The sequence below is a fragment of the Muscardinus avellanarius genome (genome assembly GCF_963383645.1).
Source record: "Muscardinus avellanarius genome assembly, chromosome: 5".
Lineage (NCBI taxonomy): Eukaryota > Metazoa > Chordata > Mammalia > Rodentia > Gliridae > Muscardinus > Muscardinus avellanarius.
This window is the reverse complement of record NC_137790.1, coordinates 139,936,799-140,077,584: the sequence shown is the minus strand read 5'-3', so window position 1 is coordinate 140,077,584 and position 140,786 is coordinate 139,936,799. Positions and strand designations below refer to the sequence as shown.

Genomic DNA, 140,786 nt, shown 5'->3' with positions numbered 1-140,786 from the left:
CAGGGGCATTGTACCTCTGTGCTACACCCCCAGCTCTATTTTTTAGTCTATTTATTTATTTATTTATTTAGGTGGTACTGGAGATGGAACCCTTCTACCTCTGGGCTACACTCCCAGACCTATTTTATATTTTTATTTGGAAACAGGGTCTCTTAAGCCAGCGTGGCTTGGCTTCAAACCTGTGCTATCCTCCTGTCTCCGCCTCCCAAGTGCGGGGATTACAAGCCTGTGCCACCATGCTCGGCTTAGTCTTTTTATTTTTGAAACGGGGTCTCACTGAGTTGCAAAGGGCCTAAGTAGCTGAGGCTGTCCATGAACCACAATCCTCCATTTTCTGCCTTCTGAATGCTGGGGTTAGAAGGGTGCGCCACCACTCCGGGCTTTGGCCTCAACAATTTAGTGAGACACTCAGCAACTTAGTGAGACTCTATAAAATAGGAGCTGGGCGTGGTGGGCACGCTTGTCATCCCAGCATTTGGGAGGCTGAGTCAGGAGGATCTGGGTTCACGGCCAGCCTCAGCTACTTAGTGAGGCTTTTATCAACTCAGTGAGACCCTGTTTAAAAATAAAGATTAAAAAATAGGGCTGGGAGTGTAGCTTAGAGGTAGAATGCCCCTGGGTTCAATCCCCAGTAACACACACACACACACACACACACTAGAAACATGGCCACACACTGGCCTCCTGTCTTAGCCTGCTACTGCTAAGTACTGGGATTGCAAGCATGTGCCTCTAGAATTTTTTTTTTTTTTTTTTTTTTTTTGTGTGTGTGTGTGGTACTGGGGATGTGACCCAGGGGCATTCTACTTCTGAGCTACATCCCCATCTTTATTATTATTATTATTATTTTTTTTTTTTCAGTTTTGAGTATTGAACCCAGGGGCATTCTACCTCCAAGCTATACCCCCAATCCTATTTCTTTTTTATTCTTTCTTTTGAAACAGGGTCTTACTAAGTTGTGGAGGGCATTACTGAGTAGCTGAGGCTGGCTGGTTACCTGCGATCCTCCCTTCTCCGTCCCATAAGTACTGGGATTACAAGTGTGCACCACCACATCTGGCCTCAGCCTTATTTTTTATTCAATTAATTAATTAATTAATTTGCGGTACTAGGGCTAGAACCCAGGGGCATTCTACCTCCGAGCTACACCTCCCAGCTCTATTTTTTATTCTTTATTTTGAAACAGGGTCTCACTGAGTTGCAAAGGGCCTCACTAAGTAGCTGAAGCTATCCTCAAACCGCAATCCTCCCATCTCAGCCTCCCGAATGCTGAGATTACAAGCGTGAGTCACCACGCTTGGCTTATTCTCTATTTCATTTATTTACTTATTTGCGGTACTGAGGATGGAACCCAGGGGCATTCTACCTCTGAGGGACACCCCCAGCCCAATTTTTTATTCTTTACATTGAAACTGGGTCTAAGTTGCAAAGACCCTCACTAAGTAGCTTAAGATGTCCACGAACCCGGATCCTCCTGTCTCAGCTTCCCAAATGCTGGGATTACAAGGGTGTACCACCACGCCTGGGTTATTCTTTATTTTGAAACAGAGTCTCACTAAATTGCAGAGGTCTTCACTAAGTGGCTGAGGCTGGCTATGAACTTGGGATCCTTCTGTCTCAGCCTCAGCCTCCTAAGTACTGGGATTACAAGCGTGCGCCACCACGCTTGGCCGAAAGGGAATTCTTATATTCTTAATTTCATGAGGAAAACAAAACCTTCAACACAAGACCCACTTCCAGGGTTTTTCATCATCGCACCGATATTCCCTTGCTGGGAGGAGGAGGTGAAAGAGAACCTGGGTATAGTGGAGAGAGCGGACAGGACACTCTACCTGGTAAGTAGAGCCTTTGGCGGTGATTCCTAAGGCGAGGGAGGAAATCCTGTATCCTCAACCTCCACTTGAGCGTCTGCGATCAAGACAGCCCTTCCTTCTCTCTGCTTCTCTTCCAGGCAGTTGTGAAGGGGGAAAGGAGACAACTGCCTGGTGCTCATCAACCTCGGAGCCCTGGAGGGCTGAGAGGCCTCCGTCTGTGCCCCATAAGCAGTAGTGGCAGTCATGACTGGCAGCATGGGCGGCCTTCTCCACTCCCCCCCCCCCCCCCCCCCCCCGCATACTGCTTCCTTTGGGAGCCTCAGTCCTTGAGTCGGTACCAGGAGGTAACTGAACTTTTCTTTAGACTCTCATGCTGTCCCTGCTCTCAGGGACCCCTCCGTGGGTCAGGACCCTGAGAACATCCGAAGTGTTCCCAGACTGATGCAGTCTGCACTTGCTGGGTGGGAAAGGATGGAGGCCTATTTTATCTTTGTGGTACTGGGGTTCCTGGAAGCCCTTCTACCTCCGGGCTACACTCCCAGACCTATTTTATTTTTGGAAACAGGGTCTTTAAGCTGGCTTCGAACCTGCGCGATCCTCCTGTCTCTGCCTCCCAAGCGCGGGGACTACCAGCGTGCGCCACCACGCCTGGCAGGAGGCCTATTTTAAACCATTTATTTATTTATTTATTTATTTTGCTTTTCTGCACTGAGTTCTATGCTGTCGCAGACTGGCTAATGTCAAGCCATCTTTATTCAGATTCCCTGGGTGTCAGGAAATTGGAAGCACAGCGCACCAGCAATGATCATATCCCACTGTAGCGCTCCAGATCTCTGCCTCAGGCACTTAAATCCTTCCTTCCTTTCTTTTTTCTTTTTTTTCCCCCTCTTCCTTCCTTCTTTGTACTGGAGATTAAACCCAGGGGCGTTCTACCTCCAAGCTAGACCCCCGGCCCTGTTTTTGATTATCCGAAAACAGGGTCTCACTGAGTAGCTGAGGCTGTTGGGGAACCGGGATCCTGCGGTCTCAGTCTGTCAAATGCTGGGATTACGAGCGTGCGCCACCACTCCCGGCTCAATTTCTGTTTTTAGACAAGGTCGCGCTAGGTTGCCGAGAGTCTCGCTACATGGCTGAGATCCTTCTCAAGATCCTCTCGTCGCAGCCTCCCCGGCACTAGGCTTACGGCCCGGGCCACCACGCCCTGTTGCTCTCTTCTTTAAGAGCCGCCGAGGTCGTCCCGCAGAGAGGAATGAGGAGGGACCGCGGCCCGGCCGGGGCGCTCGGGGATCAGGGCGTGCCGGCGGCTGCGGGGCGCGGCGGCGGGGGCCCGGCTGAAGACCCGCTCCCGCGGCCCGCTCCCGCCCGGCCCCTCGTGCGGCCCGGGCTCCCGCGCGGCCCGCGGCGGCGCGCAGCGGAACGTTCCTGCCGCGGCGCGTGTTCCCGGCCGGGCGGCGGGGCGCGCGGACCGGGAGGGGGACGCTTCCTGGCGCGGACCGCGAGCGGAGGCTGCGAGCGCCGCCGCCGGAGGAGCCCGACGCTCGGCCGGAGCACCCCGCCGCCCGGGCCTGGCCGGCCGCTTCCCGCCTCGGCCGCCGCCCCCGGCGCGCTGCCGCCGCCCGGCCCCGGCGGGCGCGGCGCCTCGCCAGGCCCCTCGGCCCTGCCCGGCGCGGCGCGGCCCGGCTCCGCGGCCCGGGAGGTGAGAGCCGGCGCGGCCCCAGCCCTCGGCGGCGCCCGCGACCCGCAACAATGGGCCGAGCGGGACGCGGCCCGGCCCGGCGTGCAGCGGCCTGGGGCTGCGAGGCCGGCCGGGCCTCGGGCGCCGGTCCGGCCCGGGAGACCTGAGGTGGCGGGAGGCCTGGGGCCGGGCTCGGCCCCGGTGGCCGGGTCTGGAGGATGTGGTCGCCGGCTAGGGGCCCGGGGGGCGCCGAGGCTCCGCTCGGGCCGTGCGCTCCCGGCGCTCGCTGCGGGCGCGGGCCGGCAGAGGGGCCGCGGTGTGCCCGGCGGCGCCTAAGGCTCGCCGGGACGCGTGTCCTCCGCACCCCTTCCCCCGGGCTGGGGATTTGGCAGACCCGGCCCGCCGGGGGAGAGGGGGCGCGCCGAGAGCTGAGCTTTGCCGCGGTCGCCGGCGACTAGTTCCTGGAAAGGCAGGAGTTGAGCTGGGCGCCGAAGAGTTGAGCCAAGAACTGGGTCCTCCGCGGCCCAGGTGCGGTCGGCGAAGAGCGGTTCTCGGGCAGGGAGTGAGCCCCGGAGCCGGCAGCGAGGGTGGGCCGGCGGGTCGGGGGCCCGTGGGAGCTGCGATGGGGAGCGCAGGGACGCCGCCGAGATCGGGGGGTCAGCTTCGTGCCGGGTCGTGGCGGTGGCAGCCTGGGAGATGGACCAGGGGACCTGGGGAGTGGGCTTCCTGACAGCGAATGGCCTCCTGACTGCGAGGGCGTGGGTGACTCGGATCTGTTAGAATTCTGTAGCTTGCTAGCCGATGTGGCTGGCCGTGCTGGTGACTGGACTCTGAGGGGATGAAGCTGGACGAAGCCTTTAGGGGCCTGATGAGTTTGTCCCAGAGCGGAGGACAGTGCGGATCCTCTCCTCTTACTCCGCCAGAGTGGTGGCTGTCATTGACTATTTTATTTAAGGAATTTCTTTGTGATATTTGATCCACTTCTGTTCTATTTTTCTTCCCTCTTTCCCCGTGTGTGTGTGTGTGTGTGTGTGTGTGTGTGCGTGTGTGTGTGTGTGTGTGTTCTTTTTTGCAATACTGGGGGTTGGAACCCAGGGGCATTCTACCTCCAAGGCACACCCCTAGCCCTGTTTATTCTTTATTTTTGATTGACAGGGTCTCATTTGTGGAGGGCTTCACTGAGTAGCTGAGGCTGGCCGCTAGCCTGTGATCTTCCTGTCTCAGCCTCTCAAATGCTGGAATTACAAGCAGGTGTCATCGCACCCGGCTTTCTCCTTTGTTTTGAATTGTAATCATACTTTATTTTAGCACTGTGGCTGTTGTTTATAATAGCAGACAAACACATTATAATCCACATGTAGATTCTTATAAATCTAAAACTAACTTAAAAGCTAGTTTTCACAGATCTGTGTGCCGTTGTTTAACGTGAGCAAGTCCAGAGAGGGTGTGGAAACCCTGATAGTTTGTTTCCTCTTTGCATCCCTGAGTACATGGCATTTCTGTTTGTCTTACTTTCCTGAAGTGATTACTTTGAATCTGTTAAATCCTAGTGACTGTCATTTCAGCAGCCCTGCTAACTCTCACAGGACATTATCTTCTCCAGAGCCTATGTCTTCAGTGAGTGTGGTCCTGCAGTGTGTCACACTGTGACAATCTGTATCATTGAAAGGCTGTGTGCAGCTCCAACCCCGAGGACTGCAGCTGTGTGCCAGAGCTCTGTATGTATCATTCATGCAAAAGCTGGTGTGTGGTCTGTAGATAAGATATTAAAGGGAACCATTCATAAAGAAAAACAGGATCAGGTTCATGGCACCTTCTGAATTTAGAGTTTATTTAGGAGATACTGCTTAGCCGGGCGTGGTGGCGCACGCTTGTAATCCCCACGCTTGGGAGGCTGAGACAGGAGGATCGTGCAGGTTCAAAGCCAGCCTCAGCTGCTTAGTGAGGCTCTCAGCAACTTAGTGAAACCCTGTTTCCAAATAAAATATAAAATGGGTCTGGAAGTATAAACCGGAGGTAGAAAGCATCTGGGTTCCACCCCCAGTACCACCAAAAAAAAAAAAAAACACAAAAAAACAAAAACAAAAAAAGAGAGATACTGCTTAATTGGAGACCAGTCTAAATTTTAAGGTGAGATGTGAGGTAATTCTGTGTGTACTGTACCAGTAGCTCTAATTATTCTAGGCATCATGTTTTTCCTAAAGCTTTAAAAAATTATTTCCCTTCAAAAGTTTTTTTCTCTTTGCAACTCAGTGAGACCCTGTTTCAAAATAAAGAATAAAAAAAAAAAAAAAAAACAGGGCTGGGGTGTAGCTTGGAGATAGAATGCACCTGGCTTTCATACCTAGTACTTTAAAAAAGAAAAAGAAAAAACAGGACTGGGGGTGTAGCTCAGAGGTAGATTTCCCTGGGTTCCATCCCCAATACCACCCAAGGGAGAAAAAAAAGTTTTTTTTCTCTTTTTTTTTTTTTTTTTTTTTTGAGGTACTGGGGATAGAACCCAGGGAGAGTCTATATCCGAGCTACACCTCAGCCCTGTTTTTTATTTTATTTTATTTTATTTTTTTTTTTTTTTTTGCGGGTCTGGGGATGAAACCCAAGGGTATTTGACCTGAGCTATACCCCCTGCCCTATTTTTTATTCTTTATTTTTGAAACCTAGGGTCTCACTGAGTTGCAGAGGGCCTCACTAAGTAGCTGAGGCTGTTCAAGAACCGTGATCCTCAGGTCTCAGCCTCCCGAATGCTGGGATGACAAGCGCGCGCCACCACGCCCGACTAATCTTTAATTTGAAACAGGGTCTCACTAAGCTGCGAGGGTATTACTAAGTAGCTGAGGCCGACCTTGAAGCATGATCCTCCTGTCTCAGCCTCCCGAATGCTGGGATTAGAAGCGTGCCCGCCATGCCCGGCTATTCTTTAATTTGAAACAGGGTCTCACTAAGTTGCAAGGGTATTACTAAGTAGCTGAGGCCTTGGAGTGCTGGGACCGCGCCTGGCTTCATAATGCTATTTTTGTTGTAGTATTCTAGATACTGTGTTAGGTATCTCCACAATGGTTAGTGTGTGTGTGTGTGTGTGTGTGTGTGTGTGTGTGTGTGTGGTGCTAGGAATTGAACCCAGAGTTATCTTGCCTCAAATCTACACCACCAGGCCTATTTTATTTTTATTTTGAAACAGAGTCTCATTAAATTACATTGTAGAGTTGATGAGGCTGGCCTTGAACCTGTGATCTTCCTGTCTCAGTCTCCCAAGTATTGGGATTACAGGCATGTGCTACCACACCTAGCATTTTCTTTTCTTTTCCTTTCCTTTCTTTTCTTCTCATAGTACTAGTACTGGGGATGGAACTCAGAGGCATTTTTACCTTCAAGCTATACCCTCAGCCTGATTTTTTAATTTGGAAACAGGGTCTCACTAGGTTGAATCTCACTATTTGCTGAGGCTATCTTCAAACCTGTGATTCTCCTGTCTCAGCCTCCCAAGTATTAGGATTACAAGTGTGTACCACCACACTTGGCTTTATTTTCTATTTTTCGATAATGTTAGTTCCTAGTTTAGAGATAGCTGTGATTCAGGTATATCAAGCTATCAGTAAAGCTGTTGAATAGTGTGTGTGTGTGTGTGTGTGTGTGTGTGTGTGTGTGTGTGTGTGTGTATGTCTGTGTATGTCTGTGTGGTGCAAGAGATCCATTCTACCTCAGCTACATTCCTAGCCTTATTTTACTTTTTATAATTTCATTTTATTTATTTATGTTTTTGGTGCTAGGAATTGAACTCAGGGGCATTCTACCTCTGAGATACACCCCCGGCCCTTTTTAGCTATTTTTCTTTTTCTTTTTGGGCACTGGGGATGAAACCCAGGGGCCTTCTACCTCCAAGCTATACTCCCAGCCCTATTTTTATTTATTTATTTATTTATTTATTTATTTATTTATTTTTGCGGGTCTGGGGCTGGAACCCAGGGGCATTTGACCTCCAAGCTCCACCCCTTACCCTATTTTTTATCCTTTATTTTGAAACTGGGTCTCACTGAGTTGTGAAGGGCCTCACTATATTAGCTGAGGTTGTCTGCCAACCGGGATCCTCCGGTCTCAGTCTCCCAAATGCTGGGATTACAAGTGTGCGCCACCACACCAGGCTTCTTTTTATTTTTTATTCTTTAATTTGAAACAGGATCTCACTGAGTTGCGGAGGGCTTCACTAAGTAGCTGAGGCTGGCCTGTGATCCTCTTTTCTCAGCTTCCTAAGGACTGGCATCACAAGCTTGCGCCACCAGGCCCAGCTTTAGCTTTTATTTTAAAGTAGGGTCTCAAGCTGGGCGTGGTGGCACACGCTTGTAATCCAGTGCTTGGGAGGCTGAGAGAGGAGGATCGCACAGGTTCAAAGCCAGCCTCAGCTACTTAGGCTCTCAGTAATTTAGTGAGACCCTGTTTCCAAATAAAATATAAAATAGGTCTGGGAGTATAGCCTGGAGGTTGAAAAGCCCCTGTGTTCCACCCACAGTAACACACACACACACACACACACACACACACACACACACACAAAGTAGGGTCATATTCCCGTCTCAGCCTCCCAAATACTGAGATTATAGGTTTGCGCCACATCTTCCAATTAGAATAAAATTTTTAGAGACATTAATTTCAAATAACAATCACTTATTTTCATGTTTTCATGAAAAAAACCTAGCTTTATTTATTTATTTATTTATTTGTTTGTTTTTGGTGGTACTGGGGGTGGAACCCAGAGGCTTTTCTACCTCCTGGCTATACTCCCAGACCTATTTTATACTTTATTTGGAAACAAGGTCTCACTGTGCGATCCTCCTGTCTCAGCTTCCCAAGCGCAGGGATTACAAGCCTGCGCCACCACGCCCGGCCTAAAAAGCCTAGCTTTAACTGTTAACATTGGTATGGGCTGGGTGTGGTGGCGCATGCTTGTAATCCCGGTACTTGGGAGACTAATACAGGAGGATTGCACATAAGGGGCCAGCCTCAGGAATTTAGCAAGACCTTGTTTCAAAACAACAATAAAAAGTCTGGGGGTGTAGCTTGGAGGTAGAATGCCTCAGGATCTAATCCCTACTAACCAAAACAAACAAAACTTCAAAGCTTTGGTATGGGATTCTTTCCCATTATTTTACTTAAACACGCCTGTAAATTTAAGTATTCCCGTAGAAAAGCCACTGGGGTGAAATATTTTGTTTTCATGTGTGCCTCAATGAGAAGCGATTTATAAACATTGGAACGGCTTCAGGCTCCCCGGAAGCCTCAAGTTCTTCTTTGGTTGGGAGCATTGAAGGCATTGCTTAGCCCTGGGTCTGGTTTGCTGGATGTAGGCTCTGAGTGTGATGGTTTGGAATGTGTCCTCTGTGGTGGCCAGGCATGGTGATACATGCCTGTAATTTCAGTGCATGGGAGGCTGAGACAGGAGGATCGCAGGCACTAGGACAGCTTCAGCAAGCAGACTCTCATTAGCCTACTGCGGCCCTCTTTCAAAATAAAAATAAAAATAAAATAGAGCTGGAATGTAGCTCAGAATTGTAGCTAGGAATTGAACTCAGGGGCATTCTACCTCTGAGATACACCCCCGGCCCTTTTTAGCTATTTTCCTTTTTCTTTTTGGGCACTGGGGATGAAACCCAGGGGCCTTCTACCTCCAAGCTATACTCCTAGCCCTATTTTTATTTATTTATTTATTTATTTATTTATTTATTTATTTATTTTTGCGGGTCTGGGGCTGGAACCCAGGGGCATTTGACCTCCAAGCAGAATGCCCCTGAGCTCAATCCCTGTGCTCCCCCCAAAAAACAAGAACGAAAACAAAACATGACTGAGATAAGGCTGTCTATTTGAAGTTGCCTGTTTCTAAATTTTTACTGCATAAAATATAGTGGGAACCTGAATGTTTTTTTCCTTAGTTGTTAACTTCATTATGATCTAGTAGGATGGAATTCTCCCTTTTCTCTCTTCATCCATCTTTTTCTTTCTTTCTTTCTTTCTTTCTTTCTTTTTGTACTGAAGATTGAATTCATGGGTGTTCTACCCTTAGCTATACTCCCAGCCCATTTTTATTTTTATTAATTTTTTTTGTTGTTATTTGTAGTACTGGGAATTGAATTCAAGGGGATTCTACCTTTGAGCTATACCCCATCTCTTTTTTATTTTATTACACTTATTTATTTATTTATCTATTTGCACTGGGAGTGGAACCCAGGGGCTTTCTACTTTCAGGCTATACTCCCAGACCTATTTTATACTTTATTTGGAAACAGGGTCTCACTAAGTTACTTAGAGCCTCACTAAGTAGCTGAGGCTGGCTTCGAACCTGTTGATCCTCCTGTCTCAGCCTCCGAAGCGCAGGGATTACAAATGTGCGCCACCACACCTGGCTATTTATTTATTTATTTATTTGTTGCGATACTGGGAATGGAACCCAGGGCAATTATACCTCTGAGCTACATTCCCAACCCTATTTTTTTTAGTCTTTTTATGTTTGAAACAGGGTCTCACTAGATTTCTGCGCCTTGCTACATTGCTGAGGCTAGCTTTGAAACTATGATCCTCCTGTCTCATCCTCCAGAGTACTGGGATTACAAGTGTATGTCATCACGCCTGGCTTTTTTTTTTTTTCCCCTGGAACTGGGGATGGAACCCAGGGGCATTCTACCTCTGAACTACACCCCCAGCCCTATGTTTTTATTCTTTCTTTTGAAACAGGGTCTCACTAAGTTGCAGAAGGCCTCAATAAGTAGCTGAGGTGGCTACAAACCTGTGATTCTCCTGTCTCAGCCTCCCAACTATTGGGATTACAAGTATGTGCCATTATGCCTGGCTATGCCTGGCTTTTTTTTTTTTTTTTTTTTTTTTTTGGTGGTACTAGGGTTCCTGGAAACCCTTCTACTTCGGGGCTACACTCCCAGACCTATTTTTATACTTTTTTTTTTTGGGTGGTACTGGGTTTCCTGGAAGCCCTTCTACCTCTGGGCTACACTCCCAGACCTATTTTATATTTTTGAAGCCAGCCTGGCTTCAAAACCTCCGCGATCCTCCTGTCTCCGCCTCCCAAGGGCGGGGATTACAAGCCTGTGCCACCATGCCCCCCTTTTTTTTTTTTTTAAATTTTGAAACAGAGTCTCATTAAATATAGAGAGCCTTGCTAAGTTGCTGAGGCTGGCCTTGAATCTGCAGTCTTCCTGTCTCAGCCTCCCAAGTACTGGGATAACAGGATGTGCCACCATGCCTAACTTCTCTGTATATATCTTGACCAAAAATAAATGGAGAAATTTATTATTTTATTTATTTATTTATTTATTTATTTATTTATTTTTTGTGGTACTGGGAATGGAACCCAGGGGCTTTCTAACCCCAGGCTACACTCCTAGACTTTTTTTTCCCCCCACATTTTATTAGGAAACAGGTTCTCACTGAGTTGCTGAGAGCCTCACTAAGTAGCTGAGGTTGGCTACGAACCTGCGCGATCCTCCTGTCTCAGCCTCCCAAGTGCTGGGATTACAAATGTGTGCCACCACGCCCGGCTTAAATGGAGAAATTTAAAAGTAAGGCACTGGGATTATAAATAAATTCTTTGAAATAGATTTCATTTTTATTTGGAGTATTTACTTTGTTAAAGAGAACAAAAATTGGTTCAGATGTTGCTTTGAGGGTAAGGTGATTACTTAGGTGTTTTGGGCTACCTAGTCAAATGAATCAGCTTCAGAAAATCTCGGGAAGAAGACTTGTGGTTTGGTTGCTTTAGAGAGCTCCAGAGCCCTAGTGTAGTGGTCTGTGGAGTCGTCCCGCTTTTGCCCCTGGTTTGGACCTTGCTCTTCACCTCTGAGCTTGGGTTTTGTTTTTTGTCTGTAAGATGGCTGATTCTGCTGTCCTTCCTGTTGCAGTGGGCCCAGGCGTGAGGGCCTAGTGCGTCCCAGCGGTCAGGCCTGGCGGTTAGGAGGGGTAAGGGTGGCTGTTAGGCAGGACGGCAGGCTCTGTGGTGGTAGCAGCAGTGATGGTAGTAGTGGGGACGTGACGCTGCTCAGTGGGGCTGGGGCGGCTTCCCTGTGTGATGAGGACAGTAGCTCTTCAGTGTGCATTTGCTGACACGCGGCTGGGGGCCTTGTTGAGGCAGTGTCTATCTGGTACTGGTGAGCGAGCGTCCACACTATAAAGTCCAAGGTCACTCTTCTCACGGTAGGTTTTTCCCGGCTTCTCTGTGGAAGCCAGGGTAACCGTGTGGCCTGTGTGTGTTTGGGAACAGTGAACGTCTTGTTGACAGCGCTGGAGTGTGGCAGGTTTGTTCTCTGTGGTCCCGGATCACATCTTTCTCTAGTTACATCAGGGACCTGGCTTCGGTTTTTTGTCTAGAAAGCTCCAGATGTTGGAGAGATTTGTCATCTCTCTCTAATTGGGGCTACTTTGATATGATCCAGCACTCTGTTCAGAAATCTTTTGATGAACAGAAGGTCCATAGGCTTTGTTATAGAATTATTCAGTTCTATTTTTTCCCTGTGAGAGGGGAAAAAAATTTGATATTCAAGAGGAAAATTAGGTAGAGCCCAGAAGTCTCTTGCAGTGTCGCCCTAGTTAATCTCCCCTCCATTCAGGATGGTCTTTAGTTCAGGTAAGAGTAAACAGGTGGCCAGCCGTGGTGGTGCATGCCTGTAAGTCTGGTACTTGAGAGGCCGAGACAGGATTGTGGGTTCAAGGCCAACTCCAGCAACTTATAGATAGGGACCCTGTCCAAAATAAACAGAAATAGAACTGGGGCGTAGCATGGAGGTAGCATGCCCCTGGGTCCAATCCCCAGTGGGCCCCCCCCCCCAGTTTTGGTATGTGTGTGTGATTTCCATGCCTAGATTATTGGCTGCTTGAGGACGGGACCTCTCATTTATTTTTCTCTCCCAGCACCATCTCTGGCACAGCAGAGCTGCTTGGCCAGTGTCAGCTGAGTGAGGAAAGGGAGAGCGCTGTGTGTGGAGTGACAGAGCTGAGTCCCGTGGAGCTGGTGGTGTGGTGCGGGGCCTGGCTGGCCGCACCTGCCCACGCGCCTCTGCGTTTCCAGTTGCTGAAGGCCGCGCCTCACTTTGCTGTGCAGGCTGCTGCTCATTCCATATGTGGCTTCGAGGCTGCGGGCTGTCATTTGTTCGCTCTAGGCCTTTGGAAAGAACGTGGCAGGTCTTCATGGGATTGCCATCGTTCACCTGCTGCTCCAAGCACTCCTCAGGTGGGAGGGAGTGAGGTCAGCTCAGGCTGCCGGGACTCCAGCCTGGGGTGGGGAGTGAGTTTAACCCTAGGATGCTGTCACTTTTCTGGCTATTAGAATTTTGGAGACCTGGCTGACCTCAGTCATTGTAGTCTGTTTATTTGGTCAAACTCTCTTTAGGAATTTGAATTCAGTGACTATGAGAATATGTGTGTCAGTCTTCTGTTCAGCCTAATACAAAGACTGTAAGTTGTTTTCTAGATGACGAATGATGCCCACTTGTGAGTTACCCTCTTGGCTCTTTGTTTTTGAGGTAGCGCCTACTGCCCTCACACTCAGCCTCAGCCTCCTGAGTAGTGGGGACCACAGGTGTGTGCAGTGTGCCTGGTTTACCATCTTGGTGCCTCGTGGTAACATAATGTAAGATACCATTGATCAGACCGCCCAGCAATCCTGCTGAAGTCTAGGGTAGTAGCTTGTCAAGCCTGTATAACACAGTTCCGACTGCAGAACAGGAAAACCGAAAGGTAACTGTGGTTAGGCTCAAGGTAAGAATTGACATCAGGTAAAAGGAGACCGAGGCAAAGCAGGCACCTTAAAGTTGGCAGCAAGTGAAGTGATTCTGTGAGCAGCGTTGAGATGTCGCAAAGAAGCTGTTACAGTATAGCTGGAAGCAGTAAAGCGCTGTGCACTGCGCTGGCCCGGCAGGCTGAAGGTGCTCGCCGGGCTTGCGGTTCCCCGGTGGCACTGTGAGCGCAGCGAGAGCGGGCGGTGTTGGCATGTGAGCCTGCTCTGCGTGTGTGTAATGTGCGCTTCATAAGGCACTCCACGCGCATTTGCTTTGCTTTCCTGCACCCTTGGAGGCAGATGGCCCATTCTACAGATGGAGAAGCAAGCCAGAGGAGGTCGTGTCTTGCTTTTGGAAAACTCTTGACTTTCCCCTTGTGACACAAGTATTGGATGAGCACAGTAGAGTTCTGACATTCAGAATAAGTAAAGGACTCCTGCATCTCAGTGTCGACCACCACTAAGATTCTGATCTCTATTTAATTCAGTTTTTTCCTCTGTGCATGCTAATACATGTGTATGTGAGTAAGAGAAAGCAATTCCTTTTTGTGGAAGTGTGATCATATTATATCTACTCTTCTGTAACTTGCTCTGCGTGTGTGTGTGTGTGTGTGTGTGTGTGTGTGTGTGTGTGTGTGGTGCTGGGGATGAATCCAGAGGCATTCTATCTCTGAGCCACACCCTAAGCCCTATTTTTATTTGGAAACAAGGTCTTGCTAAATTTGTGAGGCTGGCTTTGAACCCATCCTCCTGTTTTACCCTTCCAATTACTGGGATCTTAGGTGTGGGCCACCATGCTGGGCTCTGTGGTTTCTTTTAACGGTTACCTAATAGTACATTGTATACCAACTTTCTAGTGTTTGCGGTGGGAGGTAGACATTTGTTTCTATTTCTTTTCAGTTATAAGCATCTATGTACTTATATCTTTGATACATTTTTCAACTTTGTGTACTCTATAGGATGATTCCCATAAGTGGAATTTCTGTGTCAAAGATTATACATGTTTTGAAAGGTTGCATCTGTTTCTATTTCTTATCTACCACTTGTCAGGCTTGGTGGTGTACGCTTTTAATCTTACTACTTGGAAGGCTGAGACAGGAGAAGCACAAGTTTTAAGACAACCTCAGCAGTTTAGTGAGGCTTTCAGCAACCTAGTGAGACCCGGTTTCCAAGCCGGGTGTAATGGTGCACACTTATAATCCCAGCATTTGGAGGCTGAGACCAGGAGATTGTGGTTTGCGGACAGCCTCAGCTACTTAGGCTCTTTGCAACTCAGTGAGACCCTGTTTCAAAATAAAGAATAAAAAATAGGGCTGGGGGTGTAGCTCAGAGGTAGAATGTCCCTGGGTTCCATCCCCAGTACTGCCAAAAAAAAAGTCTAGAGTGGAATATCCCTGGGTTCAATCCCCAGTGCTACACACACACACACACACACACACACACACACACACACACACACACATCATAGTAGTTAACAATGTTGTGTGTAATTTCCAGGCACTGTGTGCATGCGTGTGTGTGTGTGTGTGTGCGTGCACACACACATACTAGGGATTTAACATAGGGGGATGCTACCTCTTAGCTGTACCTCCAGCCCTATTTTAAAATATATTATTATTATTTTTTGTGGTACTGGGGATTGAGCCCGGACATTCTACCTCTGAGCTACATCCCCATCCCTATTTTATTTTGAAACATGGTCTCACTAGGCTGATGAGAGTCTTATTACTTGCTGAGGTTGTCTTCAAACTTGCAATCCTCCTGTTTCAGCCTCCCAAGTACTAGGATTACAGGCATGTGCCCCTACCACACTCGACTTGATACAATGTTTAACTTGCTGTCAAATCTAGCAATTTCCTCAACAACACTAAAAAGTGTACTCTTTTCACTCTTCCACACTTTTTATTAAAACATACTTCAAGCTAGAATCCTAGATGTTGAAAGAAGTCCTGCCAAACGCCACTGCCTTCAACTGACCTCCAGTGAGGAGCTTCTTGCTTTGGCTTCTGAAACATTCATACACATTTTAATCTGCTAATCCTGTGAGAGAGGACATTAAAGCAATATACTTTTTTTTCCTTTTTTTGATAGTGGGCATTGAATCCAGGGCTTTTTATCTCTGAGCTATACTCTCAGCTCTTTTTGTAATTTTTTATTTTGAATGGAGTCTTGCTAGGTTGCTGAGAGTCTTGTTAAATTTCTGAGTCTGTCCTGGAACCTGTGATCCTCCTGTCTCAGCCTCTCAAATACTGGTATTACAAATATGTGCCACTATGCCTGGCTGAGATAGGTGCTTCTGATCCTACATATACATTAAAACGTGGACACCTAGCTGGGTGATGTCAGACATGCCTGTCATCCCAGTGTTTCGGAGGCTGAGAAAGGAGGATTCCAGGGTTGAAGGCCAGTGCATGGTAATTTAACAAGACCCTGTCTCAAAGTAAAACACAAAAAGGTCTGTGGGTGGAGTTTGGAGGTATAATTCCCCTGGGTTCAATCCCTGCCCTTAAATGCTACTTTTTTTTTTTTTTTTAAGTCCTAGCATCTTCCCATCCAAAATATATGACATTTCTTTTTTTCTTCCATTTTTTTGTGGTGTGGGTGTTGAACCTAGCGACATTCTAGGGACATTCTATCTCTGAGCCACACTCCTAACCTTATTTTATTTTCTATTTGGAAACAGGGTCTCACTGGGTTGCAGAGAGCCTAAGTTGCTGAGGCTGTCCTCAAACCCGCAATCCTCCTGTCTCAGCCTCCCGAATGCTGGGATTACAAGCGTGTCCACCACGCCCGGTTGCACTTGACCCCTTTGCTCAAGCCTAGGCTGCTGATGTCTTTCCAGAATCTCTGACCGCATCCATGTTCTAGCTGCTTCTATCATTTCATTGTTGACAACACAGCTACTCACTCCGTTGTTGAAGCTTGAAACGTGGGCCAGAGACAAGAGATGGGACTCTGCAGTTAGAACTCTAGGTTGGAATCAAATTCTACCACTCTCTAGTGAGGCATATTTAGGTAAGGTCACTTAACTTCTTTAAACTTCAGATTTCTTCTTTCTTTTTCTATTTTTTCCTTTTTTTGTGGTATTGAAGATTGCACCCAGGGTTGTCTCTGAATTACACCACCAGCCCTGTTTTATGTTCTTTATTCTATTTTTTTTTTTTTTTTTTGAAACAGGGTCTTGCTAGGTTGCTGAGAGTGTTGCTACTTGCTGGGCTGTCCTTGAATTTGTGATCCTTCTGTCTCAGCCTCCCAAGCACTGGGATTACAAGCGTGCACCACCACGCCCGGCTTATTCTTTATTTTAAAACAGGGTTTCACTGAGTTCAGAGAGCCTCGCTAAATTGAGGCTGGCCACAAACCTGTGATCCTTCTGTCTCAGCCTCCCACGTACTGGGATTATAAGCATGTACCACCATGCCTGGCTTATTTTATTTTTATTTATGTATATTTATGTATTTATGGTCCTGGGGATTGAACCCAGGGGCATTCTACCTCAGAGCTACATCCCCAGTCCTATTTTGAAACAGGATCTCACTGAGTTGCAGAGGGCCTCAAACCTGTGATCCTCCTGTCTCAGCTGGGGATGGGACCTAGGAACATTCTACTTCTGAGCTGTGCCTCCAGCCCTATTTTATTGTTTAGTTTTGAAACAGAGTCTCCCTTGAACCTGCAATCCTCCTGTCTCAGCCTCCCAAGTACTGGGGTTACAAGTGTGTGCCACCACACTTGACTTGCTCTTTTTCTTTTTTAAAATAAAAATCAAGCCAGGTGTGGTGGCACACATTCATTTATGTATTTATTTATGTATTTATGTATTTCTTTTTCTTTTTTTTTTTTTTTTTTTGGTGGTACTGGGGGTGGAACCCAGAGGCTTCCTACCTTCGGGCTATACTCCCAGACCTATTTTATACTTTATTTGGAAACAGGGTCTCACTAAGTTGCTGAGAGCCTCACTAAGTAGCTGAGGCTGGCTTTGAACCCGTGCGATCCTCCTGTCTCAGCCTCCCAAGCGCAGGGATTACAAGCGTGCGCCACCACTCCCGGCTGTATTTATGTATTTATTTATTTAGTGGTACTAGGGATGGAACCCAGGGGCATTCTACCTCTGAGCTACACCCCCAGCCCTATTTTTTATTCTTTATTTGGAAACAGGGTCTCACTGAGTTGCAAAGGGCCTCACTAAGCAGCTGAGGCTGTCCACGAACCGCGATCCTCCTGTGTCAGCTTCCTGAGTGCTGGGATTACAAGCGTGCCCACCACGCACAGCTTGGCAGATTAGTTATGGCCCCCATTGAATACCTTTTTTCTCTTCCAACTTGGTTGACGCCAGCTTTTACGTTGTCTCTGTGTTGGTGGGCACACTTTTCCTAGTCATTCTTCAAAGTCCTGCTTGTATGTCCAGGTCACAGTTCCTCTGTGAGCCTAAGGTATTGTCTTATAATTTTTTCAAGAAAAAATATATCTATCCCTTCCTCTGTCTTGGAGCTGCTGCATGGAAGACTCGACAGTCGATCTGTGTTCAGTTTGCCTCTCGTTCTTGGTCTTTGGAGACTTCTGTGACCTTGTGAGCAGAGTTGTGCCTTTTAAACTGATGCTTGTTATAGTTTTCCCCACACTCTGGGCGTTTGCAGGGTCTCTTGTCTGTCTGCAAGTGTGCCCAGCCGGAAGCCGGGTCCTGCTTGCTGGGTGTCTTGGCCCTTGCTGTTCTCACCGGTGAGCTACTTTCTAGGGCCCTCGTGCGGTCATCTTCCTCTGGCTCCGCTCTGTCTTCATGATTCGGGTATAACCAGTATGCAGGTATTCCCTCTCAGTCCTTTTTCTTTTCTTTCTCTTGCTCTCATGTTTTCCTTTTACAAAAACTTCCATAACAATTTTACGAGCTTTTGCTGTGAAAGTGGAATCAGTGGAGAAACTATAAAGTGACACATTTAGTCTTGGTTTGTGTTAATTCTGAAACTTGAGATGGGTGCATTTCATAATTATTGATCAAGACAGCACCAGTGCTAAAGGCATTTGGAAAACTGCATGGGTCAATTTCTATATTTTAGTTACTGTAAAGAGTAAATGAAACCGTGCGTGGTGGGCACGCTTGTAATCCCCGTGCTTGGGAGGCTGAGACAGGATTGCACGGGTTCGAAGCCAGCCTCAGCAACTTAGTGAGACCCTGTTTCCAAATAAAATATAACATGGGTCTGGGAGTGTAGCCGGAGGTAGAAAGGCTCTGGGTTCCACCCCAGTACCACACACACACACAAATAGTAAATGAGTTAGTTTAATTTGTATAATGCTCATATTAAATAAAAAGATCTTATTAGAGCCCTGTCCAGTATGTCAAGCTAGTGCACAGTAACTTCATGATATGAGTGTTATTAGGAGCAGAAATATCTTAAAATGGGGACAATTAAACGTGAAGATAGGGCCAGGAATGTGGCGCACATTTGTAATCCCAGTACTTGGGAGGCTGAGACAGGAGGATTGCAGGTTCGAAGTCAGTCTCCGAAACTTAAGTGAGGCTCTCAGCAACTTAGCAAGATCCTGTTTCAAAATAAAAAGTAAAATAGGTCTGGGAGTATAGCCCAGAGGTAGACGGTCCATGGGTTTCATCCTAGTACTACCAAAAAAAAAAAAAAAAAAAAAGAAAAAAGAAAAAAGTGAAGATGGCTTGCTGGCAGGTGTGTTTTGGCCGAGGGTTACTGGGCAGGTGGTGCGGAGCTTACCCGGCAGTGTACTGAGTGGACGCCTCTGGCCCTGGCCTAGGAGGCTGTGTGAGGGTCAGCACTGCCGAGCAGGACCTTTTGTTCCGCTCCCGTTATGTAACGGTGAGTTGCACTTCTCATTCTGTGTGCTGTGGCGAGCGGGAGGGAGGCTTAGCTTGTCATCCTGTCCTCTATCACTCATTCCTCTGCCCTTTTTTGGTCTCTGGCGGCAGTGCTGGGGAAATGTCCACTTGAGAATAGGTCATACAAATGTTTAATAGCTACTCCTTGGCTGAGTGACCAGACTGGAACCTGCTGTAATGCAGGCTTGGAGTCTCTGTCCTTGTCAGAGGTGTTCTATTTCTTTTCTTTTCCCACCCTCCCTCCTTTTCTTTCACCAGAAATTGAATCCAGGAGCATTCTACGTCTGGGCTACATTTCCAGGCCTTTTGTTTTTTTGTTTTGAAACGGTCTTGCTAGGTTGCTGAGGCTGGTCTTGAACCTGTGATCTTCCTGTCTCTGCTCCTAATTACTGGGATTACAGGCTTGCGCCAGCGCCACCACGCCCAGCTCTGCTTCTTTGCTCCCACTCGACAAGATTGTTGTAGACTCTAGCACCCACCTGCTGTGGGGCTGCATGGCGAGTGCTGTGAGGTACGGGTTAAGTTCTGAGGCACCACCTTGCCTTGGCACCAGATGAGAGGTAGTGCATTCAGGACAGATGCTTAGTGTGATAGGAAGGAAGGCACATTAGAAAGTTCCTGGTGGGCTGGGCGTGGTGGCGCACGCTTGTGATCCCAGCATTTGGGAGGCTGAGACCGGAGGATCGCGGTTCGCGGACAGCCTCAGCTACTTAGTGAGGCCCTCTGCAACTCGGTGAGACCCGGTTTCAAACTAAAGAATAAAAAATAGGGCAGGGGCTATAGCTCGGAGGTCAAATGCTTCTGGGTTCCCTCCCAGACCTGCCAAAAAAAAAAAAAAAGTTAGAAAGTTCCTGGTGGGGACAGTCACACTACCTTTCATTTTCTTTTGCAGATATAGTTTGATATAGTATTTGGTCTTCAAACAGTGCGGGCTTCTTTGGTCCAAAATGACATTTTTGTCGATTCTTTCTGTTTTGGCAGCAGATAGTCTCATTGCTTCTTGCTCTGCATCTGAGTTCCTTGAATCCTGCATTCTGTACCACCCCTGCAGTGCCTGGCACAGTGTCTTATATGAAAATTGCCCAGGCTTTGGACTGAATAAATTGCTAGTCATACTGTCTTTTTCTGTGGTCAGTCTTTCTCCAAAGTAACTGTCAGCCACTTTTCTCTTTCCCTTTTCTTTCTTTGTACTGGAGATTGAACCCAGGGATATTCTGCCTCTGAGCTACACCTCCAGGTCTTTTTAAGTTCAGCCTTTTTTATTTTTTTTATTTTATTTTTATTTTTATTTTTTGCGGGTCTGGGATGGAACCCAGGGGCATTTGACTCGACCTCTGAGCTACACCCCATCCCCTATTTTTTTATTCTTTATTTTGAAATAGGGTCTCACTAAATTTCAGAGGGCTGAGGCTGTTCACAAACTGCGATCCTCCTGTCTCTGCCTCTCAAATGCTGGGATTACAAGTGTGAGCCACCACGCCTGGCTAGTTTCAGCCCTTTTTATTTTGAAATAGGATCTAATTGCTGAAGCAAGTCTCAAACCTGCAATCCTCCTACCTTCCAAGTATTGGGATTATAGATGTGTGCCACCATACCTGACTCCTCTCTTCCCCTCCTTTCCCTTCTCTCCCATCCATCCTTCCATCCAGTCATCACAGCCTTGGGGATTGAACCCAGGAGTATAGTACCACTGAGCTACATCCTCAGTCCTTTTTATTTTGAGACAGGGTCTCACTATATTGCAGAGGCCTCAAACCCTCAGCCTCCTGCCTTAGCCTCCTGAGTCACTCGGCTTACATGCATGTGTTACTGTGCCTGGCCATATTTTTTCTTTAGAATGTTTTCTTACACCAAATGTGGTACACACCTATAATTTCAATACTTGGGAGGCTGAGACAGGAGGATCTAGGTTTGAAGACAGCTTCAGCAATATAGCAACACTCTTAACTTACTGAGACCCTGTTTTATAAAGGAAAAATAGCTGGGCATGGTGGTACATGCTTGTAATCGCAGTGCTTGGAAGGCTGAGACAGGAGCCTCAGCTACTTAGTGAGGCCCTTCACAACTTAGACCCTGTTTAAAAATAATAAGGTGGGGTGTGGTGGCCTTATTTTGTAATTCCCGCGCTTGGGAGGTGGAGACAGGAGGATCACACAGGTTTGAAGCCAGTCTCTCTGGCTTAAGAGACCCTGTTTCCAAATAAAAATATAAAAGTAGGTCTGGGAGTATAGCCCGGAGGTAGAAGGGCTTCCGGGAACCCCAGTACCACCAAAATAAAAAAAAAGAAGAATAAAAAAATAGGGCTGAGGGTATAGCTCGGAGATAGAATGCCTCTGGGTTAACTCCGAGTTCTGCCACTCTTGTAGCAGACAAGTCTGGTAGCTTGGAGGTAGCATGCCCCTGGGTTCAATCTCTTGTAACAACCACACACACATTTTCTCAAGACTTGAATTCATTCCAGCCTTTGCCCTTTGTCCCTCTCCTGTGACAGTATCTTGCCATATGGCTCTTTTGTGGCCTATTCTGGTCTTCATACCTCCCACTTGGCGTGGTGAACTTTGGCCTCGGCTCCACGGAGGAGCCTCTGTGTGAAAAGCAGTGGAGCGCGTCACTGGGTGTATGCACTCTCAGCCTTCGCTCTGGTCTTTGGCAGATAGCCTTCCTTCCCAAGCTTAACTTCTTCCATTATTTTCTTGCAGACATAAGTTTTCCTGAAGGTCCTCTTCCTTGTAAAATTGATAGCTTGGGTTTTACCCAGACTCTATACACTTTTCCCCAGAGAAATTACAGGAGGATTAGTTTGAAAGAAGTGTTTTTCTGCTTCACTATATTGGCTTTCGGTCAGGTGTACATTTTCTTTCCCACTTATCTTTGTTGATATTTGGATATCACTTCAGTATTTATGTCTAGTGTTAGATTATAGAGAGATTTATGGGGCAAGTTTATATAAATAATTCTGGTTCAGAGAGGTATGCCTCTGAAGCTATTTTATTTCTATAATGCTGGAGAGGGGGAGGGAGAAATAAAACATGTGCGCGCGTGTGTGTGTGCATGCCTAAGATCCCAAGACAGCTGAGGCTAGGTTAGAATAACTTTGGCCATAAAGTACTAGTGAAACTTCTGATTTAGATAGATAGGTTATATAAGTCTCCTTAGAAGACTTGAGAACTGGGCCACATCCACGCAGAGGGAGGGCAAGCTGGTGAGTACTTCTGCCCGCTTGTGGGATGCTGTTTGCGTATGACATTGATTATACCTCGAGCCATCCACAGTCAGCCCAGCTGAGACTTCTGCTTAATTCCTGCCCCTCAGCGAGAGGGCGTCCTGTCTGTCTTGGGGATGGATGCTGGGAGGCCTAATTAGCCTTCAAAGGAAAGGAAAGGAGTTTGTTATTAATTAACAATAGAGAATGGCCAGGGGTATAGCTCAGTGTTAGAGCACCCCGAGGCTTAATCCCCAGTACCACCAAAACAAAGAACAGGGCTGCAGGGCTCTAGGGACTCAACAGTGGGTTTCTCAGCAGACTGGAAGAATCTGTGGTACAAGTGGACTGAACTCTGTTTCTTGTCTTAAAATTATATAAATTCTTTGACTAGGTTTGACTAGGTTTATTTGAAGGGGCATTGCCCAAACCTTTGAGCTGAATGTTTTCCTGGTCTTAAAAGACCCCCCCCCAAATTAATTAACTTACATCTAGGGTTTGTAGGGGGTACTGGGGATTGAGCCCAAGGGCATTTTTTTTTTTTGCCTCCAAGTGGCACCCCCTGCCCTTTTTACATGTGTGTTAATTATTGGGAATTGAATCCTGCTTCCCAAGTACTGGGATTTCAAGCAGGCACCACCATGCCTGTCTCCTTTTCACTTTATTTGCAAACAGGATCTCTCTAGGTTGCTGAGAAGCTCACTGCGTTGCTAAGCTGATCTCCATCCTGTGATCTTCCTGTCTCAGCCTCCCAAATGCCGGGATTATTGGTGTGTGTTACCACACCTCGCTGGGTTTTGTATTTGATTCTTTGTGGTAGTGAGGATTGAACCCAGGAGCATTCTGCCTCCTGGCTACTACACCCATACCCCTATTTTCATCTTTTTTTTTTTTTAATTTTGAACAGGGACTCACTAAAATTGCTGAGGGCCTCAGTAAGTTGCTGAGGCTGGCATCAAACCTGTGATCCTCCTGTCCCAGCCTCTCAAACACTGGGATTACAGGTGTGTGCCATCACACTTGGTTTATATTTGGATTTTTTTTTTTTTTTTTTGTGGGTCTGGGGATGGAACCCAGAGGCATTTGATCTCCGAGCTACAGCCCCTGCCCTATTTTTTATTCTTTATTTTGAAACACAGGGTTTCACTGAGTTGCGGAGGGCCTCCCTAAGTAGCTGAGGCTGTCTGTGAACCACAATCCTCTGGTCTCAGCCTCCCGAATGCTGGGATTACAAGCGTGCGCCACCACGCCCGGCTTGTATTTGGATTCTTAGTGGGGAAAAAAAATTAGTTGCACTTGCTGCAGAATTGCTTTGAGACCATTGGAGGAAATTTACACTACTCAGTGTCACCAGTATTAATGAAGGCATGTAGTTTGGAAAAGAGTTTTATTTGAAAGGCAGGATCACAGTGTTGTAAAGGACTATGAAGGCATCTCTGAAACTGTGTGGACTGCCCTGTTCCTACTGTTCATCCCTGTTGTCTTATGATTTTAGGGTGGACTCTCCAAGCAAGTTCTGTTTGAGAACAAAGGTTGCGTGTGTGTGTGTGTGTGTGTGTGTGTGTGTGCGTTTCCCCTCCAGTGTTTCCCCCACTTCAACCCCAGTGTCCGTAGGAGTTGTGCCCACATGTTTAATTCCACTGCACCACTCTTTAGGCAGGTATCTTGTCTTTGAATTTAGCAGGGCAAGATTTTCAAGATTGTTGTGTGTGTGTGTGTGTGTGTGTGTGTGTGTGTGTGTGTGTGTTGGGGATTGAACCCAGGGGCATTCTGTCTCTGAGATATACCCCCAGACCTATTTACTTATTTGTTTGTTTATTTCAGAACAGGTCTCACTAGATTGCTGAGTCTCACTTACTTACTGAAGCTGTCCTTGAACCTGTACTCCTCTTGTCTTAGCCTCCTGAGTACTGGGATTACAGGTGTGCACTACCACACTCAGCTAGCAAATCCAATATATTAAACTGTAGGCATACTAACATGCTTATGGGTTGAAAATTTGCTTTTCATAGTGGCCGTCTTTAGAATTCCTTTACATAGCCAGTTCTTCAGTTTGACTAAACAGAATTTGCCTTGTGGTCCTCATTAAGGGCAGCACACCATCCTCACTTTCTTGGTTTCTCCATGTGCTAGAGCAGAGACCCTGTGCTGATGACGGGGCAGTATTTCAGGTGGAAAGTGGGGCACGTAGGCAAAGCAGCATGTCCTCCTCACCTGCTGCCTCCATGTCTACCAGGAGCTAGGACAGCTGGCTGGCTGCCGTGCTCGCCGTGAAACGCTGGCCAGTGAGCCCGTCCCTGAGGGCCGGGATGCTGTCCGCTCTGCTGCTGCCCTTGCAGCAGCGTCTCCTCGCGTGCTCTCTCTGCCGCCTTTCGTGGTTCTGATGGGGTGTAGGGATGGCGCCAGGGCTGCTCTACTCTGAGCTGCACCCGCCCTACTCAGATCGCCCGGAACCCTCAGTAACAGCAAAATCTCCACCCTTGGGTAGGTGTGTGGTTCTAAGGAGCTGAGAAGAAATCCACTGTGTTACCTCTCTAAGGAAATTCAGTAGCCCGTGGAAGGGAGCAGAGAGAAGCAGATTTAATAGTCTGGCAGTCCACTGCTCGCCAGTGTCTCTGCCTTGAACATCTGAGGCCTGGGTGCCATCTGTATGGCTCTATGTCTTAAACTCGTGTAGATTTACAGGGACAGCGAGACGGTTGGGTACACTTGCACAGTATATAACCATCATAGCAAGGTAGCTGGCATTTTCTCCCCTTAAACATTGACCACTGCTTTGTGTTGGAAGCCTTTGAGAGCCTCTCCTAGTTTGTAAAATGCATGGTAATGTATTTTACATTATGTTAGAGCCTATTCCTTCTATGCAATTGTATTTTTGACCTATTTTGTCTTCCTCTCCCCTGGGTACTATTTTAAAGTGTCCTCTGTTTTAAAGTTGTTTCGAATAGGAGACTGGATCCAAATCTGTCTTTTGTTTTTGCGGGTCTGGGGATGGAACCCAGGGGCATTCGACCTCCAAGCTACACCCCCTGCCCTATTTTTCATTCTTTATTTTGAAGCAGGGTCTCACTGAGTTGCGGAGGGCCTCACTGAGCAGCTGAGGCTGCCCGAAACCGCGATCCTCCCGTCTCAGCCCCCCGAGTGCTGGATTCCCAGCGTGGCCACCGCTGCTCAAACCCGTCATCTTTATAGTGTGTCTGGTTAAATGTCAGTGTTTGCTGGTGTTGGAAGCAGTGTGTTAACTGGAGGGGTTGCAGCTTTCCTTGTTAGTGCTTACTTGTGATTGTCATCCAACCACAGTGTCTTCTCTAGAGTTACCTAAAGTCCTTGATAATTAAAAATGACTGCTAGGCGGGACGCGGTGGCGCAGGCTTGTCATCCCAGCACTCGGGAGGCTGAGACAGGAGGATTGTGGTTCGCGGACAGCCTCAGCTACTTAGTGAGGCCCTCCGCAACTTAGTGAGGCCCTGTTTTAGTATAAAGAAAAAATAGGGCGGGGGGTGTAGCTCAGAGGTCAAATGCCCCTGGATTCCATCCTTCCACACACACACACACACACACACACATGTCGCTAAAAGTCACTCTGTCTATAATCAGCCAAGCACACTGCAAAGAAAACACTCTCATCTAAAGCAGTCTAGGATGAAAGGGGGTAATGGGTTTATGAACTTTGACTTCGAAACAGTGTAGTTGCTGATGAATTGTCATATACCGATATCATGATTCTCATGTATCAGTGTTCAGATGTGTTTCCCTCAACTGTATTTCCCTACCAATTTCACTTCCAAAGCTGCTCTCCGCCTCGTCGTTCATTACTTCTGCCCTGAAGTCTACGAAATAGACCCGAGGCCCAGGAGAGTCTCTTCTACAGAGGCAGCACTTGCCTGGGCACTGAGTGTGTGTTGGCTTTGTGTTTGTGGGCACTCTCCCCCACTGTCCCTTAATACACTTCGCAGATATTTTTCGGGAGTGAGTTATTAGTGGAAAGGTATATGTTTCATTATGAAGTCACTTCGTGGCTGCTCTTTGCTTCAGTTGTGTTGAAATGGAGAGTACCCGACTCAACTAGACAGGCATCAGTCTTAAAGCCTGTGTCCAGTTTCCTGACACTGAAGGATTCATGCTGCTGCTCCTCCTCTTTTTTCTTGTCTGTTTTTGTTCAGGAGAAGATAGAAGCTCTGTTTCAAATTGTGTCTGAATCTTTTTATTTATTTATTTATTTATTTATTTATTTTCTATTTTTTATCTTTTTTATTTTTTTTTTTATTTACTTATTTTATTTTTTTTTATTTTTTTTATTTTTTATTGGTGCACTGTATTCATACATCATAGTGGGATACAAACTTTTGTAGACATACATGCACACATCGCCCAGTCAGCCCCCACCCGATCCCCACCCCATTCTCTCCCCATCCCTCCCTCCCATGCTTGGCTTAGTGGTTGACATCTAGTATTATAGCAATTTATCCAAAATTAAAAATGATAATCTCACATAACAGTTTCATTTGTCTGATACCAAGCTTTTGATGACTTAAAGATAACATTTCAATATTTCTTTTTGCTTTCTTTCTTACCAGAGAATATTTTTTTCTTTTTTTTTAGGTGAAACTATCATATATTTATTTTTCAGAAAAAAATCTATCCTGATATGGAATATGGACTCTAGATACCCAAAACAATCTCGAAGCAAAAACAAAGCTAGAAGATGTATATTTTCTGATTTCAAACCATATAAAGCTACAATAATTGAAACAGTGTAGTACTGTTCTAAAGGCAGATATATAGACCATTGGAGTTAAATACAAGCCTAGAGCTAACTTCTTCCCTATATTGTCAAGTTATTTTTGACAAGGTTTCCACGAACAATTGGTGGTGGAAATAATAATCTTTTAACTAAATATTGTTGAAAAATAATAATTACATGGAAAAGAATAAAATTGGACCCTTACCTAATCCCACATACAAGTATTAACTCAAAATAGATAAAAGACCTAAATATAAATCTTAAGACTATAAACTTTTAGGAGAAAATCTGGGTCATAAAACCTCACAACATTGAAATTGGCAGTGATTTCTTGGATATGATTTCAATGGCACAGGCAACAGAAGAATATACAAACTCCCTAAAAAATAAAAGAAAATATTGTATATCCAAAGACAATGTAAACAGAGTTAAAAGTTACTAATAGAATTGGATAAAATATTTCCAAATGCTATATCTGAAGGTATATTAATATTCCAACTAGAAATCCTAAAAATTAACAACAATAAAGGCAAACAATACAACTTAGAGATAGGTAAAAGACTAACATAAATAATGAATCTCCACAGATAACCAATCTTAGTTGTCTGTTGGATGGAAACTCTTGTTTCTCTGGTTCTGGTGAGTGTTACCTATTTCTTCTTTGTAGTTAATCTCTTTGAGTATTTTCTCTAGCGCTGGTTTTGAAGACATAAATTCCTTCAGTTTCTGTTTGTCATGGAAGCTTCTTATTTCTCCATCTAATTTGATAGAAAGTTTTGCTGGATAGGAAATTTTTGGCTGGAAGTTGTTTTCTTTCAGAGTTTGGAATATGTTACTCCAAGCCCTTCTGGCTCTCATGACTTGGTTTGGGAAGTCTGGAGTGATTCTAATTGGTTTGCCTCTGAATGTCACTTGGCCCTTTGTTTTTGTTGCCTTTAAGATTCTCTGCTTGGCTTCCACATTGATCATTTTGACAATTATATGGCGTGGGGATCCTCTTCTCGGATCCTGTCTAAAGGGAGTTCTATAAGTTTCCTGGATCTGTGTATCAACCTCTTGCTCTATATTTGGAAAATTTTCTGCTATTACTTCCTTGAAGAGATTGTTGATCCCTTTGGTATCACTTTCTTTTCCCTCCTCTATTCCAATTATTCTTAGGTTAGCTCTCTTAAGATGGACCCATATTTCTTCAATGTCAGATTCCTGCTGTTGGATATCTTTTTCTAGATTAGAAACTATGCATTCATTTTTGGATTGCTCATCTTCTAAGAGCGAGATTCTGTTCTCCATGTGGTCTAATCGGTTGTTTGTGCTTTGAATTGAGGCCTTTACTTCATTAATTGCATCCTTTATCTCTTTTTGGCTCTCTCTGAGTTCTTTTCGAAGCACCTCTATTATTTCTACAGTTATTTTCCTGATTTGATCTTCTAGAAATCTCTGATTTTCTGTTTTATCAGGTTCTGATGTTGTGGGGTTGTGCACATTCATTACTTCAGTGTTATTCCTCTTTCCCATGATTTCGGAGGTTTGTGCCTTCTCTGGGTTCTTCCCTTGGGTCACTATGGCTTCACTTAAGGTGCTCTGGATCTCGAGTCTGTATTATCTCAGACCCTACTACTCCTTTACTGGGTTGTATCACAGAGTCTCCGACCCAGGGAGTCGATAGAGGCTGCTTTAAACTATGGGGGGTGCCAGGTTGCACGCTCTCCTATGGTGTGATATCTCTGCCACCACCACTCCCTCACTGGGTCAAGTCCCAGGAGGCACAATACTGGGATTTCTCCTCTGTGGCCCGCAATTTGACTCACTGTTCTTGAGTACGTAGATATAGCTGTACTGGACTCGGTGAATTCACTGCTGCTGCCGCCGCCGGTGGCAATATGGCGCCTCTGCCACGCCCTCGGCCATGAGGCTGGCGTATTTTTTCTTCTCTGGTTTTGATTTCTACTCTGAATCCCTGCAGCGTGTGCTGAGCTCAGCCACTGGGAGCTTTAAATGCTGTCTATGCCGAAAGATCCCGCCTGGCTGTTCTGCATCGGCTCACCTCGGCTTGCTGTAGCCGTCCGCTGAGTTCGCCGCTGCCGCCGCGTCCTCAGGCGCGTGTGTCTCCTCTGTGGCCCTGAGCTCTGTTCTCAGTCCGCTTTCTCTCTGGAGCCTGGTGGTTTTTTTGTTTTTCTGGTGATGGTGTTTTCTGGCTATGAAAGGCGCTCTTTTTGTGGTAATGGAGATTGGTTGTTAGCGGGACTCTTAAGCCCCGCTTTTCTCGGTCGCCATCTTCCCGGAAGTCGTGTCTGAATCTTAATAAGAGTTTAAGTTCTGGAATAGCTGTTGTGTCAAATAATTATGAGACTGTGCTTCGGTTTTTGTTTTGGGAGATGAGGGATTTGAGTATAACCTGATTTTTTTTATTTTTTTATTTTTTGGTGGTACTGGGGTTCCTGGAAGCCCTTCTACCTCTGGGCTACACTCCCAGACCTATTATTACATTTTTATTTGGAAACAGGGTCTCCTAAGCCAGCGCGCGCGGCTGGCTTCGAACCTGCGCGATCCTCCTGTCTCTGCCTCCCAAGCGCGGGGATTACAAGCGTGCGCCACCACGCCCGGCTCACCTGATTTTTATGTGATCGTCTATAGCAGTTTGTCTTGTAAGAGATTGGTCTTGGTCTTTCTCCCCCAACTTTTATCATGAAAACTTTGGAATCTGCACGTTAACATTTTGCTATGCTTGAGTGTCAGAAAACTACCCGTCGAGCTATCTCTTTACCCTGTCCCCCCACTAAGACGTGACCTTTATAATGAATGGTAACGTGATGAGAGAGGCGGGGGTGTGGAATGCACGCGCACACACACACGCACGTACACGCACACGCACGCACACACACTGCCCATGTAAATGAATCCTTTGGTGGAAATTAAGAGTTTCCTTAGCATGGCTAATGGAGTTCAGAGAGGAAAATGATTCCAGAAGTCTCAGGAAGTTTAAAGGCTTCCTGGAAGAAATGGGTCTGAAACTGGGCGAAGAGGTGAGGAAGAGCTGAGGCTCGTAGGCCGGGAGACATGGCAGCCAGGGGCCCGCTGCAGTCCTTGGTTTGGGTGACTGGAGGCTGACCTGTCCCCTGGGCGCTCGTGTGGCCAGAGCCTGCGCTGCTCCAGGCGGGCCCCGTGCCTTCTTTCACTCAGCCACTCAGTTTTTTTTCTTTTTGAAACTTTATTTCAGCATAACTGTGCTTACAGAAATATACTCGTATTGGTTAATATAATGCATCTAACTTATCACACACAACTTCAACCAAAAACTTAGTACATGGCTTAAGTTTTAAAAAAAGGATCTACAGTCTGCCTCTATCTATTACAAATGTATATAAAAGATCCTCCGTCAAATGCTGCTAGAGAAGTCAGCAAGAACCTTGAGAAATATACCTTTGGTTTACTTCAGAGAAATAACACGTATTGCACTGTAAAGTTTAAAAAATTGGTGCAACTAAACATTGCTGTACTGTTAGAGTTCACAGTCACTCTTGCTGCAGGGCCCAGCCCTTTGAGTCCTCTCTGCCTAAAACGTGGCTCCAGATGCCTGTACGGCTTGCTTACCTTCTGCTTCTGCTTATTGAGTGTCTCTGATATTCCCACATAAAACAGCAGCTCCTGGCACAGACCAGCCCTTCTCTCTCCATACATACTTTGCCTTTTTCCCGTCGTGCTCAGGATGGTGCCTGTGATCATAGGTACTTATGTGTGTATGAGTAGCTCGGTAGGTAGCATGGACACAGGGAGTTGGTGCTCAGGAGACAGGCGAGGCAGGAAGGAGTGAGCAGATGGGGATCCTGAGGTGTTTACTTTTTGTTGTTACTTTAGGACATTGTCCAAGCAGCCAGGAGAAGCTTGAGCTGGCAGAGCTGCCAGACATGTCCCAGGGTAGTACATGTAGGGAGAAGGCTGAGATTTGGATAGGATTAACTTGCTGTGCTAAGACAGTCTCCAGGGAATTCATTAAAGAATTTTGTTGAAAGACTTGTATGTGCTCCTAAGCGAAACCTTGGTGACTGGGATGCCTTTTGTCCCCTCCTAGGACCCTGCAGTGGACCATGAGTCGGTAATGCCCACTGAGGACCTCTGGGAGCCATGTCAGACGAGTCTGCCTCAGGGAGTGACCCAGACCTGGACCCGGACGTGGAGCTGGAGGATGCGGAAGAGGAGGAGGAGGAGGAGGAGGTGGCAGTGGAGGAGCATGACAGGGATGACGAGGAAGACCTGCTGGACGGTGAGAGTCTTACTGAGTGCACAGCCTGCCTTCCCCTTATTCCACCAAAGGGACGTTTTTCTGAGAGAGTGCAGTGTTGTAAATGGCACTTGTAGGTAGCAGTAGTCAGAAAGGCAGACAGCACTCAGCAGCGGCGTCCTAGGCTGGCTCCCGGGAAATGGGCCGTCCTCCGCGGGGGCCTCGTTTCATTCAGTGCTGGAGGGCCGCTCCCGCGTAGCTCGCCTCTCACGGCCGCACAGATCCCCAGGCTGCAGGGAGGGCCTGGCGCCCTCCAGGCCTGGCAGTCCTGTGGTGAGGCCCTTCTAATAGATGTTCTGAGTGCCTGTGCTGCCGTGAGTTCTCTGAGGTCCCACTCAGCTAACGCTTCTGTCCTTACGTGGGCGTTTCCTGGGGAGAGCTTGTGAGAAGGCTCACGACCTCCGAAGCCGGCCTCCGCCTCCTCCAGTGCTGTAGGTTGCTGCTCCCGGAAGGCGCTGCGTGCCGGGCAGCGGGCTCCCTCTAGGACTCTCACTTGGCCGCTCAGCCTCGCCGCGGCCCTGCTTCTCTGTGGGACTGAGGCTTGCACTCAGGGCATTCTACTTCTCAGCTACTCTCCCTGCTCTGTTTTAGTTTTTATTTTGAAACAGTCTCACTGAGTTGCTGAGACTGGCTTTGAATCTGCAGTTCTCCTGCCTCAGCCTCCAGAGTACTGGGATTACAGTTGTGGCCACCACGCCCGGCTCCTCTAGTTCTTGAAGTGGCATTGAAACTTTCATTTTAATGTTCAGTCTGATGTTAGGTTATCTGGCCAGCCACAGGGCTTTTCAATTAATTCTAGCCTTTAGCCTTTCATGGTGTAGGATCTAGTTGTTTATAGTACTCACCGAGGAATAGAGTTTATCTGCTCATAACAGACCACCCTCACGTAACTGAACGTCCATTAGATCATCACCATCAGGATCTGGAAGAGCCCAGGACAATGTGCTCCCTTCTTGAGATTCCCTGAAGGAGCACATGCTTGCTGCTGTTACTGCCTTCGGGTCTTAGTCGTCCATCCGAGCAGCTGCCCTGTGACTCGGGTTGTTACCGGACTCACGCACTCTCCACGTCCTGCCCCGCTCGGCCTCACCTCTAGCAGGGAGCGCGCGGGGCTCCTTTCCCTGGCGGCAGCTCTCACCTCACTGCCAGTGGCTTGGTTGGCCTTACTCCCCAGGCAGCCCCTGCAGGCACAGTGGGCGCTGGGGAGGGTGTGATGGGAGGGCACCCCGCCCGCCTTGGCTGGCTGCCCTCTGTCCCAGGTGTGGCTGGAGACCCTGGCATCTACAGCACTGCTGTTCATCATCTGGGTTTTCAGAACTGCACTGTCAGCGACTCGTACAGCTCCTGTCAGGCTCAGGTTGAACTTGAGTCGCTGCTAGTGCGGAGAGTGGATATGTACGCACTGCCTTCCTTCTTGACTTCTTGGAATCTTCTTTTTGCCAAATTCTTATTTATTTATTTATTTATTTATGGTACTAGGGATGGAACCTGGGGGCATTTGAACTCCAAGCTACACCCTCTACCCTTTTTATTCTTTATTTTGAAACAAGATCTTACTAAGTTGCAGAGGGCCTCACTAAGCAGCTGAGACTGTCTACAAACGGTGATCCTCCAGTCTTAGTCTCCCGAATGCTGGAATTTTAAGCGTGCGCCACCATGCCTGGCTTGCCAGATTTTTTTTTTTTTTTACGGTACTGGGGGTGGAATCCAGGGGCACTCTACTTCCGAGTTATACTACCAGCCCTGTTTTTTTTATTTCTTTATTTTGAAATAGGGTCTTACTGAGTTTCAAAGGGCCTCACTAAGTAGTAGCTGTCCTCGAACCACGATCCTCATGTTTTAACCTCCCAAATGCTGGGATTACAAGCGTGCACCACCATGCCCGGCTCCCAGATTCTTTTTTTTTTTTTTTTTTTGGGGGGGGGTGTGGGGATGGAACCTAGAGGCATTTATCTCCGAGCTACACCCCCTGCCCAAGTTTTTTATTCTTTATTTTGAAACAGGGCCTCACTGAGTAGCTGAGGCTGTCCGCGAACCGCGATCCTCTGGTCTCAGCCTCCCAAATGCTGGGATTTCAAGCGTGTGCCACTACGCCCGGCCCAGATCCTTAATTATAGTTGGTAACAATGGGTTCATGTCTGAGAATTCAACCAATGGTGGATCAAAATGTTTGGGGAAAAAAACTGCATCTGTACTGAATGCGTACAGACTTCTTTTGGTCATTATTCCCTAAACAAAATAGTATAACAATTGGTACAGCACTTACATTGTATGAGAATTATGAGTAATCTAGAGATGATTTAAAGTATATGGGAGGATGTGCATAGTTTATGTGCAAATACTGTGACATTTTATATAAGAGCCTTGGCTTCTCTGGACTTTAGTATCTGCAGGAGACACTGGAACCAATTTTCCAAATATACTAAGGGTGACTGTTAAAAATGTGTATGTTTTTAGCTGGGTGTGGTCGTGCATGCTTGTAATCCCAGCATTTGAGAGGCTGAGACAGGAGGATCACAGGTTCATGGCCAGCCTCAGCTACTTAGTGAGGCCCTCTACAACTCAGTGAGACCCTGTTTCAAAATAAAGACTACAAAATAGACAAGCCGGGCCTGGTGGCACATGCCTAGCATTCGGGAGGCTGAGACTGGAGGATCGCAGTTCGTGGACAGCCTCAGATACTTAGTGAGGCCCTCCGCAACTTAGTGAGACTGTGTTTCAAAATAAAAAAAATAGGGCAGGGGCTGTAGCTCGGAGGTAGAATGCCCCTGGATTCCATCTCCAGACCTGCAAAGAAAAAAAAAAAATACAAAAGAGGACTGGACTGGTAGTGTTGCTCGAAGGTAGAACATCCCTGGGTTTCATCCCCAGAACTGTAAAAACAAAAAAACAAACACCAAAAAAAACCCCAAAATTATATGCTTTTGAGGACTTTACTATTTATTTATTTACTTATTTATTCATTTATTTGCAGTACCTGGGATGGAACCCAGGGGCATTCTACCTTTGAGCTACACCCCCAGCCCCATTTTATTTTTATTTTGAAACAGGCTCTCATTAAGTTGATGAGACTCACTGCTTGCTGAGGCTGCCCTCAAAACTGCGATCCTCCTGTCTCAGCCTCTGAAGTACTGGGATTACAAGCGTGCACCTTCACGCCTGTCTTTTGGTGCATTATAATCTCAATGCAGTTCACAGCACCTGCTGGGCTTCCCTGGGCCCCTCCCACTCCTCCGCCCCTTCTCCTTGGGGGTTGGTACTGTCATTCTCACGTATGTTCATTATGTAGGTGGAAGTGACTCCCTCGTGGACCCTTTCTCCTCACCCCCTCCCCTAGACCACCTCCTTGGCTCCACTGAGTTTCTACGCTGTATCTGGTCACTCTAGTATCCCGATCGATCGGTTTAGATGATTTGTAACATTCTTTACACTCCTGACTGAAGCTGAGCATCGTGGTGCACACATCGTGGTGCACGCCATGTTCCTGTGCTTGGAGGCCAAGCTGGGAGGATTGCAGGTTGGAAGCAGCCTCCGCATTTAGCAGGACCTTGTTTTTATTTTTATTTTTTTATTTTTATTTTTTGCAGGTCTGGGGATGGAACCCAGGGGCGTTCAACCTCCGAGCTACACCCCTGCCCTATTTTTTATTCTTTATTTTGAAACAGGGTCTCACTGAGTTGCAAAGGGCCTCACTAAGTAGCTGAGGCAATCTGCGAACTGCGATCCTTCGGTCTCAGCCTCCCGAATGCTGGGATTACAAGCGTGCGCCACCACGCCCGGCTAGGACCTTGTTTTTAAATAAAAAGTAAAAGGACTGGGAGTATAACTCCACTCTGCCATAGAACAGAATTCATATATATATAATTTTTTTTTTTTTTTGGTGGGGATGGAACCCTTCTACCTCTCGGCTACACTCCCAGACGTATTTTTATATTTTTATTTTTGGAAACAGGGTCTCCTAAGCCAGTGAGACTGGCTTCGAACCTGCGCGATCCTCCTGTCTCCGCCTCCCAAGCATGGGGATTACAAGCATGCGCCACCATGCCCAGCTCCTATTTTATTCTTTATTTTGAAACAGGGGCTCACCAAGTTGCAGAGGGCAATAGTAGCTGAGGAGTAAGAGAAATTAAAGAGAAGAGAATGGACTGATAGACGAAGTGGGCACATCAGTACCGAGAGGTAGGCTGTGAACCAGCTACCTCTTGGGCTCTTGCCAGAGGAATTGAAATCCGAATACCATAGGAGCATATGCATATCCATGTATACGGCAGTGTAATTCACAATAGCCAAACTGTAGACCCAGCCTAGTGTCTATTAACTAGCAAATGGATTACAAGACTCTTATAGAGCTGGGTGTGGTAGGCATGCTTGTAATCCCAACATTCAAGAGGCTGAGACAGGAGGATCACGGTTCACGGACAGCCTCAGCTAATATTTAGTGAGGCCCTTTGCAACTCAGTGAGACCCTGGTTCAAAATAAGAGAAAATAGGGCTGGGGGTGTAGCTCAGAGGTAGAATGCCCCTCTGTTCTATCCCCAGTACCACACACACACACACACACACACACACACACACACACACAATTATTATGTGTTATGTAGACATAATGGAATTCTACTCAGCCATAAAGAAGAACAAAATTATGTCACTTGCAGGAAAATGGCTGGAACTAGACAATTTTATGCTAAGTGAGATTAGCCAGTCCCATAAAGTGAAGGGCCATATGTTTTCACTCATATGTAGAGTTAGAGAGAAAATGGGAAACAGAGAGGCTTCAGATAAGTACGGGGAGAGACTAGTAGAGCAGTGGAGGGTGGGGAGGGAGCGGGGTGTGGAAGGGAAGCTTGGCGAGGAGGCAGAGCAAACCAGGCTGGTTCACCCAGGAAGTCACTGGCACCAAGGTCAGCACTAGGAACGGGGAGGGAGTGGGTGGGGCGGGGAGACACTCCCGTGCGTGTGCGTGTCTGTTCCTATCCAACCTCCCGGCGATGGACAGTACAATGCACCAATAAAAACAAAGCGCTAGAGGTGGAGGGGGTGAAGGATGCTCTAGGGAGAAGGCTGGGCAGAAATGGCCACTCAGGTAGACACAGCCGAGAACAGTGCCGTGGAAGCCAAGTGCCAGCAGCATTTCAGGAAGGAAGCGAGCGCGTCGGGCTGCCAGCCGCCCTGCGGGGTGAGGGCTTAGCGGTGACTGTGGGGTTGGCACTGCGGAGCGCCTTAGTGCCCTTGATGAGCACTGGCGGGCAGGACTTGGAGCCCTGCAGGGTAGGCCGCTCTTGGGAGGCCACAGGAGAAAGAGGCGGCAGTGAAAGGAGGTTTGAGATCAAGGAAAGGCGTTGGTTTCTTAAGTCCAGAAGTTTTATTCTTTTCTTTTTTTGTGGCACTGGGGATGAACCCAGCAGCACTCTACCCCCAGCCCTATTTTTAATTTTTATTTTGAAACGGGCTCACTAAGTTGCCTAGGCTTGGCTGGGACCCAGTCCTCCCTCGCTGGGTTAGTTGTACAGCCCAGGTGCCGACTACTGGCAGCTTTTGTTTGATCATAGGACCAGTTTTACAGTCTGCTAGACACACAGTAACACATTCTGGTGGATTATCACTTGCCTGTTTGTGTCCCAGTCCTCTCTAAGCAGAGGAAGCTGGCTACACTGGGGGTTATTCTTGCTTTCCTTTTCCCTGTGCCTTGGGGCGGCCACCCTTGAGGTTGGCAGGGTTTGTGTGCACCTCTGCTGGCACCCTGCATGGGTTTCTGGGGGAGAGTGGCATGACTCTTAACAGCATTGTGAGGTGCTATCCGGAGGCAAGGGCTACAATTTCTCAAGGCAGCAAAGAGGCTCATTCTGTTCATTTTTCTTTAAAGGCCTCCCCTTTTAGCTGAACATGGTGGCACATGCCTGTAATCCCAGCACTTGGGAGACTGAGATAGGAGGATTGCAGGTTTGAGGCCAGCCTCAGCAATTTAGTGAGACTATTTCAAAGTAAAAAATAAAACTGGGTGGGAGGTTATGGAACAGAGGCAGAATGCCCCTGGGTTCAATCTCTGGGGCCCCCAGCCCCACCCAAAAAGTCCTTTTTTGGGACACAGAGGTCACGTTTTCCCCTCCTACTTTCCCCTCCTACTCTCCGCTTCCAGGCTTCCGGAGGTGCCAGGAGATTGCTTTCTGGGCCACCTTGAAGGAGGCGGCTGATTGGAGCCTCCAAGAAGGGCAGGAAAACCCAGCACAGACTGATGGCTGGTGTGGCCTTGTACCCGCTGCAGCGCCCCCTTCTGGTCATATAACACCAGAGCCGCAGCAGGGACTGTTTTATCCTTTGCAGTGCTTGATGGCAGATGGAGGAAGCACTAGCCCTTTAGTGATTCTGAAGTTTCCAGGAATAATATGTGCACATCTTTAGTTGTATCTGTTCCTCCCTTGTTCGGGTCACTAATACTTGAGGATGTGAGCAGGGAAATGTTCCACGTCTCTATCTTCCTGTTCAGATAGTCCTCAAGATCTACCGGGGAGATGGAAAGGCCAGGGGTGGGTGCCAAGCCTGCAATCCAGCTGCTCCCGGGCTGAGGTGGAGGGTCACAAAGTAACGTAGAGTAAGACAGGCTGAGACGGAGCTATTGTGATGCCTGGCCTCGTTCTGTAACCCCGGGGGGAGGGAGGACAGACTGTGGAAGTAAAGCTGCCAAGGGAGCTTGAGCGCTGCGGGCTGTCCTCCCTAGAGTCCTTTGGCAGGGACCCCTCCGCTCTTTTCTTTTTTTTTTTTTTGTGGTAAGGGGCCTTCCATCCCTGAACTACATCCCCAGCCTGATTTTATTTTCTATTTTGAAACAGGGTCTCATGTTGCCAAGGTTGGCTTAGAACCTGCGATCCTCTTGTCTTAGCCTCCCAAGTACAGGTATTAAGGTGTGCACCACTGCACCTAGCTGACTCAACTTTTTTTTTTTTTGAGTGGTGGGGGTGGGAATTGAACCCAGCCCAGCCCTATTTTTATTTTTTATTTTTTGGTTTGGAAATAGGGTTTTGCTAAGTTGATGAGAACCTACTTGAGTTGCTGAGGTTGGTTTCAGACTTGCAGTCCTCTTGCCTAGCCCCCAAGTACTGGGGTTATGGATGCAACTCGTACTTTACATTTTCAAAATCAAATTTAAGTGGGTGTGGTGGCACATGCCTGTAATCCCGGTATTTGGGCATCTGAGACAGGGATTACAGATTTAAGGTCAGCCTCAGAAACTTAGCAAGGCCCTCTGCAACTTGGTGAGACTCAAAATAAAAAGAATAAATAAAAACAAAAGCAGCGGGGTATAGCTACATGATAGAATACTTCTGGGTCCAATCCCCAGTGCCAAAAAATTAAATAAAAATTAAGTTAAAAATTTTTTTTGTGGTCCTGGAAACTAAATCCAATTGTGCTGAACCCCGAACTGCATCCCAGCTCTTTAGATGCGGCCAGGCTCGCCGTGTGTGTGGATCCCCAGCCTGGATTGCTGGGGTCAGAGGAGCACGCCATCATGTCTGGACTGAAGCTTTATCAGCCCTTCTGTCTTGGGCGGCATGGGGATGGAACTCAGGGAGCTCTGCCTCTGAGCTGCACCCACCCTTTACGCTTGGTCTTAAATAGGGCCTCAGGTTGCTGAGAGTCTCACAGAATTGTCGAGGCCGACCTTGAACCTGCAGCCCTCCTGTCTCAGCCTCCCAAATGCTCGGACTGCAGGCGTGTACCACCATGCCTAGCTATCTTTTCTTTTTATCCCATTGGCTTAGAAGTCTGTCTTTATGCCAGTACTCCATGGTTTGATTACTGTAGGTTTCTAGTAAGTTTTCAAATCAGAAAGTATGAGACTTCCAACTTTGTTCTTTTTCAAAACTGTTCTTTTTTTTTTTTTTTTTTTTGGTGGTCCTGGGGGTGGATCCCAGGGGCTTTCTACCTCCGGGCTATACTCCTAGACCTCTTTTATACTTTATTTGGAAACAGGGTCTCACTAAGTTGCTGAGAGCCTCACTCAGTAGCTGAGGCTGGCTGTGAACCTGCCATCCTCCTGTCTCAGCCTCCCAAGTACTGAGATTACAAGTGTGTGCCGCCAAGCCCAGATTCATAGACTCAATCTATGAACTTTCCAATACTATACTCCTAGTCCTATGCTAAAAAGTTTTAAGAGAAAATAAATTCAATAAGCACACGCAAAAAAGTGTTTATTTAAATCCCTACAAGGGTCATATTTAGTTGAATATATCTTTGGAGTCTCTAATTAATCTATGAACTTTCCCCCTTTTTATATATTTTTGCAACTTCTAGATGAAAGAATTCACTTGTCTTGTTTAGCACATTTTAGATTTTGTTGATTGCATCCATGTGGTCTTGTTTAACATAGTCTGCTACGTCCTGTTTTTATTAACTGGGAGTGAAGTTTTAAGTTGTCCTCAGGTACAGAGGTTTTTTTTAGCACACATACAACATAGACTGTGCTATATGTATCTTACTCCATCAGATCAGGAAAAACATAGACTTTAAGTCCACTTTTTAAACATTACTTTGTGTGTGTGTGTCCTGGGTTCCACCCAGGACATTCTACCTTCAAGCTACCTCCTAGCCCTATTTTTTTTCTTTATTTTGAACAGGGCCTCACTGAGTTGCGGAGGGCCTCACTAAGTAGCTGAGGCTGTCTGTGAACCGTGATCCTCCAGTTTTAGCCTCCCAAGTACTGGGATTACAAGTATGCGCCACCACGCCCTGCAAAAAATTAGTATTCTTTTTACTGGAAATTCAACTTAGTTCTGCGTCCAAGCTACACTTCTTCCTTTTCTATTTTGAGCCAGGTCTTATGAAGTTGCTGAGGCTGGCCTTGAGTCTACAGTCCTCCTGTCAGCCTCCCAAGTACTGGGTTGACAGGCACGTACCACAGTGCTTGGCTCTTTTTCTTTTTTTCTTTTTTCCTCAGATGTTCAAGGACTATAGTCAAAGTTTGGGGGAAGGTTAATTTTTGCATGTTAAATTATTTTGCTTAGGTTGTGACTTTACCTGATTCAGTATTCAGAGGTACAAAAGAGCTATAATGAAGAATTTTCATTTTTACCTAGGGGAATTTTTTTTTCTCCTGTAGAACTTGGGGACTGAACCTAGGGGAATTCTACCTCCAAGCTACACCCTCAGCCCTATTTTATATTCTTTATTTTGAAACAGGGTCTCACTGAGTTGCAAAGGGCCTCACTAAGTAGCTGAGGCTGGCTGCGAACCTCCAATTCCCAATTCTTCTGTTTCAGTTTCCCAAGTACTGGGATTAACAGGCATTCACCGGTGCTTAGGGGGAATTTAATTATAGAATTTTTGAAATAATACTAAACTGGGTGAGGTGGCGCATGCCTGTAATCCCAGTTCTTGGGAGGCTGAGATAGGAGGTATATAGGTTGGAGGCCAAAACATTATAATTTAGCAAGACTAAATATATATATATATATATATATATATATATATATATATATATATATTTTTTTTTTTTTTTTTTTTAAAGAGCTGAAGAAAGCCCCTGGATTCATTTCCCTCCTTGGTATCACACGCACATGCACACACACACACACACACACACACACACACACACAATAGTTTATTAAAGGTATGGGGGTTTTTTGTGTGTTTTTTTAAATTTATTTTTATTGATGCATTGTAATCATACATCACATTGGAATACAAGACTTGAGAGGACATACAAGCACATATCATCCAATTAGCCTCATCCAGTCCCCATCTCATTCCCTCCCCCTTCCTCGATCCCATGCTTGTTTGGCAATTAACTTTGATACATATGTTTATGTACCTCCTGCTTTTTAAAGAGGCTCCATCCTCCCCTATTCCATACCCTCTATTAGTCACCTTAATTGCTTCACTATAGGGCCCTTTCTATAGCTCGACCACTTCCTGTTGCCCCTTTCCTCCTAGTTATTGCTGATTAGGGGAAGCATCTGGTTTTAATTTTCTGCGATGAGCCGGGCGTGGTGGTGCACGCTTGTAATCCCAGCATTCGGGAGGCTGAGACCGGAGGATCGCAGTTCGCGGACAGCCTCAGCTACGTAGTGAGGCCCTCTGCAACTCAGTGAGACCTGGTTTCAAAATAAAGAATAAAAAAAAAATAGGGCAGGGGGTGTAGCTCGGAGGTAGAATGCCCCTGAGTTCCATCCCCAGACCCGCAAAAAAAAAAAAAAAAAAAAAAAAAAAAAAAATTTCTGCGATATTTCTCTGTGCATGCCGCGTTGAAAATACCGATCCCACTCTTGACGGCCCCAGTAGTAGTGGCCTGGCTACCCGGTGGACTGATCCAGACCTCGCTGGCTCAAGCAGCGGCCTTGCCTCATGGGAGGCCCCGATTCTGGTCTCGCTGGCCCCAACACTGGCCTAACCCCTCAGCTGGCTCTGATCCCGGCCTCAGAGGCCCCAGCACCGGCCTTGTCTCACGGCAAGCTCCGAGGCCAGCCTCGCTAGCTCCAGCACCGGCCTAACCCCTCAGCAGGCTCCGATCCCGGCCTCGGAGGCCTCAATAGCGGCCTTGCCTCACGGAAGGCTCTGATGCCGGCCGCTGGCCCTGGCACCGGCCTAACCCCTCAGCAGGCTCTGATCCCAGCCTTGGAGGCCCCAGCACCGGCCTTGTCTCACAGCAGGCTCAGATCCCGGCCACGCTGGCCCTGGCACTGGCCTGACCCCTCGGCAGGCTCCGATTAAAGGTGTGGTTTAAAATATTATGTAAATCCCAGAAACTTTATAATAAGCATCATGAAGCAGCAAGGAAGCACTTGTAAAACATTGATTTACCTGACAACAACCCTTTTTTTTTTTTATGGTACTGGAGATTGGACTCAGTTAGCATTCTACCTCTGAACTAGACCTCCAGCCATATATATTTTTTTATTTTGAAACGAGCTCACCAAGTTGCTGAGGTTGGCTGCGAACCTGTGATTCTTCTGTCTCAGCCTCCCAAGTACTGGGATTACAAGTGTGTGCCACCACATCCCACGAAAAAGCTTTTTAGTAAGCGAAGGATGTTGAGCCCAGAAGCTAAGGGTTCATTCCAAGAATGCTGGTGGAAAAGAGCTGGTTTAGGCCTGTATCCCCAGTATAGGGAAAAGGGGATATCATGTCTGATCTAAGTCTTAATGTGCATGAGAATTATATATCTTGATCTTTTTTAAATTTTAGTACTGGGGGTTGAATTCAGGGGTACTCTACCTTTGAGCTGCATCCCCAGACCCTTTTTTGTGTGTGTATGTGGTACTAGGGGTTGAACCTAGGGGCATTCTACCTCTAAGTCATATCTCCAGCACTGTTTTTTATGTTTATTTTAAAACGCTCTCAGCTGGGCGTGGTGGTGCACGCTTATAATTCCAGCGCTGAGATAGAAAGATGGCACAGGTTCGAAGCCAGCTGCAGCTAATTAGTGAGGCTCTCAGCAACTTAGTTGGACCCTGTTAACAAATAAAGTATAAAATAGGTCTGGGGGTGTAGCCTGGAGGTAGAAAGCCCTGGGTTCCACCCAGTACCACAAACAAAACAACAGGGACTCACTAAATTGCAGAGGAACTCATAGTAGCTGAGGCTGGTGGTGAACTTGTGATCCTCCTTTCTCAGCCTTCTGGGTACTATCATTACAAGTGTGTGCCACCAAGCTCAGCTTTTATTTTTTATTTCAAGACAGGGTCTCACTAAGTTGCTGAGGCTGGCCTGGAACCTGCCATACTCCTGTCAGCCTTCCGAGCACTGGGGTTGCAGGCGTGCGCCACCGTGTCTGGCTGTGTCGATCATTTTAAAAATGCTATTGCTGGGTGTGGTGGCGCACGCTTGTAATCCCAGTAATTGGGAGGCTGAGACAGGATCGCGGTTCGTGCACAGCCTCAGTTACTTAGTGAGGCCCTCCACAACTTAGTGAGACCTTGTTTCAAAATAAAGAATAAAAATAGGGCTGGGGGTGTAGCTTGGAGGTCGAATGCCCCTGGGTTCTACGCCCAGACCTGCAACATAAATAAATAAATGAATAAAAATGCTATTGCGCTCACTACATTGCCTCAGGCCACATAGGATTCACAGCCAGCCCTCATAACTTGGAGTGCATGTTGTGAATCTGTCAGTGATGCTGCAAGGCCAGTAGGTTCTGTTCTTTCTCCTCTCAGGAACAGCCGCTCTGGGAGGAGAAACCAGAGCAGGGAGCTCAGCAGTTGACAGCGAGTCCCTCCCGCCCACCTCTTGATTCTAGCCCCTCGTCCCGACCTTCAAGATCTGCCCTCTACATGCTGGTTCTGCCCTGCCTGCTCTCTAATCTTGCCTCCAACTGTACCTCCAGTGGTTGCTCAACAAGTTTGCTTGTGAAACAGAAACAAAACGCAAGGCCAGGAGCACATCAAAGGTCATTAGCAGAGCCAGGCCAGAGGGACCAGCAAAGCACTAAGTTGCAGTGTGCCGGCCCAGCCCCAGTGTGCTTGGCTGTGGGCCTAGCTGCAGTGTTGGCGGAAGTGGTCTTTTACAAAGGGCACCCCTTCTGGAGTCTGCTGCCCCCCAGCTGTTCGTCTAGGAGGGAGAATTTGATGGGTTCCCCTTTTCTGAGGGAAGACTTTCGGGCTACAAGTTAGGAGGGATGTTAGTGTTTAGAACTTTGGAGAGGTTGGGGTGTCAACCTCCTCTCTTGGAGGAAGGAGTTCTTTTAAAGGAACACAGAATTGCTAAGCTTTTTTCCTGTAGTGTTTCAGCTAGAAATCAGGGGGCGGGGCATGGTGCGCATGCTTGTAATCCCAGCATTCCCAAGGTGGAGACCGGAGGATCGTGGTTCGCGGGCAGCCTCACTACTTAGAGAGGCCCTGTTTCAAACATAAAAAGATTAAAAATATAGGGCTGGGGTGTAGCTCAGAGGTAGAATGCCCCTGGGTTCCATCCCTAGTACCACAAAAAGAAAGAAAGAAATCAGAGAAGACTGAAGAGTGTAGTGGATTTGGAAGGCAGCTCATCAGACTTGGAGTTTCCTTTGAAGAGTCCTTAAAAAATGTTTTTTTCTTTTTTGGTGGTACTGGGGATTAAACCAACCCCCCCCCCCCCGTTTTTTAATTTTTAACTTGAAACACAATCTCATTAAATTTTTGTGCACTGGCCTCAAACCTGGGATCCTTTTGCCTCGGCCTCCCAAGAACTGTGATTTTAGATGTGTTCCATTGCTTCTGGTTGGCTGGCTTGTTTGCTTGCTGTATATATGTATGTATGTATTTGCTATTATTTATTATCATTAAATTTATTTTGGTGCTGGGGATCAAATCTAGGATGCCAGGCAAGTGCTTTGCTGCTAAGCTGCATCTCCAGTCAGTTTTGAAACTTCTCTTAGTTCTTGGGTCTCAGCCAAGCATGCTCCACCACACCTGATGAGTTTTCTCTCTCCCTCTCTTTTTCTTCTCTCTCTTTCTCATGGTGCTGTAGTACTGGGGACTGAACTCAGGGGCATCTACTTCTGAGCTTTATCCCAGCCCTATTTTATCTTTTATTTGGAAATAGGGTCTCACTAAGTTGTAGAGGGCCCAAGTTGCTGAGGCTGGCCGTGAACCTGTGACCCTCCTCTCAAGCACTGGGATTACAGGTGTGCCCACCACGCCCGGCCCTCACACATTTTCAATGCTCCTTGCTCCTGGGCTCAGCTCTCAGGGAGGCCTTTGTGAGAGGCCCGCTGTGGGTCCAGCGGTGACAGTGAAGGAGTGCGGCTTTTAGCCTCTGGCTTATTTCGGGGCGTTGCTGTACCCATCGTGAGCAGTCCTAGTCCGATGCGTTCCTGCATTCCTTGGCCATTCCTCTTACTCATCCAAAAGCCAACACTGCCCACCGAAGGGTTCGGTGGGCTGTCAGAGTGCGGGCCCTGCAGGCACTGCTATGTTGCTGTGGGGGTGTGAATCGCCCCGCGTTCCCTTGTGAAAGGGTGTGCACCCAGCCATCCCCTCACCTCCACAGTGACCACGGTAGCCTCCCCTCCACGCACGAACCCTGGGACTGGGGAAGTACAGTGCTTGGGAGAAGAGGTCTTGGAGCAGTCTCCCAGCATGAGGATGGCTTCGTACCAGTGTGCGGAGGAGCTTGGACCCCAAGTCTGCCCTGGAAAGAGCTGAATGAAGCCACTATGGCTGGAAGGCCCCCGCTGCTGGCTCGTGTTCTAGCCACTGTTGAGCTGCATGCCTTCCCCAGCCATTCTACCCTGAGGCCCAGCCTTCGGCTGTGCCAGACCGTCCTGTGCTAGCAGAGCCCTACTTAGCTAGCTTCTGTGCGGCTAGGCAGCTCCAGGCCTCAGGGTGCCCAAGGGCATGCCCGCACCCGGCCCCACGGCAGGATGGCGAGGCGGCCTTCCGCAGTGCTGCTGTCAGCACTTGTCATGTTGTGTTTGTGTCCCATGGATCACAGCGCTGGGGACACGCACGCACACACGTGTGTTAGGCTAAGTTGAAAGCAGAGGGCCGGAGGAGCCAGTGGCCAGCCTGTGGCAGTCAGTCTCGTGTGGCAAGGCTTTAGCTGACCGTGTGGGCTGGTGGGAGGCACACGTGTGTTCCCAGTGCCCGGGAGGTTGAGAATAGTAGGGCGGTTGCGGCTTCAGCACCTCAGCAAGACTCAAGCAACCTAGAGGGACCGTTTCAAAGCAAAAACTGGAAGAAAAAAAAAAGGCTGGGATTGTAGTTCAGAGGTAGAGTCCCCAGTACCAAAAACCCAAACCAAATAACTAAAGTGGCCTATAACCGTACGTGGGAGGTGCATACATGTGTTTAAGAGAGTCATTTTGTGACAACAAAATGCAGTTTGAACATGTCATATCTGCTTCTGCCTTTGCTTTCTTCTTCTTCTTTTTTTTTTTTTTTTTTTGGTGGTGGTGCTGGGGATGGAGCCCAGGGGCCTTCTACCTCCCAGCTATGCTCCCAGACCTATTTTATTTGGAAACAGGGTCTCTTAAGCCAACTGAGGCAGGCTTTGAACCTGTGCGATCCTCCTGTCTCAGCCTCCCAAGCGCGGGATTACAAGCGTGCACCACCACACCCAGCGTCTGCTTTCTTATTTCTGATCTTTGATTAGGATGCACGATTGAGGGTGAGTTCTCTCCACACATAAATATTGCCACCCAGTATTGATGACCACAACCCCAGAGCTTTGTGGGCGTCTCGACTGAACAGTGTGTTTGGGATATGGAGTTCCATCAGCTTAGGCAGAATAGGATTTGAATTACAATATCTTTTATGAGAGAGCAGTTGACATCCCTATTGTGTTTTATTTTTTGCAGCGCTGAGGTCTGAGCGGAGGATTTTGCAGTGCTAAGCAAGTGCTCTACCGCTGAGTTACATTCCCAGCCCCAGACATGCCTACTTTAGAGATGTGAGAGCGGGTTCAGAAGCTGGGTCCATGAGTATAGACACAGTGGGTAGCAGAGTCATGATTCAAAGCTGGGCTGCCTGGCTGCAAAGCTCATACTTGGAATTGTCTGTTTGTTTTCTGCTTGTTTCCTATATACCTATAGGCGAGTCTTTTTAACTTCTCAGCTTCCGTTTCGCATATTTTGGGCGGTGACATGGAAAACTCAGACTCGACCTCATGCGTCCCACGGCCATGGCGCTCAGTCAATGCACTGACTCTGTGCCAGACATGTTCTAGCTCTTTATCTAGGGTCTCATAGAACCATCACCGCAGTTGCTATTATTATTATTATTATTTTTTTTGGTGGTACTGGGGTTCCTGGAAGCCCTTCTACCTCCGGGATACACTCCCAGACCTATTTTATATTTTTGAAACAGGGTCTCTTACGCTAGTGCGGCTAGCTTCGAACCTGCGCGATCCTCCTGTCTCCGCCTCCCCAGCGCGGGGATGACGAGCGTGCCCACCACGCCCGGCTTTTGCTATTATTATTGATCAACAGAAGGTCTCGGGCAGAGCTGCCCATCCCAAGCCCTGTCTGTTACTCCCTAGGAAGCACTGGTTCCCACCCATGTGGCTCTAGAATCTGGCATCAGTGTGAAGGGGCCGTCGGGGACCCGGTGGTCATGGAGGGGAGGAGGCTTCCTGTGCCAAGGAAGGAGGGCAGGGACAGAGCTCTGGGAGGCTCGCAGCTCAGGAGTGGCCGCTGAGCGCGTGGCCCTTGCTCATCAGTGCCGGCTGCAGCCCTGCCCTATCTAGCAAAGCCTCCACAGGAGTGTTTGCCTCATGGGTACTTGGTACTGATGCACAAAAAGAAGGCTAAGTAGCTAAATGGGACAGATCTCCCTGACAGAAGAATTCCAGGTAATAAATATAGAAGGAGAGAGAAAACTACCATTGCAATACCACAGTACGGGCTAGGGGATGCAGCTTAGTGGTAGAAGGCTTGCCTAGTGTGTGCCAGGCCTTGGGTCTATCCCTAGTACGCACACACATGCACACAGAACTACACTAATCACATCCAAGGGCATTCTACCTTTGAGCTACTCCCCAGCCCGCCTTTCTTTCTTTCTTTCTTTCTTTCTTTCTTTCTTTCTTTCTTTCTTTTTTTTTTTTTTTTTTTGCAGTACTGGGGATGGAACCCAGGGCCATTCTATCTCTGAGCTATACCTCCAACCCTATTTTCATTCTTTATTTTGAAACAGGGTCTCGCTGAGTTGCAAAGGGCCTCACTAAATAGCTAACGTTGTCCACAAACTGAAATCCTCCTGTCTCAGCCTCCCAAATTCTGGTTTTACAAGCATGCACCATCATGCCCAGTTGATATTCTTTAGTTTGAAACAAAGTCTTACTAAGTTGCACAAGGCCTTACTAAATAGCTGAGGCTGTCTTCAAACCTGAGACCTAAGGCCCTCCTGTTTCAGCCTCCCAAGTACTGGGACCATGCCCAGCTAGCAGGTAAAACTTTTTTTTTGTACTGGGGATAGAACCATAGAACCCAGGGACATTCTACCTCTGAGCTACAACCCCAGCCCTATTTTTTATTCCTTTTTTTGTTTGTGTGTAGGTGTGTGTGTGTGTGGTACTGAGGATGGAATCCAGGGGCTTTTTTTTTTTTTTACCTCTGGGCTATATTTCCAGACCTTATTTTATACATTATTTGGAAATAGGGTCTCACTGAGTTGCTGAGAGCCTCACTAAGTAGCTGAGGCCAGCTTTGAACCTGTGCGATCCTCCTGTCTCAGCTTCCCAAGTACTGGGATTATAAGCGTGCGCCACCATGCCTGGCTTTTATTCTTTATTTTTGAAATGGTCTCACCAAGTTGCAGAGGGCCTCACTAAATAGCTGAGGTTGTCCATGAACCTCGATCCTCTGATCTCAGCCTCCTGAATGCTGGGATTACTAGCAGGGGCTACTACGCCCGGCCAAGTAAAACTTTTTTTTTTTTTTTTTTTTTTGTGGTACTGGGGTTCCTGGATACCCTTCTACCTCCAGGCTACACTCCCAGACCTATTTTTATACTTTTTTATTTAGAAACAGGGTCTCGTAGGCCAGCGCGGCTGGCTTCAAACCTGCCTGATCCTCCTGTCTCCGCTTCCCAAGCCCGAGGATTACAAGTGTGCGCCACCACACCCGGCTAAGTAAAACTTTTTAAGAAAGGATATTTACATAGCCTCAAAGTTTCTCTAGTCAAAAAAATTAAAAAAAATTTTTTTTTGTGTGTGTGATTTTAGCATATATCCCGAAATTCTTTGACACTTCTTTTTTTCAAGGAAATTCTTTCCTTGAATGTGGACTGAGCCTAATGATTGGCTTCCCATGACTAAAACACAGAAAAAAAAAGATAATAATTGTATAGTGGAGAAACTTGGCAGACACCGCTTTAACCAAGTGACTATGGGGTGTCTGTCCTGTGGGTGAGAAAACATCAGAGAAGCCCACGCAAAAGGACAGTCTTCAAAGCACATGACCAGTGCCAAATGTTATTTGAATCTAATAAATGGCCAGAGCCATGGCAGACAAGATGGACCTGAACCGCATGTGTGGGGAGGCTGAGGCAAGCTGGGCCCTTCATCCCCGAGAGCTGGGTGGTGTTGCCTAGAGCATCTCGAGGCTCACTTGCAGTCTAGTTTCACTTGAGGTTCACCTCTTATGCCATTCCTATGTGATCCTTGCACAGAGTCTTCTTCCATGTTCCTGCAACCTGGCGCAGGCGTGGTTCACCGAAGAATCTGCCGAAAAACCTCTTACGTTCTTTAGGTCTGTTCCTCTGCCTCTCCTGTGATATTTAGTACAATTTGCTATATTGTGTCTGTGTTTATACACTACCCATTTGCACCAGAAGAAAACAAACTTCTATAAATATAAGGAGTCTTACAAATACCCCTGAAGCATCTGGGCCAGCGCCTGCCCTCTTGTAATCTCTGTCGGGATTGGCCGGCTGTGCAGGGCCACCCTGGAAGCTCTTCCCGTTGGCCGGCAGGTGAAGGAGCGCTGGGAGCCGCTCAGCGAGTGGAAGCTGTGTTCATGTCTCAGCTCAGCGTGTGCGCTTCCGCAGTGCTGAGGCTGCAGAGCCCCCTGCAGCGCTGCCACGGCAGCTGGGTGCGTCAGGGCTGGAGGCCTGCTCTGGGCACACACTATCCTCACAGCAGCTCTGAGGTGGACAGCACTATCCTTACTTAACAGACGCCATCACACTTGGAAGGGGGAGTCACGTGGTCACCAGCTGCCATGCTGCTGAGCTTGTTCCCACTAAAGCCACTGTTCCCTCTGCTCTTTCAGACCCATCCCTGGAAGGCATGTGTGGCACTGAGCATGCCCAGTTGGGGGAAGATGGGCAGCGGCCGCCGCGGTGCACTTCAACTACCTCATCTCAGTCTGAGCCTTCAGAGCAGCTTAGGCACCACCAAGGCAAGACGCTTGCCTCCGAGGACCCCAAAAAGAAGAGAGCTCAGAAGCCCTCTCACATGAGGAGAAACATACGGTGAGCGTGCTGGGGCGCGGGGAGAGGGCAGGGAGCGGAGGCGTTTGTTTTGTTGCAAGGTTAGCAGTAGCACGCCTGGTTTGGGAGGAGAGTCTTCTCTAAAGGAGAAAAGTGCCGGGTGTGGTGGGCACGCGTGTAACCCCAGTGCTTGGGAGGCTGAGACAGGAGGATCTCACAGGTTTGAAGCAGCCGCAGCTACTTAGTGAGGCTCTCAGCAACTTAGACCCTGTTTCCAAATAAAGTATAAAATAGGTCTGGGAGGATAGCTCGGAGGTAGAGAAGCCCCTGGGCTCCACCCCCAGTACCCTGCCCCCCACACACAGTGCCAGGCATGGTGCGCATGCCTATAATCCTAATACTTGTGAGGCAGAGACAGGAGGATCACAGGCTCAAGGCCAACCTAAGCAATTTAGCAAGACCCTGTTTCAGAATAAAAAATAAAATAGAGCTGTGGGTGTAGCTCAGAGGTAGAAGGCTCCCGGTTTCAATCCCTAGTACCGGTAAAAGCAATGAAGGAAAAATGTACCCAGCCATGTTTCCCAATTAATAGCAAAGATGCCCCGAGGACCATGGGCCGGGCTGTTAGAGGATGCGGAGGCCGTGGGGGCCATGGCCACTGCTGAGGAGGCAGCAGATGGTGGGGCTATCTGGTCTGGAAGGAGACTCCTCCCTTCACCCCAGACATGAGCCAACACTCAACTTCCCAGCTCTCTAAATCCCAGCCATCCGGCCTTCTGCCCAAGGAAATAAGCCTGATGCTGAGACGTGCGCCTGCAATCCCAGTACTTGGGAGGCAGAGACAGGAGGATTGCAAGTCGGAGTCCAGCCTCAGCAATTGAGCAAGATCCTGTTTCAAAATTAAAAAAAAAAAAAAAATACAAAGGGCTGGGGTTGTAGCTGGGGAGGTAGAACACCACTGGATTCAGTTTCTGGTGCTACACACACATACACACAAAGAGAGAGAAAGGAGCAGCAAAGGCAATGTAATTTTCTCCTGCCCCACTTTTTGTTTAAGCATAATGACAACTTCAAAGTATCACTCTTAAGCTTGAGAACAAGGATGTAAAACCCTGGAGTCCTACTTTTCTATAACTTTATTATTATTGTTGTTATTTATTATTGTTTTGGTTACTGGGGATTGAACCTAGTATCACTTTACTCTGAGCTGTACCCCAAAACCACAACTCCAACCTCTGCCATCCCCTTTTTTAAAAATTTGAAACAGGGTTTTGCTAAGGTGCTGAGACCAGACTTGAACTTGTGATCCTCCTGTCTCAGCCTTCCAAGTACTAGGAATATAGGCATGAGCTACCACACCTGGCACAACTTTATTTTCTAATACTAATTTTCAGCTTTGTGACTTATATTACTCTCTTTTATTCTCAATCTCTTATGTGCAGAGACACGTCAGCAGGGCCATCTGTCAAGAAATTAAATAATATGGGAGTGTGTTGGCCTAATGCTGCCTGAGCTTGTCCCCTGCCCAGCTTGCTTTTTTTTTTTTTTTTGTGGTACTGGACATGCAACCCAGGAACCTGGGGCATTCTGTCTCTGAGATTCTGAGATATATCTTCAGCCCTATTTTTTTTTTTTTTTTTTGAAATAAGGTCTCATTAAGTAGCTGAGAACTGTTTCAGTATGTGCCACCACACCTGGCTTCCCTCGCTTGCTATTTATTTATTTATTTATTTATTTATTTATTTTTGCAGTACTGGAGATGGAACCCAGGGGATTGTACCTCCGAGCCACACCATCAGACATAGTTTTTAGTCTTTTTATTTTTGAGACAGGGTCTCACTGAGTTGTGAAGGGCCTCGCTAAGGAGTGGAGGCTGTCGGGTCTCAGCCTCTTGAGTGCCGGCATGACACCACGTGCCCTCCCCACCACGTGCCCTCCCCGCTTGCTTTTTATCCCTGCCTGTTGCATAGGCTTGGCAGGGCTGAAGTGGCCTTTTCTCCTCCCCTGTCGGTCCGTGAGCTCAGCAGTGATCGTTTTCCTTTTTAACTTGCCATTGCATCGGCCATGTGGTAAGTAAACCAAATGTGTTCTCTTTTTAAATGTTTAGAAAGCTACTCCGAGAGGATCAATTGGAGCCTGTTACCAAAGCAGCACAGCAGGAGGAATTGGAAAGAAGGAAGCGGCTGGAGCAGCAGAGGAAGGATTATGCAGCCCCCATCCCCACTGTTCCCCTGGAGTTTCTCCCTGGTAAGCAGCCCGGGGATGGCCCTCGTGAAAGGCCCTGTCTGCCAGTGCTTGTCCCCATAGTGGTCAGAGGCAGACCTGGAGCAGGAGTGCGGCCTCTCAGGAAGCTTACAGTCATCAAGCCTCTAGTGAGCACACAACCTGAAGAATCTCGCTTTGAAAGTAGAGATGGAGCCGGGCATGGTGGGCACGCTTGTAATCCCCGCGCTTGGGAGGCAGAGACAGGAGGATAGCACAGGTCCAAAGCCAGTCGTGCCGGCTTAAGAGACCCTGCTTCCACATAAAAAAGTATAAAAGTATAAAATAAGTCTGGGAGTGTAGCCGGAGGTAGAAGGGCTTCCAGGAACCCCAGTACCACCAAAAAAAAAAAAAGAAAAAAGAAAAAAGAAAGAAAGTGGAGATGGGCTGGGCATGGGAACACACACCTGTAATCCTAATACTTGGGAGGCTGAGATAGGGGATCACAGGTTTAAGGACAGCCCTGGCAACATAGCAAGACCTCTTTGAAAACAAACAAAAAAAAAGGCCTGGTGGTTTAGCTTAGAGGTAGATGCCCCTTGGTTCAGTTCCTAGTACACACACACACATACACACTCACACACATGAGTGAGGATGAATAGAAACACATTCCTTACATTGATTTTTTTTTTTTTTTATAGTACTGGAGATTGAACCAGGAGTATTCTACCACCGAGCTACACCCTAGGTTTTACTCTTTGTTTTGAAATAGGGTCTCACTAAGTTGCGGAGGGCCCAAGTAGCTGAGGCCATTTACCTGATGTGATCCTCCTGTCTCAGCCTTACAAGTCGTAGGACTGCAGGCATGTACCATCATGCCCAGCTAATTTTGGATCTTAACATAAAAATTAGGACATTTTCTAGTGGTGGGTGGATGTGAGGAAGTAGGAACCAGTAGAAGGGCATTTGGAAGGGCTGAGGTTTTGAGACAGTCTGCTTCTCTTACTAGGGGACACCCAGGACAGCAGCAAGGATGAGGGTGGCAGGTGATTTGGGGAAATGGATTTGAGCTGAGTGTGGTTTTGATATTGCCTTCCCTCTTTCTTCCCTAGAAGAAATCGTCCTAAGAGCAAGTGAGGGGCCGCAGCTGCCTCCTCGGGTCTTGGCGCAGGAGGTGATCTGCTTGGACAGCAGCAGTGGCAGTGAGGACGAGGAGAGCAGTCGAGACGGTGAGGCCCGCCTGGCCCTTCCCCGGCCAGCCGCACCCCGGCCGCTGCCCTTCCTCGCTGGCTTTGGGGCTTAGCTTTGACTGATTGCCCTGAGCCACCATAGTAGATGTACATTCTCTCCTTATCTAAACTTGATAAGGAGTTGGAAGAGGGGGAAAAAGTCCAAATTTCTGTAAGTGGTGACAAGTTCCAACTTGGCGTCTGAGCTCTTCTGCTCTGACAACCAGGGTCAGTGACCTCTGCTCTCTGGCTTTTGTTCTGTTTCCTGCGGACGCAGAGGTGATCGAGCTGAGCTCCGGAGAGGAAGACACTCTGCACATTGTGGACAGCAGTGAGTCTGTCAGCGAGGAGGACGAGGAGGAGGAGAAGGGCGGCACCCACGTGAACGATGCCTTAAACCAGCACGACTCTCTCGGCCGCGTCCTCGTCAACCTGAACCACCCCCCCGATGAGGAGAATGTCTTCCTGGCCCCACAGCTGGCGCGGGCTGTGAAACCTCATCAGGTAGCGCAGCGCTTCACCCTGTTCTCCTTTGACGTCGTCCCCTGGTGGGATGGTGGCTGCAGGTGGTTATTAGCGTCACACCTGGGACGTACTTTTTCAATCCTGGGAGTAGCTGTTGGCAAGGCCTGATCTTCCTAGCGCTTGGCATTTCGGGAGACCTGTGGTGGATGTGAAGAGTGGGGAAAGAGAAGAGACAAGCTTTGCCTGTCACGTAGAAGTCCCTGGGCTCATGGCCCATCTGTCCTGTGCCTCCCTCCAGGAGGAGCCTGAGAGGAGAGGTCTCAGGAGAGCAGTGCTTTGCTTAGGAAGGCACGGCTCCAGAAGAGAGTCGAGAGGCAGACGCCAAGGGACTTTCTGAGAGTTGGGAGTGGAATCGTTGGTATTGACCCAAAGCCTGGAACCAGGACCCGTGTCTGAAAGCTCTGTGCGGCTGGAGCGGCTCCCGCTCAGAGCACCAGCAGCAGGGCTCCTCGTGGCCGGGCTGCCTGAAGGGTGAACACTTTTCCTGTTTTCTCCATGCTCGCCCGCCTGCCAGTAGACCAGACAGGGTGTAGAGAAGCTTCTGTAGCCGTCCACAGCAAGTTTTGTTGTAACACTTCTTATTACTTATTAGCCAGTCCCTCCCACCCCCAGCATTTATCTGTTTGTCCCTGTCAGATTGGGGGGATCCGGTTCCTGTACGATAACCTAGTGGAGTCCCTGGAGAGGTTCAAGACCAGCAGCGGCTTCGGCTGCATCCTGGCCCACAGCATGGGTCTGGGGAAGACCCTGCAAGTGATCTCCTTCATCGACGTCCTCTTCCGTCACACGCCAGCCAAGACTGTTCTCGCCATCGTGCCGGTAGGCTGGGGGGCTCCACGTGGGCACCGTGACCACCTGGTGCTGAAAAGCGCGGTGAACTCAGCGCTCCGCTTGTGCCTTGACCTTCTGGTTTGGCTCTCGGGTAGGTCAACACTCTTCAGAACTGGCTGGCGGAGTTCAACATGTGGCTCCCGGCTCCGGAAGCTCTTCCCGCTGACAGCGAGCCTGAGGAGGTGCAGCCCCGCTTCTTCAAAGTCCACATCTTGAACGATGAGCACAAGTAGGTGGCGCCTCTCTCCCGGGCCTGCCGGCAGCGCGGTGGCTCCGAGGTGGCCCGTCCTGCCACGTTCCTTCTGGTTTCTTGGAGTGCCCAGCTTTACTCTTGCTGCTCAACTCCCCCTGGCCGTTCAGTGAAGCCAGGGGTATGTGGCTTGGAAGTTTCTGGTGCTCTGCTTAGGGTGCTGGTATATCATGAAAAACCTGTGGCACGGTCACATTTTTCTAAGTGTATAATAAAATTCAACATGCTAGAGCAGAATTTTCCATCGTTGGGCTTTTTACATTTCTCTTTTTCTTAGACAACTGGTCACCATTCTATTTTAAGCACTGGTCTGTACTTGGCCTTCACTGGTACAACTTCTGAAACTTGGAAGGGCACAACACCTATTTTGTTCTAGATTTAAATAAAATTGTTTATAATTCTGTTCTGTAAAGTCGATCTGATTTCCAAAGATATAGAGCTGTTCTTGGTGCAGGCAGCCCTCGCACGGCCCTGTCTCTTCCGGCGGGTGGTGGAAGGGGCAATGTCTCCCACAGAGGCCACACATGTGGAGGTGGGCAACGCAAGTGACCGGCGCTCGCCCTGCCTGCTGCCCGGGGTCCACACTGTCGGCCCGCGTGTGGCTGGTGAGGCCCATGAGGGCTCTGTCCTGAGCGGGGGGACGGTGCCGAGCTCCCCCGGTCTCTTTGGCCTTGCTCCTTTGCTGCCCTTTCTTGATTCTTCATTCACTGGAACCTGGACAGGTGAAACAGTGTCACCTTCCTTCTGTGACCTTGTGTTCATCATAGGAATAATTTGGAGTGCTCCCTCAAATGCTGGACTGTGGTCTTGAGTATCAATCCTGGGGGGGTATTTTCTCTTGACTTCTGCCATTGAATTGCTGTGTTTCTTGCCTTTTTTCTTTTTTCTTTTTTTTTTTTTTTTTTTTGCGGGTTTGGGGATGGAACCCAGGAGCATTTAACCTCTGAGGTACACCCCCTGCCCTATTTTTTTAAAAATTATTATTCTTTATTTTATTTGTTTGTTTGTTTGTTTTTGGTGGTACTGGGGATGGAACCCTTCTCCCTCCAGGCTACACTCCCAGACCTATTTTATATTTTTTATTTGGAAACAGGGTCTCTTAAGCGAGTGGGGCTGGCTTCGAAACTTCGCCATCCTCCTGATCTATGCTATACTTTTTTTTAGTTTTGGAAACAGGGTCTCTTAAGCCAGCGCGCTGGCTTCGAACCTGCAGCGCGATCCTCCTGTCTCCGCCTCCCAAGCACGGGGATTACAAGCGTGCGCCACCATGCCCGGCTATATACTTTTTTATTTGGAAACGGTCTCTTAAGCTAACGAGGCTGGCTTCGAACCTGTGCGATCCTCCTGTCTCTGCCTCCCAAGCGTGGGGATTACAAGCATGCACCACCATGCCTGGCTTATTCTTTATTTTGAAACAAGGTCTCACTGAGTTGCAGAGGGCCTCGCTACGTAGCTGAGGCTGGCCGCAAACTGCGATCCTCCTGTCTCATTCTCCTGAATGCTGGGATTACAAGCGTGCGTCACCACGCCCGGCTTGTTTCTTGCTTTTTAACCATCACAGTGGCCCAGTTGATCCTTAGTGCAGTGAGTGTCTTGGGTGCAAGGAAAGCTCTTGGAGCTGCCGAGTCCTGGGCTTGCTACCACTGTATCTTTGGCAGTAAGGAGTTCTAAATGCTCAGAAACACAGCTTTGATTATGAGAAATCCTGAGGAGCTCCAGAAGCAATAATATTTTCTCTGTCCGCCTTTTTAGAAAACAACCCCAGTTTATTGGTGCCATTCGCGTCTCACATACTTTTTCCTGTTCACTCTTGCAGGACGATGGCAACTCGTGCTAAAGTGATGGCTGATTGGGTGTCAGAGGGTGGGGTGCTGCTGATGGGGTACGAAATGTACAGACTCCTCACTCTGAAGAAATCCTTTGCCACAGGTAGACCCAAGAAAACCAAGAAGCGCCCTCACCCGGTCATCATTGATCTGGATGAGGAAGATCGGCAGCAGGAGCTCCGGAGAGGTGGGCAGTCTGTCCCAGAGACACTCTTGAGGGGCTTTAGCACCTGCTAATAGTGCCCACGCGCTATGAAGTGAATTACTGATGTGAGTCTTTGGCGGGCGCCAGAGACCCTGGCGCCCACGGTGGGCAGGACAGCCTCCAGTGGCTCCCGGAGGTGCCGCTTTTCCTGCAGGCCTCGCCCGGCTTGGGAGACCCCCTGCCCATCGACCCTTCTCTCACAGAACGGTTGGGAGAGTGGCTGTTCTTTACCTTTTCCTAGAGATATTCTGAGACAGCATTAAGAAAATATAAAGTGCTTTTTAAAAATTTTTGGCACTGGGATTGAACTCAGGGGCTTCAGGCACGAGTGCTACACCACTGAACTATACCTCCAGCCCTTTTTATTTTATTTGAGACAGTGTCTCTCTAAGTTGCCCAGGCTGGCCTCAAACTTAATGATCCTCCTCCCTCAGCTTCCCGAGTATGTGGGACTTACAGGCATGTGCCACTATACCCAGCTTATAAAGTTTTTAATTTTTTAATTTTTTGGTGATACTAGGGGTGGAACCCAGGGGCTTTCTACCTCCAGGCTATACTCCCAGCCCTATTTTATAAGGAAACAGGGTCTAAGTTGTTGAGAGCCTCACTAAGTAGCTGAGGCTGGCTTCGAACCTGTGTGATCCTCCTGTTTCAGCCTCCCAAGTGCTGGGATTACAAGTGTGCGCCACCACACCCGGCATTATAAAGGGTTTTAAATCACACATGTAAAGACAGAAGAGTGCCAAGTGTGGTGGTACATGCTTGTAATCCCAGCATTTGGGAGGCTGAGACAGTAGGATCGCAGTTCACAGAGTGAGGCAAAGGTACAACTCAGTGAGACCCCTTTCAAAATAAAAAATAGAACTGGGGGTGTAACCTCAGATGTAGAATGCCCCTGGATTTCATCCTCAGTACTGCAAAAGAAAAAAAAAAAAAGACTAGTAATGTTCTTTGTGAATTTATGAGTAAGAATTTATCCCAGTTGCTTTTATTAAAAACCATTCTACTGCAAGGCGTGGTGGCGCACACTTATAATCTCCGTGCTTGGAAGGCAGAGACAGGAGAATCGCGCAGGTTCAAAGCCAGCCTCTCTGGCATAAGAGACCCTGTTTCCAAATAACAATATAAAATAGGTCTGGGAGTGTACGCCGGAGGTAGAAGGGCTTCCAGGAACCCCAGTACCACCAAAACAAACAAACAAACAAACAAAAAAACAAACAAAAAACAAAGCAGTCTACTTAGAGCCAGGTATGGTGGTACATGCTAGTAATCCCAGCTGAAATGGGAGGATTGTGGTTTGCAGACAGCCTGAGCTACTTAGTGAAGCCCTTGGCACTCAGTAAGACTCTTGAAAAAAAATAAAGATCATAAACCTGCAGGGAGCCGGGCGTGGTGGCGCACTCTTGTAATCCCCGCGCTTGGGAGGTGGAGACAGGAGGATCATGCAGGTTCCCTGTTTCCAAATAAAAATATAAAAAATAGGTCTGGGAGTGTAGCCCGGAGGAACCCCAGTACAACCAAAAAAGAAAAATAAAACCTGCAGGGACACCCTGTGCTCTAGCTAGCTGCTCCGAGCCCGCCCTCTGCGGGGCCTCTGCCACTCGCCACCGCCACGTTGCACCGCCCCCAGTTCTGCCTGCAAGTGTTCCTGTCTAGCTTGCTGCTCGATGCACCTCCTCTGCCGCCCCATTGGTACAAAGCCCACAACTGAAAGTCATCTTTACTCCAAGCCTTGAGGGGCGAGGAAAGTGAGGAAGGAGCAGCTCGGGGCAGGGCTTGCTGCAGGAGCCGGCGGGAGCGTGGCTGGCGGCTCCCTTCCCGGCGGGGCTGACTCTTGCTTTCCTGCTTCCTTCATGTCTCCTGTCTCCTCCAGGGCTCCCCTACTTCTCATATTACTAAGAGCAGGCCCTCTCACCCTCTGACTCCGGATCCTCTTCCCTCCCTAGAGTTTGAGAAAGCCTTGTGCCGCCCTGGTCCTGATGTGGTGATCTGTGACGAGGGGCACCGCATCAAAAACTGCCAGGCCAGCACCTCACAGGCTCTGAAGAACATACGCTCTCGCCGCAGGGTGGTGCTGACTGGGTACCCCCTGCAGAACAACCTCATCGAGTACTGGTGCATGGTAGACTTTGTCCGCCCCGACTTCCTCGGCACCAGGCAGGAGTTCAGCAACATGTTTGAGCGCCCCATCCTGAACGGGCAGTGTACCGACAGCACGCCTCAAGACGTCCGCCTCATGCGCTACCGCAGCCACGTCCTGCACAGCCTCCTGGAGGGTTTTGTGCAGAGGTGAGCCTGCGCAGGCCCACTCTGAGGGCAGTGGGCTGCCAAGGGGCCCTTCCTGGCGGAGCTTGCCTGTGTGACCGGCGGCAGATGCTGGCCCTCCTGTCTCAGGCTGCCGAAAGCTCGGTGTGGAGTCTCTTCCCTCAGAAGTCACCTTCAGAGCTGCTCGAGCCACCTTTCCCTGCCAAGAGGCCAAGCGCTCTGCCGACTGGGTGAAGTGGTGGTGTTACTAGGTGTGCCCTTACCAGCTGCAGCATCGCAGCAGAGGTAGCTTAGGTTTGTCCAAAGAGCTGAGAGAGGCAGCCATGGACTGGGATGATAACCTGCAGCTCCTCCGGCCCCGGCCCGCAGGCAGCCATGACCAGGGGCAGGCTATCTGCTCCCTCACTGTAGTGCTTGCTCCTCGTTGAGTCTCCTCCTTGTGGCCTGAGCCACTCTGCACTGTTGCAAGGACATGGAGATCCTTGGGAGGCCCTGTGGTCCCGCAGTGGCGCCTCCCGCACTCCCTGCCACTTCCGTCTCTGTGCCTCTGTAGGAGAGGCCACACTGTGCTGAAGATTCACCTCCCTGCCAAGGAGGAGAATGTGATTCTGGTGCGGCTCTCCAAGATCCAGCGGGACCTCTACACACAGTTCATGGACCGCTTCCGGGACTGCGGGAGCAGCGGCTGGCTGGGCCTGAACCCTCTCAAGGCCTTCTGTGTGTGCTGCAAGGTACGCTGGGGCCTAAAGGAAGACTAGGGCAGGAACTGAGCATGCACGTTTTCCCCGTAGTTCCTCCTGCTGGAGTCCTTGATCCGAGAATAAAGATGAGAGGGCCCCTCTCAGTTCACTGCACTGGAGCGCCCTTGGGTCTCCACGGAGACACGTGCTGTTTGTGTGCCACACTGCTCATGGGGCGCCGCGCAGTGTCCTGGATGGAGCGCACTAGCCGGCGCTCCCCACAGTAAGTGGCTGAGTTGCAGGGCTTACTGTGCTAAACTTGGCAGAGCACATGCTTTCTCATTGAGTTTTTTCACTTGGGAAAAGGGGTAAGGGAGGAATGTTGTAGCATGGCGCTTTGGACTGCTAGTGTAATCGAGCTTTAAGAAATACATAGCTTAGGTACATTTTTAGGGCTGCTTCTCATCTGGTCTGTTTTTAATCAGATGAGATCCCTCATTCTGTTAATGAGGAAACTCTTTCTTTGGGTCTATCTGTAGCTCTACTCTCAGCAGGCCTTTAGGATTATCCTCATTGACCATTACTTGAATAAGTCAGCTGAAGATGTTTGTTTGGGAACAGGTGTGGTTTTACAGTTATTTATTTATTCTTGGAGCCACACTTTCAGCCCAGAGCCAGGAAACTAAAGCAGAAGTGGTGTGTGACAGTGCTGCGGGGCCAGTGTGTCTTTCTCGTCCTTCCTTGTTCTCTCCTAAGAATCCATTCTGAGTTCTTGCTCAGAATGGTCCCTGAAATAAGATAGAATTAGTCATCTACACATCAGTTATACTTTTTCCATATGGAGAGGTCTGTTTCATTTCATCGGTAGCTGACTGTAGTCACACAATGAAGCCAAAGCCCTCTTACTTGAGTAAGACCTAAGGCCTTTGACCCGGGGTTTTTGGTCAAATACCAACACACTGGTGGTGTCCCTGGTGTGAACTTTCCCACTCACACGTCATGTCAGCAGAGCTGGCAGTGGAAGCAGGCGGGCAGCTCTTGTGAAGGGGCTGGAGGTACACTAATTTTTGGTGCGGTAGTGAATGCTTTGGGAGGTGTGTATTTCCAGACTCTCTTTGAGTGTTGGGACACCTGGGAGTGTTCTCTGTCTGTACCCCTCTCCTTTTTCTTTGACCTCAGATCTGGAATCACCCTGATGTACTTTATGAAGCCCTTCAAAAGGAGAACCTGGCCAATGAGCAGGATTTAGATGTGGAAGAGCTTGGCTCAGCAGGGGCCAGTGCCCGCTGTCCGTCACAGGGAACAAAAGTTAAGGGGGAAGATAGCACCTTGGCTTCCTCCATGGGAGAGGCGACCAACAGCAAGTTCCTACAGGGCGTTGGCTTCAACCCTTTCCAGGAGCGAGGCAATAACATCGTCACGTACGAATGGGTAAGTGGCACAGATCCCTGAGCTCAGCTCCTGCTGGGAGAGGGTGCCGGGAGCTGGGAGGGTGTCCAGAGGCCATTGGTTTGCAGGGACAGGATTTTACTCCTAGTCATCTGGTCTTGGACCTGCTCCAATCTGCCTCATTTCTCTCCTGCAGGCCAAGGACCTTCTGACTAATTACCAGACTGGAGTCTTGGAAAACTCTCCCAAGATGGTACTGCTTTTCCACCTGATTGAGGAAAGTGTGAAGCTCGGGGACAAGATCCTTGTGTTCAGGTAGGAAGAGGATCCATGCAGCCCTGCAGAGAGGCAGCTCGCCCTCAGCGGCCCCTTCCTCTCCATGCACTGTGAGGACCTTCCTGCCTTTTTTCTCTCTTTCTTGGAGTTCTCCCCCTGTAATGCAATTTCTCCACAGAGAACAATTTAGACCCCTAGGCTAACATTGGAGATCACAGTCTAATCCTTCAAACAGTAGCCCAGACTGTATCTTGCCTGTGGCCTATTTTTGTTTAGCTTGAGGGCTAAAAATGTTTTTAAAGGGTTGTAAAACAACAAAAGCAGAAGGATATGAAGCAGAAAGTATATGTAGTCTACCAAACTTAAAATATTTGTTATTTGGTTCTTTGTAGAAAACCTTTGCTGATCCCTGGTCTAATCTGTTTCTATTCTTCCCCAGCCCCTTTTTAAGGTCCTTATATAAGGCCAAGGAGGTGATGTGACCTGTTCCAGGGTCGTATCCTTAGTCTGGGAGGGCTTTGGATCCCATCAAGGCCTGACTCCCCAAGAAAAAAGACAGGAAGTAGATTGAGTCTCCTTTCTGCCCCATTGGAAGCCAAGCGGCAGAATCCTGGCTTGAGGGCAGGGGAAGGCTTCATGCATGACAGACCGGGAGGGCAGCAGTGATCCTGACCTGGGAGAGCCAGGTTAGGTATCTTCCTGTTGTTAGGAATCATTCTGGAGGAGACTGCTGGTGCTGTCTAATGTTTTGGAAGAAAGCCACATGATTCTGTCTCCCTACTAAGACCCCAAGCTTTCCTTTGGTCCCTAGTCAGATTTAATATATATTCAGGCAGTATTGGTTGGTAAAGCCGAGTGCTCTTTGAGTATTGAGCTAAACCCCAGAGACTTTGAATGGAGGATGTAAGGAGTGAAGACACGTTTTTTTCAGTGTGGTGGTGGTCATGTGGACGACTCTGCCTGGGTCCCGAGCTAGGGAGAATGCTCTTGGTTCTTAGTGGGGCCACCACTGTGGGAAGCGATGGTGGGAGCTCCCTCTGTCAGAGTTGCATGTGAGTGTGGCCCTGAGAACTTGTTTTGGGAGCCATCTCAGCCACGTTTTCTTTTCCAGCCAGAGCCTTTCCACCTTGGCTCTCATCGAAGAGTTCCTAGGGAAAAGAGAAGTGCCCTGTCTGCCCGGCGCCGAGGGCCAGGCAGCACAGAAGTGGGTTCGGAATGTCAGCTACTTCCGTGAGTTTGTGGCTGCTTTGTTCCTGGGCTTGGCAAGATCTGCTTAAGGGCTTCCTTTCCTTTGCTTTCTTTCTCTTGGACTCTACTCTCCACTGAGTGCATAGAAATGTCTGTGACTAGCCAAGGAGCAGGAGGTTTGAGGCTGCCCTCGAGCCTGTAATCTCAGGCAACTCGCATGCAGCGAGGGCCATGAGCTTCATCTCTCCCATTAGTGTCTTCGAGGGGCTCTTTTCAGGGGGTACTGCCTCTAACCCATGGGGGCTCTACTGCTGAGTTACTTCCCCAGCCCTTTTTTATTTTATTTATTTATTTAGGTACTGGGGGTGGAACCCAGAGGCTTTTAACTTCCGGTATATACTCCCAGCCCTATTTTATATTTTATTTGGAAACAGGGTCTCACTGTTTCTGAGAGCCTCACTAAGTAGCTGAGGCTGGCTTCAAACCTGTGCGATCCTCCTGTCTCCGCCTCCCAAGCGCGGGGATTTACAAGTGTGCACCACCATGCCTGGCTCTATTTTATTTATTTTAATCTCTATTTGGAGAAAGCACTTTAATGAGGGCAGATGTCCAGGCCTTACTGCAGACCATGGTACATCAAAGGAGTGGGATCTGAGTACTGTGCTGTTTCTGCCTTTGTTTTGAAAACACATCTGTTCAGCCAGGCACTCACTTGTAATCCCAGTTCATGAGAGGCGAGACAGGAGGATCACAGGTTCAAAGCCAGCCTCCCCAACTTAGTGAGGTCCTCAGCAACCTAGCGAGACCCTGTTTCCAAATAAGAAATAAAATTGGGTTGGGAGTATAGTTTGGAGGTAGAATGCTTCTGGGTTCAATCCTCTGTACTAAAACAAACAGAAAAACTAACCCCCAAACCACATGTGTATGGTGATCTTGCTGAGTGCCCTGCCCTCATCTGCCCGCCTCTTGTGTTCCCTTCTCCCTAGGGCTAGATGGCAGCACCCCTGCCTTTGAGAGGGAGCGGCTCATTAACCAGTTCAATGATCCCAGCAATCTCGCCACCTGGCTGTTCCTGCTCTCCACAAGGTGAGTGCAGCCGGAGAGGGTCAGAGGGTGCGTTCAAGCATTGGGCCACCTGGGCAGGTGCCCCAGAGGCTCAGCCAAATCTGGCAGATCTTCTCAGGTGTGCAACTTGTTTTTGAGGTCAGAGAGGAGACCCCAGAAGGACGACGTGTTAGAAGGACAGGCATCATAGCTTGCCCTAAAGTGTTTTGAGACCTTCATTGTCAGTTTTCATAATTAGCCTGTCCCTCAGGAGTATTCTGAGGCTTAGACCATACAAGTGCTTTAGCACATGAAAAGCGCTTGGAGCTGCCCAAGGCTGTTGGCGTTGCCTGCCTCATGCCAAGGGCCTCACAGGAGGTGCCGCTTCCACCATCAGAACACCCCCAGCAGAGTGGAGCCGATGTCCCCTTAGCTGCTAGAGTAAAAGTGTTGGGAACATCTATGTGCAGAAGCCCCCTCTCCAAAGGACATTGCTCTGGGGCCAAGATATGGGGCCTGACTTGCAGCAGACGGGGTGAATTGTAGGCACTGCCATGTATATTTCAGGGAATACTTTTGAGAACCTGAGGAACATTACTGCTCATGACTAGCATAGCAAAATCCTTGACCATATCAGAGAGAGTGATACTGGGGTAGGAGTCGCAGAGGCAAAGCTGATTTGAAAACTATCTTTAAGACTGAAGGCTTCATGATTGTTGACTTGTATTTTAAAGGGCCGGATGCTTGGGTGTGAATCTGATCGGTGCCAACCGAGTGGTGGTGTTTGATGCTTCCTGGAACCCTTGCCATGACGCTCAGGCAGTGTGTCGGGTGTACCGCTACGGCCAGAAAAAGCCCTGTCACATCTACCGCCTGGTGGCTGATTATACTCTTGAAAAGAAGATTTATGACCGCCAGATTTCCAAGCAGGGCATGTCAGGTGGGCCGTCTTCCAGGCTGCTCTGGAGGCGCGATTGTAGAGGCTGCCATCCCTGTAGAATCAGAATGGGGATGGCGGTCAGAGGGTGGGGACGCAGGCAGGCGTTGAGTCTGAGGAAGCCGGCAGTTCCTCCCATCTCATTCCAGCTTAGACATTGCTTAAACTGGTCAAAGGTGGCTTAGCAGTAGGAGGCACGCTGCTTGTGTAGCTTTGCTCCTCGGACCTTTCCACTGCGCAGGCCCTCGCACCTGGCCTTGGTGTCAGCTGTGGACCCTCCCCTGCCTGGGACACTTACGCCCCTCACAGCCTCCTTCCTTCTCTGCCGACCTAGTTGTTTTGATCCTCTCTGCCACGCGTAGACTTTCTGCATGTCCTCTCCCTTCTAGATCGGGTGGTGGACGACCTGAATCCCATGCTGAACTTCACCCGGAAGGAGGTAGAGAATTTACTGCACTTTGTTGAGAAGGAGCCCGCTCCCCAAGAGTCCTTGAATGTAAAGGGGATCAAGGAGTCAGTCCTGCAGCTCGCCTGTCTGAAGTACCCTCACCTCATCACCAAGGCAAGAACCCGTGTGCCCGAAGTCCCATGGACACTGTCCGGGGAGGCTCGCCTGGCTTCATTCAGGCAGCTCGGACCCCGCTGGTTCCTTTCTGTGGTCCACACATTCCCTGTTCCTGCCCCAACCACAGAGGCTGAGCACAGCCACGTGGAATATATTAGCCTTTGTGGGGATGCCCAGCGGAAGGGGCAGGGAGAGCTGTGAATGTGGTTCATGCTCTCGTGGTTGGGAGCAGCTTGGGCGTGCGCAGCTGGGACCAGAGTTGTGATTTACACTCTCGACGGAGGACAGTGGCCCAGCCGCCCATGCTTCCTGAGCAGGCTGCTCACCCAGCCCCTTCTCAGCTTCACAGTAGCTCTCGCGGTACGTCAGGCGCGCGGGCACGGAGACTGGCAACTAAACCCATCCCTGTGTCCCAGGAGCCTTTTGAGCATGAGTCACTGCTCCTCAACCGGAAGGACCACAAGCTGACCAAGGCAGAGAAGAAAGCAGCAAAGAAGAGCTACGAGGAGGACAAGCGCACGTCAGTCCCGTACACCCGCCCGTCCTACGCGCAGTACTACCCTGCCAGTGACCAGAGCCTGACCAGCATCCCTGCCTTTAGCCAGAGGAACTGGTGAGTCCCTGACGGAGGCTCTGCCCCGGGCCCGGTGACGCAGCCTGCACTCCTTCCAGCTGGGTCTGTTACCCGAGGAGAGCCTCTTCAGCCACTGCCCCGAGCTGCTAGGTTTTGCTCCAGGGTCAGACTCAGAGCAGCTCGGCAGCCCTGGTGTTACGTGACTCTGGGTTGGACTGCCCTGGCTTGTGACCCTCTGGACCCCTGAGTGGCACGGAGGGCACAGCTTCCCAAAGCACAGAGGCCCAGGCCTGGCTCAAGTTGCATTCACTCCCTGCACCTGGCCCAGAGCTCACGGAGCAGCGGCGTCCAAGAGAAGGCCATGTCTTCTCTGGGTCTCAGCAGCAGAGAATACTGGGCTCCTACTGGACTTCCTTCTGTGTTTGTTCCCTAATCCTGAACAAAAAGGATTTCTTGAGTACAATTTCTGGAATTGTTAAGAATATAAGCAGGATGGAAGCCAACTGCTAAGCATAGAGGAAGGCTCACTGTTAGATATTACAGAACAGGTATTTGTGTGCCTCCTCCTATATTGATTGATTGATTGATTGATTGATTGTGGTACTGGGGGTTGAACCCAGGGTCGTTCTACCTCTGAGCTATATCCCAAGCCCTATGTATTTTTCTTTATTTACTTTTTTGGTGGTACTAGGGGTAGAACCCAGGGGCTTTTCTACTTCTGGGCTATACTCCTAGACCTATTTTATATTTTATTTGGAAACAGGGTCTCACTAAGTTGCTGAGAGCCGCACTCAGTAGCTGAGGCTGGCTGTGAACCTGTGAGATCCTCCTGTCTCAGTCTCCCAAGTGCAGGAATTACAAGTGTGCGCCACCACGCCTGGCTAGCCCTATTTATTTATTTATTTATTTATTTATTTATTTATTTATTTATTTTTGAGACATGGTCTTGCTGAATTGCCGAGGCTGGCCTCAAACTTGTGGTCCTCCAGCCTCAGCTTCCGGAGTAGCTGGGATTACAGTTTTACATCACTGTGCCTGGCTCTCGTCTTTTTCTTACCCTGCAGTTTCTTCTGATGACTCTCCGGCAGCACTCCGAGTATAGAATGGGGCCACATGTAGAGGCCCTCAGTCTCTGGCAGAGCCAGGGACCGTTCAGCCTAGTCTCTCAGTGAGTGCACGTTCTCTTGCAGGCAGCCAGCACTGAAGGGCGATGAGAAGCCTGTGGCCAGTGTCCGTCCTGTGCAGTCCACCCCCATCCCCATGATGCCGCGGCACGTCCCGCTGGGGGGTAGCGTAAGCTCTGCCTCCAGCACAAACCCTTCCATGAGCTTCCCGATCAACTACTTGCAGCGGGCGGGAGTCCTCGTGCAGAAGGTGGTCACTACGACAGGTCAGGAACTCTTGGGTTCTGTCCCAAGGGCTTGTCCCTTTTAGAATGCCTTTGCTCAGCAAATATTCATCAGTACATGTGTGTGTGAGGCACTCGGGATCAAGCCAGCAAGGGATATTCTACCTCCCAGCTATACCCGCAGCCCTTTTTGTTTTGAAACAAGGTCTCGCTAAGTGGCTGAGGCTGGTCTGGAACCTGCGGTCCTCCTGTCTCAGCCTCCCAAGTGCTGGGATTACACACTGCGCCAACACGCCCAGCTAGACTGGGCTTCTTGAGCATGGTGGATGGACGCCCCAGCCACCTGGGACACAGGGCCAGTGCTCTGAGCCCTGCCGACAGCCCTCGGCAGCCATCACCTCCTCCCAACGGAAGCTCGAGCATGGCGGCCAGGGAGCAGCGTGGGGCAGGCAGCCCCAGCTGTCGCCCGAGTTAGCTTTGCCACTCAGAGCACTGGGAAGGGAAGCATCTTATGATCCTGTTTTCCATCTTATTATTTAAAAATAGTCCTGATATATACTTTTATTTTTTTTTTTGCGGGTCTGGGGAAGGAACCCAGGGGCATTCTACCTCCGAGCTACACCCCCTGCCCAATTTTTTATTCTTTAATTTGAAACCAGGTCTCACTGAGTTGCAGAGGGCCGCACTAAGTAGCTGAGGCTGTCTGCGAACCACGATCCTCCTGTCTCCGCCTCCCAAGCACGGGGATCAAAAGCGTGCCCACCACGCCTGGCCTGATATATACATTTTAATGAAAATATTTTGATCAGTTTCTCTGAGAATTAAAACATGAGAACTTCTCTAAGATTTTTTTTTTTTTTTTTTTTTTTTTTTTTTGCGGGTCTGGGGATGGAACCCAGGGACATTTGACCTCCGAGCTACACCCCCTACCCTATTTTTTATTCTTTATTTTGAAACCGGGTTTCACTGAGTTGCAGAGGCCTCACTAAGTAGCTGAGGCTGTCCGCGAACCACAATCCTCCAGTCTCAGCCTCCCGAATGCTGGGATTACAAGCGTGCGCCACCACGCCCGGCATCTCTGAGAATTTTACACGTACATCGTAAAAGAATTTGAATCAAGCATGGTGGCGCATGCTTGTGATCCTAGCACTTGGGAGGCTGAGACAGGAGGATCGCAGGTTCATAGCCAGCCTAGCTACTTAGTGAGGCCCTCTGCAACTCAGTGAGAGCCTGTTTTAAACTGAATGAATTCAGTAGGACTGGGAATATAGTTCAAAATAGAATGCCTTGAGTTGCTGCCCAAGTACCACACACACACACACACACACACACACACACACACACACACACAAATGTGTAAACAGAAAGAGAGCCCTTGTTCTCCTACTTCCCTGCTGATTCTTGTAAATGCTTTTTTCCAAGTGTGGGTACTGCCAGCAAGGAAGAGGACGTAGTCTCTATGGAGCCAAAATGATGTGGGACAGACATGTGCAAACTCTTGAGGGAAGAGGAAAAAAGTGCCAGAAATAGCCAATTGAACAAAAACGCTTCTGAACCACAACTCTGAATTTCTGATTAAAGCAAGGGAGTTGATTAGAATGGTGGCCAGTGCTCACAGCTTCTCGTTTCTGCTCCTTGCTGAGACAACTGTGAAAGTCCACTTGCTTTGCCATCCTTAGTTCTGAACGTTCACTCCAGCGAGGAGCTGGGAGCGGTGGCTTTGCATTGTTTCCCCTCCCAGCTAGGCCCTGCGGAATCTAAATCTGAGATCTGTTTTTCACTAGATATTGTTATTCCTGGACTCAACAGCTCCACAGATGTTCAGGCGAGAATTAACGCAGGCGAGAGCATCCACATCATCCGTGGGACGAAAGGTGAGAGCCCGACCGACCGCAGGCTCTTTCCCTGCAGGATAAGTGAGGGCTTAAGCTAGCGTCCTGGGTCACCCCTGAGAGTGTCACCGGGAGGGGCAGTGTGAGGAATGGCGTCCCCAGGAGCCTCGCAGAGTGGGGTGGGCTCAGAGGTCAGTAAGAGCTTTGGAGAAGGAGTTAGGGCCGTGCTTCTGTACTTTGCCATGGAGGATCTGGGGATGGGGTGGGTAGAGACCAAAGCTGTAGGCAAGTGGTGTGCAGTGGGTCATGGTCCAGTAGCAGTGTTACTGTGTCATTTGAACCTGCTAGCTCAGAGCGGGATGGGGATCTCAGGCTAGGAAACGTATTGTGTGACTGAATTAGTACGCATGGGTTGCATGATTAAATTTTTGAATGTGGTAATTGAAAAAGTCTGTATTTCTCTCTGGCCTCCTTACAGAGGGAGATGAGACCACTAGAATAAAATATCTAGGTTCTTCCTAGCATAGCACCTGACCCTTAATTGGGCTGTTCTTCATGTAGTAGAGGGTTCAGCAAATTACAGCCACGGGCCAAGACCAGTCTGCTGCCTATTACTCTGTCGACAAGCTAAGAATTAATTTTCCATTTTCTTTTTTTTGGGGGTGGTGGTGGTGGTACTGGGGGTGGAACCCAGAGGCTTTCTACCTCCGGGCTATACTCCCAGACCTATTTTTTATATTTTATTTGGAAACAGGGTCTCACTAAGTTGCTGAGATCCTCACTAAGTAGCTGAGGCTGGCTTCGAACCTGTGCGATCCTCCTGTCTCAGCCTCCCAAGCCCAGGGATTACAAGCATGTGCCACCACGCCCAGCTAATTTTCTATTTTCTTTGGTTGAAAAAAAGTACTTTTGTGGTACTAGGGATTGAACCCAGGAGCATTCTACCTTTGAGCTATACCTCCAGCCCAATTTTTTTATTCTTTATTTTGAAACAGGGTCTCACTAGGTTGCAAAGGGCCTCACTAAGTAGCTGAGGTTGTCCAAGAACCTGGATCCTCCTGTCTCAGCCTCCCAAGTACTGGGATTATAAGCGTGCACCACCACACCTGACTGTAAAAGTAACATTTTTTTTGACATGTGAAATTATATGAAATTTACATTTCATTGACCATAAATATTTATTGAAATACAACCATGCCTAATTGTTTTCATGTTACAGCAAAAAAACTGAGTTGTTGAAACAGAGACCTTATAACTCAATAAAAGCACAAGTATTTGCTCTCTGGACCTTTAAGAAAGAGTTTGACAACTGGTCTAGAAGTAGCCCTCTAACTCCAGAATATTGGCACAATGGTGTATCCACGAGAAGGTAGATTAGTGCTCTGAGGAAAGAGAAGTTGGCAGTGACACACATGCACACAGCACTTGCTGGGCTTTCCCGCTCCCTCTTCATTCTCCCTCTCCCCTGCTTATTTGAGATTGACACTGGTGTTCTCACATATGTACCTATATCCAAGGAAGTGGCTCCTTCATTGATCCGGCCCCTCCCCTAGACCACCTCGCCGGCTCTGCTGGTCTCCCTGCCATTCCCTGACGTCCTCTGGTGTCCCAGTTACTCGCTGGCTTCCATAGAGGAGGAAGAACGTAGGACCCTTCACTTTCTGTGACTGGCTAATCTCACTTAACATAATGTCCTCCAGGGCCTTCCATTTTCCTGCAACTGGCATACTCTTCTTCATCTTAATTGCAGAGTAGAATTCCATTATGTGCACATCCCATAATTTTGTAATCCATTCCTCTGTTGATGGGCACCTAGGTTGGTTCTATAGTTTGGCTGTTGTGAATTGTGCTGCTGTGAACATGGGTATGCATGTGTTACTGTAGTCCTCTGGTTTCAGTCCCTTTAGAAAGACACCCAGGAGTGGCGCAGCTGGGGTGTGTCTGCTTTCTGAGCCTTCCTCATGTCTCTTCTTAGGGACCTACATCCGCACCAGCGACGGGCGGATCTTTGCTGTCCGGGCAACTGGCAAACCAAAGGCCCCTGAAGATGGTCGGATGGCTGCCTCAGGTAGGGCACGATGACTCTTATTTCTATCAACCTACAAAACATTTGTTTGGTTTGTAATTAGCTTACTTTTTGAGTAATGTGTGCATGGTTCACAATTCAAAAAGTTACAAAAAGGGCTAAAGTGAACCAGGTGTGGTGGGCACGCTTGCAATCCCAGCATTTGAGAGGCAGAGACAGGAGGATCCGGGTTTGTGGCCAGCCTCAGCTACTAAGAGAGGCCCTTTGCAACTTAGTGAGACTCTGTTTCAAAATAAAAAATCAGGCCAGGTGTGGTGGCGCACGCACGCACGCTTGTAATCCCCACGCTTGGGAGGCAGAGACAGGAGGATCACACAGGTTCAAACCCAGCCTTGCTAGTTTAAGAGACCCTGTTTCCAAATAAAAATATAAAATAGGTCTGGGAGTATAGCCCAGGGGTGGAAGGATTCCATTCCCAGTACCACCAAAAAAAAAAAAAAAAAAAAAAAAAGAATAAAAAAATCAGGCTGGGGGTATAGCTCAGAGGTAGAATGCCCCTGGGTTCAATCTCTAGCACTCACACACACACACACACACACACACACACACACACACACACACACACAAAGAGAAAAGAAAAGGGCTAAAATGAAAAGTAAGGTTCTCTTCTCCAATCCATTGTGCGTCCAGTGTTACTTGTTCTCTCTTCTCTTTTCTTCTCTCTCTCTCTCTCTCTCTCTCTCTCTCTCTCTCTCTCTCTCTCTCTCTCACTTTTCTTTGGGTCTGGGGATGGAACTCAGGGGCATTTGACCTCTGAGCTACACCCTCTGCCCTATTTTTTATTCTTTATTTTGAAACAGGGTCTCACTGAGCTGCAGAGGGCCTTGCTAAGTAGCTGAGGTTGTCTGCAAACCGCGATCCTTTGGTCTCAGCCTCCTGAATGCTGGATTACAAGCGAGTGCCACCACGCCTGGCTTCTCTTACTTTTATCAGAGATATTCTATCCATGCTATAGGATATGTGTGCACATCTTTGAGTATGTATATATAAAGTACATTTTATATTTTCTCTTTTGTACTTATATAAGGAACACAAGTATGATATGTTGTTTACCCCTTTTCTCTCTCCCCAGTAACAACTTGTTCTTCACCTTTTTGTCAATATGCCTAATTGAGGATGCGTTACTTAGTTCCCTACTAATGCACGTTTAGGTCACTCTGCCCACCACTACAGACATGGGGTGTGCCTATAGTACGTCCCTTGAAGCGGGGCTGGCCGTCGGGGGGTGTGGTACATCAGCAGTGTCGCGGCCTCCTGCCAAGTTACTGCCGACACACGTGCTGCTCCTGCATCCTCCTGCCACAGAGCATGGGAGCCTGACGGCTCTTGTTCCCACTTTGTATTATGGAAGTCTTTGCACGTACAGTAGGGTTGGAAAAGCAGCCCGTGCGTGTGCATATGCCTGCACCTAGATCCAATGGGGGCTAGTCTTCATAAACCTGTCATGGCGTGGTAGTGCACACCTATACTCTCAGTACATGGAAGGTTGAGACAGGAGGATTGCAAGTTCAAAGCCAGACTCAGTAACTTAGCGAGACCATGTTTCAAAATAGAAAATAAAATAATGCTGGGTGTATGGCTCAGAGTAGAATGCCCCTGAGTTCCATCCCCAGTACCAATAGATGAGTGAAGAGACAAATGAGCCCATGAATGGATGAGCCAGCGGCTGAGACTGGCTTGGATGTAGAGCGCCCGCAGATTGAACCACCCAGGGGCGTTCTACCGCTAAGCCATACCCCGGCCTTATTTGTATTCTTTATTTTGAAGAATAAAATAAAATTGCTGATGTTGGCTTCAAACCTGCGATCCTCCTGTCTCAGCTTCCCAAGTACTGGGATTCCAGGCATGTGCCACCACACCCACTGGTAGAGTTTTACAGATTGACCTTTTCATGGATAGCCTTGTTCTGGGACCAGATGACTTCTTTCTTTAACACTGGGAAAGACTGACTGGGTGATGTTAAGACATCATACCGTTAAATTTGGGGGACCATAGGATGAATTTTTTATTTTTTTGCAGTACTGGGGATTGAATCCAGGGGTATTCTACCTCTGACCTACAACCCCTGCCCTATTTTTATTTTTTTATTTTTTGCGGTACTGGGGATGGAACCTAGGGGCATTCTACCTTTAGGCTACACTCCTAGACCTATTTTTTATATTTTATTTTGAAACAGGGTATCATTAAGTTGCAAAGGGCCTCACTAAGTAGCTGAGGCTGTCTACAAACCCAGATCCTCCTGCCTCAGCCTCCCGAATGCTGTACCACCATGCCCAGCCCGATTTTATTTTTAATTTGGAAACAGGGTCTCACCAAGTTGCTAACAGCCTTACTTAGTTCTTCGTGAGTCCTCCCCCCCGCCATACTGGGGATGGAACCCAGGGACATTCTACCTGTGAGCTACATCCCCAGCCCTATTTTTTATTCTTTATTTTGAAACTGGGTCTCACTGAGTTGCAAAGGGCCGCACTAAGTAGCGGAGGCTGTCTGTGAACGGCAGTCCTCCTGTGTAAGGCTCCCAAATGCTGAGATTACAAGCGTGCACCACCACGACCATCTGGGATGAAATTTTTTTTTTTTTTTTTTGGTGGTGCTGGGGTTCCTGGAAGCCCTTCTACCTCCGGGCTACACTCCCAGACCTATTTTTACATTTTTATTTGGAAACAGGGTCTCCTAAGCCAGCGGCGCGCGGCTGGCTTCGAACCTGCGCGATCCTCCTGTCTCTGCCTCCCAAGCGCGGGGATTACAAGCGTGCGCCACCACGCCCGGCCTTGGGATGAAATTTTTTAAACAGAGTCTTTCTCTTTCCCTCGCCCTGTTCTTGCTGTTTTGGTCTCAGTTCTGGTTATTGTGTTATGCCCCTAGGTTCCCAGGGACCTTCCCTTGAGTCCACGAGCAACGGCAGACACAGTGCCTCATCCCCCAAAGCCCCCGACCCCGAGGGGCTGGCCAGGCCCGTCTCTCCTGACAGCCCGGAGATCATCAGCGAGCTCCAGCAGTACGCGGACGTGGCCGCCGCTCGGGAATCCCGCCGGAGCTCACCGAGCACCGATGCCGCCCTGCCTGGCCCCCCTGCCCAGCTCGCGGACAGCAGTGCCGTCCCTGGGACAGCTCTCGGAGCCGAGCCGCGGCTTGGGGGTCACTGCCTCAGCAGTTCTCTCTTGGTGACTGGCCAGCCCTGTGGTGGCAGGCACCCAGTGCTGGACTTACGGGGCCACAAGAGAAAGTTGGCCACGCCACCTGCCGCCCAGGAGTCGGCCCGCCGGCGGTCCAGGAAGGGCCTTCTGCCAGCCCCCATGCAGCCGTATGAACACGGGTATCCGGTCTCTGGCGGGTTTGCCATGCCACCCGTCTCCTTAAATCACAACCTCACTACCCCCTTCACCTCCCAGGCTGGGGAGAATGCCCTGTTCGTGGGCAGTACTCCCTCCTACTACCAGCTGTCCAATTTGCTGGCAGATGCCCGCCTGGTGTTTCCAGTGACTACTGACCCCCTGGTGCCAGCAGGCCCCGTCAGTTCCTCTTCCACGGCTACCTCAGTCACTGCCAGCACCACCCCCTTCATGCTCAGCCCCTCCGTGCCAGGGCTGCTCCCCAGCTACCCACTCCCGTTCTCCCAGCCACTCCTGTCCGAGCCCAGGATGTTCGCGCCCTTCCCCTCCCCCGTCTTGCCCAGCAGCCTTTCCCGGGGCATGTCTGTCTACCCAGGCTACATGTCCCCACACGCAGGCTGCCCAGCTGGCGGCCTCCTCCGGTCCCAGGTGCCTCCGTTTGACTCACACGAGGTGGCTGAGGTGGGCTTTAGCTCCAACGATGACGAGGACAAGGACGACGATGTAATCGAGGTCACCGGGAAGTAGCTGGGCCTCCCCTCACTTGCGGCCCACAGGTTGCCACCCGGCTTCTGAGAGTAGGCACTTGGCCGGAGGGGCAGGAAGGAGGCAGCGAGGAGGGCTTGGTGCAGTGGCAGGGCTCTGTGCTGTTTCACCAGAGGCACCCAAACATCAGCGGCAGCAACAGTGGGAAATCAGGGACCCCGGCGGGCAGAGGGGCGGCAGCCTGCCCCTTCCTCCCGCCTCACTATGCCGACCGCCTGCTGTGCCCTCCCGAGGGACACGCTCGCATCCCATTCTGTCTTTGGGAACATTTTCTCCCAAGAGAGCTGCCTTAGCGGGTGACTTGGCTTGGCCTGGGGAAGGGCGGGAGGGACGCAGGGTGACCAAGAGGAGGAGGGTGGGCCAGGGATGCAGCAGGTCCCTTTAGGGGTGGGAAGGCAGCAGAGCAGGCATGTGTGCTTGTGGGTGTGTGCGTGGGTGCGTGCGTGCATGTGTGTATGTACATGTATGTAATGAGGGGTGGAGGGGGGAGGGGGACTAAAGGGAAACTGAAAGATGAATTTATCTTTTCGGGAGTGGAAAGTGGAGTGCGGCAGCCCAGGCTCCATGAGTTGGACCTCAGGTGAGCGGAGAAGAGCCACGGCCTCACCATCCTAGTCCTAGCTGGGTGAAGCGGTCCCGCTGTGGGCTCGAGTTCCTGATTTTCAGGACCATGCTTAGAATCCGGGGGAAGTCACGAGGGAGATGGCATTGCAGGTGTGTCTCTGCCCAGCGCTGTGAGCAGGTCTCCCTTTCCAGTGGGGGTGGGGCACTACAGCGTGAGGAGGAGGCCGCGGGGGCAGCTGGGAAGGGCACTCCCTACCCGGTGGCCCTGCCCGGCTGCGCTGCAAGCCTGGTGGTCCTCTTCATTCCCTTCCGGTGGAGCTCTCCATGTTAATTTATTTCTTATGAGCAATTATTTATTATTTGGACTTTCCATGCATCCTTTTTTGGTATGTGTGTGGGGCAGGGGAAGTTAGGGTGAGGTGAGAGAGGTTTTAAGATGGCCCAGACCCTGTAGCAGCTGGAGGAAAACATCCTGGGTAGATAGTGACTTGGCCAGGGAAAGCAGCCCGACAGAAGGCTGGACCAGACACCTGTGTCTTGGCGAGGAGGCCTCTCGGGGGATCAGGGACTCTTGAGATTGGACAGTTAGTGGTGAGACTCACTCACTGCACAGAGGTGAAGCGTGGGCTCATGGAGGCTGCCACTGGGGAGCACGTGAGCTCCAGAGTGGGGGTGTCTCTGGGGTGACCCTCCAGGCCAGCTCTCAGCTGAGTGGAGCTGTGGCTGGGCAGCTGCTGGGGAGGGGTGGCTCTTGGTTCCTCAGCCTGTCGGGTGGGCCACGTGCACCTGGTGTCTGCTCCTCCGTCTTGGAGGGGCGTGGAGGGACCCTTCCTCTTTAGGAGCCTTAAGTCTGGCTCTTGTCTTAGAAGAACATGAACACGGTAGTCATTCTGGGCGCCCGTTCCTTGTTGCCAATACGGGGAAGGGGCTTCTAGTCCTTAAGCATAAACACTGGTTGTCTGCCATTGGTGTGTCCTGTGTCTCGTCTCCATCTCCGCTTACCCCCAGGACTTCGCCAGGCGGTTCTTTATGTTGGACACCTCTCGTCTGCCTTTAGAGCTTTCCACCTTCCCGCTGCCTTCCCAGCCCAGGGGGTAGTTAGCCTCCCGCAGCTCCTCACCAGCCCGTCTCCACTCCTGGAGGGCCTCAGCAGACTCTGGAGTATCATTTCCAGAGAAGAGATGAGATGGCTGACGGGGGGTGTGTGCTCTGCGTGTGCCTGTCCATGTGCTGTCCAATAACACCAGAAGTGGAACTTAAGGAACTTTTTGTTTTCATAAGCACCCTGTCAGATGCTTAACTCTTCTACTCATAGAAGCCTTAGATCTACGATTTAGCTATGCAAATTATTTTAATAATTTTAAGATAGCAGTTTCAACCAGTACTTGTTCTCTTGTTAGATGCATCCCGAGAGAATGTTGGCAGATGCAGCTGGAGTGGGCTCGGGTGAGGCTGGTGTAGCAGTGGGCGTTTGTGTCGCCAGTTTATAGAATGCACTCAGAACCTCAGAACTTGGTTATACTAATGCCTCTGAGCTCTGGAGCCCTAGGGCCCCAGAGAGAGAGAGAGAGAGAGAGAGAGAGAGAGAGAGAGAGAGAGAGAGAGAGAGAGAGAGAGAGTGTGTGTGTGTGTGTGTGTGTGTGTGTGTGTGTGTGTGTCCAGGGGAAAGAGGAGTACTTTTGTGTTTACAGGAAATCACTGCAGCAGTCTCTAAGAACCCAGGCAACTGAAACCTGTCATTTGAGGGACAGGCCTTTGAAGTTGGCCAGTATGTCCATGGGTGTTCTGAGGGGCAGCACACATCTGCTCCCTACTCAGTGGACCCAGGGCCTGGGCCTTGCTTCAGCGCGGCCGAGGCCGGGGTTCCTGGAGGCTGGCCTGCCTTGAGAAGGCTGTTTGTACAGCTCATGTACAGCTTCAGTTGTGTAGAGGGGGATCATGGGAAACTGAAATGCAAACAGTTCCATGTTTTTGTGTTTTGCTTTAATGAACCTGAAGACTTTTGATTTTTCTTGTCTCTCTGTTAAGTGTGCATGTATACTAAACACAAGCATGTGTGTAATGGAAGAAGGAAATGTCTCAGAGCTTGAGAACCATGTGTAAGACCGTTTCTTTGACCAGAAATACTTGGCAGTGTCTTCCACCCACCATTCAGGCCCAAGTGGGGAAGGCTGGGGGTGCAGAGGGACGGCAGATCAGGCTGGTCACCATCGTCTTCCACTGAATGTTTCCAAGGCTTTCCCAAGCCCCACCCATCTGGCATAGTCCGAGTTCTGGGGATATAGTGCTAAATGATCCAAGGACGCCGTTTGTAGTGATGCTTGAGTTTCTCTGTTAACATCTTTAAAGTTTGCTGGCAGGGACAGAGTGCTACTTAAGACAGGACGGAAATGGGCCACGTTGTCAGTTCTCTCCTCGGGCTGGCTGGCTGGCTGGCTGTGAAGTCCTCATCCCTTTGCGTTGTGCTGCTTAGGCGTCTGTCTGTCTCATCATCTCCTGACCTCGGGAGAGCTCTGGTCCCCGAGCTTTCTTCCCTAGGAATTAGTATGTAGACTCTGTGTAGTTGTGACTCTTGACTGAATATGGAATTCTCTACTCCAGGAGCATGAAGCAAAACAGAGCTGGGCAAGTTATGCGGATGGTTGAAGCAGCCCAACTTGAGCCCTTGGGGTGGGCCGGCAGGCGTGGGGCCTTCATGGCCTGCCCCGCGGGGGCCTGTGTGGGCTCTGCACCCCTGTTCCTAGCATACTCGGACGTGGCCTCCTTCCAACTTCCCTTTCTCAGATGACCAGATTCTCCCCGAGTCCTGTGCCCTTAGCTAAGTGGTCGCCCTCCCCCGCGAGGACCCCCAGAAGGCTTTCTGGCCCTGCGCCGGGGTCCTGGGGCATCAGCCGTCCAGGCCTCTGAGAATGCTGCGCTCCGCTGCTCGCCTTTCGACTCGGCTCTCCCCACCTTCCTTCTGCCCTGCCTGTCTGCTGTGGCCTCTTGTCTGTGCCTGCAGCGTGGCCCTGGGCCTCCAGTCAGCACCCGAGTCTCACCGCCATGAGCTTCCTGCGCAGCAGAGCCCGCCTTCTTTGCTCTTCAGGGACCCGGCCTGCTCTTTCCCCTCTAGGAGGTCTGTGTGAGGGCGGCATCTAGCAGGCGGGAGAGGTGGCCAGGAGGCTGCGGAGCCGGCAAGGCAGGCTGAAGTTTGGGTACTCTCTGCTACTACTGGGATGGTACTCAGACGAGAGGGGACCTCATACTGTGACCTGACCCGAGACCCTCCCTGGAAGAGCGCTCAGCCCAGCTGTTTGAGTGAGTGTGTGAGTGTGTGCACGTGTGTGCTCACGTGCACCTGGGTGTGTTACTCAGGGTGGGCTGGGGACTCAACCAGAAGAATCTCCAAGCCTGCCCGACAGGTTTTGCCTTGCGCCCCCTTCGGAGGGATCAAGGGAGAAGGGTCCAGGCGGGTCGAGGGGGCTCAGTGGATAACCACTAGGTCCACGGCGCTGCCAGGGTGGGGGAGACGAGGTGGCCCGGGGCCTGGCACCTGGCTTGGTTTCCCATCTTCTTTCCTCAGGACGCCCCTGAGGCCTAGGCCCTGCGCCTGGCTTAGAGGAGCCCCTGTGGCCGGAGACCCCGCTCTGGTGTGAACACGGGCTTCCCTCCTCTCAGCAGGGCAGGCGTTGCTGCCCCAGAGACTGGGCAACTGGCTGTTTCTATGACGTATTTATTTTTACTTGTGTTTCATGTCACTTTTTTAAAAAAGCAAACAGAACAATTGTAAGTCAGTATAACTGCCTATCAGTTTTCTTTATTTCTCTTTTTGTAAAATAAAATTTAAACTCAAGAGGGCAGTGTTGTTTGATCAAGGGATTGCATGGGCAGCTTTAGCGGGTGGCGGTGGGAAGGCTGTAATTCCTGGCCTGATAGGCACTGGACGGCACTCGGGGTGAGAGGTGGGACAGACGGCAGCCTGCCGACAGCCTTTGTGGGTGGTGGGGCTCACTAGACACCTCAGCCTATGCTCGCCTGCAGAGGCTTGGGTGCTCTGCTACACTGCCCAGTGAATCGTGATGCCGGCGTGGCGTGTCCTGCAGGGGCAGCCCTGTCTAGCTGAGTGGCTGGTGGCAGCGTTGGGCTCATCTTACACCTCATGTGCCTTCTCTGTCATCTTGATTGAGGGGCTCTAGCCACTGTCCACAGAAAGCCAGCTAGGCCGCTAGAGTGGGAGGGCAGGGGTTAGAGTCCACTCTAGCTCTCTTAGTTTAACCCCTTTAAGATGCTGGGGAGACATTCTCAGAAAACTAATGAGGGGGGAGTTGCAGAGGCCAAGCCTGGGCCCATGCTAGGGGGATATGTGCTCCTGGGAGCCAGGGCTGGGAGTGGAGGGCACTGGGACCAAAGGCTGGACGAGCTGTTCTCAGCCCCGTTCCAAGGGGTTGAGGAAAGTGCCTCGCAAGGGAGGCTGCTGACTCCTAGTGGCCAGCCCGCGCCCTGCAGCTCCCGTGGGAGGCCGACTCCTTCCTCAACCCCGTGCCGAGCTCCCAGGGCACAACCTGAACTCTGACCCGGCTCTAGGAAGTGAGCAGAGAGGACGAGGCGGCACGGGCAGTGCCGGCAGTGAGAAGCAGGGCTGGCCAACCCTGCAGGTACACTTCAAGGGTGCAGCCCACCTGCAGGGGCCGCCTGGTCATCAGAACTGCCTGGCCGAGGAGGCCGTGCCCGTCCTGCCAGGCCGCCCAGAGTGTTGGGGCACACCTGGGCTCGTGGGCGAGGCTCTGCCCGTGGAAGGAGAACTGAGGCGGGGGAGCGGAAAGCAGGACTGCACCCGCCGGCCGGCCCTGGCTGCGCGGTGGCGGGGTCCACAGCCGGCCTGCCCGCGGGCCGCCGGTTCTCCCACAGCCACCTTCCTTGGGTCGCTCCCAACACCGCGCACGGAAGCCTGGAGCCCGGCTCCCGAGCAGCCCGCGGCGCCCGGCCGCCCCTCCGCCTCCTCGGAGGTCAGGCTGAAGTCTGGACGCGGCCAGGCGCCGAGCAGGTCCCGGAGCTCCCCAGGCCGCGAAGTCTGGGCGCACGGGAGCGGCGGGCCTGGCGGGCGGGCTCCTCCACGGCCGCCCGGGCTCCCGGGGAGGGGCGGCCCCGCCCTCCGAGCCCGCCCGCGGCGTCCGGGCGCGTTGCCATGGAGACGGGCGGGGCCGAGCGCAGCGCCGCGGCCACGTCCCGCGGAGGGCGGAGGGCGCAGGGCGCGGGGCGGAGCGAGCGGGCGGCGGGCGGGCGCCGGCGGCTGGGCTCGGGACCGGTCACCACGCGGCCCCCAGGCCGCGCCCGCTCCGGCTCCGGAGCCCCAGGCGCGCGGCCCCCGGCCCTTTGGGCCGCCCTCCGCCTGCGCGCGCGGGGAAACTGAGGCCCGCGCGGGGAGGGAGGCGCGGCTGCTGCGGCCTCAGCCCAGTGGACCCGCCGCGGCCCCGCGCGCTGGATGCCAGGGCCCGCTGCGAGCGCCCGGCTGCAGGTGAGCCCGCGGCCGCCCGCCCTCGGCCCGCCCCGCGCCCCCGACACGCCGGACACCACTTCCCGGCGCGGGCGCGGACGGAGCCCCGGCAGGAAGTGCCCGGCGGGGCCGCTGGGAGGGGGAGCGCCCGCCTGCGGCCCAGGTGGCCCTGTTAAGCCCCGTGTGACCCTGGGCAAGTGTCTCCAGGTTACCTGAGTTGGAGGTGAAGGGCAGGAAAGCCTACAAGGGGTCAGCGGCCAGGACACGCCCAGGGGCCCAGCGACCAAAGGCCTGTCTGTCTTCAGGAGCTTTGAGGGTTTTGTAGAGAAGGGGACGAAGGCGGCAGGGGTCAGGCCGACAGAGCGCGTCCTCCCGGTCGACCCTGGCTGGTGGAGCATTATCTCAGGACCCGTTCCCCGTGTTCTCGGGAGATCACAGTCCCTGGAGAGGGCAGCCGCGGGCCCTCCACAGAGGCTGGGCCTGCCCGGCCAGGCTAGAGGTAGTCTCAGTCCTTTGTCTTACAGATACTTGCAAATCTGGCCTCTTCCTAGAATCCCGAGTAATCTTGCAGAAGGAAGTAACTCAGAAAAAAAGTTAAACAGGACAGATAGAGCCAGAGGGGAAAGACCCGAGGAGCTCAACTTCAGGAACCTTCCAGCCTCTTGTTTCCTGACCGTTACCTACCTTGTTGGATTGTTTTGAAGATTAATGAAGTAGCTGAGCCTGACATATAGAGAGAGACAGACAGACACTGTGTGTGTGTAGCGTAGGTACTCATTGGAAGATTTATTATCAAAGAAAATAGGAATGAAACTGAGGAGACACAGTGAGCTGGACAGGGAATGCCTTAAAGAGAATGAGGCCGGCTCCGGACAGGAGCACAGACGCAGATTCCTGGGAGGCTCCGCGAGGGATTCCTCAGTGTCAGATGCCAGGGGTTTAGCAGTTTACTTGGCCTCTTTGTGAGTTGAATGCTATGTCCTCGCTGACTCCAAAGACCAGTTTTTCAGTATAATATTTTAATACAACCCACAGGGAACAAGTAATTCCTTAAAGTGAAGTTTTCCTTAGAGCCGACACATTGTCTTTTCAGCTCCAAAACCTTTTATTTATTTATTTTTGGTGGTAATCCTGGGGATTGAACCAAAGGGAGCTTTATCACTAAGCTGTGAGCGGTACCCTCATCCCTTTGTTTATTTTATTTTGGGGCAGGGTTTTGCTAAGTTGCCCAGTCTGGCCTTAAACTTGAAATCCTCCTATCAACCTCCCAAGTACTGGGGTTACAGGTGTGCACCACTGCACCTGCCAGCTCTAAAACCTTTTGCATATGCATATATATATTATAGAGAATATATAGAGAATATATATATATATATAATATAGAGAATATAGAGAATATATATATTCTTTATGGTACTGGACACTGAATCCAGTGGCATTCAACCTCCAAGCTACACCCCCATCCCTGTTTTTTATTTTGTATTTTGAAACAGGATCTCACTAAGTTGTGGAGGGCCTCACTAAATAGATGAGGCTGGCCATGAACTGTAATCCTCCTATCTCAGCTTCTCAAGTACTGGGATTGCAAGCATGTGCCACCATGCAAAACCTTTTACTTTTTTTAAACTTTCATTTATTTTTTAATTTTTTTATTGTTGTTTTATAGTCATACTTTTTTTTTTCTTTCTTTTTTTTTTTTTTTTTTTGCAGTGCTGGGGATGGAACCCAGGGCATTCTACTCTGAGCTACACCCCCTGCCCTATTTTTTATTCTTTATTTTGAAACAGGGTCTCACTGAGTTGCAGAGGGCCTCACTAAGTAGCTAAGGCTGTCCTCGAACAGAGATCCTCCTGTCCTCAGCCTCCCGAATGCTGGGATGACAAGCGTGCGCCACCACGCCTGGCTTATAGTCATACAGCTTAGTGGAGTACAGGATGGTAGAGGCACACACGCACACATCACTCAGCCCTTCCCCGCTTCCAACCCCGTTTCCTTCCCCGCCTCCCTTCTCTGTTTGGCTCAGCGATGGCTTTGATGTCTGTGAATGTACAGGATGGGTTTCCCTCTCCGCCCCTCCCGTCCCCTCGGTTAGGCCGCCTTACTTGCTCATCCATAGTATCTCTTTCTTGTCTATTATTCGTACAGGGGATGGAACCCAGGGGCTTTCTACCTCCGAGCTACACCCCCAGCCCTTTTTTATTCTTTATTTTGAAACAGGGTCTCACTGAGTAGTTGTGGATCCTGTGCTTCCCTTCCTCTTTAAGCGTCTTCTGAGTATGCGTCTCCTGCCCTCCCTCCTCCCAGCCCCTCAGGGAGTGTGCTCTGTAGGAGTGGGGAGGCCTCTGGCCCCAAGCTGTTGGAGTGGCTCCCCTGGCCTCTCTGCTGATCCCTAGCCAGTTCTTGTGTTCCTGCCTCTTAGGAATAACGGTTGTGTTTCCACTTCTGGTAGCGTTTTCCTCTTAACTAACTTCTTTCTCTTTTTCTGTGGGCTGGGACAGTGGGGTGGAGCTTGTTAGTGCTGGTGGCTGGAATTGGCCTGCCCCTGGGAGCCGTTTTGCTCTGGTCTCTCCTCCCATCTGAATGGGTCTGCTTGCTGGACAGCATGGCCAGGTATACTTAGCAAAGGAGAGTTTCCTCTGGAATTCCCTGTGGCACAGTCTCCCCTGGGGTTTTGTACCTGGGTTTTCCTGTTGTTAGTGGGTGTTCAGAGCCCAAGGTGGCACTGCATGAGGCTTGGGGAGGCTGGGCTGGCAGGAGGCGACGTCGTGGCGTCCGGCCCAGAAGTACGGCTCTGGCTGACTCACCCCGCTGCCTCTATGACACAGTTTCCCCAGGTGTGACCAGGGCTGCCACTCTGAGTCTTCGGTGACTGTGATTAAGAAATAAAGAAGCTGTGGCTTTGGTCGGACATCCTTTGTAGTCCTTCCTTCTGGGTCACTCCGTGTGTAAACACTCCTGGCCCCTCCCCTCCTGGGTCGGAACACCCAAGGCAGGGCTGCGGTTGGGCCAGAACCAGCTGGCGGGCAGGTGGGCAAGGTCAGAGTAGGCAGCCAGCCTCCTCTCCCTTCTGTCTCCTTTGCAGCTGCCTTGGGGTGCCGCGAGGGGGGCCCAGCGCCATGTCGGACCTACTCCTACTGCTGGGCCTCATTGGGGGCCTGACCCTGCTGCTGCTGCTCACGCTGCTGGCCTTTGCTGGGTACTCGGGGCTGCTGGCCGCGGTGACCGTGAGTGCCGGCTCGCCCCCCATCCGCAACATCACCGTGGCCTACAAGTTCCACGTGGGGCCCCATGGCGACATTGGCCGGCTTTTCACCGAGAGTTGCAGCATCTGCCCCAGGCTGCGCTCAATCGCCGTCTACTACGACAACCCCCATGCGGTAAGGAGCATCGTGGGGTCGGGCTTGCTGGGGAGGGGAGTCTGGGGCTCCGAGGGGAGGCTGGGGATGTCTTGAGCTGGCCCTGCAGACCACCTGGACCCTGAACTCGCGCTCCAGCTGTCCATTACCTGGCTTTCTACGTGGCTGGGTCTGGCCCCCCTGTTCACGGACTCCTGAGTGCTCTGAACCCCGAGCTTATGCCTGGACCCTGGTTCCCTGCTTCCTCTTCCTGTTCCTCCCTCTTCCATCTCCATTCGGGGCCAGTGCTGTCAGGACAGGCCATTCAGGTTCTGCTCGCTGTCTGGGTGCCTCTTTCTGTGGCCTCCCCAGCTCCCTGGCTGTAGGGCAGGGCAGCCCTTGCTTGGGATCCCATCTCCCCAGCCTTGTGCCTCCTGACCCAGTGGCATGGCGTTTCCTTGTACCTCCAGCTGCGGTTGGGAGCGGGCCAAGTACGCCAGATGAGCTGCCAGAAGTCCAGTTTGCTGGGCTCAGCGGCTGACCCGGCGCACGGCACCCCGTGGGCGTCTCGCTAGATTGCAGCCCACAGTGAGTCAGGCTTGCCAGCGTAGCCTCTTGCCATGCAGAGCATTCTGGCATGGTACTGCCCACAGCTGGATGGGCTGGCAGCCTCCATTTCTGAGCCATACCAGTCCAAGCACTGGACAGCCCAGGCCTTTTCTAGAGAGTGTGAGTTGGCAGGGCCTACCGCCTGCCCACTGCTGGCAGCCGGGCCTCACTGGGGCGCTCCGTGAAAACAGGGGTGCTGCCTCCCGTCTGTGCCAGCGCCTGCTCTGTACCACGCTCTGCACATGAGTCGGACCTGGCCCGGCCTCAGGGAGCTCTGTGTGGCTGGCGTGTCAGCTCAGACCAGGGACGGCTCCTGTCAACACTACCCAAGTGGGAGCCATGAGTTTAGGGAGGGGCGTGCTGGGGAGGCTCAGAGAAAGCCTGGGTTCCAGCTGGACCTGCTCTGGTCGATAGACTTGGCTCTGCCGCTAAGGGCCACCTGGACAAGGTGGCCGTGAGGATGGAGGGAGGTGTGCCTGGTGGACCAGAGAGAGGCTGAAAGGCTCCTGAGCCAGGGGGTGGGTAGGGCCACCCGGTTGGGAGGAAGGGTGTGATACCCTTTGCCACCTTTATTTGCTTTCTTTCTTTCTTTCGGTACTGGGGGTAGAACTCAGAGGCTTCCTACCTCCGGCTATACTCCCAGACCTATTTTATATTTTATTTGGAAACGGGGTCTCACTAAGTTGCTGAGAGCCTCACTAAGTAGCTGAGGCTGGCTTTGAACCTGCGCGATCCTCCTGTCTCTGCCTCCCAAGTGCGGGGATTACAAGGGTGCGCCACCACACCTGGCTAGCCACCTTTATTTTCTGAAGCTAACTTCAGGGAAGGAGGTGAGGCAGGGAGACCATTGAAGAGATCGGGCCGGGCCTGGATGAGAGGCGACGGGCAAGCTGAGGGGTGAGGAGATGTCTGACGTTTCGGAGTCGCACAGTAAGGAAAATGGCCCTGTGATCTGGGAGCACTGGGGCAGGCGCCGGGCTGCGGGAACTTCCCCCCAGCCTGCGCAGGCGTGCTCTGTGTCCCCCTCTCCCCGCCCGTCCTGGCTGGTTCACAGCTGGCCCAGGTAGACCCTCAGCAGGGCGGGAGTGGGGTGGGGAGGAGGGAGGAGCGGTTGCTGCTTGTTGGGGTTTGAAGGCGGGGAGTCTCCCAGAGAAGCAGTGCAACAATATCCAGAGGTGACGTGAATGAACCAGGCTCCAATCCCGTGTGTAGGTCCATTGGTGGAGTAATACTTGAGTGGACCTGCCGGGCACTGGCTGTGGGCAGGTGGTGTGCTGGAGGAGGCGGTCCCTTGGCTCTCCTGTGCCCTGAGCGGCCTCCTCGGCCACACCCTGCCACTGTGATGTTTGTGCGTTGGAGCCAGCCATCTGTGGACTGAACCCCTAGAACTGTGAGCCCAAATAAGTCTTTCCTCTTCTAAGTTGCTTTTGTCAGGTATTTTGGTCATAGCAACAGAAGAGCTAACCCAAACACTGCAGGCTCTGTGCTGGGAGCAACGTGTTGCCTCTTGGGTTGGAGATGCCAATTCTAGGGTGGGAAATGACCCAGGCAGCAGGGACCTTGGGGTCAGGGCTGGAGGCTGGGCAGGCGGGGGTATCCTCCACTGCGCCCAGCCGCCCACCATGTAGCTCTTCCAAGGGTGCAGGGGACCCATGGCGTGGGTCTGAGTGCCCAGGGTGACTTGGGTGCCAGTTGGGGGACCGGGACCCGAGAGCAGGCCTGGAGGCTGACGGTCCTGGGTTCCGATTCTGCCCCGTGGCTGTGCTGCTGCGTGATGCCACGGCCTTGCCAAGCGCTGGCTCCTCTGGATTGGTGGGATAACACCTTCCTATGCAGGCTGGCAAGGTTTAGTGAATGATTTGGTAAGCTAGTCACCCCAGGGCCTGGTCCTCAGCAGGTGCTGAGCAAAACAAGGAGAGGTTGGTGGACTCGCAGCCTCAGCTAAGCACGGCGTGGAGAGGGGTGAGCGTGGCTGTTGCGGCCTCTGTCTCCAGGCCCAGGCCTCCTGGTCAGCTCCCTAGGACCCCGGCGCTGGAGGCTGGGGTGCTGATAGCAGGAGGGTACTGACTTCACACTTCCCTGTTTTCATGTGACAGTTATTGGGGTGCTGGATCTGCACCAGCCCCTGGGGTGGGCACTGGGCGCCACGGGCACTGAGGGGCCAGAGGGGGCCCTCCAGCTCTGAGGGAGGCTGAGAGCCAGCGGCTTCCTGGCTGCTGCTGCTGCTGTCAGGCCAGCAGGGGGCCCTGCAGGTTCTTGTTCTCCAGGAAAGACCAGGCTCAGGCTGCCCTGCCTGGGGCCCACCTCCGCTCCTCGCTCCTCCCCAGCCAGTCAGGAAGTGCTCCGGTGGGCGGGGAGGATGTGCGGCCTTCAGCAGGAATGAGGTTAGGGTCTGCCCACCCTCAGGAGGTGTGGCTGACAGCTCAGCTTCCTCCTGAGGCCCGTGCCCATCTGAGCAGGCAGGGGAGGCTGGTCCCTCAGGCCAGACGAAGGCCACCCAGGCAGTGGCACAGCGAGGTGCCACCAAGGCAGGCAGGACCTCGGAGGCGGCTGAGCTCAGGCCCTGTGCAGGAGCCCTGGGAGGGGAGGGGATGCGAGGTCCGGGCAGGTAGCTTCTGTGAGGCAGGAGGAAGCCCCCTCTACCCCAGGCCTTGGCAAGGCTGAGGTGGGAAGGAGAAGGCGGCGGGAGGGTCCATAAGTAGGCCCTGGGTGTGGCTCCGGGCCCTCTCCTGCACTGTCCAGCGTTCATGGGCCGTGCCCCTTGGAGGGGTTAGTGTCAGAGTCTAGGGCCAGGTGTAGGTGGGCACGGACATGCCACACCACACACGTACAGCCGTGCCCACCGCCTTTGCACAGCTGGGGAAGGGAAGCTGGAGAACTGGACCCATCTTCGACCCCACTTCTGAGGTGGGTGCTGGGGGTTTGGAAGTTGCCTTTAGCTGCCCCTTCTGGGCCCGCACCCTCAGGAGCCTTTGGGGTCGGCGGGAAGGGTGGGGCTGGAGGACCGTGCGCACCTCCCTTTGTTCTGGCCAGCTCTGGCTGGGGACAGGCCTCGGTGGCTGGGCAGCTGTCGCCGTGCCCAGGGTCTGCCTGTCTACCAGCCTGACCCTCCGTCTCCTGCCCCACCCTCTGCCGCCGCCACCTGCCACCTCCACGCCTGTTGGGGCTTAAGCAACCTGCCTGTTTGCCCTTGTGGGAGCCTGGCTGCAGCAGGAAGAGGGAGGGGCAGCAAGGGTCTGTTGTCAAGTTTACCACCCAGCAGAGAGGCTGCGCACCCCAGGCAGAGTGGGTAGGGGACCGGTGACCCTGGGCTTTAGGCTGCCACTGAAGCCCCCCTTCCCCTTAGTCCACTGAGAGTTGAGGCCTGAGCCAGGTGAGACTTCTCCCTTGACCCCCATGGCCCCCTGCCCTCCCTGGAGTCTGGGAAGTGGGGAGGTGGCGCAGGCTGGCACCCCCTTGCCCTGCCTTTGCCCTGCAGCGGGTTTGCTGTGGGGCAGGCAGGTCTGAGAAGTTGGCCCTCTGTGCCCCAGTGTGGCCCTGGGCAGACCGTGCGGGGAGGCGTGAGAGGAGAGGGCCTCAGTCCCCTCCTGGGTTGGGGCCACCACTGCTTGACCTTTCCTACCTGTCAACGGGGAGAAAGGATCCTGCCTCAGAGCTGTATGCTTGCTTGTTTTGGGAGGTTCTGGGGGCTGAACCAGGGGCCTCTACTGAGCTGTACCCTCAGCCCAGGGTGTTCTAGGGGGCTAAACAGTGAGGAGAAGCCCCATAGCTGGCCCCTAGTAGGTGCACAGTCCCGTGGCACCCAGCCTGTTCTTGTAGGAGCACTGCCTCCGCGTGCCCTGCCGGGCCGTGAGGGGCAGCGCGGGGAAGGCCAGCTCCCGAGTGGCAGTGGGTGGGTGCAGCCGATTTTACGCCAGCGCTGCCTCGCTCTGAGTCCTGGACTTCAGGGACAGGGTGGATGACAGCACCTTGGATCTGATAAGCCAACATGTGGCAGGCCACAGTGGTGAGGTCTTGGCAGGTGCCAGCTGTCAAGGGGCCCTGGGCGTGAGAAAGAATGGAGGTGGGAACTCTCAGGAAGCCCCCGCCGAGGGGCCTTGTTTTGCGACCCCTCCCTCCCTCCAAGCCTGGGTGTACGAGTCCCGGCTGCTGGCCTGGCTGGCTGCATCAGCCCATCCTGGCTGGCGCCTGCTGCCTGCGCCTTGGGCGACACCAGGATGGGAAGCAAGGTCCGGGTCGAGCCTCTGTCCGGGGCCCCGCACAGGGTTAGGACCCATCCTGTCTCCTCCTCTGCTCCCGGCCTCACCCCAGCAGAGCAGCCCCGGGTTGTGTGGCTGTCCTGGGAGGGAGCAGCACATCCCTCTGGGTGCCCTTCCTGGCCGTTCAGGTGGGCCTGGGGCCGGCCATTTCTACTGCACCCAGTAGTTTGATCGGGGTCAGCTGACACCATGTATCTTCCCGGGATCTGGAACTTAGCAGTCTTGTCCTCTTAGACTCCATGAGGTCTTGGCCGGCAGGGATGTGCCGTGGCTCTCCTCACTCTGGCCTTATGCACGGGGCCATCACGGTTCTGGAGGCATCCACAAGGGTCTTAGGCGCCAGCCGCAGGGCCAAATCATACCCAGAAGCTTCGGGTTCCAGGCAGACTGTCTGTCTCACAATGCGGGGGCTTTGTGAGACATCATCATCTCCGCATCGAAGGAGATGCCCTGGCCTAGCACACTCCTCTTTCCTGGTGTTTTTGCTTTGGGGCACATCCTGGGTTGGCTTTCATTTACCCAGAGGCAGTAATGGGTCTGGTTGCTGCCCCGTCTCCCTGGGGTGGTTCCTGGCTGGTGTGGCTCAGGTCCGGCTCTTTTCTGGGCACAGGTATCCAGGAAAAAGGCTGATGTGGGCCGGAAAGGGAGTAGGCAGGTTAGGCTCAGGCCTTTATCCTAGGTGTAGGTGCAGGTGAGAGTGTTGTGTTGGACCAAGGTGATGGTCTCTAGCCATCAGGATCCCGTACCTGCTGGGCTCTTGACAACCTTAGTGGGCATTCTCTTGGAGGTCTTGGGAGGCCAAGGAAGCCTCCTCCTGGTGTGGACCGTCCTCGTCACTCCCTGGGTTACCTTAGGACCCATCCTGTCTCCTCCTCTGTCCTGCTCTTAGGCTGTTTCCCAGCTCCAGCTTGGCATGGGGCTGCCTGGCAGGTGGGGGCTTGCTGAGCGGGTGTGAGAGGTGTCCTCACCTGTGGAGCTGGATCCCCTGTGCCCACGCGCTCCGGGATCCCGGGCGTGCTGCTCAGTGGCTTCCTCACCTCATGGTCGAGGTGCCCATCTCTTTCTCTGTGTGGGAGGAGAGGAGGCTCGATCACGCTATAGGGTGTGAAGGTGCGTCTGTGTGCAGATGTGCCATTGCTGATGGTGCCCTCAGAACTTCCTGTGCCTGCGCATCCTGGGCCTTTCTGCCTCCGGGCCTCGTGGTGGAGATAGGGAGGCCTCATTCCCCTGCAGCCTAGACCTGCCTCTTTGCTGGGTGTTTGGGATCAGAGAAGTGGGGCAGCTCGGTGGGAGCAAATGGCTTGTGTGGGGCGGGGGTGTTGAGCTGAGTCTTGCGGGATGGACAGGAGTGTCCCAGGCAGCAGGAGCTCTGAAATAGGGTGAAGAGGGCATTTCAGACAGGAAGTAGCTAGCCCAAAGGCGGGAAGCAGGGGAGGACGTGGCATATTTGGCTGCAAATAGTTCCATGTGGGTGTGCAGGGGGGTCTGGCTGGAGAGGAGGCTGGGCGGTGGCTGGGCTGGAGCCTGCACTGGTACCGCCCTCTGCCACGGATGTACTCAGTGCGTGCCTGCCCATCTGGGCTCTGCTGGGGCCTCGGAAGATTGGGAGGTGAGTTCTAGTGTGTTCTAGTGTCTTTGGGAGACTGACAAGATGGTGAGCTGGGATTTCCTGGAGGGGTGCTGAAGTGACTCCAGAAAAGACCGTGGGGCCCAAACCAGGGCAGGCCGGTAGAGGAAGGATCAAGTGACCTTCCACCCACACCTCTGTGTAGTCCATATTGGGTGTTTCTTTTTTACAGCCCAAGTTGTTAAGAGTCAGGGACATGCAAATAGGTGGCATTAAGCTGGGTGTGGTGGCACAGGCTTGTAATCCCAGCATTTGGGTGGCTGAGACAGGAGGATTGTGGTTCGCAGACAGCCTCAGCTACTTAGTGAGGCCCTTTGCAACTCAGTGAGACCCTGTTTCAGAATAAAGAATTAAAAAAAAAAAATAGGCCTGGCCAGGCGTGGTGGCGCACGCTTGTAATCCCCGTGCTTGGGAGGCTGAGACAGGAGGATTGCACGGGTTCGAAGCCAGCCTCAGCTACTTAGTGAGGCTTTCAGCAACTTAGTGAGACCCTGTTTCCAAATAAAATAGAAAAAAAAAAAAGTCTGGGAGTATAGCCCAGAGGTAGAAAGCCTCAGGGTCCCATCCCCAGTACCATAAAAAAAAAAAAAATAGGCCTGGAGGTGTAGCCTGGAGGTAGAATGCCCTTGGGTTCCACCCCCAGTACCCCTCCCCACAGGAATAAAAAATAGGGCTGGGGGTAGAGCTCAGATAGAATGCCCCTGGGTTCCATCCCCAGTGTGGCAAAAAAAAAAAAAAAAAAAAAAAAAAGGTGTTATGACTGGCGCTAATCCTTGGCCCTGGTGGAGATCTGTTGAAACCCCTGCCTGTCTGGCGGCTTGTAAGACTTGGGTGTGAGCGGGGCAGGTGTGCCACCTAGAGGCAAGAGGTGGTACTGCATCCGTCTCCTGCCTGCGTCTATCAGCTGATGGGGCTTCTCCCGCCAAGTATGTTACTGTACTGCATGTATGATTTGGGCAAGAGAGTTTACAGAAAAATATTGGGAAGGGGGTGTATTAGGCAAGGCTACAGCACCTCCAAGCTGCCCTGAAAGGCTGTCCAAGGGGGGAGCCTTGCAGCCTGAAGGGTGTTCAGAGGCGAGGGTGTGTGGGCATTTTAGGCCAAGGGGCAGTGGCTGGGGTTGGGAGTCGCTGCTAATAATCAACAACAGTTGCAGAGCAGAGTGCCTGGGGAGCGCCGGCTCCAGGCTGAGCCCTGGTGAGGGCTCTAAGCGACCATCTACAGGAAAATATCCAGGACCCGTGGCTAGGAGCACAGGACTCAGGACTCGCACCTGGGTGGCCTCTCTCTACCACCTCTAGGGTGGTTCTGACTACTGTACCGCATTGTCTGCCTCCAAAACTCCGCGCCAGGCCCAGCACCAGAGGATCAAGGGCACCAGAGCCACAGAGAGCTGGGTGACCCTAGGGTCTGCTCGCAGGCCGGGCCAGAGCTTGGATCCGAGGCAGGACGGGGTGACCAGGGCAGAGGAGGCAGCGCAGGCTGAGCGGGCTCCAGGGCATTGTGCCCGGCTTGAAAGGCAGAGGCAGAGAGGAACGGCTCCACAGAGGTGGGCAGGTGGGCTGAGGAGGCCAGAGGTGGAGGGAGCACTGACCCACTGGGATTTAGGGGCCAGTGGAGCCTGGGGTGAGAAGAGCCTTCAGATGGAGGGAACCCCAGAACTGAGCGCTCCGGATCTGTGCAACTGTGCTGGATCCAGGCATAGCCAGCCGCGGCCAGTCTGGAGGCTGGTAGAGACTGACAGGGCAGGAAGGCAGCCGGGGAAAGAGGAGAGGGGAGACGAGACACCGCGGCTAGGGCTGGAGGAGAGGCCGCGGCCGGTCCTAGCAGAGGCTCGCGCAAGAGCCCCAGCTGGCGGGGGCCTCTGGGAGCAGAGAAGGAGACAGAGGAGCCAGGTGGGGTGTGCTGGCACCAGCCGAGCGACCTGCAGGAGCCACAGCCTGGCCGCGGCCACGGAGGGCCTTGCGAAGCGGGACAAGCCCCTGGGAGGCAGAGGTGGAGAGCCCCGGAGGCCCTGGTGACGGCAGCTGGCCGACCGCGGGCCTCAGAAGAATCTGCTCCTAACTGTGCTCTGCCCGGATCCAGTGTGAGCCCACTTCCTGACCAGCGCTTTCTGCAGCCCCTCTGCCATCAGACAGGTGCCCACCTGGCCTTCCCCTGCTCGGTGCCTGTGGAGGAGCACGCTCCCCCAGTACTCCAGCGCCGCTTGGGCTGTGCTGGGCCCAGACCTCGGGAGCTCTGCTTGTGGTCATCCAGACCCTGGTGGCCAGGGCTGACCAGAGGTCACCTCAGCAGTTGGGAGCCCCTCGGTGGGCCGGTATGGAGGGTGGTCTCTCCTTCCCAGGTCTCCGGGGACAGAGGCCAAATCTAGTTCCTCACCATGACACCAGGCGTGCTTTGGAAGGAATAAATGAAGGGTGGGCGGGAGTCCTGCAGCAGGGTGCTCAAGTGGGCCTCGGGTGGGTTTCTGCAGGACGATAGCCGCTCAGTCCTGGCGTCTGGCAGTGTGGCCTATTGAAGCGGGTGCCTTCCCAGGGGCAGGGAGCCCGAGGCCTCCTTCCCTGCCCAGCTCTGAGCCCTGCTTTGCCTCCGCAGGTGGCCTCTGAGAAGTGCCGCTGCGCCGTGGGCAGCATCCTGAGCGAAGGCGAGGACTCGCCCTCCCCGGAGCTCGTCCGTCTCTACCAGAAATTTGGCTTCAAAGTATTCTCCTTCCCGGCGCCCAGCCATGCGGTGACAGCCGCCTTCCCTTACGCCACCCCACTGTCTATCTGGCTGGCCACTCGCAGAGTCCATCCCGCTCTGGACACCTACATCAAGGTGAGACACAGCTGGTGGGGACGGGGGCATGGCAGCGGGCCCCCTGGGTGGGATGGGGAGGACTGTCAGGATAGGGAGAGAGGTGGGCTGGGGAGAGCCGCCCCGGGCTCTGGCAGAGCAGGTGCCTGGGGATAGGAAGACGGGCGAGGCCGTTGGCATCTCTTTCAGATGCTCAGACCTGTAGAAGCCAGTGTGTTTCCCAGGAGCTTGTGTGGAGACCTGGCCAGCCCAGGTTGGCTCCGGTGTGGCTGAGACATGTCTGGTGCTCATCCTGCACTCCAGACACAGACGCTGGACAGGCTGCGCTGTCCCTGGCCTGTCCGCTGGAGCCTGCTGAGTAAGGCTGGGCACCCGAGGTCCCGAGTGCTGCCTTCCCTGCCTCTGTGGCCTCAGCTCCTGCTTCCTGAGCCCAGGGCTGGGGAAGCAGTGCAGGCCCTGCCCAGCCTGCCTGCAGGGGAGGGAAGCCAGCAGCGGGAGGTTTCACAGGGTTCTCCAGAGTGTGCCCTGTGTACAGCCACTCCTCCAAGTGTTCTCAAAGTTTGGGTGCTAGAGAAATGACCCCAGTTTGTGCTTGGAGGTGAATGCTTATCCATTCTTGTTCTGTTGTTGTGCTGGAGATAGAACCCAGGGCATTCTACTTTTGAGCTACACCCCAGCACTATTTTATATTTTATTTGGAAACAGTCTCATTAAGTTGCTGAAGCTGGCTACAAATCTACAATCGTCCTGTCTCAGCCTCCCAAGGACTGGGATTACAGGTGTGCACCTGTCTCAGCCTCCCAAGGACTGGGATTACAGGTGTGCACCTGTCTCAACCTCCCAAGGACTGGGATTACAGGCATGCGCCTGTTTTAGCCTCCCAAGGACTGGGATTACAGGCGTGCACCACCGGGCCCAGCCTTACTCACTCGTTTGATTTGTGTATTGAGTGTCTGTGCTGAGTGTATGAAATGGGTACTTCATAGGGAAGATGACAAAGATAAGTTCTTTTTTTGTGTGTATGGAACTGGGCATCGAACCCAGGGGTATTCTACCTCTGAGCTACACTTCCAGCCCATTTTTTTGGTGGTACTGGGTTCCTGGAAGCCCTTCTACCTCTGGGCTACACTCCCAGACCTGTTTTTATACTTTTTTATTTGGAAACAGGGTCTCTTAAGCTAGGGCAGCTGGCTTTGAACCTGCGCGATCCACCCGTCTCCGCCTCCCAAGCGGGGGTTACAAGCGTGCGCCATCATGCCCGGCCTCTCCAGCCTAATTTTTTATTCTTTATTTTGAAACAGGGTCTCATTAAGTTGCAGAGAGCCTCACTTAGTAGCTGAGGCTGCCCTTGAACCGCGATCCTCCTGTCTCAGTCTCCCAAGTCCTGGGATTAGAAGTGTGTGCCACCACGCCTGGCTCTGAGAACCCATTGTGGAGTAGTGGCACTGATGGGCTTGGTAGGCTGCCTGTTGGAGGAGGTGGGAGGGGCGCACCGAGCTCTGCTTCCTTTTGGCCTGGCGGGTAGGCAAGTGCAGAGCGTGCGTTTCACTGAGAGGACAGAGTTGAGGGAGGGCCTGGTCTTGGGTCACTAGATACCTGGGTGGGTGGGGGCAGCCGAGTGTCTGGAGCCTGGAGTCGAGGCCTGGGCTGGGGAGTACGCGTGGGGACCTCAGCCTCTTGATGGCGTTTTCTGGGAAGGTCGTCCTGAGGCTCCTGTCCCCGGAGGGCCGAGTGGGCAGTGGATAGCCGCCGTGGCAGGGCCTGTGCAGAGGGCACGGTCAGGGTCAGAGACCAGTGTAGGAGCTCTGTGGATTGGGAGAACTTTCCACTTGTTCTCCAGAACAGTGGTGCAGGGCTTTGGTGATAGAAATGGGTCAGACAGCCGGGCGTGGTGATGCGCACTTCTAGTCCAGCACTTAGGAGGCTGAGACAGGAGGATCACAGGTTCGAGGCCGGCTTCAGCTACTTAGTGAGGCCTTTGGCAACTCAGTGAGACCCTGTTTCAAAATAAAGAATAAAAAGTAGGACTGAGGGTGTAGCTCAGAGGCAGAATAACCCCGGGTTCCATCCCCAGTACTGCAAAAACACACAAAAAAGAAATGGGTCCGACAGGCTGGGTGAGGAGGTGTCGGCTGGCAGCTGGGCAGAGCAGGGGCAGGCAGACGTGAGCCCAGCTCCGCAGCCTGGTGGTGGGCGGCCTGGCAGCAGGGCCCTCGTGGTGTGCTGTGGTGGTGGCAGGGTAGGGCCTGGTGAGGATGGAGGGCTGGTGGCCCCAGGGTGCTGGGAGGGCGTGCTTGCCAGGCCTGGGGTGGAACTGGAAGTGGGGAAGCGGGTGGCGGTGCAGGCAGGAAGGTAGCACGGGTCCAGCTTGCTCAGTGTGTGCCCTGCCCTCGCACCTCCTCAGGTGTCACCAGAGCCCCACCCTCAGCCTGTGGGCGGCTCGGGGGGCACCGGGAAGGTTTCCTGGGCTCCAGCCTCAGAGCTGGGCGCATGCGGCGTGGTGGCGAGCAGCTCAACACCAAAGCCTTTTTCTGGCTTCGGGATTTATTTTTAGCCACCTTTGTCCAAATTTCCCGGCCTCTGACGGCTTCACAAGTCGGCTGCTTTTGACGTCACCCCTTTGATGAAAACCCTTCCTCCCTCCTCCCACCCTGCAGAGCCTGTCGGCCTGTGGCGGGTCTGGGCAGAGTGCGGGCTGCCCTAGCGGTGGCCGGGACCAGGCTGCTGGGAGGTGGAGGGAGGAACGGGCGGCTCCGTGCTCAGTGGGGGCGGCTGGCCGCAGCGGCTCAGTTGAGAGGTGAGGAAGGGGCTGGCTCTGTTTGCCAGCAGCAGCCTGCGGCCCACAGGGGGTGGCCCTGTTCTCAGCCTAGGAGACAGAACAGAGCAACAGAGCGTAAGGCAGCTCCCACCCCTGCCTCGTCCCCCACTGCCCTGTGGTCAGAGAAAAGCCGCTAATGAGACTCTGGGCACTTCTGACTCCCAGCGCCGAGCTGGCTGCCTTTGACTGTGCAAGCTGGCACATGTGTGTGCACACACACGCGCGCGCACACACACACACTCACCCCTTTCTCTCTGGAGCCGGGTCTGCTGTGAAGGTTCTTCAGATGGAATGACAGCAGCCATCAGCATTCTGTTGAAGAGACGAGGGAGGCTGGGAGCCCTGCTGCCAGGAGGAGGGAGGGCCCCAGCCTCCCTGGCTCCCCAGAGGCCGGGGTGAGAGGCGGGTGAGTGGGTGGCACGTGGGGGAGGTGAGAGCAGCTGCTGGCCCGCCGTTGTCGCAGCTGCGCAGAGCCGGGGGCAGGGTTGGTCTCATGGGACAGACGGCGAGGGGCCTGGGGGTCACTGAGGAGCCTGAAGGGCAGCGTTTTCCAGGCCCTTCTCTGGAAGGGAAGGCTGGATCTCATCTGTGGCGTGTGTGGCTGCCTCTGCCTTTGGCCAGCCTTTCTCCCTTGGGGGGCTGAGCTGCAGGAGCCCCAGGCCCAGCACGCTGGAGCAGCGTGAGAGGTCTTTGGATACTGTGTGACCATCACTGCCTGGTCAGATGCCCCAGTGGCGTCCAGGGAGGTGGCCTCCTGGGCAGGTCACTCCTGAGTCCCAGGACGGGCCTCCTCCGGCAGCTGCAGGAGGCTTCCTTGAAGGTGCGAGGCTGCCAAAGAGACAGGGCCCAGCTGTGAGCCAGGTAACAGACAGGCCCTCAGGGTGCACCGCTGGTTTTGTTTCTTTTCTGTAGTACTGGGGATTGAACTCAGGGGTATTCTACCACTGAACGACATCCCCAGCCTTTTTAGTTCTTTCCCTCTTCCTCCTCCCTTTTTTTTGGTACTGGAGATTGAACCCAGGGCATTCTACCTCTAAGCCACACCCCCAGCTCTCTTTTATTTATTGTATTGAAACAGGGTCTCACTAAGTTACCAAAGCTGGCCTTGAACCTGCGATCCTCCCAAGTGGTAGGATTATAGGCATGCACCACCATGCCTGGCTTTTATTTTTATTTTGAAGCAGAGTCTCATTGAGTTGCTGAGGGTCTGTCTCTAAGTTACCCCGGCTTGCCTTAAACTGCCTCAGCCCCTCGGGCCTCTGGGATTACAGGTGTGTGTGTGTGTGTGTGTGTGTGTGTGTGTGTGTGTGTGTGTGTGACTAGTGACTGAACCCAGGGACATTCTACCTCTGACCTACACCCCAGCCCTATTTTTGTTTGTTTGGAATGGGGTCTCACGAAGTTGCTGAGGCTGGCTGTGAACCTGCGATCCTATCTTGGCCTCCCAAGTATTAGGCGTGCAGCCCCAGGACGGCGGCACCAGTCTCCACGAGTGTCCGGGGAGGGCTCCAAGTACATGCAGCAGGCCCTGACTGAGAGTGAAATCGGGGAGCCCATGCGTAGGACTGTGTGTGGAAGGTCCCTAGCATGACACCTGGCTCATGGCTGTCTGTAGCCATTGGTAGAGAGTCGTCGTGAGTGTTGGGCAGGCCCAGCTGAGCTCCCATGCTCGATTCCCCACCCAGCAGAGTCTAGAATCTTCTCCGTAATCCAGGAGCTCCAGGGTCTCTGATTTCCGGGTGTTCTTGGGAGAGGGCCCTTGTCAGCACAAGGACCCCTCGTCTCCCAGGTTTGGGAAGACAGAGCGTGGCTCGGGTGGCGGCTGGCCAGCTGGCTGGGGAGGCGTGCCGGAGGTCAGACCTGGCCCTGTCTCTGTACAACTGGAGAGAGCTTGCTAGAGGATTTGCCAAAGGGATGCGGTGTGCCTGTGAGGGGGACCTTGGTGGCCGAGCTCTGGGGCAGTGGGTTTGGCTGGGATGGTGTACCAGGGACTTAGGGAGGGGATGCCAGCCATAGTTCTCAGACTGCTGTGCAGAGCGGCCTTGTGGTTGGCAGCCTGGGTAGGGGCTGCCCCAGAGCCTCGCCTGCTCCCACTGCAGGAGCGGCCCCAGGTCCTGCACCCAGACGACGTCTTGAGCTGCTGTCTGGGAGAGGGCTCCTGAGGCTCAGCTGGCTCGCAAACCTCTGGCCTGAGAGGTCCACCGGTGGGCAGCTGCCCACCACGAGTGGATCCAGGAGGCGCCGGGCCCGCCTTGCTCAGGCTGGGGTGTGGGCTTGCTCCGATTGGAGCTTGGAGTCTCTTTGGGGCGGAGATGGGTGACAGTGGGTGGTGCCATGGATCAGTACTGGGCACTGAGGGGTGGGGGCCCCAGAAGGATGCCTGCAGAGGTGAGCCTGCCCACTGCACTCTGCCCACCCAGGCTCCATCTGGGCTCTGCCCATGGCTCATGACCCTCCCAGCATCCTCAGCCAGCCAAGGGAGTCAGGCTGGGGTGAGCCCATGCTACGGTGGAACGCTGAATTTGAAATCTGTGGTCCTCTCTTTCCCTGGCTGATGTGGGAGAGCCCCAGGTTTTATCTTCACATGGAAGAGTGAGCAAGCCTGTACTCCTAGACAGGAGCACCACAGGCGTGAAGCCAGCTCAGCAGCTGCACAAGACTCTTCCAAAAGAAAAAGGGCCGGGCGTGTAGCATACTACAAAAAGGTACCACAAAGCCAGGCTGGTGGGCGCACTCGTCATCCCAGCATTCGGGAGGCTGAGACCGGAGGACCGCAGTTTGTGGACAGCCTCAGCTACTTAGTGAGGCCCTCTGCAACTCAGTGAGACCCTGTTTCAAAAATAAAAAGACCAAGAAATAGGGCTGGGGGTGTAGGTCAGAAGTAGAATGCCCCTGGGTTCCATCCCCAGTACCAAAAAAAAGTACTACAAAAAAGAAAACGCCAGGGGAGCCCCTGTACCTCAGCGCCGCCGCCGCAGCCACCCCCAGCCCTCTGTGCAGCACTGCTCTGGGCGTAAGGTCCATCGAGGAGGTGGGGTCCTAATCAAAGCCAGCATCCCATTGCCCGGCAATGGGAAGAAAGGCAGATCCCCGGGTCAGGCGGTGAAGCAGCAGTGGACCCAGCCTGGCTCTCCCAGCTGCGTGCCTTCAGCCACTCTACCCTGCCCGCAAGTGGGAAGGGACTCGTTATGGATTCTGGGTAAGCCCGGGATGAGTTCAGGGCCCAGCATCCTTGTCTGCGGCCCTGGCCGTCGGAGTTGGAGGCTGAGGCCGCTGTCTGTCCACCTGTGGGCCCAGCAGGCACTCAGTGAAGGTGGCTTGTTGGGCTGCGTGTCATCTTCCACGGGGCTCCCAGGCTTCCCTCCCTGGGTCTCTGGGCCAGCTCACCTGCCAGAGCTTAGCCTGAGCTTAGCCGTGCTGGAGGGAGGGAGGGAGAGAGGGAGGGCTGGCTGGAGTCATTGAGAGGCACAGCAACTCCTGTGGTCTCCTGGACCGAGCCTGGTGGGAGGCCAGGTCAGTTTAGGTCCTAGAGACTGGCCTGCAGATGCTAGGCAGCCACGCGTGTGTCTGAGCAGAGAAGTGAGAGTCTAGTCTGGGCCTCCCAGCAGAGCACTGAGAGCAGAGCTGGAGGAGAGCCAGAGGCCTGCCCAAACTTGGAGTGAGAGGAATCGAAGTTAGCTGAGAGGAGCAGGGACTCTCACACGCCATGCCCAAGCCAAGACCGCCCCTTCCGAGCCCCTGGGGAGCCGCTTCTGGGGCCGAGGAGGGCACAGGAGGCCAGGCTGCTCCCTGGGCCTGGGCACTAGAGCCTGCTCCCCTGCCTCGCTGGCTTCACCCCTCCCGCCTCCCCGCCTCCAGGACTGAAAGCACAAAGCCAGCCTTTGCTGGGGTGGCGTGGGAGCCACCAGTCTCAGAATACCAGCTCGGATATTGTAGCTTGGCAGTCCTGCGGGACCCTGGGGGCTGCGCTTGTCTGGATGGTACTGTGGGGCTGGGCCATCACTGGTCCAGAGGTAGCCACCTGCCTTGGCAGATGGGCCTCACCAGGGGAGAATTCTGTTGCTCTTCTCCACAAAGCTTGGGATTCAGTAGTGGGGAGGGACGGGTCCTGAAGGGGAGCTTGCCCCTGGACCCAAACACCTCTGCCCTTAACAGAACCCTCAGAAAGGAAAGGTGAGCTGTGGTTATGCAGCTGGGAAACCCAAAGCTTCAAGATGGAGGCTTTTCCCTGAAGGGTGGAGGAGGGGCAGTGTGAGGCCTTCTCCCCTCCCCCTCCATCCCGTCTCCATTCCACCCTCCCTCTCGCAGTCCCCACTGAGCCCAGGTGCTTGGTCATGGCCCCATCTCATTGAGCAGCCTTCCTGCTGCTGGACGATCAGTCAGCGGTGTTTTCGTCCCTTTGTGAGCCGGACAGGGCTCAAGGTCCTTGACTGCTCAGAGGCCACAGGGAGCTGTGGACTTGAGAGGGGTGGGCTGTGAGCCTGGGGGAGGGGATGCAGGAGCCAGTTAGGAAGGCAGAGCGGCAAGTCCTGGGGCTGACCCAGCCTGAGCTCCGGCTCAGCCCCCAGCCCACCAGGGCCAGCAGGGCTGAGGTCGCAGGGCACATGCATCATCTGTTCTTGGGAAAGGAGAGGCCGGGAGTGGCTGCAGGCCTGGGCACTGGGGTGCATGAGGGCCTGCGTCGCATGTGCCCACAGAGAGGAACGCGGCCTTTCTCTGCTCCTGGGAGTCCCAGCCCACCCTGATGTTTGCCAGGCCCCTCCGTGAGCCCCCGGGAAGCCAGGGCCGAGCAGCTGGGAGCTGAGCAGAGGTGTGAATTGTGTGGTGAGCTGCCGGCTTGGAGGTGAAAATGAAAAGTCTTGAGGCTGAGGCGGCAGCAGCTGCAGGCACAGCGGGCTGGGTGCCGGGCTGGGTGCCAGGCACGGTGCCGCCTCTGCCCCTCCCTGCACCCCTGCACCTCCCTCAGGCCCTCCAGGGCTGGCCCCGTGCGCTGCCTGGCCCCTTTGCCATTCCTGGCCTTTAGGGGTTCCCAGACTGGCCCTGGACAAGACCGCCCCACAAGGACCTTGATTTCTTCATATATATATATATATATATATATATATATATATATATATTTGTGTGTGTGTGTGTGTGTGTGTGAGAGAGAGAGAGAGAGAGAGAGAGAGAGAGAGAGAGAGAGAGAAGAGGGGAAGAGAGAGAGATAGGTAGGAAGAGAGAGAGAGAGGGAGAGGGAGATTGGGGATTGAACCCAGGGAGTTTTATTTTTTGTACCCCAGTCCTTCTGATCTGTCATTTGTTTTTATTTGTGGTGCTGGAGATTGAACCCAGGGTGTTCTTCCTCTGAGCTACATCCTCAGCCCATGTTTATTTTTAATGTTGAATGGGCCTCGCTCAGCAGCTGAGGCTGCTGTGAACCTGCGGTCCTGTCTCCACTCCCAAGAACTAGGATTATCAGCATCATATTTTCTAATTGGCTGGCGGCACAGGAAAGCGGGCCGCGCTTCGGGTAACTGTGCGGCCTCACTGTTACGGTGGTCCCATCATCGATTCTTTTTAGGTTTGCCCAGCATGTACTTGTCTTACCTTTAAATAATGGTGTTTTGGTCATGTCTTCCAAGTACTCATTTCTTTTGAGATCATCTGTTCTAATCTTTTTATTTCAAAGTTGGGAAAATTGAGGGCCGGAGGGAAGCTGGCCAGTGGCCGGCTGCTGGGCCTGGCTGAGCTGGTGACTTGCCATTCCTGCCCTCTCTCCCCTCCCTGGCACTCCCCGGATCTCCTTTCCCTGTCTTCTCAGAGCTTTGGGCCTTCCTGCTGTGGGGGAGGGAGGAGGCTCTGCCCTCTGGCCTCAGGGTGCCCCAGAGGTTCTAGGCCAGAGGCTGTGGGAGACCTGGGGGGTGGGGGCCAGGAAGAGGGAAGCTGGGCAGAATAATAGCACCATACTACACTGCAGCCACCGGCTCCCGCTGTGCCTCCCCCAGGCACTCTGCACATGGCACCCAGACCGGCTGCCTGGGGCCTCGGGGCCTTGAGCCCCCGCTTGCGGGCCCGCTGTGTGCAGGCGTGTGCACGTCAGAGTCTGTAATTAAAGAGGAGTCTGCGTCACTTCACTCAGCAAGGCGATGCCCCCACTCGGGTGGTGCAGCAGCTGCTTGCGGGCTGCCTGGCCGCCTCGCTGTCCCGCCTGGCACAGGCGGGGGTGCGGCTGGGCGGCACGGGTGAACAGGGAGGCCCAAGGCCTCTGCCTCCAGTGAGGCAGGAGGTCAGGGACCGGGATAGGGCAGGATGCTCAGGTAGCTCCCTAGGCTGGAAGCTCAAGTGGGACACGTGTGACCATTTCGTGGCCTGCACCCATGGCCGCCTCCTTTTAGACATTTTCATCCAGCCTCAAGCAGACCCACTTCCTCGGCAGCCTGAGAGTGGGGTCCGCCCTCGGCCTCTGCGTGAGCCTGATTCTCCTCTCCTGCATTGCTCCAGGCCCTTGCCTGAAGCCAGGGCGCAGGCTGATGTCTGGAGCTCATCCTCTCTCCTACCTCTTCTCTCCCTCTCCTGAATTCAGGGAGACCTTAGGGAGGCACTGTGGGGAGACCTCACCAGCACACCAGCCTGGCCTTCCCTCTGGGTGCCCTGGAGATGCGCTGGGGCTGCGGCTGGCAGCGTGCGGTGCTCCCCCAGCAGCCCGGGCAGGGCACTGTGCAGCCTCTCGAGGTGGCGCGATGCTCTTGCCCTCGGCTGGCTGCCTGCTGGGTGGGCAGCGGGCGTTGGTGTGGGTGGCCTGGTGACGGGAGGGAGGGAAGGCCTGCACGTGGATCTGAGGGGCTGTGAAGCCTCAGTGTGCTTTCTAGCATTTGCGGTGGAAGCTTGGTGTGTTCGCGGACTTCTTGTTAGGTGGAAAGGGCTGCGGCGTGTGTATCTGTCTGCCCTACCGTGGAGAGAGCGTGGTGGGCTGTGAGTAGTCTGGCCTGTCAGGTCCCCGTCCTGGCCATGTTTCCACTTGCCTCTGGCCATCCGGGCTGTGGAGAAGGGGCCGTGCCAGGGCTGGGAGGACGCCTTTCCCTCGAAGTTGCAGCCCTGTGTGGCCTTGAGCTGGCGTCCTTGGCCATTGGCAGCCTGCTCTCCAAGGGCACCCCGGGGCTGGCTGAGCCAGAGGCAGCTGGCCTTGCCTTCCTCCGATGGTTTTCCAATATTTACTGTCTCATGGAAATGCCACCCGGGCCCTCACCCCTGCCGTGCAGTAAGGACCGGAGAGCCTGCCCGCGGCCACCCTCTCCTCCCCAGGGACTGCCCCGGCTGGAGGGAAAGGGCTCGTCCGCTCTGCCTGACCACTCAGGGACAGGGCACATGGACCCCTTACTGGACCGATTCCGGCTAGTGGGCAGGGCATGAGCGGAGATGTGGCAGCTGCAGCCCTGCCCTGCCTGTGGGCTGGGGTCGAGGTGGACTCTTTACCTTCCTGCTCCTTCTCTGCCTTGAGTCTGGATTTTTTTTTAATCAGTTGAACCTAGAGGCATTCTACCTCCAAGCTATGCCCCCAGCTCAGTTTTATTTCTTTATTTGGAATCAGGGTCTCACTAGGTTTCTGAGAGTGTCGCTGTGTTGCTGAGGCTGGCTTTGAACCCACAACCCCTCTATTTCTGCCTCCCAAGTACTGGGAATACAAGCACGCAGCACCACACCTGGCTCTGAGTCTGAATTTTGACAGTACCGATGTATGTTGTGATGCTCTGGGGTTGAGCAGTCAGTGGGATTTTAATTAGCTCCAAGCTTTCCTCCAGTACTGAGGGCCAGGGGGTCCTCTGATGGCACAGGGTGGGACCAGGCTGTGTTCTTTTGGGTTTGAAGCAGGCCTGGGCAGCTGGTGCTCCCTGTGTAGGAGGCTGTGAGGAGGGAGGGACAAGCAGAGAAGGAAGGTTGTGTAGTGGGGCCACAGTTTTCTCTCCATCCTCTGTCTCCCCCGTTCCTCTGTTCTCCCCGATGGCTTTGAGATGAAGGCGACGGCAAGGATGGAGGATGCAGTTTCCATGGCAACAGGGCTGTCCACAGCCAGGCAACTTCAGAGCGGGGCTCTCCGGAGGAGGCAGATGCGCAGAGCAGCCACAGAGCTGCCTCCTGCCTGCCAACGAGGGGGCTGGCAGAGCAGGTGGCACAGGGTGCTGCCCACCCCGATGCCCAGCCTGGAAGAGAGGGTGGAAAGAGCCTGGTTCCCTCTTATTTTTATTACGGCTGAGCTTCTCCAGCAGGGAGCTAGAAGGTAGCCTGTGTATTGACTGGGCATGGGTAGGGTGGGTTCCCATTGTCCCTGGAACCTGAGGTTGACACGGCGTTGGCCTCCGGAGCACTGCGAGCCAGCTCTGTAGTTTGTGAGGTGGCTGGTGGTCACCTGGCTGCTGTCCTGTGGGCCCTTTGAATGCCCAGAGCATGCGGGTGATGGTGGAGGCCAGGCTGACCGGACCTGAGGACCTTTTCTCTCCTCTGGTCATCGGGGAAGGACCTGGACCTGCCTTGGGGCTCCTTGACTGACCTTGTCAACCTGGCCCAGTTTGCCAAGTGAGTTTGGCAGGCGCCGGTGCCCACCTGCTGGCCCAGAGGGCCTGGGACTTCTGCTTCCTGAAGGCCAGGCTGCGGTGGGCATGGAGTGGGGAGTAACAAAGGCAGCCTCAGAGACAAAGCAGACGATGCCAGGAGTCAGGGCCTGAAATCAGGAGATGAGAAGGCCAGACAGCAGCCAGGTTGGCATTTTAGAAAGATTGGACTTATGCTGTTAACACTGGTGATTCTCCTCTACTGACCTTGGGGGCAGCAGGCTGGAGAGTCTGGGCACATGAGGCAGAATGAAAGGCTTCGTCCGGGTCACTGAGGAGTTAGGCGGAGCTGCAACTGACCTGGGCCAGGCCATGCACCCCCATGTGGCTCCTGGGCTCGCAGCTGGCACTGCGGGTCCCTGCTGGAGACATCTCCAGGCACACCTCTTTCCCCTCCCTCCAGGCACTCTCACCCCTTTCCAAGTTGGACAGTTCTTCAAACCTTGGACAAGTGGAGGCCTGGAGTGGCTTCTTCCCGCCGGGCGATAAGTCTCTCATTACCATTAAGTGGAAGGCTCATTTCAGAGCCGTGGCAAGAGCCAGAAAGTGCTATAAATAGCCGTGTTGTGAAGGTTGGCGGCAGAGCGGTGACAGAGCGGGGCCTCGCAGTCATCTTGGTGGTAATTGCGCTCCAGCGCGGGGAGCGAGAGACGCCTGGCCCCTCTTCCGATTGTCCTGCCAGCCTCAGGCCGCTCTCCTGTCGCCGCCTGCTGCCCGCCCTGCACTAGGGGATGGAGGACATTGGGGTCTGCATCCAGGCAGAGTCCAGTGCAGTGCCTGTCAGAACTTGGGGTCCTGGAAGCCGAGTCCTAAGCCCATTGGGCAACGTTCGGTGCCAGACCCATGTGCTCTGCCTGCCTGTTCAGCTCAGGGCCTGCCTCTTCCCCCTTGGCTGAAGCCCGGGGCCCAGGGCCAGGGAGGCATGGAAACCACCCTCAAGTCTCAGGGTCGACACAGACGTAGCCAGGGATGGGAGAGGATGCAGGCCTGAGGCAGCTTGTCTGCAGGCTGGGCTGGAGGCCTCAGGGCAGGGACTCTAGCCTCTCTTGATATCTCTGGGTCAGTCAGCGGTGCCCAGGACGGGAAAGGTCAGGCCAGGGGCTTGTGGGATGGATAGTGTGACAGCCCAGAGCCTGGCCTAGCCGCCTGCCGAGCTCGTGGGGTCTCTCTGCTGGGTGGTCTAGTGTTATGCCTCGTGACGACACAGGAGCAGCCTTTCGGTCCCAGACACATGCACAGCGATAGCAACACCAGGCTTGGAGGTTTTTAGTACCTGCCCTTGGGTATCGTCCTAAGGACTCGTGGGTCCTCAGACCTGGAACCCTAGAGCGCAGGGCCCTGCTCTGGGGAGGTCTGCAGGCGTCTCCCTCTTGGGACGTGGCAGAGCAGGCATGAGAGGCCCAATTGGCCCCGGCCCCCCAGGAAGGAATAGGCAATAGACAGTTCCTGGGTCACCCAGGGACAGGTAAGTGAGGGGCCCTGTGGGGTTTATTCCACTTGTGCAACTCTCCGGCTAGGAGCGGAAGCTGTGTGCCCACCCTCGGCTGGAGATCTACCAACAAGACCAGATCTACTTCATGTGCCCGCTGGCACGGCAAGGAGACTTCTATGTGCCCGAGGTGAAGGAGACAGAGCGAAAATACCGGGGGCTGGCAGAGGCCAGCGCTGCCCAGGTGGACGGCACAGGTATGGAGGGCGGGGGAGCGGGTGGTCCTGCCCGAGGCCCCTCTTCTGGATGTCCAGGGCACAGTGGGGGAGCTCTTCCCTCTGCGGGTGGAAGGCTGTGTTTGGCAGAGGCAAGAGGGAGATGTGCCTGCCCCAGGACCACGTGCAGAGGTGCCTGTCCAGGTGCGCAGGTCCACAGAGATCGGCAACGTGGACACCCAGATCCCAGGCAGCTGGCTGCTTGTGGGAGGCTCAGGCCTCCAGGGAAGGAGTCGCTTGGGTGGGGCTCATCAGGAAGGCAGGTGGTGGCTCTGCAAGGTGAGGAGGGGAACAGGTGTCCTCCGGTCCCCCGCAGCCATCATCTTTCTCCCTGCCCCTCGACCACAGCCGGCCCACACACCTGCTGACAGCCACAGCGCCTGCACCCAGCCCACGCCCCGCCATCCCCTTGGTGATGGGGCAAGAGGGGCTGCTGGTAACATCTCATGCTGTCCCAGGGGCCAGGCCTCGGTGTCTGGAGGAGCCTCCGTCACTCTGGAGGTCTGTGACTTCTAGAAGCGAGTCCAGACTGCGAGGAGCAGGACGAAGACTTTCTGTCCATCCAGTCGGCCACGGCCAAGGTCGTCCCAGGGAGACCGTGACAGGGGCTGGGCGGGAGGGTGCTGGGAGGCAGCCTCCGCTCCCTAGGGGCTTGTGTCCAACGCAGTTAACTTCATCTGCCACTTAATTACCTCCATGGGGTATTGCTCCCTTCTGCCTGCAGTGCCCGGCAGACGCTCCTCAGTGCCCCTACCGTGGCCACAGGGCACAGCACAAGGTCAGCGGCCCAGGCAGCCCCCAGGATAAGAGGAGGGGTACCTTGACCTCCCTGCAACCTTCCTCTGCTTGGCGCCCCCTCCTGGCCCACCCGCCCACTCCCCTCCCTCCCCAGCACTGCCAGCCAGGGGTGTTAAGGATGCCTGGCACTGCTCCAGCTGGCTGCAGCCACAGCTCCCCGCCCCCGGGCCTGGCCTGCCCTCCACAGCCTGCCCGCCCACTCCCTGGTGCGGGAACTGAGGGGTCTGCCCACCTCTGACAGGCCTGTCCTGGCACCCGGCGCCTCCGGGTGTTCGCTGCCAGGTGCACGCCACTTAGACCGCAGCATGGGGTGGGCGCGTGGTGCCTGGCCACCCAGTGCTCGGCCGTCCCCGCCTGCCCCCTGCTGCGGCCCATCCTGGGCTGGAGGTGAAGGGGGTGATTAGCTAGCTGCCTTGAGCCTGTTATTACATTGATGTATTATTTAGCTCCAGAGGCGATGAATATTTGATCTCCTTGCACTGGCTGTGGGCAGACGAAGAGAGGGTTTGAGGTGAAGGTGGCCGCTTTACTCCCCTTCCCAGACCCTCGGGGTTCGGGTGCTGCCCAGCCTCGCCTGGCAGCCTCTCCCCAGGCTCAGGACGCAGGCTCAGGACACGGGACCTCCGCCCGCGCAGACCATGGAGCTGCGGGGCCGCTGCTCCCTGCCTCCAGCCCCATCGTCTGAAGTGTCCACGTGTTCCCTGGGCCGTCTTCATCCCAGCATGCCGAGCCCTGGGCAGGAGGCACCTTGGCCTCTTTCCTCCCCTCACTTCCTGTCCAGACGCGCGAGAGAGGACACAGCTGGCTGGGCGTGGACAGGTCCCTGTACCCCCAGGTCTCAAGAGAGCCATCAGATGGGGGGACAGACAGAACTTGACAGAAACGGGGCCGGACAGAAGCTGTACACTCCTCGTGCCTCTTGGGCCTGCAGCTCCGGCGGCACGGAGTGTCACTAGGAATGAGTGGGGGGCTGGAGTCCTGCCCAGCATCAGAGGGAACCACCATGGTTCAGGGCACGGCCCTGTCCCAGGCCGGCTCTGGGGCCCTCCTCACCTGTGCCAGGAGGCCCCAGAGTGTTCCTTGGGGACAAGTGGATTTGGGGAGCAGCCTCCAAATACCCTCACCCTGGGCTCCGGCCGAGGCTCAGGGATGGCTCAGTCCCTCCGAATGCCCGGCAGTCCCAGTTGGGGTTGGCTCAGGGCTCCGTCTCGTGGAGGCGGAAGTTGAGCTTCCCACACAGGCGGGCTTGCCGGCCTTCTCCAGCCCGGCCCTGCACACAGAGGGCCTGGGTCTGTTACTCCGTCTCACAGCCGCATCCAGTGCCTTCCTTCTGGGAGGTGATGTGAGGGGCTGCTGCCAGACGAAGGGCCGCCTGCCTGGGGGCACTGCGAGTGCAGGAGCGGTTGGGAGGGCATAGGCCATCGCCCAGCTCGGCACTGGTGGGCCCCCCAGGCTCCGGCGGAGGTGCTCTCCCAGCCCCCTTGCTGCCCGAGCCAGTGGTTGGGGGGGTGGGGCCCCCCTGGAGAGGGGAGGAAGGCCTTAGGGTGCTTCTCCCCAGCACCCTCCTTCCCTGCAGCTGGGTGAGCACTGTGTCAGGACTTCTCCATCCTGGTGACACGCACTCCTCCTCCCGTGGGGATGCAGCCTGACTCTGGGACCCAGCTGCTCCTTGGGGCTACGTGGGGGCTGGGGGCGGGCCTCCTGGTCCATCTTTGGTCCTCGTGGCAATGTTCTGTGGCTGGCTCTGGACACTCCGAGCCTGACATGAGGGGTGGAGGGACACTGGTATCTTTGTTCTTCCCTGAGCTGCTCACCCTGGGGGCTGAGTGGCCCTTAATGGGTGTGGGGGTGGGGGACAGTGGCTTTGTGGGAGTGCAGGAAGCTGAGGCTAATTCAGGCTCAGTAGCAAAGTGCACAGCCAGCTGCTCCCGCTCCCCTCCCCCCGTTTGCTCCCTTGGCCCTCGTGCAACCCCGGGCAGGGCAGAGGGCAGCGGGAATGGGCCTCGGGGGCCTGGGGGCCTGGATTAGTCACGATGGGGTGATGGGGTGTGTGCTCAGCGGAGAGCTTGTGCAGAGCTCTGCCCTCTCCCTGGAGGCGGGTGGGGGCTTGTGTCAGACCTGGCTAACCTGCACTCCTTGTTCTGGCCACAGGAGGCGACTCAGTGAGCGACGGGAGTTCTGTGAGCCTGGAGGTCGGCCATGGAAGCCGGGAGGCGTCAGCCACCACACTGTCCCCTGGGGCCAGCAGCCGAGGCTGGGACGATGGCGACGGCCACAGCGAGCACAGCTACAGCGAGTCAGGGGCCAGCGGCTCCTCCTTCGAGGAGCTGGAGCTGGAGGGCGAGGGGCCCCTGGGGGAGCCTCGACTGGGTCCTGAGGCCAAGGCCCTGGGGCCACTTGGGGAGCCGAGTGCCCCTGAGAAGGGTGAGGAGTGACCCAAGGCGCACCCTTCTGTGGGTGCAGCTGCGAAGGACAGCACACTCCAGTCCCTTCCCCCTCGGGGAGTCGGGCTGCCTGGCCCGGCCGTGAGCTGCGCCTTCTCACTGCCCTTTTGGCTCCGGGCTAGAGGAGCCAGAGACTGTTACCGGCACCATACCCCGGCTGCCGCCTCTGTTACCTGTGTTTCAGACTCATATTGGAGCTTCCAGAACTCAAAATAAAGCAAATGGTTTTCTCGCTTCACGTGGATTTGGGCTGTGGGTTTGTAGCAGTGCCTTGGGGCGTGCAGCTAGGCTGGGCATGGGCAGGAGCCCCAAGGCCCCAGGACAGGGCCGAGCCCCGGGGCCCAGGGCGGGGTGCTGGAGCCCTCACGCCTGCTCTGTGGCCCCGGACTGGCCCCTGCGCTGCGGTGCAGCAGCCCCAGGGGCTTCCCAGGCACAGGCCGTGGGAGCCCGAGCCGGTCTGTGGCCCGTCTGCTGGCCCTCATGCGGGACCTCAGCAGGCGAGGCTGTGGCTGCGTCAGCCAGCGCCTCTGCACCTGGCGAGTGCATGCCACCGCGGATGAGGCTGCTGGGGGCATTGCTCACCCCACCAAGCTTATGGCATCCCTGTGTGCTGACCTCGAGCCCGTCTGTGCTGCACTGAGGATATGAGAGGCTGGCTAGGTAGAAGCGTCTCTTCATGTACAGTGATGTGCGTGTGTGTCTGTTTAGTGGGGCGTGACTGTAACATGCTTTACTGTGTAACCGTATATAAAGCTATGGGGCTGCAGCTGTGTGTCCATGATGACAGCTCTGTGTGTGGACATGTCTGTGTGTGGCTGTGTGCACAGCTGTCTGTGTGGCTGTGTCCACAGTACAGCATGGGGTCACACGTGTTGGGTGTTACCCACATGTCCAGCTCAGTATGGCCACGTCCGCAGGTGCGTGCACAGCTGGCGTGGAGGCCACACGCCCGTGAGTCATTGCATGTCTTTGGGCTGCGGTGGGATGGTGCGGCTTGCTCCTACAGCCACGTCGTGGGCTTCTTGGGCCGCTGCTCTTTGTGGCCATGTCTGGATGAAGCCGTTGTCTTTTGTGAGGCCTTTGGTGACAGCCCCTTGAGGTCAGTGGGATGGGATCCTCTCACCTCCGCACCCACCTGCCGTCAGCCCTCTGCCTTGGCATCCAGTCGTCATTCACGTACCCCAGAGAACATCACAGGGGGTGCGGGAGAGCAGCCCCTGGCAGAGCGAGCCAAGGCACATGTCTGCCTCCAGCCTTGCCATGGCTTAGCCCTCATCTGCTGCCACGTGCCTTCAGTCCGGCCTGCGTTTGTTTGGGTTTGATGTGTCTGTTGTGTCTCAGAGCAGCATTCCTCCCAGAGCATCCAGAGGCATCGGGTTTCTGTGTCCAGGGAAATAGCCTGTCCTTGTGACCCTCCCCATGCTACATGGAATGGGTTTCGAGGGGCCTGGGCCGGCATTTTCTTTAGCACACATCTGAGCTGGACTCGTCCCTCTGACACCTGTGGAGGAAAGGGCAGTGCCTGGGAGTGGGGGGCCGCGGCCCCTTAGCACCTGTTGGGGTATGTGTGTGCTGGTGCAGACTGGCAGCTGCCCTTGCCCCACGTCCTAAAGCACAGCCCAGCGCCTGGCCCAGGGGCACCCTCCCCATCCCGCTGTGGGAGGGAAGAGTCAAGAACATCTCAGAGCTGTCCTCCCCCTGCTGGGGCTCTAGCTCGCTCCCTCCCACGCCACAGCCACTCCAAGGAGCCTGTCCTCGGCCCCCTCCCCTCCCGGTCCCCCGCCAGCCCCAGCAGGTCCCTTGGCCGACCCTCCTGCCAAGCACCCTGCAGGTTCATATCTCTTTGACATACGCGCCCTTTGTACACAGTAGCAGGGGAGCAGTGGGGGCAGGACGGGTGCTTTAAAGGCCATCTGCAGGAAGGGGGCCATCCTCTGACCTCCCCCCTCCAGCCTCCTCTGACCCAGGCCCTGCTCTCATAGGGCCTGCTATGTGAACTGGGCTGCAGCTGCTGGGTGAAGGGAATGGATGTGAGGACTGGGGCAGACCCGGGCCGGAGGGCAAGGACTCCACTTACCCCTGCCTATCCCCCATGGCAGCAGCCCCCGGCCGCATCCCCGCTCTGGCGGAGGGGGAGCCCTCTCTGGTCTCACGGACTTCCCCATCCCCGTTCCCGCTGCTCCCTAGGACGCAGTCTGACTGCTGGCGAAGGGGCCTTAAGACACCTGCTCCAGCGCAGAGCAGGAGCACGGGGATTCAGCACCACGCCGCGGACAGCTCCTGGCTAGAAACCCAGAGCGGTCTGAACCTGGTGGGTCCGAAGCCGGGGAGGCGGGAGGCCAGGTTGGGAGGGGGCTGGCGGGGAAGGGCGGAGGAGGGGCCGGGGGCGGGGCGGCCACGGTTGAAAGCAGCGGGCGGAGAGCAGAGCGGAGCAGAGCCAGCCAGAGAGCCAGCGAGCGGAGCCGAGCCCGCGCCCCTGCTCCCCGGCGACTCTCCGCGCAGAGCTGGGCGGCCAGGTAGGGCGAGCTCGTGGTGCCGTTGGTCCTGACCCCACGTTCTGGGGGCCCCACGAGCCCTCGAGTTCTGGGGTCGGCGTGAGGCGGTGCCTTCTGGGAGCTCCGGGGAGCGGGAAGACAGCCCTGGCCATCCCGCCTTTCCTCCCCAGAAAATGCACACCCTCCTCTGCCCCTCCTGCTCCAGTGTCCTCTGGTCCTTCTTTCTGTCTGTACCTCTTCTTTGTCTCAGCCTCTCGGGGTCTCTTGCCCCTTAACCAGATTTTTGTGGCCCTGGCCCCTGGCTGCGGAGTCCAGGATTCTGGCCCCTTCCCTGCCTCTGGGCTTCCGTCTGGGCCTCCTGGCGCTCAGCCCTCATCTGGGTCCCTGCCCCGTCTGTGTTGCTCTTCACCCGGCTTCTCTCTCCTGGTGCCGGGTTGAGCCGATTCTTTGGGGTGCCTGCAGAGTCTCAGTCCCCCTGCCCTGGGGCACTGTGGGGGCAGAGTGAGGCGCCCTGTCTCTGTGGCCAGGACACGAGGTCCTTGAAACTAGTTGCGGTCCTCTTCAGCCTCAGTTTCCTGTTCTGGGGAAAGATATACGTTCCTCTCTGAGCCTCCCTGAGCCTGCATGATTGTAGAAGCTGGTGTGGGGCCGATGTTTGGGAAGGCAGCGGGGTACAGATGACAGTACACGGGATAGATGAGGGAGGGGGTGAGTCTCTAAGGGCCAGGGTGCTCAGAACCCCGAGGTTGAGGAGAGGGAGCTGGAATTGACTTTCTCTGCTGGGTTCGGAGTGGAAACGGAGACAAAGTCTCAAACAGCATTCTGCACGGAGCTGGCCCTCAGCACCGTGTGGAGATCTGACCAGATGAGTTGCCCTCGACCTGTGATACACATGTCCATCCGTCTCTCTTTGTCCTGCGCCTCAGGACGGGGGCTCACTTTGGTGGCTTCCCTGGGGCCAGCCTCTCTCTTGCTGTCTCACTCGGGGGTTAGGGTCTCCACTTCTTTCTCAGGAGATTCTGGGGAACACCCTTGGGTGTTCAGCCCTAGGGCTCCAGTGTCCCTAGGGTTGGAGAATGTTCCTTAGAGACTCTTCCTTCCCTCTTCCCTGGTGGGTCCTCAGACAGCGGTGCCCCCTCTCTGGAAACCCTCTCTGGTAGGCTCTGGATGGAAACTGGATCCCTGACTTTGTAACCCAGACAGCCCCTGCTGCAAAGGCACTGACCTCGTGGTCCTGTGAAGTTTGTATAGAGTCTTGTACTCTTTTCCTATCTGGTCCTGGGATTGAGCCTCAGGGGCATCCTACCTGTGAGCTACATTGCCCCCCCCCCACCATCATTATTATTTTGAAACAAAGACTCACTAAGTTGCTGAGGTTATCCATGAACCTCCGATCCTCCTGTCTCAGCCTTCCAAGTATTAAGATTACAGGCATGTGCCGCCACACCCAGCTTTGGACACCCTTTGGTTTGTAGAGGGCTTGGCATTGGCTGGAGTTGTCTGTCCTCTGCCTGGGCCTCTGCTCCCTGCCTCTCTTTGTCTGTGGAGTTTGTAGGGGCACAGGGCCCATCTCCAGCCCATTTCGGAGCAAGGCTGAGGGGCCTAGGGAGGCATCGCAGGAGCTTCTCAGCCTAGTTAGAGCACCGCCCTCTCCACGGAGCACCTGAGGAAGGAGGGGGAGGGCGGAGGCAGAGGGGAGGCTGGGAGAAAGCAGGGCTTCCAGTCTCGGCTTCCACTTTTCCCTGTCTGCCTGTCTCTCTGCAGGAGCTGGGTCCCCTCTCACCTCTCTTGCTGTCTGTCTTTCCTGGCCCCCGTTACCCCTCTCTCTGCCTCTGCTGCTTCTGCCCTTACCCCCGGAGACCCAGGTCTGCTGGACCCCTCCACCCCTTGGGGCCATGGGATCGCTGCTGGGGCTCCTGGCACTGCTGCTGCTGTGGGGTGCTGTGGCTGAGGGCCCAGCCAAGAAGGTGCTGACCCTGGAGGGTGACCTGGTGCTGGGTGGGCTGTTCCCGGTGCACCAGAAGGGCAGCTTGCCGGAGGAGTGCGGTCCTGTCAACGAGCACCGGGGCATCCAGCGCCTAGAGGCCATGCTTTTCGCACTAGACCGCATCAACCGCGACCCCCACCTGCTGCCCGGCGTGCGCCTGGGTGCCCACATCCTCGACAGCTGCTCCAAGGACACGCACGCCCTGGAGCAGGCTCTGGACTTTGTGCGCGCCTCCCTCAGCCGGGGAGCCGACGGCTCACGCCACATCTGCCCCGACGGGTCTTACGCCACCCACGACGATGCTCCCACTGCCATCACTGGGGTCATCGGCGGCTCCTACAGTGACGTCTCCATCCAGGTACACAGAGGCTCCGCGGGGGCGGGAGGGAGGCTGCAGGTGCTGACCCAGGGTTTTCCCTGAGTGCTGGCTCCGGGCTGCTGCACTCACTGGAGGGGGACCGGCAGCCTCTTTTTACTCGCTTTTTATAGAAGGCTAAGAAAGTGCCCCTGTCACTTATGGGGGTCGGTTTCTACAGAATGTGTAAGAGAAACTACCCTAAGGGAAAAAAGATAAAAGAGCTACACACACACACACACACACACACACACACCCTAATGTTGGATAACCTGAGGCTGAATGGCCCGGCCTCTGGGTTGGTATCCTGGCTTCCCCACGCACTGACTGCATGGCCCCAGGAGGGGTAGAACGCTTGCCTAGCATGTCTGAGGTCCTGGGTTCAATCCCCAGTACTGCAAAATAAGTAAATAAATAAATAGGATTCAACACATTCTACTTTTAGGTTGGTAATGAAATTTTGATGAGGGCCAGCCAGGCCATAAGGACACACCCAATATTAGCTGGGCATCATTATTTACTATTATTTTTTGGCGCTGGGCATTGAACCCTGGGGCATTTTACCTCCAAGCTACATGCCCAGTTCTTTGGATTAATTTTTTATTTTGAAACAAGGTCTTACTAAACTGCCGTGGGTCTCACTGCATTGCCGAACCTTGAACCTGGCCTCGAACCTGAGATCCTCCCGCCTCCGCCTCCCAAGTCCTGGGATCATAGGTGTACCCCGTGGCACCTGACCGATACTATTGTTATTAACCCATGTTATAGATCAGGAAACTGAGGCTGGGGATGGGTGGGAGTTTCCTACCTAGTGATGTCTTCAGGGGCCTCTGGAGCATCAACTTAATAAGATTGTTTCAAAATAAAATTAAAAGCAAGGGCTGGGGGTATAGTTTGGAGGCAGAGTGCTCCTGGGTTCACTCCTTCCTCTACAGTCCTCTTTAGGGCCTCATGCATTTATCTCCAGGAGCCTGTAACCTCTTTCCCATCCCAAGCTCATGCGTCCAGTGGCGGGGCCGCGTCCAGTGGCGGGGCCGCGTCCAGCCTTCCAGCCCCGTCTCTCTTGCTCATGGCCCTATCAACTTCTTGTGCCAGGTGCATGGTCTTCCGGGTACCCGCCTTTTTATCTGCTCGGCAGCTTCGTAAGGCCAGGTTGAGAAACTCAGGCTTAGTACCCCCTTCTCCCCAGGTTTCCTTGGCTTCCCACCCATGCCTCTGGTCCCGGTGTGGCCCCTGGGGGACCCTGAGGCCTCAGCCCAGGGGAAGAGATTTCCTACCCCCATGCAGAAGACTCATCAAATTAAGATTCTGGCCTTTACTCCCAGTACTTGGGGGGCTGAGACAGGATCCAGGTGTGAAGGCATGTCAACTACTCAATGAGACCCTGTTTCAAAATACGTAGTTCACAGTAACCTAGCGAGATCCTGTTTCAAAATAAAAAATCAAATAAAGTGGAGATATAGCTTGGAGGCAGAATATCCCTGGGTCTAATCCTCAGTTCCACAAAAAAATAAAAAATAAGGACAGGACAGGACAGTCTGAGCTCTAGGCCAGTGGTCCTTGTCCTGGCTCTGACTCCAGCCCCCTGGGGGAATCCTTTCTTTTGCTATGCTTGTGCACAAGTATATAATCCTTTCTTGTGCTGTACGCCTGGTGAAATTCTGGTCTTTAGAAGGAGAGGGAGCCCGCAAGGCCATCCCAGGACTGTGGACTCCACGGTTCACCAGATGTGGGGTGCGGCCATCTCTGACCCTTGCCTTCTCTCCCCCTCTCCCAGGTGGCCAACCTCCTGAGGTTATTTCAGATTCCGCAGATCAGCTACGCCTCCACCAGCGCCAAGCTGAGCGACAAGTCCCGCTACGACTACTTCGCCCGCACCGTGCCCCCGGACTTCTTCCAAGCCAAGGCCATGGCTGAAATCCTCCGTTTCTTCAACTGGACCTATGTGTCCACCGTGGCGTCTGAAGGGGACTACGGTGAGACGGGCATCGAGGCTTTCGAGCTGGAGGCCCGAGCCCGCAACATCTGCGTGGCCACGTCGGAGAAGGTGGGCCGCGCCATGAGCCCTGCGGCCTTCGAGGGTGTGGTGCGAGCCCTGCTGCAGAAGCCAAGCGCTCGCGTGGCCGTCCTGTTCACCCGGTCTGAGGATGCCCGTGAGCTGCTCGCTGCCGCCCAGCGCCTCAACGCCAGCTTCACCTGGGTGGCCAGCGACGGCTGGGGGGCCCTGGAGAGCGTGGTGGCCGGCAGCGAGGGAGCTGCGGAGGGCGCCATCACGATCGAGCTAGCCTCCTACCCCATCAGCGACTTCGCCTCCTACTTCCAGAGCCTGGACCCTTGGAACAACAGTCGGAACCCCTGGTTCCGGGAGTTCTGGGAGCAGAGGTTCCGCTGCAGCCTCCGGCAGCGGGAGTGTGCCGCCCACTCCCTGCGGGCCGTGCCCTTTGAGCAGGAGTCCAAGATCATGTTCGTGGTCAACGCCGTGTACGCCATGGCCCACGCCCTGCACAACATGCACCGCGCCCTCTGCCCCAACACCACCCGCCTGTGCGGCGCCATGCGGCCCGTCAACGGGCGCCGCCTCTACAAGGACTTCGTGCTCAATGTCAAGTTTGACGGTAATAGTACTGGCCAATATTAATAGTACTGGCCAATATCCGCCAGCTTGCAGGTGCTCAGAGGATGGGGAGGGGCGCGGGGCTGGAGGGTCCATCACTTGGCTAAGAAAACAAAGTACATGAGCCGGGCATGGTGGTTGCACGCTTGTAGTAACAGGATTCGGGAGGCTGAGACAGGAGGATGGCGGTTCGCGGACAGCCTCAGCTACTTAGCGAGGCCCTTGGCAACTCAGTGAGACCCTGTTTCAAAATAAAGAATAAAAAAATAGGGCTGGGGGTATAGCTTGGAGGTAGAATGGCCCTGGGTTCCATCTCCAGTGCCACACAACAACAACAGAACCAGGGCTGGGGATGTAACCCTGAGGTAAAATGCCCCTGGGTTCCATCCTCAGTACCTACTGCAAAAAAAAAAAAAAAAGAAAGAAAGAAAGAAAGAAAGAAAGAAAGAAAAGAAAAGAACAAGAAAGGATTCCCCCAGGGGGCTGGAGTCAGAGCCAGGACAAGGACCACTGGTCTAGAGCTCAGACTGTCCTGTCCTGTCCTTATTTCTTATTTTTTTGTGGAACTGAGGATTAAACCCAGGGATATTCTGCCTCCAAGCTATATCTCCACTTTATTTGATTTTTTATTTTGAAACAGGATCTCGCTAGGTTACTGTGAACTAGCCTCGAACCTGTGATCCGCCAGTGTCAGCCTCCTAAGTACTGGAATGACAGCCAGGTGCCCCTGCACCCGGCTCTTGTTTGCCTTTATTTTCTCTTCTCTGTGCAGTACTAGAGATCAGACCCCGGGCCTTGGACATGCTAGGCAGGCTCTCTAACCCTGAGCTACATCTCTATATTTAGAGACAGGGTTTGGATAAGTGACGTAAGCCGCTGGGCGCGGTGGCGCACGCTTGTTATCCCAGCATTCGGGAGACTGAGACAGGAGGATCGCGGTGCGTGGACAGCCTCAGCTACTTACTGAGGCCCTTTGCAACTCAGTGAGACCCGGTTTCAAAATTAAAAAGAATAAAACAAATAGGGCTTGGGGGTGTAGCTCGGAGGTATGGTGGCCCTGGGTTCCATCCCCAGTACCACAACAAAAGTAAATAAATAAATAAATAAATAAATAAATAAATAAATAAATAAATAAATAAGTGGCCCAGGCTGACCTGGAACTTGTGATCCTCCTGCCTCGGCCTCCCGAGTTGCTAGGATTGCAGGTATGTGTCCCCTGAAGTCCCACTTTCTAAGACCCTTCCAGAAAGCAGACCTCGGTCTGGCCCTGCCATCTCGAGGGTCTCTGGCTCCCACCTGGGCCTTGCCCTCTATTTCCTGACTCCTTATCTCTCCGGCTCTGGACACCGGAGCCCCAAGTCCATTCTCAGGCCGCAGTGAATGTGTGAACCAGGGCGGGTTGAGGGGGGAATGGTGTTCTATTCATGGAGAACTTTTCTATTCCTAGTCTTGATTTTCTATGCAAAGCAGCCAAAGAGTCCTGAAGGCAAGAGTTAAAGTACCTGCTTGCAGAATGAGTTGGGAATCTTCCCTTTCTGGAAGGATCATTGTAGAAGCTGCGGGAGCAGCCGCTGGACTGACCTGGCTTGGGAGCACGGGCCCAGGGTCAAGGCCAAGAGCAGTCATTCTTGGGTTGTATGAGCCATGGTTTGTAGGAGCCCCATGGATACCAAAATCTGGAGTTTTATTATTGTTATTATTATTGTTATTGTTTATTATTATTATTTTATTATTATTATTATTATTAGTGGTGGTGGTACTGGGGATGGAACCCTTCTACCTCCAGGCTACACTCCCAGATCTAGTTTTTATATTTTATTTGAAAACAGGGTCTCTTAAGCCAGCAACGCTGGCTTCAAACCTGCGCGATCCTCCTGTCTCCGCCTCCCAAGCACGGGGATTACAAGCATGCGCCACCACACCCGGCCTAAAATCTGGGGTTTAAAAAAAAATTTGTTTTAATTTTTCCATTTTGAAACAGGTTCTCACTAAATTGCTGTCCTTGAGCCTGCAATCCTCCTGTCTCAGCCTCCCAAGTACTAGGATTACAGGCACGTGTCACCACGCTTGGCTTAGGGATATTTATCTTTAATTTAAAATGCTGTAGTATTTGTATATAACCTACATGTGTGCTCCTGTATACTTTAAATAATCTCTAGATTATTACAATATATAATACAATATAAGTGTCACATAAATAGGTGGTATAGCATATCTAGGCAATAATAACAAGGAAACATGCCTGCACCTGCTAGGTATCATAGCAGTGATCCGAGGCTTAACTGGATTTTGAAAAGCATAGTTTTTGATTCTGGGTTGGTTCACTCTGCAGCGATGGAGCCTGTACAAGCTGTAATTCCAACAAGACTGACATTTAGAATTATGGTAGCATCAGAGTAGAGGTTAAGGTGTTGGAGCCTGGAGTTTGATTGAGTTGATGTCAAGAGCAAGGCTATATTCAGCCTGCTGGGCTGGGTGGAATTCTTTATGGTCAGGCTAGGGCTGAATTTCGAGAACTTCGAGACTGGGTGGGAAGAGTAGGGGCGGGGGGCGCTTGGCTTTGAGTCAGCCGCACCATTCACTCATGGGCCCTTAGGAACATCTAGGGCCTCACTAAGTCGATGAGGCTGGCCTTGAACCTGCGGCCCAAGGGTTCTCTGGGTTGTTTGAGGAGAGGGCTGGGGGGGGGTGGTATTGTGATAAAGTTGGATCCCAGGTTGGCAAGTGTGGGAGACTCGGCCGGAGGTTGAGCTTGGCAAGTTGTGGCTGGGAACTGGTATAGGTGTTGGATTTGTGGGAGGCCTAGGCTTTAAGGCTGGGCTTTCACTTGGGGTTTACGGTTGGTGAGGGCTGAGGTTTGATGCTAGAGTTTATGGGTACAGTTTCTTGTAAGTGCTCCTTTAGAAAAGTGGCAGGGATCACCCCAATATGATGTATGAATATAATACACCAATAAAAATTTTTTAAAAAAGAAAAAAAAAGAAAAGTGGCAGGGAACCAGGTGTGATAGTGCGCACTTACAATTCTGGTTCTTTGGAGGCTGAGACAGGAGGTCACAGGCTGAAGGAATACTTCAGCAACCTAGTGAGACTCTGTTTCGAAATAAAATATACTAATTATTATATTATCTATATATTATTTTATATACTTAATATATTATATGTATATAATATAATTATAAAAGGTTATATATTCTATAATATATAAAAATATATATTATAAGCCGGACGTGGTGGCGTACGCTTGTAATCCCAGCACTTGGGAGGCTGAGACAGGAGGATCACACAGGTTTGAAGCCAGCCTCATCTGCTTAGGCTCTCAGCAACTTAGTGAGACCCTGTTTTCAAATAAAATATAAAAATAGGTCTGAGAGTGTAGCCCAGATGTAGAAAGCCCTTGGGTTCCATCCCCAGTAACAAAAGAAAGAAAATAAACTATATATATATATATTATATGTAGTTATATATATTATATATATATATATATATATATATATATTTGTACATATATAGAGATAGATAGCTGGGGGTGTAGCTCGGAGGTAGAATACCCTGGGTTCAATTTCCATCACCACCAAAAAAAAAAAAAAAAAAGAGTAGCTGGGTCCAGATGGCATGGTATTGGGTGAAGACTGGAAGCCTCAGTGGTGGCCCTAGCTCATGTGAGGGTGTGGGTGGAGGTCCTGTGGGCTCACCCACCATGCGTCCTTCCCTCCCCGCCCCAGCCCCCTTCCGCCCGGCCGACACCCACAACGAGGTCCGCTTCGACCGCTTTGGCGACGGCATCGGCCGCTACAACATCTTCACCTACCTGCGGGCAGCCAGCGGGCGCTATCGCTACCAAAAGGTGGGCTACTGGGCGGAGGGCCTGACGCTGGACACCGGCCTCATCCCCTGGGCCTCACCCTCGGCCGGGCCCCCGCCCGCCTCCCGCTGCAGCGAGCCCTGCCTCCAGCACGAGGTGAAGAGTGTGCAGCCGGGCGAGGTGTGCTGCTGGCTGTGCATCCCTTGCCAGCCCTACGAGTACCGGCAGGACGAGTTCACCTGCGCCGACTGCGGCCTGGGCTACTGGCCCAACGCCAGCCTCACGGGCTGCTTCGAGCTGCCCCAGGAGTACATCCGCTGGGGCGACGCCTGGGCGGTGGGGCCCGTCACCATCGCCTGCCTGGGCGCCCTGGCCACGCTCTTCGTGCTGGGCGTCTTTGTGCGGCACAACGCCACCCCGGTGGTGAAGGCCTCGGGCCGGGAGCTCTGCTACATCCTGCTGGGCGGCGTCTTCCTCTGCTATTGCATGACCTTCGTCTTCATCGCCAAGCCGTCCACGGCCGTGTGCACCCTGCGGCGCCTCGGACTGGGCACGGCCTTCTCCGTCTGCTACTCGGCCCTGCTCACCAAGACCAACCGCATCGCGCGCATCTTCGGCGGGGCCCGGGAGGGCGCCCAGCGCCCGCGCTTCATCAGCCCCACGTCGCAGGTGGTCATCTGCCTGGCGCTGATCTCGGGCCAGCTGCTCATCGTGGCCGCCTGGCTGGTGGTGGAGGCGCCGGGCACGGGCAAGGAGACGGCGCCCGAGCGGCGGGAGGTGGTGACTCTGCGCTGCAACCACCGCGACGCCAGCATGCTGGGCTCGCTGGCCTACAACGTGCTGCTCATAGCCCTCTGCACCCTCTACGCCTTCAAGACCCGCAAGTGCCCCGAGAACTTCAACGAGGCCAAGTTCATCGGCTTCACCATGTACACCACCTGCATCATCTGGCTCGCCTTCCTCCCCATCTTCTACGTCACCTCCAGTGACTACCGGGTGAGCCGCCCGCGGAGGGGAAGGGGCGGGCGCCGGGCTCTCCGTGTGCTGGGATCTCATTCCGTCCACTCATACCAGGAGCTGCGAGAGGCAAAATGGTGACTTAGAGGCCCCCGGGGTTACGGGGTCCCAGGAGAAGGCGGGGGGTGGTGGTGGACTCATGGCCAGGGAGGGGGGAGGTCAGGTGAGACAGCGAAGACGGGACTCGGGTGCCGTCCCCTAGCCTGGAATGGGTGCAGATAGCCGCTGTGCTGAAGGTGCGGCTGCAGAGGGGTGGCAGGTGAAGGAAGCCACGAGGAGGAGCTGCACGGCGCAGGGTTGCCGCAGGTTAAAGCGTGGAGGCCACTCCGGCGGTGGCTTCCACAAACACGGTCCCAGCTGGTGCTTAGTGCCTCCATGGGTGTCCTCAGCCCCGAGGGGCGACAGCTCCTTTGGGTGGGGTGGTCAGGAAAGGCCTCTTGGGGGCGGTGGCAGGGAGCTGAGCTCTCATGACGAGGCCCCTTGGCTAAGCCTCAGGACTCAGTCAGCTCCAGGACACTCTGTTTTACTGATGAAGAAATAGGACGAGGGAGGGCGAGCCCTGCGAGGGCCGCTCGGCTGGGAGTGAAGAGTGGGTCTGAGTGGCGAGCACGGAGGGGCAGAGACCTGTGCGAGCTCTGGCCAGCTGCTTTCCCTAGGCCAGAGGCGTGGTGGCCGGGGGCGGCTCAGCAGCGCTCTGCTTGCACCTGCTGGGCCACCTGCTTGCGTGGTGGAGGCCAGGGTTGGGGCGGGCATCTGCTCTGACTCAGCCTGCATTAGCATATAATTTGCCTTTGCATCCAATCATAGCTAGGGACTCATCAGGGGCATACACACCCACGGTATCCAACCATGCGTGCACAGACACACTTGTGCACAAACACACTTCTGTACCCATGTGCACACACACATATCCCCATATGTACACACAAGTGTGTGTATACATCCTGGCACACACACACACACACACACACACATTTCCTTGCCTAGACACATGTCCATACCACTGTATATCCCAACTCTCCTCCAAACACTTGCACACACGCACACCTGTACCCTCACTACCACACATCCATACATAGATACTCTGCACCGACATGCATGCACTCTATTCCAGCACCTCTTCCACACCTGCACACACCCCTGGATTTAGATGCACACTGTGTGTTCACCCTCACAGACGGAACGCTGGGGTCCCTAGGTAAGCATCTCCTGGCACCAGTGCCGGAACAGAAACTTCCTTCCTGGAAATCCCTGGGGTCTTGGCAAAAGCATGCTGGCTGTCTCCCCTGCGCCCTGCCCAGCCTGGGCAGGGGTCCTGGGGCCGGGCCCAGGCCTCTGGGACAGGCACCCTTGACTGCCTGCTCGCCCGCTCGCCCACAGGTGCAGACCACCACCATGTGCGTGTCGGTCAGCCTCAGCGGCTCCGTGGTACTCGGCTGCCTCTTTGCACCCAAGCTGCACATCATCCTCTTCCAGCCGCAGAAGAACGTGGTGACCCACCGCGCGCCCACCAGCCGCTTCGGCAGCTCTGCCGCCAGGGCCAGCACCAGCGTCAGCCTCGGCCAAGGTTAGCATCCCCAGCCGTGCCCTGGGGGTCCTCTCCCAGGCTGCTGAGATTCCTCGTGGGGGGGCGGTCCTCAAGATGACCCGGACGCCCGCGGTGGCATGGGATGCTTCCCTCCCTGGTCCTACCTCCTGCTATCTGCCCCCATGGGGGACCTCGGCCCCAGCCCTGACCTCTGGCTTCCTTCCCTAGGGTCTGGTTCCCAGTTTGTCCCCACCGTTTGCAACGGCCGTGAGGTGGTGGACTCAACAACTTCCTCGCTTTGAAGACCCCACGCTCCTGCCCTGACATGGCTGCTCCAGGAAGCCGGGCAGACCGTGTCCACGGCCAGCCAGGAGGAAGCTGGCTGGAGCCGCGCAATAACGCCCACCCGAGCCCACCCCACAGCCAGTTGCCCACCCGCTTGCCCCAGCCCTTCAGAGTCGGGAGTCAGGGTCCTCGGCTGGGGAGCCTCCGCCCTGGCCGCGGGCTGCCCTTGCAGCCGTGTCCCCTGCTGGCCAGGCCCAGGTTCAGAGGAGGGAGAGCCAGGGCCACCGAGCCCAGGCCCGGGGTGACAGCACTGCCGGCCCCAACCCCAGTCAGCAAAGGTGCTTCCAGCCCAGCCTCCCCGGGGCCTTTTGAATTTTTTACAAGTTGCTCTGGGATGGGGAGGGTGGTTATTGTGGGGGCCGTCCTCCCCTGCACAGTAGTTTTTCCTGTGGTTTATTTTATATTTTCTGTAAATAAAGTGTCTTTATTTAAATAAAAACAAAACCCCCCAAACACTTTTTGCCTCGCCCCCTGCACACCCTTGCCAGCCTCCCAGCCTCCGTTGCACTGGTGTTTGTTGATTCTGCTCGGTGCCCGGTGCTAGGACCCGGCAGCTTCTGAGAACGGCTAAACAACAAATCCATGCAGAGCGGCCGAGTCCCTGCTGGGCGAGGGCAGCGCGGCGGGTGCCTGGGCACAGGGAGACATAGGCTTCCCGTGGCTGGCCTTTGGGGGAGCCAGGCAGAGTGCTTGGTGCAGAGGGAGCCACGAGGAGGCACGGACAGATGCTCCCTGTTCAGTGGCTCAGAAAAGAGGCAGGAAAGAGCTTGTGAGAGGGAGGCGGAGGAAGCTGGGAGGGTGGAGGCTGTGCACCGGGAAAGGCCATCTGCCGCGGGGCCTGGTGGGAGTCAGGAAGGGTCCCATCTCAAGACCCTGGAGGGCTCTGGCCCCTGGAGGGTGGCAGAGCCCCGCGCCCTTGGGCACCTCCTTGTTCACCGTCTGGGGCTCACCAGCAGAGGGCGCCAAGGCCCAGCCTCTGCCGCCTGGCTCAGGGCTGGCCATGGCCGCCCTTCTGTGGCCTCGGGGGCACTGGGCACTGAACCAGAAGAACATGGGCAGCTCAGAAGAGCCCGCGGCATCTCAGAGGAACACAGTCCTCTGTTAGGAGGTGGGCAGGCCAGGGATGTTTGTTATTTTCAAGAGAGCTCGTTTGTATTTTCAGGCTGGCGAGGATGCGGAGATTCGGGTTAACAATTTAGAAACTGGAAGCAGAAAAGCAAAAGAAGACAGCCCGCAGGAGCAGCTCCTCCTCCGCCGACACCTGGGATGCAGGGGTGACAGATAAATCGTGGAGCGCGCCGCCAACGCTAGAGGTCATGGGCGGCGGACGCTTTCTAGTAGAGATTTGTCCCACACGGTATTTGAGATAGACTTCTGTTAAAGTTTTCTTGTTTACCTGACATTCCAGTTTAACTGGGCATGTGTATTTCCACCTGTTGGTTTGGGCAGCCCTCTTGGGTGGCTCCTGGTCCAGCTCCCTGGCCCCTGATAGCCCAGGCCTGGGGTAGTCCACGGGGCCCGGCACCTGGACGTTGATCCACCTGGTACCGGCAGCACTAGCCCCTGGCTCCAGTGTGACCTTTTCTGGGTCTTCCTGCCGACCTGGACCCATCATCCCTGCCCCCTGAGAAGCCAAGACAGGGCTCTCATCCGGAAGCAACCCTTCTTTGCATGACTTGGTGGGGGGTGAATGCTTTCTTTAAAATGTAAAAAAAATAAACAGTAACAGCTGAAAAAGGCACACTAAGTATGTGGTGGAGAGTCTCCTATCCCTGCTACCATCTAAGGGGCAGAGCCCGGGGGCTGGGAGAGGGGCGCAGGAAGTGGACGAGGAACTCCTAACTCAGCGCCGGCCACACCCTCTCCCTTGGCCTACTGCCCACTCCTCCCCCGCACTTCAGGGTTGTCCTCCACGACCCCACCGTGTTTTTACAGGACCCCCTCTCCCCACCCTGGCAGCAGTACAGGCCCTCACTCCTCCACTGGACCCTTCCTCATGCTACAAAGACCAGGCCCTGCCGTCTCTTCTTCCTCTAGGTCCTGGGGGAGGCTGTGTCTGGTTATCCTTCTCTCCAGTGCTGCCATCTGTGTTCGACTATGCCTGGGAAAGGGCTGGGGGCATGGCGGCCTCTGCTGGGTCCTCAAGGGGGAGCTCGGCTTCTTCTAGAGACTGCGGGCCCAGGATGCCGAGCGTTTGGGATCCTCCCAGGAGCCGCCCGTTATGGTGAACTGGCCATCCGTGGCTGTAACCAGCAGGTTCTTGGCTGGAGTCGCTGAAGGCGTTTACACTGAGACATGGTGTAAAAAGAAGCCACTTCTGTCCTTTAGCTGTCCATGCACTGGTCCTCTAAAGCTGCGGGATAGCTCTCAGCTGTGGGTAGGCCTGATTCATCCTCAGCCTTGAGTCCCAGGGACTTGGGAGAGGACGGTTCTGGTCCCTCAAGTCCCTGGTCCCCGGTCTTGGCACAGAGGAGGAAGGGAACAGTCATGGACAGGGCCGCTCTGATGAGCAGTGCCTTCCCACATCCGAGCCCTGTCCAGGCTGACCGTGCGGAATACCAGTATCCAAGATGAAAGCCAGGCGCTGTGGCACATGCCTGTAATCCCAGTGTTTGGGAGGCTGAGACAGGAGGATCCAAGGTTTGAGGCCAGCCTCAGCAACTTAGTGAGACCCTGTTTCCAAATAAAAAATAAAAAGGGCTTGGGGTATAGCTCAGAGGTAGAACAAAGAGAGAGAGAGAGAGGAGAAAGAAGGAAGGAAGGAAGGAAGGAAGGAAGGAAGGAGGCAGGCAGGCTGGAGCTCGTGGTGAGCTGCCCAGAGCTGGGCGAGGCCGCTGTGTCCTCTCCGTTGCCCCTCCCCCAGCGCTCTCGCCTGCTCCGTGGCGTGGGGGTCGTTGAGAGGGTGGAGGGACAGAGAAATTGCGGAGAACCCCAGAACCCATGAAAATGCCCCCCAGCTCCAGGGAAAAAGGAGAGGAGCCCAGCGCTCTGCCCCGCGGGCGGTGGGGTGTACGTGCGAGGGTCTGAGGTGTTCTCGACCTGGGGGAGGGGGCTGGACCCGGGGAAGCAGAGAAGAAGAAGAAAGCAGGGACCGGAGGGAGGGAGAGGGGCCGGGGGCCGGAGGGGCCGGGGGCCGGAGCGCGAGCAGGCTCGGGCTGGAAAGCCGCAGGGCTCTTGCCAAGATGTCACAGTGTTTTTTTTTTTTTTAAGATAAATTATTCTCTCTGTGAAAACAGTGTATGCTTCCTATAAACAGTTTAAGCATTGCAGAAAAGTACAAAAAGAAAATAAAAGTCTTACCTCAGCTTTCGTGATTCAAATATAACCATCATTAACATTTTTTACATCATGCTAGACATATTTCTATGCATTTTTTTTACAGATAGGAGAGATAGAAATACTTTCATAAAAATGGGATCATACCATATGTCTATTTTTTAGTGAAGATTTAATTTTACTTGACTCTAATTGAGGAAAATAGATCTGAAGTAAAGACTGAAGAAACTCTTGAACTGCACATGTATTTCTTCACCATAAAAGACATATATATATATATATATATATATATATATATATATGTAATATATATATATATTGCCCCCCCCCAAAGATCCCTCTTTAAGAAAATCAATGAAGAGTCACCCGAGGCAAACGTTCCTCCAGTCTTGGGATCTGAGCTGTGTTCGACCTCTGGTCAACCTTCTTGGGCACGGGTGGGTCTGCTGAGCCGGCTGCTCCCAAGCCCGGGGCATCTGGCCCTGAACTTTGAGTGGCTGCCCTCTCGACAGTGGAACCTGGGAAAGCATTGTTTTTTTTGTTTTGTTTTTTGTTTTGGTATTGGGGATTGAATCCAGGGACATTCTACCTCCGAGCTACACCCCCATCCCTTTTTTATCTTTTAACTTTGAAACAGGGTCTTGCTAAGTTGCTGAGGCTGGCCTCCAGCCTATGGTCCTCTGGTATCCGCCTCCTAAGTCCCGGGGATTGCCTGAGCGCACCGCCATGTCTGGTTGGTCTTTGGTCTTTCTTCAATTATTTTTTTGTGCCACGTGAGACAAGAGCCAATATTGATTTTGACTGAGATTCGGCTGTTCCAGAGTGGCCTGTTGCCAAGATTCCCTTTTCCCACATTGAATTCTATTGGAACCCTTGTTGTTACTAATAAGCACCAGGCTGTCTTAATTACTGTAGCTTTATAGTAACTCCTGAGATCAGGGAGGGGTATTTCCTCAACTCTTGCCCCCCCCCCAAATTATCTTGGTCATTCCAGGCCCTTTTATTTCATTATGCATTTTAGAACCAGCCTTTCCAATTTTGCAAGAAAAGGAAAAAAAAAAAAGCAATTTGTGGGGAATTGTAATCTTAACAATACTACCCTTCAATTGACCAATTTGTCGTCACCTTCATTTATTACAGTCCCTAATTTCTTCCAGCACTGTTTTGTAGTCTCCCGTGTGGGAGTTCCGCGGCGATTGTATCAGGTTTGTTCTTAGGCATTTTTTGATGCTATCGGAAATGACTTTTTAAAGCACCATGTCAATTTCCAGTTGTTCGTCGTGCATGTATAAAAACACAATTGATTTGTAAAATTGTGGTAAATTATGCAGAACCTAAAATCTACCATTTAACTTGTATTTCATCACCTCACATAATCATCTCTTTGTGGTGAGATTTCTCTTACAGTTTTCAGGTAAATGTGTTATTATTAACTGTAGTCACTGTATTGTATTGCTGCATGGTGACCCATCTCCAGAGCTTAGAAGTGGAAACTCTGTACACTTTGAACATTTCCTCATGCCTGCCCCACCCCAGGCCCTGGCGACCACCGTGCTACTCTCTGCTTCTATGACTTTGGCTTTTCTTTTCTTTTTGGTACCGGATTAGAAGCCAGAGGCATTCATTCTACCTCTGAGCTACACTCCCAGCCCTATTTCATTTTTTATTTTGAAACAGGGTCTTGCTAAATTGCTGAGACTGGCTTTGAACCTGCAATCCTTTCCTCATCCTCCTAAATGCTGGGATTAAAAGTGTGTGCCACCGCTCCCGTTTTATTTACTTTGTTTTTAATTTATTGTTTGGAAAGAGGGTCTCATTAGGTTGCTGAGAATCTTGCTAAGTTCCTGATGCTGGCCTTGAACCTGCGATCCTCCTGTCTCAGCCTCCCAAGTTCTGGAACTGTAGGCATGTGCCACCATGCCAGGCTTGTACAATATTTTAAAATTAGGCACTGTGGTGTCCCCAGCTTTGTTCTTTTTGTTCAAGATTGCTTTGGCTATTCAGGGTATTTTGTGGTTCTATGTGAGTTTGTAGGATTGTTATTTTTTCCTGTTTCCGTGAAAAATGGCATTGGAATTTTGATAGGAACAGCATTGCGTCTGTGACTCACTTTGGTGGCATGGCCATTTCAGCACTATTAATTCTTCCAGTCCATGAACATGGGCTATCTTTCCATCAATTTGTGTCTTCAATTTCTTTCGTCAGTATTTTATAGTTTTCAATGTACTGGTCTTTTGTCTCCTTGACTAGATTTATTCCTAAATATTTTTTTCTTAGGTGATTATAAATGGAATTGTTTTGTTGAGCTTTTTGGGATAGTTGGCTGTTAATGCATGGAAACGCTACTGACTTTTTAATGTTGCTTTTGTGTCCTGCAACTTTACTGTACTTTTTTGGGGGAATATGTGGGTGGAGGTTTTTGGGTCTTCTATATATAAGAAGATCATGTCACTTGCAAGCAGAAGTAATTTTCTTTCTTTCTTTTTTACTTTAGTTCCCTTTCTTTCTCTTGCCTAATTCTTTTAAGACTTCCAGTAGATTATATTTAGCTGGTACTTGTTGCTGTTGAGTTCAGCTGTACCTTTACTAATTTCCTGCCAGATAGGCCTTTCCATTTCTGACAGAGGATTGTTAAAGCCTGCGATGTATTAGTGGATTTGTCTAGTCCTCCTTACAGTTCCCTCAGCTTTTGTCTTGGGTAGTTCAATGCTCTGTTGTCAGACACATATGTTGTACCTGTCTTCTTCCTCCTCCTCCACCTCCTCCTCTTCTTTCTCTTCCTCCTCCTTTTCTTTTCTATTCTCTTTCTTCTTCCTTCTGGTACTAAGGATAGAATCCAGGAGCATTCTACCTATGAGCTACACTCCAGCCCCTTTTATTTTTAATTTTGAAACAGGGTCTTGCTAGGTTGCTGGGAGTACAAGGTGTTGAGGCTGTCCTCAAATCTGTGATCCTCCTGTCCCAGACTCCCAAATACAGAGCCCACAGGCCTGTGCCACCATGCCTAGCCTGTATTTGTCTTCTTGAAGTATTAACTTGTTTATCATTATATAATCCTTCTCTCGACTCATACTAATTATCTTACTCTGGAGTTAATATACCTATTTAATCTTTCCTTTGATTAATGCTAGTATGGTTTGTCTTTTTCATCCCTTTTAATCTATGTGTATTTTTATATTTAAAGTAAATTTTTTGTAAATAACATATTGTTGGGTCTTGTTCTGTTGTCCACTCTAACAGTCTCTGTTTTTAATTTTTTTGTTAAATAAATTTTTATTGGTGCATTGTAGTCATACATCTTAATGGGATAAAAAAAAAAAACTTGTGGAGATATACATGCGCACATCACCCAGTCAACCCCTACCCAATCCCTAACCCTTCCCTCCCCCTCCCTCCTTCCCATGCTGGGTTTTCTGATTAACTTTGATATGTTTGGCTTTTTCTTCCATATATGGTCAAGTTATTTTATTTTTTTTTTTTTTTTGGTGGTACTGGGGTTCCTGGAAGCCCCTCTACCTTAGGGCTACACTCCCAGGCCTATTTTCTACTTTTTTATTTGGAAACAGGGTCTCTTAAGCCAGCGCGGCTGGCTTCGAACCTGTGAGATCCTCCTGTCTTCGCCTCCCGAGCACAGGGATTACAAGCGTGCGCCACCATGCCCAGCTGGTCAATTTATTTTTGACAAGGTTTCCAAGAACATTTGGTGAAGGAAATAATAATCTTTTCACTAAATATTGTTGAAAAATAATAACTACATGAAAAAGAATAAAATTGGGCCCTTACCTAACACCATATACAAATGTGAACTCAAAATAGATTAAAGACCTAAATATAAATTTTAAGACTATAAACTTTTAGAAGAAAACCAGGGTCATAAAACGTCATGACACTGAAATTGGCAGCAATTTCTTGGATATGATTCCAAAGGCACAGGCAACAAAAGAATAAAAAAACAAACTTCATAAGAAATAGAAAAATATTGTATATCCAAAGACAATGTAAACAGAATTAAAAGTTACTGATAGAAAGGGTTAAAATATTTCCAAATGCTATATCTGAAGGTATACCAATATTCCAAATATAAATCCTAAAAATTAGCAACAATAAAAGCAAACAATACAATTTAGAAATAGGTAAAAGAGTAAAATAGATAATGAATCTCCAAATATTTTTATATGAGCAATAAACACATGAATATCACTCATCATTATCATAATATAACTAATCATTAAGGAAATACAAATAAACACTATAGTGAAATACTACTTCACACTTGTTAGGATGGCTGCTTAACATGAATTACCTTGCTCCAGCCCTTTACCTTGAGTTTGTTACTATCTTGACTTGTAAAGTGTGTTTCTTGTAGGCAGCAGATGGATGGATTCTGGTTTTTAATCCATTTTGTCACTTTATGTCTTTTTATTGGGGAATTGAGGCCATTTACATTCAGTGTGATTATTGAGAGATAATTTAAAATTCCTAACATGTTAAGATTTTATTTCTGGACTTCCGGGAAGATGGCGACCAAGAAAAGCGGGGCTTAAGAGCCCCGCTAACAACAAATATCCATTACCACAAAATCAGCGCCTTTCAAAGCCAGAAAACAACATCACCAGAGAAACAAAAAAAAAAAAAACACCAGGCTCCAGAGAGAAAGCGGACTGAGAACAGAGCCACAGAAGAGATCCTCACACCCGAGGACGCGGCAGACGCGGCAGCAGCGCCATACTGCCGGAGGCACCGGCGAATTCACAGGACGGCCACAGCAAGCCAAGGGGAGCTGCTGCGGAACAGCCAGGCGGGATTTCTCGGCGCAGAGGACATCTAAAGCTCCCAGTGTCTGAGCTCAGCACACGCTGCAGGGATTCAGAGTGGAAATCAAAACCAAGAAAAAAAAACGCCAGCCCAACAGCCGAGGGCGTAGCAGCGGCGCCATATTGCCACCGGCAGCAGCAGCAGCGAATTCACTACAGCTACATCTGCGTACTCAAGAACAGTGAGTCAAATTGCGGGCCACAGAGGAGAAATCCCAGTACTGTACTCACTGGGACTTGACCCAGTGGGAGAGGGGCGGTGGCAGTGATATCACACCATAGGAGAACGTGCAACCTGGCACCCCCCACAGTCTAAAGCAGCCTCTATCGACTCTCTGGGTCGGAGACTCTGTGATACAACCCAGTAAAGGAGTAGTGGGGTCTGAGATACTACTGACTCGAGATCCAGAGCACCTTAAGTGAAGTCATAGTGACCCAAGGGAAGAACCCAGAGAAGGCACAAACTTCCGAAATCATGGGAAAGAGGAATAATATTGGAGCAATGAATGCTCACAACCCCACAACATCAGAACCCGATAAAACAGAAAATCAGAGATTTCTAGAAGATCAAATCAGGAAAATAACTGTAGAAATAATAGAGGTGCTTCGAAAAGAACTCAGAGAGAGCCAAAAAGAGATAAAGGATGCAATTAATGAAGTAAAGGCCTCAATTCAAAGCACAAACAACCAATTAGACCACATGGAGAACAGAATCTCGCTCTTAGAAGATGAGCAATCCAAAAATGAACGCATAGTTTCTAATCTAGAAAAAAATATCCAACAGCAGGAATCTGATATTGAAGAAATATGGGCCCATTTTAAGAGAGCTAACCTAAGAATAATTGGAATAGAGGAGGGAAAAGAAAGTGAAACCAAAGGGATCAACAATCTCTTCAAGGAAGTAATAGCAGAAAATTTTCCAGACATAGAGCAAGAGGTCGACACGCAGGTCCAGGAAACTTATAGATCTCCCTTTAGACAGGATCGGAGAAGAGGATCCCCACGCCACATAATTGTCAAAATGACCAATGTGGAAGCCAAGCAGAGAATCTTAAAGGCAACAAAAACAAAGGGCCAAGTGACATTCAGAGGCAAACCAATTAGAATCACTCCAGACTTCCCAAACCAAGTTATGAGAGCCAGAAGGGCTTGGAGTAACATATTCCCAATTTTGAAAGAAAACAACTTCCAGCCAAAAATTTCCTACCCAGCAAAACTTTCTATCAAATTAGATGGAGAAATAAGAAGCTTCCATGACAAACAGAAACTGAAGGAATTTATGTCTTCAAAACCAGCACTAGAGAAAATACTCAAAGAGATTAACTACAAAGAAGAAATAGGTAACACACATCAGAACTAGAGAAACAAGATTTTCCATCCAACAGACAACTAAGATTGGTTATCTGTGGAGATTCATTATTAATGTTAGTCTGTTACCTATCTCTAAATGGTATTGTTTGCCTTTATTGTTGTTAATTTTTAGGATTTCTAGTTGGAATATTAATATACCTTCAGATATAGCATTTGGAAATATTTTATCCCATTCTATTAGTAACTGTTAACTCTGTTTACATTGTCTTTGGATATACAATATGTTTTTTATTTTTTAGGGAGTTTGTATACTCTTCTGTTGCCTGTGCCATTGAAATCATAACCAAGAAATCACTGCCAATTTCAATGTTGTGAGGTTTTATGACCCAGATTTTCTCCTAAAAGTTTATAGTCTTAAGATTTATATTTAGGTCTTTTATCTATTTTGAGTTAATATTTGTATATGGGATTAGGTAAGGGTCCAATTTTATTCTTTTCCATGTAATTATTAATTTTCAACAATATTTAGTTAAAAGATTATTATTTCTACCACCAAATGTTCGTGGAAACCTTGTCAAAAATAACTTGACAATATAGGGAAGAATTTAGCTCTAGGCTTTTATTTAACTCCAATGGTTTATATATCTGCCTTTAGAATAGTACTACACTGTTTCAATTATTGTAGCTTTATATGGTTTGAAATCAGAAAATATATATCTTCTAGCTTTGTTCTTTTTCAAGATTGTTGTGGGTACCTAGAGTCCATATTCCATATTAGGATAGATTTTTTTTCTGAAAAATAAATATATAAATATATGATAGTTTCACCTAAAAATAGAAAAAAATAGATTCTCTGGTAAGAAAGAAAGCACAAAGAAATATTGAAATGTTATCTTTAAGTCATCAAAAGCTTGGTATCAGACAAATGAAACTGTTATGTGAGATTATCAATTTTAATTTTGGATAAATTGCTATAATACTAGATGTCAACTACTAAGCCAAGCATAGGAGGGGGGGATAGGGAGAGAACAGGGTGGGGTCGGGTGGGGGCTGACTGGGCAATGTGTGCATGTATGTCTACAAAAGTATGTATCCCACTATGATGTATGAATACAGTGCACCAATTAAAAATAAATATGAAAAAAAATAAATAAAAAAAAAGATTTTATTTCTGTTTGAAACACTGTTTTTTCTTCTTTGCTTAGTTGTCTGCTGGATGAAAATTTTTGTTTCTCTGGTTCTGGCGTGTATTACCTATTTCTTCTTTGTAGTTAATCTCTTTGAGTATTTTCTCTAGTGCTGTTTTTTTTTTTTTTTTTTTTTTTTTAGTGCTGGTTTTGAAGACATAAATTCCTTCAGTTTTTGTTTGTCATGGAAGCTTCTTATTTCCCCATCTAATTTGAGAGATAGTTTTGCTGGGTAAGAAATATTCAGCTGGAAGTTGTTTTCTTTCAGAGTTTGGAATATGTTACTCCAAGCCCTTCTGGCTTTCATGACTTGGTTTGGGAAGTCTGGAGTGATTCTAATCGGTTTGCCTCTGAATGTCACTTGGCCTTTTGTTTTTGTTGCCTTTAAGATTCTTTGCTTGGCTTCCACATTGGTCATTTCGACAATTATGTGGCGTGGGAACCTTTTCTCTGATCTTGTCTAAAGAAAGTTCTATAAGTTTCCTGGACCTGTGTATCGACCTCTTGCTCTATGTTTGGAAATTTTTCTGCTATTATTTCTTTGAAGAGATTATTGATCCCTTTGGTTTCACCTTCTTTTCCCTCCTCTATTCCAATTATTCTTAGCTTAGCTCTCTTAAAATGGGCCCAAATTTCTTCAATGTCAGATTCCTGCTGTCTGATTTTTTTTCCTAAGTTATAAACTATGTGTTCAGTTTTTGGAGTGATCATCTTCTAAGAGCGAGATTCTATTCTCCATGTGGTCTAATTGATTGTTTATAGTTTGAATCGATGCCTTTACTTCAATGATTGCATCTTTTATTTCTTTTAGACTCTCTCTCTAAATTCTTTTCAAAAGTCCTGTATTATTTCTAGTTATATTCCTGATTTGATCTTCTGGAGATCTTTGAATTTCTGTGTTATCAGGTTCTGATATTATGGGGTTGTGGGCATTCATTGCTCTATTGTTCCTCTTTCCCATGATTTCAGAAGTTTGTGCCTTCTCTGGGTTCTTCCCTGGGTTACCATGACTTCACTTAGGGTGCTCTGGATCTCGAGTTTGTTGTAATCTCAGCGGCCACTACTCCTTTACTGGGTTATATCATAAAGTCTCAGACCCAGGGAATTAATTCAGGCTGCGTGAGACCATGGGGGTTCCAGGCTGGACGTTTTCCCACGGAGAGCTGCAACTAGGGTGTGGTATCTTTGCCACCACTACTCCTTCACTGGGTTGGACTGCAAAATCTCAGACCCAGGGAGATTATCATAGCTGCGCAAGTCCCTGGGGTGCAGTGCTGGGATTTCTCCTGTCGGGGCCACAATTTCACTTACAGTTATTGTGTGTGCTGATCTGGAGCCATTGTGGGTGTGGTGAACTCGCCACCACTGCTGGCAATATGGCGCCGCTGCCACGTCCTCATCCATGAGGCAGGCGTATTTCTTTTCTGGTTTTGAGCTCCGTTCTGAGTCCCTGGAAGGAGTGATGAGCTTGGCCACTGGGAGTTTTAGACGTTCTTTGCGCTGAAAGAACTGCTGAATTACACCAAAATTATCTGCAGCTGCTCACTTCAGCTCCTTGTTTACCTTTCCTCTCTGGAGCCTGGTGCTGTGAGGCAAGACAGCACCGGCATGGCTCTGCTACCACAATGTGGGCTGGTTTCTGGTCTCTGGTTGTTCTTCTAGTCTTCTTTTTCTCTGTCCCTTGTGTGTACATTTTTTTATTTCTCTGTGGATAGTGTTTTCTAGCTATGAAAAGCACTGATTTTGTGGCAATAGAGATCGAGTGTTAGCAGGACTCGTAAACGCTGCTTTTCTCGGTCGCCATCTTCCCGGAAGTACAGTCTCTATCTTTTAATTTATGTTTTATTTTATTTTATAATTTATTTTAAATTATCTTTTAGTCCATTGATGTTTTCAGTGACTATTGATATTGATAGATGAATATCTACCATACTTGTCACCAATTTTTGTATGTTGACCTTGTTTGTTTGTTTGTTTGTTTCTTTCTTTCTTTCTGGTGGTACTGGGGTTCCTGGAAACCCTCTACCTCTGGGCTACACTCCCAGACCTATTTTGTATTTTTTTAAAATTTGGAAACAGGGTCTCTTGATCCAGCGTGGCTGGCTTCGAACCTGTGAGATCCTCCTGTCTCCGCCTCCCCAGCACGGGGATTACAAGCGTGCCCACTACGTCCGGCGACCTTGTCTTTTATTAATGTTTTGTTTTCCCCTCTTTTTCTGCCTTCTGTAGTTTTATCAAGCATTCTCTTTAACTACATTTTATTTTCTTCCTTACATATAAGGTATACTTATTTTTTAAGTGGTTGCTCTAGAATTTTCAATATATATATATATATATATATATATATATATATATATATATATATTTACAGTGAGTCCCAATAAACTTTCTTTTTATTTTCTTCTTTTTTTGTACTGGGGACTGAACCAGGGGAATTCTATCTCCAAGCTACACCCTCAGCCCTTATCAATATTTTTAAATTTTGAAGCAGGGTTTCAATCCATTGCTGAGCCTGGTTCTTTTGTTTCAGCCTCTCCAATGCTTGGATTACAGACATGTACCTCCACACTTGCCCCAGTTCATATTCAAACAAAACTACACCATTTTATGGGTATTGCAGGTAACTTATAATATCAGAGTATTACTAATTCCTTCCTTCTGTCCCTTGGATAGCTTTTACATAAGTTATAATCATTGAATTAATTACAGCTATTATTATTTTAATAAACTACTATCTGCTAAAACAATTAAGAATTTGTTAAAGTGGTGCTTTTATTTATTTGTTTGTTTGTTTTGAGATAGAGTCTTGCTAAGTTGCCCAGGCTGACCTGAACTCCCAATATGGCTGGGAACTCACAATCCTTCCGCTTCAGCCTCCAGAGTAGCTGAAATTAGAGGTCTGGGCCGGTGTGTGGCTGCAGTTTTTGTTTTACCTTCACTTATTTATTCCTGAATGCTCTTCCTCGCTTTATGTATATCTGAGTTTCTGATGTACATCACTTTCCTTCTCTCTGAATAATTTAACATATTTAACAAGGCGGGTCTATTGGCAACAAATTCATTTACTTTTTGTTTGAGAATATTTTATTTTTCCTTTACTTGTTTGATATTCTGAATAAGCTCATAGACTCTGTTTTATTTTTATTTTTTGTAATACTGGGACTTGAACCTAGGGGCATTCTACCTTCGAGCTACATCCCAACCCAATTTTATTTCTCATTTGGAAACAGGGTCTTGTTAGGTTGATGAGTCTCACAACTTGCCGAGGCTGTCCTCAAACCTGCCATCCTCTCGTCTCAGCCTCCCGAGTACAGAGATCACAGGCATGTGCCACTCTGCCTGGCTTGTTTTATTTTTAAGTTTTCCTTTATTGGTACGCTGCAATCTCACATCTTAACGCATCTTGGATGACAGGGACACACGCAGCACTTGGCGAGCCCCCACCCCACTCCCACCTCTCCTTTACTTTTCTTTTTTCTGTGTGTGTGTGGTACTGGGGATTGAACCCAGGGGCGTTCTACCCCCAAACTACACTCCCAGCCCTATTTTATTTTATTTTTATTTTGAAACAGGCTCTCACTAACTTGCCAAGGCTGGCCTCAGACCCGCTTTCCTTCTGTCTCAGCCTCTCCAGTACTGGGATTACAGAGGTGCAAATCCCTGGCCTGTGCATACCGGGTAGGCACCGCCGCCGAGCACACCCTGGCCCGGCGTAACACTGCATTTCTGAGAATGAGAAGTGGCACTTAACTTTGACCCACTCTCTACAAACTATTCTGCCCCCCAGACTTCTTGTAATATTTCCTTTTTCTTTGTGGTTTTCTACCGTTTTAATATGAGGTAGAGGAGTTTGCTTTGTTTTATGTTTGGTTTGTTTGTGATTTTTCTTGTCATCCATCCGACTTGGTGTTTTCTAAAAAGAAAAAACACAGGGCTCCAATTTCCCCTCTTCCCTCCCTCACACAATTCCTGTCACATTTCTTTAGTGCAGCCATCTGTCCCATCTCATGACCCAGTGTTGATCTGCCCTTATTAATGAAGGTCCTAGTTTATATCTGAGTTCATCTTGTTTGTTCGGGGGCTTCGGCAAAGGTCTGATGTGACGTTCCCACCACGACCTGTAAGAGTCTCGATCCCACACTACTCATAGCGTCCTACCACGAGTGAATCCTGCTGGACACACGGCTTGTTGTGAGCCGAACTCTTCTTGACCTGACAAATCATACATTTTCATACCCAATCTTGACCAATGAATTATGTCCGTGTGTACCTTTTATTTTGGTACTGGGGATCAAACCCTGGGGCCTTCTACCTCCAAGCTATACCCCGAGCCCTATTTTTTATCCTTTATTTTGAAACAGGTTCTCACTCAATTGTGGAGGGCCTCACTAAGTAGCTGAGGCTGGCCCCAAACCTGTTTCTTCTGTTTCAGCCTCCCAAGTGCTGGGATTACAAGCGTGCACCACCATGCCTGGCTTATTTTTTATTTTGAAGCAGGATCTTGCTGAGTTGCCGAGGGTCTCACTAAGTTGCTGAGGCTGGCCTCAAACTTGTGATCCTCCTGTGTCGGCCTCTTTACCTGGCTGGTATTTTATTGTTGTTGTTGTTGTTGTTGTTTGGATTTTTGTGGTACTGGGGATGGAACCCAGGGGCATTCTACCTCCTAGCTACACCCCCAGCCCTAGTTTTTATTCTTTATTTTGAAACAGGGTCTCACTGAGTTGCAAAGGGCCTCACTAAGTAGTAGCTGAGGCTGTCCACAAACCATGATCCCCCTGCCTCAGCCTCCCAAATGCTGGGATTACAAGCATGCACCACCACACCCAGTCTGGGTGGTGTTTATACCTTAATATGCTGAATTATATGTTTTTTATTTTATTTTTAAATTTTTTATTGGTGCATTACATTTATACATCATATTGGGGTAAAAACTTGTGTGTACATACATGTACACATCACTGATTTAACCTCTATATTTTTATATATTGATGAGAAATTGTACTTTTTATATATTATACTTTTATGTCTTAAATATTTTTTGGTACTAGAAATTGAACCCAGGGACATTCTACCTTTGAGCTATATCCCCAGCCCTTTGTTTTTATTTATTTTTTATTTTTTGTGGTACTGAGGGTGGAACCCAGGGGCTTTTCTACCTCCAGGCTATACTCCCAGACCTATTTTATACTTTATTTGGAAACAGGGTCTCACTAAGTTGCTGAGGGCCGCACTCAGTAGCTGAGACTGGCTTTGAACCTGTGTGATCCTCCTGTCTCAGCCTCCCAAGCGCTGGGATTACAAGTGTGTGCCACCATGCCTGGATTTTTAAAATTTTTTGAAACAGAGTTTTGCTGAGTTATTAAGAATCTGGCCTCGAATCTATGATCCTCCTGTCTCAGCCTCCTAAGTATTGAAATGATAGGTATGCACCACCATGCCCAGCTTGGTGACATACTTCTATACTGGTGATTCCTAGATTTGGTTTGCCTATGTTCTCTTTTTATCTAAGCTATTGAATAGGTAGACACAAAATTGATTATATCTTCTTATTTTTTAAGGTTATCTGTTGGAAGTTGGGCAGGTGGCACATGCCTGAAATCCCAGTACATGGGAGACTGAGAGAGAAGGATTATAGGTTCATGGCTACCTCAGCAATTTAGGGAGACTTTCACAACTTAGAAAGACCCTGTTTCAAAATTTAAAAAAATAAAAAATAAAAAGTACTGGGGGTGTAGCTCAGAAATAGAATA

At 51.8% G+C, this 140,786-nt stretch overlaps 3 protein-coding genes across 5 annotated transcripts; all 3 read left to right on the top strand.

Annotated features, from left to right (window-relative positions):
- Positions 1-31,168: 31,168 nt before the first annotated feature.
- On the top strand, positions 31,169-75,273 carry RAD54L2 (RAD54 like 2; the record flags this gene model as incomplete). 3 transcript variants are annotated; one of them, XM_080696416.1, is made up of 21 exons in its annotated part: positions 31,169-31,307; positions 50,002-50,203; positions 52,269-52,408; positions 53,476-53,592; positions 53,870-54,096; positions 54,754-54,936; positions 55,059-55,177; positions 57,015-57,211; positions 59,176-59,518; positions 60,048-60,225; positions 61,354-61,605; positions 61,760-61,878; positions 62,951-63,069; positions 64,014-64,113; positions 64,806-65,011; positions 65,398-65,570; positions 65,990-66,186; positions 67,338-67,537; positions 69,280-69,369; positions 71,303-71,395; positions 74,279-75,273. In XM_080696416.1, the coding sequence occupies 21 exons, from the start codon at positions 31,169-31,171 to the stop codon at positions 75,271-75,273; spliced, it is 4,389 nt and encodes a 1,462-aa protein (XP_080552542.1). The 3 variants fall into 3 exon arrangements, with proteins under 3 accessions (XP_080552542.1, XP_080552541.1, XP_080552540.1); XM_080696415.1 differs by having other exon boundaries at positions 55,044-55,177; positions 64,020-64,113; XM_080696414.1 differs by having other exon boundaries at positions 55,044-55,177.
- Positions 75,274-84,417: 9,144 nt separating this feature from the next.
- Positions 84,418-110,294, top strand: TEX264 (testis expressed 264, ER-phagy receptor; the record flags this gene model as incomplete). The annotated part of the gene is made up of 4 exons (XM_080695642.1): positions 84,418-84,705; positions 93,754-93,975; positions 106,875-107,043; positions 110,011-110,294. Exons 1-4 carry the CDS (start codon positions 84,445-84,447, stop codon positions 110,292-110,294), a joined length of 936 nt encoding a protein of 311 aa, XP_080551768.1. The 5' UTR covers positions 84,418-84,444.
- A 4,399-nt stretch (positions 110,295-114,693) lies between these two features.
- GRM2 (glutamate metabotropic receptor 2) lies at positions 114,694-124,405 on the top strand (the record flags this gene model as incomplete). Its single annotated transcript, XM_080695557.1, has 5 exons — positions 114,694-115,143; positions 116,918-117,755; positions 121,479-122,554; positions 123,956-124,142; positions 124,332-124,405. The coding sequence occupies 5 exons, from the start codon at positions 114,694-114,696 to the stop codon at positions 124,403-124,405; spliced, it is 2,625 nt and encodes an 874-aa protein (XP_080551683.1).
- Between the last annotated feature and the right edge of the window lie 16,381 nt (positions 124,406-140,786).